Source organism: Mizuhopecten yessoensis, unplaced genomic scaffold (genome assembly GCF_002113885.1).
Source record: "Mizuhopecten yessoensis strain PY_sf001 unplaced genomic scaffold, ASM211388v2 scaffold10059, whole genome shotgun sequence".
NCBI lineage: Eukaryota > Metazoa > Mollusca > Bivalvia > Pectinida > Pectinidae > Mizuhopecten > Mizuhopecten yessoensis.
The window spans coordinates 501,528-616,263 of NW_018408358.1; the positions used below are offsets into that span (position 1 = coordinate 501,528).

Below are 114,736 nucleotides of genomic sequence, written 5' to 3' on the forward strand. Positions count from 1 at the left end.
TATTCTTACATTCATACAGTTTTATTACAATTTATCAATTAAGTTTTACTATGTTGTATCAGAATGTGCAGTTAAAATTTTGAAGTTAGGCTAGACTTCTCCTTGTACGAGTCAAGGGCTTCTCATGAGTCTTTCAGAGTCAAGCACTTCTCTACAAGTTAGAGTCAAGCTCTAGTCTGACCTTGTTCTATATCGCCTGCTTGTTGGTCTGGAGTCAAATCACTTCTTTAAGCAAGAGCTCAATCTTCTGAGTCAAGTGATTTCTCACAGATTCCATGTCAAGCTGAATATTACCATTATCATAGCTTCTCTGATTTTTCGAGTCACGTTGCTTCTCCAGGGTCTACCGAGTCAAGCTTACTTCTCATAAAGTCAGAGTCAAGCTGATTTAGCATGTTACTGCACAGTGCTTCTCTGTTTTTTCTCAGAGTCAAGCCTATTGTTATTTTGGTTAATGAGTGAGTAGCCCCATGTACGCCATTTATCACAGCCAACAGTATTTACCATAAAACTGAAACCATGTCTGATATGACGACAAGGCCTGACAGGTAGCTACACTTACAACTTGTTCCAAATCCCAATGATTGTTTCATAAAAGAACGGTTTCTGCTGACTTTTTGTTACATTTTAATGTTCATGTGATCGACTGCATGATTATGATCTTGTTTTTACCAACAGTTGATTAAAATTAACAAGAAAATACCAAGGTGTAGTCAAAACCGTCATTCAGACGAACTCAAAATCGATGAGTCTATATGGTATACATAAGCAAAGAAATGTACAAATGAAGAGTAATAAAACTATGACACTTATTAGCAAAAGTCATTATCATGCTAAAACAAAAGTCATGTGCTCAAACGAACTATCTTTTTGTTCAAGTCTTTACAAAGTTCCTCCAAATCATCATTACCAACGGGAAAGTTGAATGGTACAGAATTGGGCTCGACCTCAAAGTCTTTTTGAACGCTCATCGATCTACAAACCGAACTCACGACTCTTGTGTTGACCACAATTAAAACAATTCCATATAAGGATTCAAAGATATTTTTTCTCAATTTCATACGGCATGAACATTGAAAAAATACCGTTCAATCCTTATATTTACATTCTAAATATTTAGTTATTATTGACCTATATAAAGATATTCTCTTATATTTTCGATATTGAAGTAACTGTGTCGACAGCGCAAACACGATTCATGGAACAGCCTTACGTCACCAGAATGTTTGATTCTAACGGTTGTCTCATGTTAATCGAAGCGGGAGGAGAAGCTTCAAAATGAAGCTGATCGAATGCGTTGATAGTTTTGTGAACACAAGTTCTCCTGGTTATGCTAATGGAGGAACTTAGGGGATTTGAAATTTATCAAATTGAAAAACAATTATTAACATGGATAGTAAAACTGGGCGAAAAGATTGTAATTACGGTTTTAAAGGCAAAGCTATATGATGTTGTACTCTGGGCTACTGGGTCACATGAACTAGCAAAATCATTTGATGTTTCAAGGTCAAACAGGAGTCATGAAAGGTAACCTTTGTTTGCAGCATGGGAACGGAAAGGAGTGTACGGTAAACAAGATAGTCGGAAAATTGACGCCAAGAATGTAAAGCTTGTCATAATATAACCATGCCATTTTCCTCTTATTTTGCCAAAACAGTACAAAGCATGGTCAGTGCAGTTTCATAATGTATCCAGTCATAGGCTTATGTCAATAACGTGCTACAATAGATTTTGATTTTTTATGATCCTATGACATTCTTTGATGATCTGTTAACTTAATTTTACTTATTAGATATCAGAGTATAATATATATCTGTGTTAAGATGTGCAATCAACATAGAAACACAAGGGTAAAAGAGATGCCAACGATTAAATGCCCTTACTTTTGACGCTTAAAATGGTACTTACCTTGAGGTAATAAAGGGATTGAAAATGACCAGCCAATGACATTTTGCATGTTCAATTACTAAATTTTCTCTTTTTGGCAGCAAGCGTCGTTTTATATAGAGGTCCAGAAAACCCGTTTTACTTGTCAGGGACACTGCAAATCTAAGGCCGTACATAAAACTACACAATAAACCTAAGTCATCTGGAGAAATAAGATATTGTACCAGACAACTTGTAAATAAAAACACGCTGCCATTGGAAACACCATAACTTACTTACCTGGAGTGTACACTTTAATCGTGTTGTGACTAAGACGGTTGTACGGTCCATGGATGCGAAGGCCCTAACAATAATTACCCATATTCTATTTGCTTTCGTGATAGTGACACTGACTTAACACTAAACCGGAGATAAATATAAACTCTATTAATTTTACAACAATTATGAAACAAGTTATTTCAACTTATATTAATCACTCTTGTTGGCCCGGATGTTAGCGCGTGGAGGTCTTATTGTGGGAGGAAACCGGAGTACCCGGAGAAAACCAACATAATCGGGCAGGTGACCCCAACCTTTTCACGTCCAATCGGGGAATCGAACCCCGGCCGCCTTGGTGAAAGGCAATTGTGCTATCCACTGCACCACCCGACCACCCTGCCGGAGATCCCGATTGTGGAAGGTTATGCAAAAAACTTTTTTTTAACAGTTTTATTATTAGTTGTTGTTTGTCATTCATATGAAATGGTAAGCGTCTGTTGATTGAGTCGGTTCCTGTTTCTTTCCGTGTGTGAACATTTGTCGGATTTCAGTAGGATTTAGCCAATGACCGGTTCATTCACAATTTGTTGGTGCTTTTAGTATCTCAGCTAATTTAGCTTTTCCTTTCAATATGTTCAAATAACTTTTGTTTTGAGTTCAACGTCCTTCAAACAACCAGGGTCATAATTTTATGAGGACGGAGTACTGTTTTAATAAATCTTGGTATCCTCCACAAAGAGTTGTATGATACTGTCAGCAATCTCTGGCATGTCGTTTACATATACTAGGAATGATACAAGTCCAATGGCACTTCCCTGCGGTACACCATTGGAAACGTTTATGGGACTTAGATTTTATTGAAGTATGTTACTTTGAATTCCACTTGATTCAATCTTGAGGATACGTAGGCGGTAGGAGACTTTGTCAAATGTCTTACGTCTTTTTTTATAATATTTTTGTACATGTTCATATTTCCAGCTGATTGGTAAATTGCTGTCTTGGGTCGATTTCTTGAACACGACTCTAGATGGTGTTGCGATTTCTCAATAGCGTACTTGTGCACATTCAAGCTGATTGGTAAATTGCTGTCTTGGATGGATTTATTGAACACGACTCTAGATGGTGTTGCGAGTTTCTGTTGGCAGTTCACAGATGACCTTAGAGTGAAGTTGTCTGGATCTGCTGCCTTGTGTTGTTTGGGTCGAGTCCATTGGCTGCTATGAGGACCTCTTCCTCAGTGACTGATTGTGTTATTGTCTGACTGTGTTTCAAAAACATCTGACTGGTATATTACACGCAAGATTGTGTCCGCGTCTTTCAAAGTAATGGTTTACGTCATCGGCCGTTGTTTTGTCCGTAAAATTATTGTTGATTCCCCCATCTTGTTCAATGACCTTAATGACCCATGCCTTCAGTTTGATTAGGTTTTGTATTTTTGTAATTTCCTTTGAAGTCGCTTAATTGATATGAATTTTTTTATGTAAATTTGTTCCTGTTAAGCTCTCTGAGGAGTTCAGGTAAGTCTTCGTTGTCTGTTTAGTCTCCGACTATTAGGGCCTCTGAAGATGAATACACTAGAGCAAAACAATTAACTTGTTGCCATTATACTAACGTTACAGTACCCAAATCGGGATACTTTTTAGTGAAATATTGATGTATTTCAAACCAAAGTACTGATCCGAGGTTTTTTTTGTCCTCTTTTCCTAAATAAATATCATTATCTTTTCATTTTGATAACAAGTTGATATTTCCGGCGCATGATTCTATAAATAAACCCTAAAATATAGTCATGGTTACGTAATCGCGAAACAGGTGTACCTGTACCCAAAATCGGGACACCCCTACCAGTTTTGGCTTATATTTGGAGATGAAAAAAGTATTTAGCAGAACATGGCATATCTTTGGAATATTTCAGAGTCAATGGTCGTTCTGAATTAAGTTGTGAAATAGAAGGATGGTGAAAAATCACATACACAAATTGAAAATCAATAACGTCGCATGGCACATCAATTTAGAACGTTACATTTTAGTCATTATTTACAAACTAAAACTGTGATTGTAACTAAAATGTATAAGTGGCAGTAAATAAAGTTCATATAATGTTTTATTGGTATATTAGCATCTTCAAATCAATATTTTCAGTTTTAGAATATTTCTTTGCACAGCATGCACATTTCTTGTGACTTTTTCCTTCAAGTGTCCCGATTTGGGTACTGTCCCGATTTGGGTACTGTGACGGTACTTGTTCCCAGTAAGTTGTCCCGTTTGATATACTCTCCATTTCTACTTGTTTACATGTTTGTGTAGCTCGAACATGTACAGCTACCGCCATTTTTTCGAGTGTTAGGTTTCTACTTGGAAAGTTTGGTTAATAATCCCGGCGATGCAAATTTGGGAAAAAATGCGTAATGCATATTTTGATATTATATCATTGGATTTTTTTGTCAATTTGTTTGATTAATTCTACTCTGTGTTTTGATACGGTCACACTCTCAATAAATTGTTATGTTTTTTGATAAAGTTATGCGTTCTTAACTATTCAAATGAAAAAATAAATCTCTATACATAGCAAACGTGGGGTTTCGTCTATTTTTTCAGAGTTGTCTCCCCTGTATTATCGTCAGGTAGAGTTAGTTGTTATCTTGTTACCTCATGGTGCTGTAATTGAAATCATTTGGTGCTTTGTTGCTGAACTATATGATATACATTTTTAAATACATATGTTGTTAGGATTTCAATATTTTCATTTAACGTAATTTTCATAAGAATTTTTTTCAGACATTTTGTGAATGCTGTAAAAATTCCGGATATTAGTGTTACCCATTTTCGATGTAAGCGTCACTTTAACCTAGATGGTAACTCGGCGGGACATTTGACAGAGCTTGATATTGGGCTGGTAGGCTAGATTCTTAGCAAAGGAAATAGACAATAATAATGCCACCTCGAAAGAAGAAGAGGAAATTTGGTTCTCGTAGCGCAGGTTTGTGTGTCCTCTCATCGAAGTTACGTGTAAACGTGAAATTATACCCTGTCACATGAAGCTTCCTTGCGCATGATATCGTACAGGGTTGTTTACATTATTTGGAAGGTTCGGTCACAGGTGCTGGGCAAACTACAGCTGTAGGTAGTTATATGATTTGTATCAGTGATAAATCTACATACGAGTCCTGGGTCATGTACCCATAGAATATTGATTTGACCAATAGCATTTCTGAAAATACTGAAATTTAACATGATGGGACCTTATCTTTTAACCATACAGCGAGAAAAGACCAAAACAAACTAACTACATGTAGAATATTGATCACTGTTTAATTGTGTAATAAATACACATCATATTACTATTAGTGTGTTTACCACCTGTGGGTTCGGTATGCTCCCACGAATCACGGGCTACATATATATATGGGTCACAGCACACAAACATGTATGTTTATGTGTGCTGTGACCCATATCAATTTAGTACATAACATGATAATTTCTAGGATAGCTATTGGATAACTACCCTTGTTCTATTTGGTATAGTTAGCTTCCGCCCTTGACGACAGGAACTATACCTGGAGACGGGCACTATACCTTTTTTTGGACCGCTGAGACTGCGGGAAAAGTAAGCGTGACGCTAAGAGTTGCGCCCCTTCTCCTAGGGAGCGCTGTACATACTCTACTTTCACTTCATTGTTGTCGTCTGCCAAAATGGCTTTGAGATTCCGGACTGGGAATGCTGATTGCTCCGCAGAGGCTCAGCAATGCATAAAGACGAAGTAGGCGACACAATTAATTTGCCGTCGCAGTCCTTAAAGACTTCCTACTGGAAGGGGGAGCCGTATGTGACCTAGCGGTGATTCAATCCAGTGAATTGAACGGTCAAAATTATTAAATATGTTTTCAATTAAGTTCCTCATGTTTGTCTTTTTATCGTCAAATGACAGTAATGTGATGTACTAAATCTATTATGACCTTTTCCCTCGGGAACAGTTCTCTTATAGTGTTGTCTGGGGAGGTATAGTTCCCTCGTGAAAGGGCCATAATAGCATATATGTGTATCAGGCGTGTTTATGTGTGCTTTGACACACATCAGTACAGCATAAGACATTTGTAATGAACCCCTATAGGCATGTGCAGGAATTTTTAACAGGAGCAGAAAAATGCACGGCCAGACCAATTGATCTACCTTTTCGCCAACGATCAACCCAGTCCACTGGTACTTCTGCTACAACTTTATGAAGATGCAGGCAGTGATCCCAGTTTCCTCTTTACATCACATGCCATTTCCATCAATACCTACTCTAATAGAAGTAGTTTTGTTTAATTTTAGACAGCACTGTTAAAATGTAACAAAATATTACCTCTGCTTAATTCCACTGTAAAAAATATTTACAAAATTAAAGTTTTGCATCCCTTCCGACTTTATTTTTATTGAAATTTAAAAGAGTCAACAAATTATATATAATGATACATTCTAACAAAAAAGGATATTCACTATATCTGCATATTCGCTAGCCAAGTGGTACGATCTGGTACAAAACGATCTACCTAGTCTGGTGAGTCTAACCCGAGGAAAAACGAGGATGATATATCTGTCTCATGTTTAAAATAAGCTGACAAAATTGTGAATATATTTTTCAGATCTGACCACCAAAAGGTTTGCTGAAAGTGAAATAAAAAGATGGAAGAAAATGGACAAGACATCTGAAGATTTCCTGGTTGATGTCCTAGATGAAGGAATCAGGTATACATATATATATTTTAGGCCAAACAAAGTAAAAGATATGTTTCCTGGTTAAGATCAGGTAAGCTCAGGTAGAGGAGATATTTTTAAAGGTTTTATTTCTAGGTTTTTGTCTCGACCCCCACGAAGTAGCAGAGGCAAGACTAATCATATATAAGGTGTTGCTTTTCTGGCGGTGGCGGCATCAACTTTTTTTTTTTGCGTTTAAGTTAGTTTCATTGAAAGTATAAGTGCTAGACCAACCAAACTTGGGCCACAGGTGCATCTTAGGTAGTACATCTAAAACCATGCATGCATCAAATGCTGGATGCAGCCTACCTTTCATGGTCCATCGACTTTGTCAGCATCAGCCATCTCCATCAACATGAAGTTTTTGCGTTTAAGTTAGTTTCATTTCAAATGTCATCTACGTTGAATTTATTTCACCGATATATGCATTGATGGTCAAAGCAGGGCACAGGCGAGACATATCAATCCGAATGGCTTGTTGTCTTACAATGGAAGTCTAATAAAATCAATTACCTGTAAATGAGTGAGATCGGGTTATTTCAGTCAAGGGTTAAGATTCTGTAACAGAGGCGTAAGCAGAGGTTGGGATGTTACAGTATCTTAGCCTGAGATAACTCAATCTTGCTCAGTTACAGGTAATTTATTTTCTTTCTCACTCCTTTTAATTCAATTTTTTTTTCAATTTTGCTTAAAACTACAAGTATCCCGCCTTGGGCCTTCAATGATAATGACCTCTTCACTACTTAAGCTACATTTGAATGCTTCCATGTAAAAATGTAGTCCGTACTTACAAGGAAGACAACGTATTTCACAGTGTAGATTATATTTTATCTACAACATCAAATATCTAACAACATAAAAGCTATACTATACAATAACGACAAAACAGAACATTTAAAATGCAAATTGTCAATTTCAAGCAGTTAACGCGCTGATGAATACATCGCAGTGTAAAAATGCTGTGAAATGTCACATAAAGGTACAAGACAGATCAGACGAGATAGAAAAAATCTAGCATGGGGTATGACGTAGGATATCTCTGTCTAAGGTGCAAGAATAATTTTTCCTTATATGTGATATGTTATGTTTTGGCTACTGGTTAAGTATGATATCATTTCATTTTCCACTTCAACAGGTGGATCCTCTGAATACATGTAAAAAAGATATTTTAGATATTCCAATAAAATAAAATCTGCATACTGAAGGTAAAACAACAGCGCACTTCGTTCGAAATAATTCTTTAATTTTGTTTGTGTTGCCTACAAAATAAAGGAGACATATAGAGGCCCGACATACAGGGATCACCTTGTTGGCATTGCTGTCATCCCCACAAATGGTTTCCATGAGATAATATATGATATGCTTTGAATTTTTTTATGAACTTTCTATACATGCCAGAAGTATGCCAGAATAATTTCCCCAGTCAAGGTAGAGGCTTTGCGGACCATAAATTAGATACTCATTTTGATGCCTAGCCTGTATAATTCCTGGCTGACACCACTGGTGAAGTGTAGACTTTGCAATGTGAATGTCCTGCATTCAGCCCAAGCCATTTTGTGTGCTTTCTTTTTCTTATTCTATTTTCAAACATTCAAATATTCATCGACTATATGGGGCCGCGGTGGCCAATGGTTAAGGCGTCTGACATTCTGCTACCACTAGCCCTTCACCACTGGATCGTGGGTTCGAGGCCTACGTGGGGCAGTCGCCAGGTACTGGCTATAGGCCTAGGTCGGTGTTTTTTTGTTTGTAACTCTGGCTTTCCTCCACCACCAAAACCTGGCACGACCTTTAATGACCATAGCTGTTAAAAGGATGTAAAACACCAACAAACCAAACCAATCAACTACTATAGTCCTGTAGAGTGCATCACAACAAGTGATTTTATGTAAAGGACTGAAACAAATGTTTTAATGGCGATGGCACATTTATAATATGTTAGTTTAACTTGTTGGGTCCCTGTACCTTAGGAATCTGAATTTCAGTCCTGCATATTACACATCCTCGATACTCCAGGGGTTACGCTCACTTTGTCTCTCTGCACCCCTGGAATATGTCATAGCAAAGTTGAAGGCACACCACGGCCACTAGCTATTTAATTAGTCTCGGGTGAAAAAACCTGACCAATCACAGGCTGATACCTGTCCTTTGAAGATTACAAAGGAATGACACTCGTCTTCAAAGCCTGTCAATTTTTACATTGACAGCGAGATTCTTTTGATGTACAGCAAACGATCAAACTAGTCTTCTTGTCTCATCCACAAGGTGGCACACACTGAGCCTTCAATTTTGCTATTCCAGGGGTGCAGAGAGCGAAAGTGAGTGTAACCTTTGGAGTATCGAGGATGGAGTCGGATGAATTAATTACTTATCTATATACGTATATAAATATATCTACTTGCAGTACAATTAAAACCAATAGTAAGAAGGACCAGTACTCTAAGATCAATGAACAGCTCCAGGAATGTAGACATAGGTAAGTATGTTTTAAAAATAGCAACTAGTTGAAACCAGCGCCCGTATTAGTGAAACCGTTCTCATGCTCAAGCATTGATTCTGTGCTTAAACCTACATTTTTGTTACTAACTTAAATCATGTCAAACGATCAAAAAGTCAAATGTTAACATTAACAGAAACAGTATATGACAAAATGTTTCCAAATCTTTGACAAAATAAGATTTATTTATTAAATAATAACCAGAACAAGAAATTAGGCTTGTTGGATAGAATGTAAGGATGTAAAGTACAATTGATCAATTAAAATCAAAACAAGGATGTAAGATACATCAATCAAAAAGCTTAAGTCAGAAACAAGATACCATCACTCATTCAATTATAATCAGAAAAAGGATGTGAAATATCATTCATCAATCAATTATAATCAGAACAAACATGTTAAGTACCACCAATCAATCAATTATAATCAGAAAAGGGATGTTAAGTATCACCAATCAATCAGTTGTAATCAGATAAGGGATGTTCAGTACCATCATTCAATCAGTTATAATCAGCACAAACATGTCAAGTACCACCAATCAATCAGTTATAATCAGAAAAGGGATGTTTAGTACCACCAATCAATCAGTTATAATCAGAAAAGGGATGTAAAGTACCACTAATCAATCAGTTATAATCAGAAAAGGGATGTTAAGTACCATCAATCAATCAATTATAATCAGAAAAGGTATGTTAAGTACCACCAATCAATCAATTATAATCAGAAAAGGGATGTTAAAGAACCATCAATCAATCAGTTATAATCAGAAAAGGGATGTTAAAGAACCATCAATCAATCAGTTATAATTAGAAAAGGGATGTTAAGTTCCATCAATCAATCAGTTATAATTAGAAAAGGGATGTTAAGTTCCATCAATCAATAAGTTATAATCAGAAAAGGGATGTTAAGTACCACCATTCAATCAGTTATAATCAGAAAAGGGATGTTAATTACCATCAGTCAATCAATTATAATCAGAAAAGGGATGTTAAAGTACCATCAATCAATCAGTTATAATCAGAACAAACATGTTAAGTACCACCAATCAATCAGTTATAATCAGAAAAGGGATGTTAAGTACCACCAATCAATCAATTATAATAAGAACAAGGATGTTAAATACAATCAATCAATTGAGATCAGAACAATGATGTTACGCACCATCAATCAATTTCCATTTTGAGGTTTTGGACAAAATTGGGAAAAACACATTGAACTTTAAATTCTAAGGGACTAGAGCCAAATTTCATCCCAAAATATAATAAAATACCCTGCTATAATGAACTTGAATATGGCATTTAAATGACCACAAACACTGTGAACTTATATTTATATATACACAAGTATGTCTTGTATAAATGTTTTATTTTGAGAGGCTAGTAATTCGTGCTTGTTTCGGTCTATTTTACTCATCATGACGAGGTAAAATTATTGGTCTCAGAAGTGTACTTTTATATTTTGTTATGGGTTTTATTTTACGAATGTTTTGCCCAAATCAAATGTGACATAGAATTTGTTTTTTATCTTCATTCTTTGGCAGTAAATGGATAAAAAGAACATTTCATTTGTTCCTGTAAATACATTTTCACGGAGGTTTTAATTTATGGTACAATGTATTAATATTCGCTGGATATTTCAGTGCGCGCTAAATTTGGTGACGGCGAAATAAAGCAATTTTTTTGGTGAATATTACTAACTGTACATACAGTAAGCAATATTCTGATGATGACAGGAAGCTACACAGTGTCACTGCTGGTGACCACTCTGTTATTATTGTGATAAATATATTATGGTTCGTTTATCACTGTATATAATATATAAATGTCTTAATATTTTGTAGTTTGGTGAAGAAGTGGAAGGCAATAAAGACACCCAAGAACACTTTCGGCACTTACAAGGGTCTGCAGAAGTTAAATGTAGGTTTTCATAATAATTCAGGGTTAGACACTTATCCTTTTTTGCTGGGTATTTACAAGTCCTTCGTCAATGTGTAATGTAACTAGTCCAAGATCAGAATTTAGCCTGTTCTAACAGTTGTTTTGATGTGTTTCAGGTGAGTTACAGTTCAACATTGTCTGACATAGCCCAGCACCAGGAGGACCTGGAGAGTGCTGTACAAAAAGCAGAGAAGTATTTAAACTTATATAAATCATATTCTTACTGAAACCAAAATAAAAAGTTTCTCTGACTATTCGCAAAGTATTCTATCAAAATATGATACAAATACTATTTTGCTCATCTCCAAGAAGACAATAAGAACCAAGAAAAGAAATGTGCTGAATTTAAAATGAAATTAACAAATCTTCAAAGTAAATGACCTTGATCTCGTTTCTAAGAACAGGGTTCCAATAGGTTAAAATCATTAAATGACATTATGTTAAAGTCATGTTGTCAAGTCATAATACTTGAGTTTGTTGTGAATACCAGTCATGCATGGACATCTTGTCTTATATTTTATTAAAACATTTGTTACACTGGGGTCAAAGGTCAACGAAGGCTGTTATAAGTTAAAGCTTTTGAAAATTTGTATGAGGGCCATGCTATTTGTTATGGAGTTACATTTCAGGTTTGAACACTCTAAAGTTTCCTCAAGTAAATATCCTTTACCTACTTTGAAGGTAACAGGGATTACATAAATATGTTCAAACCTTCAACACCTTTAAATCTAGAATTCAAAATTGTATCTGATGATCTGACATTTAACTACTGATATAATATCAGATGTTTCGTTTAAGAATCAAGCTTGACTTTCATGCAACTTGTGTGTTATAGATTTTTTTTTTAGAATGTGTTCAACTGTTATAAAAGTTTGTCCATTTTGCAAATATCCGTCCCTGAAATTCCAGGGATTATGCTCTCTTACTTTCTCTGCACCCAAGGAATATGTCATGAGGAAAATTGAAGAATCTACAAATGTATCGCATTATGTGAATGATACAAGTAGTTTGGTTTTAATCTTTTTTTGATGTACATCATGTACATAGAAAATTCCCAGAGCATCTCATGCTTAGCAAACATAAATAATGATGGCACAGATTAGCACTGGTGACTCTCTGGGCTTCTCGTTCTCCCCAAATCAGAACCGACCCGACATGTTAAAGTGGCCACTGCTGGTATTTTGTGTATTTATGACATTTAGTTGGTGTTTGCATGTATATAACAGTCTTGTTTTTTTATGGCCAGTGTAGAATTTATCCGATTTTTTGCAGAGCTTGTAAAGCCATGGAAAAGGAACTGGAAAAGAGGCAAAGATGTCTAGAGGAAGAAAGTACAGACGTAAGTGTACATTGAATTTTATTTATCAATTTTCGACTTTTATTTCGGTAAATATATATGCTTATATGGACCTCAGAAAGCAATACTGACCAAGGTAAAGTCGAGGTCAATATCAGTTTTTCAGGAGCATATAATCACATCTTCACCAAAATTGTATTACATTTGAAATGATCATATTTGTATTATTAAACGAAGATGGAGCGTAGGCAATTTCACAAGAAAAAAAATACTGTATTTTGCAGAGAACAGTGTGATGTTACAATTGAAGTGCTATCAGTTTGATATATTACAAAAGCATCTTACTTGTGTTTTTCAGCTGCATCCTTTGCTGAGAGCAGACATCAAGACAGTTCTTGATATTCCAACCATACCAAGATTTGTGATGGAATCTTGAAAAAACCAAGACGTCTCCATGGGTATCTATTGGTCCGTACCTAGATTTGTGGAAGTCTTGAAATCATCAAGAACTGAGACTCTTTTTGTCCCTCGATGTCCTTACCAGAATTTGTGGAAGAGTCATGAAAGTATCAAGACCTCTCTGTGTGGTACCTTATAGTTTGTACCTCGATTTATGGCAGGGTCTTCAAAGCATCAAGACTTTAAACTGTTTTGGTTCCTCATTGACCTTAAGCAGATTTATGATAGGGTCTTGAATGCATGAAGACCTCTCTATGGGTACCCAATTGTCCTTTTTCAGATCGGTGGCGGAACCTTGAAACAATTACTCTAGACCTCTTCATGTACCTACATGCCTTCACAGAGAATTGTGGAGGAACTCAAATGATCTGGACAACCAAATCCATTCAAATGAACATGTTTCCGTTATAGCACAAGTGATGAAAAGGTCAGAATCGATTTCATTTGATTGGCTTATTTAAAATGACCAAAGACATTCACATGCTAGAAAAAAAATATGCTTCCCTGTTCTTTGCAATGCCATAAGGTCATTGTGTACTTGCCTCTTGATGTCATGGAAGGGACAGAAATAATTTATTCATGTTTATTTACTAAAGGCGAAAAAACTAAAGTATTTCCAGACATGACAGTTTCCACTTTTACTGTATTGTTCAACACTATAGCACATGTACAGCATCAGATAAAGTGTTCAATTTTAAAAGCTGGCTCCATCTTCTCTTTCCATAAAAAAAAGACATGTAAGGATATCAAAATGATTTAGGAAAAAGGTTGGAAACTTTATTGCATCATATGCTAAAGAAAAATTACATAGAGAAATTACACTGTTGGCGTTTTTCGTCTGCACAAATGGTTTCTGTGCAATGAATCTTGGAGGAATGCTTGGTCTTTCATAAAACTTTTTATATATAGTTTTGATATCCCGCTCAAGTTTGATTTTGACACACATCAGAAAATCAGTATGGCTGCTAGCGGCCAACTTAGGTTTTGTGAAAAATCTCATGACTATTGAAAAGGAATTCAAAGGTTTTCATTTAACTTTTAAGAAATGCGTGCTATATCAATTACCCACTGAAGTTCGACTATGATGATATCTGAAAATCAACATGGGATGGCAACCAGTGGAAGAAAAATCCATTTCAGTGGAATTTTCAATACTGAATAGGTGGAATTTAATGAAAAGGCAAAGTTAGTTTATTTTTGGGTTAAAAAAAATAAGAGGCAATGTAGTAGCATCAATGGTATTTATGCAAAGAGGATCAATCAGATGATTTGTGATATTGTCTTGTGCTTACAAATTTGTTTATACTCCACATAACCGGTGTTTTATGTGCTTTTCTTTTGGGTGAACATTTTCCTTTTATGCAGATGAAGTTTAATTTATTAGTTGAATTGATTAAGAGGTAAATTATCATTAGACTATTTGATATGTGGCTCTCTTTGTAACCCAAAATGTTAGCATTTTGATATATTTGCTGCTCAAGAGCTTTGCAAATTGATAACAAGCTCTTGTTAATTAAATTAAATCGTAAATACCCTTGAACAAAACCTGGAGTTCAAGGGCAAGATGGATGTTTAACGGAATGAACTCGCATAACATCTTCTGATGTTTGTTGCACTGTACGTTGTTTTCATATATCCATGCTTCATGTTACGTTTGCCATATCGGAAGACTTTGAAAATTTCTCGTTAACAAGATAGAGTTTTGAGTATGCCATGGTGTATTATAAGGCAAGTTAGATTATTTTAAATTTAAATTAAATTGTTTTGTTTCGTTTTGAATAAAGCAACAGTTTAACTATGTATTCGGTGTCCTTGTCATACATTTTTAGGTGAACATTGTATATGTTGACTTTGAGTAACACTTCTGAATCCTGTATACAATCTTATTACACCCATTCCTCAGCACATGCTCATTTCAACAGACAACTAATATTCCATGGGTGAACTTTTTTATAATCGTAATACAGACTTTTCCAAAGTACAAGACAATAGTTTTAGTTATCCCGACGGTAGACATACCTTTCTCTCGCACAATTCACTTTTGAGATGGAAATTTCCAAACCAAGGAAAGTTCGGTTAGTGTTCTTTTCTCTTCTCCACGGGGTGAATAAATAAGTCAAACACTCCACACTCTTTGATACGACTTAAAATTTAAAATCAAACTTTCATTACTGAATGACTTTCATGCAACCCAGCTCTGCCTTGTTAGAACTAAGGTCCATGTGAAATCTGATCAAGAAACTACTGAAAATTTCTGGGGGAAAAGATAACAAACATAAACTTAGCAATTTGATGTAAGTGTTACTTGGGGTTGTGTGCGTAGTATATGGTAGTGTGGTGAGCGGTTATAAATAACTAATTCATGAAGTTACAGCGAAAAACTCGCTAGCTACGTATATACTTGGCTAAAGGCCAATTTTATGAAAAGTTTCCGTTTGTAAACCAGCGAGGTTTTCGCTGTAACTTCATGAATGAGTTATTTATTAAAGTATCTAAGATGACCTCCTGTTGGCCAACTTGTGTACTAATATTCAATATGAACAACTAGGGACCTCGGGGAACCGTCATGTGGAATTTGGCGGCCATTTTGTATATACGATGAAACCCAAAATGTGGCATGCACAATCTAAGGTCCCTTATATTACGTAACATCAGAGACGTATAATACGTATTATACGCCTCTGGTAACATGTCCTTAAAGTTTCTTCGTTATGTTTTTAATAGTTCTTGAGAAATAGCGGATTTAAGCATGCATGGATCTAAATATTAATTTCTTGGAAAAAGCGATACTGTTGAATACTTCAGTTAAAGCACATTTAACTTTGCTATTAATCTCTCTCTGCAACGTCTCTCATCTGTTTCTCACATTTGTGTTGTGCATCAAAATATGCATGTGACACTTGAAAGTTCTGAGCAATTCATTACGTGATTTTAATGAAATCAATACGCAAATTTACAAAAAACAAGCAAATTCCCGCTACTTGCATTACTATAGTGAACTGTATTAGTAAGAATCACATCTGGTGTGTGATCCTTTTCCATCCTCGAAGTCCGTGATACTATGATCCTCTTCAGGATTAGAAATTTCCCCTTCTTCATCAAATTAAAACACAACACTTTCCATACAATATAACAAGTTTAATTAATGCTTTAGTCAAATTTATTAAAGATTAATTTCATCTTCCCTAAAACTCAGATCTTTGAACAACACAGTGAATTTATCTTTCCTGCATTTGTTTTCAATTTAATTTTATTCGGAGTCTTTATTTTCTCATATAAAGCTATTTTAATATTGATTTATTGAAGAATAATTCAAGTGGAATTATGTACCCCTGGTTTCGATATCAAATTTTAAATCTATAAAATATAAAATTCAAATTTTCAACAAAAAAGATGTGTTCTGACTGCAAATTTCACATAACTTTAACCGTACTTTATTTTCAAGTTAGGTTTACGTGAAGGAAAATAAGCATGTTTTTTTTCTACCCCTTGAAAAAAGTTCAGAGCACTGAATTAAGTTTGTACAATGTGCGACACATACACAAAAATCTAGTACATAGTTTCGAAAAAAGCACCATTTCATCCCCTCTAGTCATTTCAGTATAAGTGTGACCTAAAACTTCTGGCCTTCACCCAATCCTGCCATGGTAACCAGCCAAGGTAACGGTTTATCTTCACTATAGAGAGGTACAAAGTCCAGCTTTTTTATTAGTCCAGTTATGATATCTCGTTAAACAAATTCTAGTGGCAAAACAACCCAAGTTAATATATCTTCACACAACATACAATATTTATAATGACAATTGTGTTGTCTGTCGTTGATTGCTCCAGCTCCCTGACATCCGTAAAGAAACACTGACCAACATCGAAGGTAGAAAGATAAGCTCGTATGCCTGATTATTAGGGCCAAGAACTTAAAAATGAATAGTGAATAGTTATGTACTCCATCTGGGACACTCGATCCGGTAAAAATGTTTTATACATACTCATGTAACTTTCTATCTAATATTCAGGAAATATGAAAAGTTAATTCGCATTCGGTCACTTGAAGGAACGGACACACGTACAATGTAACGTTTAAAAAAATGCTGTAATTTTATCGATAAGACTTGCAGTAGGTAAAATATCGTTGACATATTTTCTTTCGTAACTGATTTAAACAACATGTTTAGGGTGTCCTTGCAGTCCAATAAAACCTTATCATGCTTTTATTCCCCGGGCGTTCATAAGAGACATGAATCTTAATAGTACGATTCTTATTCTTACTTTTTTTCTGTGGTGTTAAAAGTAATGTCGTGAATTGATTGATGATCAATGTGTCAAAATAAAAGCAAAAATCTTCATCACAACATGATATTGGAGACTTCTGGATGATCAGCAGTGTCTTTGATTCGTGTATGTGTCTTTACACGTTGTCTAAAGTATCCTTATTTGAAATCGAATGTACATAATTTTAATGTCGCTTTACAAAGTCAAACGTCCCTTAACATTAAGTCGAATGTCTTTTTAAGCACAGTCCAATATCTCTGAACAAAAGTTGAACGTCTCGTTACACGAAGTCCAAAGTCTACAAAAAAAATAAAAAAATTAATGTCTCTTCACATCGAGTATTCTTCATTAACCGTAGACAGACGACACGAAAGACTGCACACAGTAAATTGTCTTTTCCCACGGAGTATTTTTCGGTTATAGACAAAGAGACAACACTCGGTTGTACAACTACGGGATATTACAGTCTGATGGTAATCGATTGATGATGGTCTTTCTCCGTGGATTATTCGTCGGTCACGTGACTACTGGAGGGGTGAAAACGGAGTTGGTATTAATATCCTCGACTGCATGTGACGAATCAGAGGCACTGGAAATTTAAACAAAAAGCTTGTTTCAATGATGAAGAAAACAAGACTATGAAGGGTTATTACCCAAGATAAATACACTTATAAATAATCGTACTGTGACCTACGGAAACAGATGCTTTGGGAGGGTTTCGGCTACATTGTGGAATAGCTTACCATCTGCTATTAGGAAGTCAAATACCCTGGCCAAGTTCAAGAGGGACATAAAAACTCACCTCTTCACGTCTGCATTTTAGAATCTTTGCAAAGACGTCATGTAAATACCACCCTTTTATTTGTTTAATTATGTGCACATTGCTCGTTAAATGTATGAAAGTGATTGCAAGCCTTTGTTGTTTGTTTTCACAATTATAACCATTACTATTATCCATTTGTTGTAAAGCGCCTTAGAGTAATTTTACAAATTATATAGGGCGCTATATAAATGCTGTATATTATTATTATTATAACAGTAATGGGTTCCGAAATGATTTACAGAATCTGATGTGACGGCAGAGGAAAGTTTTAAGTTTTCACCGAGGTAAGTCTAGTTATATCCTACATTGACATAGTCAGTTGTCATACTGTGACATCAACATTCATTAATCACATTTCACGTCATTTACTGCTTGAATGCTGATAATGCGTTTTTTTTTTAAATTTCTCATGAAACGGTTACTGTATTTAGGAAATTTGTCGAATCATTCAAACAAAAAATGTACAGGAACACAGACTATTTATTAGAAACAATGTTAACATGGTAATGGTGCGAATTTTCTCATTTTGCATTGTTTTCTGCAAACAGATTTCGATCGAAGTTTAAGAAAAGAAAATCATTTTCGGTAACTGTTAAACTCGAGAACTATATGGTTTGTTACAAATGTTCTTATCCTTTCTTGGCAAATCCTCGGAGATACCAACAATACTCGTATTTCAACGAATGCTTTTGTGTATTGACGTAAACCATTACATTTCACACCTATATTTAAAGACGTAATTTATCAATTCAGCAATAATCGTTAATAAATAAAGTAGGGAAGAACATTTGAAATATATCAAGTTGATTCAGTAACACATTCATCAGGTCAAGATTTCTTTGTCATATCCTGAAATTAGGAAAATATTGTAATGACCCTTTTCCACTTTCAATACATCGAAAGTAATTTCTTCCCTTAAAATCCTTCTAAGAGTCTTAAAACACTTACCAGTGTACGCAACACATTCATCCCAGCCAGGTTTGCTCCAAGCTTGCTCCCTCGTTTCCTTGCGTGTTTGTAGATCAGTGTAACCTAAAATCGAAACACCCGCACTTAATCCTATTTTCTGTCACGTAACAAGTCACCAGGAATAAGCAGACGTAAATCACGGCTTGCTTAACGGGACAAACTTGCCAAGGTTCGGTGATTTATTTTTGAACCTCGTCAGAATTAAAATAAGGATATATAATCACCACGTATTCATTTTGCAGACAAATAATTTCTACGCTTTATGATATTTCATTTATAATTTACAAAATCCTCTTGAAAGTCCTTCCGTAACCAGAAAGTTTACACTGTACGGATTCCAAATGAGTTTCCATTTAATACTACATTGATGAAATGAGTTTTTTTTTTAATTTATTTTTTTACCTACAGGTAGTCATAATAAAAAACAAATGTAAAACTCTCGATCACATGATGAAGAGTTCCGCCATCTTTCTGTCTAGTGTCCTTTGTGAAGTAAATATCACTTAAATGCTGTTACAATATAATTCATAACATATGACATGGTTGTAACAAGTAAATCGCGATATAGATAAATGTCAATGATAATGCCATAAGATTTGAAGGAAGAAATCTTAGTTCGCATGAACCGAAGATTAATCTACTGTAAACTGAAAAACGCTGATTTCCAACATTTCAATGTTGCCATATATACACACACAATGGGAGTAGACACATGAATAACTACAACTTACACAATACATATAGCGCTCTATGAAGTTTATTAAATTTTTATATATATTATTTTTTAATATCAATTTCTGTTCAAACGGAAATAACGTATGAATGATATATGATTAATAAGAACTACACAATCATATACAACTTGTTAATTTTCATCTTTTTATTCACGCCATCATTAATACGAAGGTGGACCCAAAACTTAACATATGCGCTTAAAGTCTTAAAACTGTCTAAAATACGTCAGTTTAAATATCCTTTCTTAATGTGGCGAGAATTTTCCATAATGTGGCTGCTTCCTCTAGGCTAAGATTAATAAGTGTTTCAATACAGCCTTTAAAGATAGCCTGTTGTTACGGCTAAATAGACAGTATTTAGCTAAAGGTAGTTTAACAATTATAAATATGCTGGGAAGACAACAGTATACTGTTAACAGTACATAATACACTCGCCAGGTGGATGTGGTGATGTATACATCTACTTAGATGTATGCGACAGTGATGGAAATTAAAAATGCGTGTATGTTCAAACAGGTAGCGCAAACTATGGTATCAGGACATATAAGATTTCACAACAATGACGTGGAACTACTAGACATATCACCCTGAAATTCACCTGATCCTGTTGTCAGAAATATCTATGTAGAATTTCAGGAAATTTGGTTGAAAACCCTAGTCATGAACCTGCAGACGAAGCAAATATTCTGTAGCCGAGGACCTGTCCTTGAACGCAATACCTTGACCTTCTGCTGGCGTCCAGTATTGACATCAAGATAACATTTTATGAGATATGGATGAAAACTTTATTCAGGAACCTCCCGACATGCCAAATGTACACATTTTCCATTAGCATGTAAAGAGTATGTAGTTGTGACACTGGCCTTAAAGGTATAACCTCGACTTTTGATTGGGCTCCAGTGGCTGACTTGAGGAATACCTATGTAAGGTTTCAAGAAAATTGGTTGAAAAATGTAGTCAGGAGTCGGGCAAATTTATCCACCAAAGGCGAGGAAAAAAGAGATTGTCAAAAAAGGACACAAAACAAAACGAAGTTAATAAAACTTAAGAATTAGCCAAGAATGGATAAAAGGTAACGTAAGCAGATATTTATATTTTGTTCGAGAAAAAGGTAAATACAACTTTTTTGGTGTGAAATAATTAGCAAAGAAAGTTTTAAAGATTTAAAGGATAACCAATAGTACACTGTATCTTGAGATATCTTATCACTGACTACATTGCATTACACGAGCCAGAGACAGATTTGTCAGTGTATTTTGGGAAATAAACCCTTGGTTCAAAAGGGGGCAAGTAGGGGGTGTGGGAAGGTCAACATGACATACCTAGAAGTGGGGAGAAGGGATTAATCTTCAACTTAACTTGACAGATGCCTAAGTGGGAAGCCTATACACTATTAAAATTACCAGGTATTATACCAAAACAATGATAGTCTTGCTTTAAAGCATGCATTTTTAATTTATTTTTACAATATCTAACCGATCATCCTTTAACAAACTTCATGCAAACTAAGTGTTAGACTGTAAAAATGCAATATTTCTAGGAATTACTGTTGTCGCTTTTAAGAAGTGACAACATTTGATTTGACCTAGATTTACAAGATGGATGTCCTGGATGAAACAGAAGGCACTTGCCCTTCCGGAACACCTGGTCCCATCAAACATTGGAATATACATGTATCAGCAATGGGGCTGACCTCATACTACGAACCAAAAACTTGCAAAGTCAATTTAATTCTGGAATAATGAAGCATTAGTCACTATTAAAGGAAAATGTCTCCTTACCAACGCTCTAGTTTGTAAGGTAGCATATATCAATTTAATCTATATCCAAAGAATTTCGAAACTATTGCTGAAACATACAATGATTTAAACAGAAAAATAAACATTTTAAGGGGGGTACATGAAATAATCAAATATTCATACTTGTGCAAAATACATGATTTACTAACTGTCTAAAGAGTTTGTTTTCAAAAGATTTTTTTATCAACATATCTTTTCTGCAAAATACATGATTTACTAACTGTCTAAAGAGTTTGTTTTCAAAAGAATTATTTACATTATTTATCAACATATCTTTTGTGCAAAATACATGATTTACTAACTGTCTAAAGAGTTTGTTTTCAAAAGAATTATTTATCTTGATAAACATGTTTTTGGATATTTATTGAAATATTTAAACTTAATAAATCAACGTACCTCAACTTCACATCTACGTTGGTTAAACAAAAGTAATTATAGTACATGTTCCATTTCCATGACAGGGGTTGTTGTGGAGATAGCTAGTGTGGTCGATGAACCATGTCCCTGATTACATGGCTTACCACTTTGACAACGGCATATACAAACTCTACATTTAGAACAGTTTTTCACGAAAAGAAATGAAACCAATCTTGATTTGTCTGATTCGAATCCGGAACACAGGATTTCATGTTAACAATTAAATCTCTTTCGTTGAATTCCAATTGGAAGTCTGGTATAAAACAAAAAGTCTAATTTTAAATTTTCCGTACTAACAGCCGTCAGATAAACAAGGTCTGACCGTATCACATGAAAACATTTTACTGTCAATACATCACATCCTTCAAGCATTGACGAGATGAAGACCACATACCCCATAAATGATGTACCACATATTGCGTGCCCAAATGCGTGAATAACCCTGCTACCGCTTCATTGTTTGATCGGCGATTCTCTATTCCGCGAGCCCTTGATAAAACATACACAGACAACACCTTAAGTAGCTACTCACAATATACACACTACATATACAATGTACTAGGTAGCTAGCTCCCTCACACCAGGATCTGAAAAGCAAGTCTAATAAACATAAGTTAGTAGTTTGTGCGGGGTTCGTTCATGCCCTATATGTTTCATATGGCATAAAACTGTATACTGGGAAATTTTCGCCCAATTAAACTTTCGCCCTTCGCCAATGAAATATGATTTTGCCAAGTAATTTTGCCTTTCACATGTATTTATTACGTTTATTGTGCCGTTTCCTTATATTTGCTATAATGAAAACAATACCCTTTATCACGGGACAGAAAATAAGGCGAAAGTTCAAATGCAGCGAAAAATATCGGTATACAGTAGGTTTTAGTAGTAATAGCGGGAAGAACAGCAAAGAACCCAAAACCACTCGGCAGTATTATAAAGGATTTTAGGCCAGACACATAACTGATGTATTTCTGCTTTTTACTCTGACAGACAGTACAGTGGGTTGAACACATTTTTATTGATAAAACCCCCCAGAAATTTAAGAAAAGAAAACGTTTTGTTCTGCCTCTTTTTGTACCTGTAGGTTATACAAAATTTTTAAATATGTACAAACTTTACAGTTGTCGAGGATTTCTCCCACTTGAACTAATTTGACAATGATTCATATTAGGCATACAATCTCAAATAAATGGCAGAGAAAAGCAGAAAACCATCAATTTTTCGAAAGGGCCAAAGTTTTAAGTTGTATGTTGTGGATTGAAAAATGAAAAAACGTTCAGAAATAACTCACGACTTGCGTTCAAAATTTCATGAACAGTAAGGAAAAATCAACAACTTATAGAACTTTGGGCACAATTTCAGCTATTTTTTTTCTTCTTTGGGAAATGATATCAATCTTCTTTCGAAATTTCCGATGTGAGAAATATGATGCAAAAATTACAAAGCTATCCCAAAAGACTTAAAAGAAAAAAAATCGCTGAATGTATGCAGTTAATTGCAGATGGTGGGACAGGACGCTAAAGTGGTGTATACAGTCCGTTAATTGGTAGTGTTAGCTAGGCTGACCGTAGCACAGTGTTCAGGCAAGGACTGCAGACTGAAAGAGTAGCTATCAACGCTGTGCTAAGGCAGAGAGGTAACTCCATCCAAACTTACCCCATATGTGCTGAACGGTATTCAGTTCCCCCATTTGTGAAAAAAGGCCACACACCGGTTCGTCTGTTCGTGATTTTATACCACGAGCCCTTCAAACATTCACATAACTGTAATTATTCTATATCACGTGGTTATCTAGTTAACACCGTGATTTGATAAATCTCTGTTTATACTTTGTAGAATTTCATAGACTAAAGAAATGAAACGACAAATACTTTTTCAAATCTCATACATCAGAACAGAAGTGGACTTGTTTTCATGTTCATGTTCATGTTCCTTATATAGTGAATTATACAGGAATTATTTTCATGGTCATGTTTTCAATTTTATGAATTTCGAATTACATGCCTGTAGAAACATGAATTCCTTTATATTCGACGTCAGTTAAATTCACAGAATAATAATTATTATTAATGACAGTTTTGACCGGTTTCTAGTACTGAGACTCGTTTGGAACGGAGATGCAAATTGGCATAAAACAGTAATGTAACAAATGTTGTTAACACAACGTACAGCAATGAATATATATTGCGGCATTCTTGAAAATGATACAGAAAAACGACCAGTGAGCCTAAATAGCTTGTTGTAAGCACATCACAACCATACAGTGTTGTTTTTATCAAATTCCTTATCAGAAAAAAACCTGTTTTAGACTTTAATAAGCATTTGTGTTCAAAGTATAAACTTGGGTGTTCAAAAATGAGATTGCCCCAAATGCATGTTTGTGACACCGTAATAAGCATTGTCCTGCATATTTCGTTTGTTAATCTATTGCCACACTGGACACAGGTCAGGGGTATTCCATTCCTTATTCAGAGAATGAGGCTGCAGAGACATTTCCCAAAATTAATAATAATAATAATTATAATGATAATTCGAGGTTCTTATATACCGCTTGATCACAACCTAGTTCGTAGGTTGTCTCAAAGCGGTTCACAAACTATTGTCCGTGGTAATAGGGCCTTTGCAACCAGCCAATATCTTTCTCAACTCCCTGGGGAGCATACAGCCGGTGCTGCCATTTCGGCGCTCACAGCTAGCATTCAATAATTCTAGCACTGCCCAACCACGTACTCATTTACAGCTGAGTAGACTGGAACAAGAGGAGCAAAGTATCTTGCTAAAAAAACCACTAGCTGAAACAATAATTCAATCACAACAGGCCCTAGGGTTCATACAGATCATGATAAACTAAATCTAAGACTGTTAGGAGGCTTTCCAAGGCCTGTGCAACACCCTGCATATATATTGAAATTTGTTATCAGCCCCAACATTGAATTAATAAGTTGGCGATTCCAGAAAAGTGAAATTGAACACCCCTGTAAGCAAACCTATAAGAAAAGTCATGAGTTAAACCCATATAGCTTTCTTCAACAACAGAAAGAGTTTGAACACTTGGACTGTTCAATACCTAGCTTTAAGCAAATCATAGCTGAAAAGCTATTCATTTCAAATAGTCATATTATTGATCTAGTAACACTACTGGCATAGGTGCCCATTAAACTTGCATTAAATCCCCATTAAAATGTAATTAATAATAAAAATCATTACGTTTTGCCATTATTTTTTGTTTCGTTTTTTTGGAAGAAAATGGAGTGTTTTGATTAATGGGCATTTATATATCATCCACTAATATATCAAATTCCCATTAAATAACCATTATTCTATCTTACTATGTCACCATTATTATTTTAATGTCCATTATATTTTGTTTTTATTGTTAATAAGGCCCATTATTTTGTTATTAATGCCCATTACTGCAGGTATGTAATGCCCATTATTGAGAAAAAAAAGAATGCTAATTAATAGCCATTACAGGGTTTTTATCATAATGGCCATTAAACTAGATATTGTATGCTATTATCATACAATCATTTTATCATGGCCATTGATAATTATGAATTAAAAATAATGGAATTTGACCATTAATTTGCACTCATTAATGGGTACATTATTAATAGTTATAAAACTATTGGGTTTTTAATGGGCAATTAATGGGTACAATTGCCAGTAGTGCAATATCGAGATGATAACTGACGTATTATAATAAAGTGCTAAGCTGAAATGATACATTCACTGATACAAAGTGTACCGCATACATAAATGAAGTTGCATTTTAAGGCAAAACATGTTTCCCTGTAAAGTATTTTTCGTTTACAATAATTTAAAATTAAATGTTATGACTGATTTAAAAGAAATGTTTTGAAACATTTCCAACTAATATTTTTAAAAGAAATGTTTTGAAACATTTCCAACTAATATTTCCAACCTCAAAAAATAGATCAAGTCACTAAAATTATGCTTGGAGAAAGAAATTGCTATGATATGCAAAGCTTTGGGCATATGGTACAGTTAACGCTTTCACCCCTATGTAACTTTAGTAGACTCTACCCTGCATTGATCTGGATGAGTCCATTATGGTCTACAGTGGTGAAAGGTTTAAAGAGTATCGTCAAGTCCCCTAGCAGATTGAGGCTAACACTCAAGCCCAAGGGAGAAAACTCTTCCCCCATAAAAATCCAATTATTTTGAGTTAATAAAAATTGTCAAAAGAAAAGTATAAATGCAAGCCAAAGCATAAAGCCGAAACAATTTAAAATCAATTTGAAATAATTCAATGAACACAAAACAGCTTACACGAAATATTTAAAACAGATTTTTACCTTATTTATATCAAAGAAATAAGTTACAAAATGGAATATAAAATTATACATCATTAGCAAATTTCTTGTTTACATGAATCAATACAGCAATCATGGTCCTTATTAGAAAGAAAACGTTATATATATAAAAAGTTAAATAAGGGAAAATATTCATGTTCATTATTGAAGTTATCATTGCATTATAATAATCAGCACACAAACTGCAAACAGTAACTAGATTGACATTTGACAAAATTGTAATCAGGTAATTGATTCAAGGTCGTCTGTATACTTCATTTGTCACAGAAATAAGAATAAACAAAAATAAGGTGGCTTATATTAGACTGTATCTTATACAAAATAATTTGGTAAGGTACTTGAACTGACAGTTTCACTCACACTGATAGAATTGTTTTTAGACTTATCATTTTTTTTTATAAATAACTGGGAAGCAAGTCTCAAAGTCCTAACTTCTGCATTTTAGTAAGGTAGGAGTACATGTAGCTACAACGTTACCAATCTCAACAGTATATCAGGAACATATTTTTCAAAGTAACAGAAGATTTTTGGAGTTCATTTTACAGTTTTGTATTGAGAGATCAAAAGAGTTGGAGTCTTTATTGAGCCTGGTATTCTTCTCCTATTGGGGCCAAAATCAATTTTATAACAAACACTATCTCCCAATGTTTAACATATCTCTGATGACGGTATATGTGTATACTTACCAGTTGTTACCCCATTCAATCATAGTACCAGGCTGTTAAAGAAAGCAAATGACATCAGATGTAAATATTTCAGATTATTAAGCAATTCTGAAATTCAGTTACATCAAGTTTCAAGCATACATGTGTATATATATTTTTTTTTTTTTCAAACTCAATTATTTTGATAACAGGTACAAAAATACAAGCATTTACATACATGCATCGTATCTGTGTTAGGTTTAAAATAGCCTACTGATTGTTCGTCTAAGCCAGACCAACTCACAGTAAATCACCTTCTCAAAATATTTTATTGATTTTTTATATTTCAATTATATCTTATTGCTTTTAAATTCTTGAAATTTGGAAACATTATCAAAACATGCTATATGCATAAAAAGGCAATTTTAAAGATTTATTGAAACTAGTAAAAAGTATTATCGAAACTAGTAAAAAGTATTATTCTGAAAAACAATATTTTCAATACGCACCCATTTCTAACATTTTGCTAAATACAGGCCTAAAAGTTTTGCAGGTGAGTTGAGGATTTCCCTGATATATACATATAACTGACACTCCAAAGAATACGTGCAATATCCTTGCAGTTTATGAATTCTTGACCCTAGTATTCCAACCCCTCCATGCTCGATACTCCAGGGGTTACACCCACTTTCACGCTCGAGATGCACCCTTGGAATATCATGTCATAGCAAAATCGAAACCAGTGTGCGCCACCTTGTTGATGTGACAAAACTAGTTTGATCCTTTGATGTACATCAAACAAATCTCTCAATTGCGTAATAGACATTAGTAACATTTGTAACAATCAGGAATCTCTCCTTTGCAATTAATCTTTAAAGGACAGGTAGCAACCTCGCGATTGGTCAGTTTTTTTTACCCAAGACCAATCAAACAGCTGTCTTTGTGCCTTCAATTTTGCTATGACATATTCTAGGAGTGCAGAAAGCAAAAGTGAGCATTAGCCCTGGCGTATCATGGATGCAACCCATCTAGAATTGACCCAGTATATGCATATCTTTAGCGTAAAGCTTTGTCCCTGTAATATGCCTACCTTTAACGTATAGCTTCTCATCTCGTATATATTACTGCCTCCTCGTGCTGTTGGCTCTGGCCAGAAGCTGAAAGGCAGCAGGATTTGGTTTTTCCTTGACCTCAGCATTTTGTTTCGTCTGAGACGATAATCAATGAAATCCTTCAAGATACAAAACAAATATAATAAGACATGAGAATAATAAAATTGTGCTGAAATAAATCCCAATGCTTAAGCTTAATAACATATCCTTAATGACAATCTAGCAACCACAATAAAGACATGTGATACCACATTAAAAAGAGCTGGGTAATACAGCATAATTTATCGCGATCCAGACGGTTGAACCGGCCAGACCAGGGTTGTTCGTTTATGAATTAAGGTCTGACCTAGTAATCTGATGCTGCTTTCAGGCGAGCCTTGACAAAGCTTTACCAGGCCTATATACTCATGGGCAGGTCTGCCAGGATATATACCCAAAAATGTTTCATTTAAAAACAGACGTACTGGTTGTTCTGCATAAACAAACAGGCCCCAGATAAAGCAATTGAAGTTACCAGTTACCTCCCTTTGACTTATCAGTGAGGGCTATATCATAAAATGTTTGTTTCTTATTGGGTTTATCTATTTATATAATTTTAATCATGTCCTGATAGGTTCACATTTATTTCATACTTAAACTCTGCCATTTATCATGTTTTTATATGCCTTCTTCCGTAAGCTATAAAATACAACATACAAATTCCTTGGAGGGTGTCCTGGGTCCAAACCCGGTCTGGACGTACATTTTTCAGCTCCTACTAGCAGTACATTTGGTGCCCAACAAAGTATAACAAAAGAAGGTGGCATAGGGTCTTGTGTGTCTCTGGGGTAGTAGACTTTTAGGTTGATTATCAGCGACCAGGTAGCTCAATTGGTAGGGAAAACGTTACCTTTTAATTGAATTCGGATTTTGCATATCTGTGTAGCAACAGGTCGAGCCGGGACCTCAATTTTCTTTCAAATTGATTTTTCATTGTTTACTTACAACAATTATTATTAAATGACTTCTTACTTTGTCTTTTCTGTATATTTCTGTTGCATTGTTCAGGACAGGATATCCTCCGGGATACTGCCAAATATGGACTGCAAGTAAAAAGTAATGTAAATTCAAATACAAGCCATTTGGATTGATATATCTCGCCTATGCTCCGTTTTGACCATCAATCCACATATCAAACAAACTAACTTCAATGCAAAAACTTAATGTTGATGGAGATGCTGAAAAAGTCGATGGCCCATGAAATGTAGGCTGCATCCAGCATTTCATGCATGGGTTGAGATGTCCTATCTAAGATGCATCTATGGTCCAAGTTTGGTTGGTCTAGCACTTATACTTTCAGTGAAACTAAGTTCAATGCAAAACTTAATATTGACGCTGTCGTCAGAAAAGCAACACCTTATAGTCACGCTTCCACTTCTTCGTGGCAGCCAGATAACAACATCTTGACATATATCTTGAAATACAGAATGTATGAAATCATCTTTAATATGCATGTATTCATTTGTAAAATTTAGTACATTTCTCAATGTACCAGTAGAACTTATTCTCTAAGTTCACCAAACACAGTATCAGTGGGCAAGCATGATCCTTTTCACCACTGTAGACCATTATGGACTCATCCAGATCAATGTATGATAGAGTTTACTTAAGTTGCATGGAGGTGAAAAGGTTAAAATGAGTTTGTCATGCCTCTTACCGTTCGTGTACTTGTAACAGAACTAAAGGATTACACTGCAGGCCAAACATTAGTGAATCCCACAGTAGTTTTTCCTATTTTAAACAGTAATCTCCCCTTAATTTCATTTTGAATTAAATTGCAGCAAAAGTGAATCAGGCTAGAACTGGAAATGGAAATGGAAATGGAAATAGGATAGCCAACGTCGTGTGAGTTATAGATGGGTAAAATCAGTGGGTTAAATGGAAATAGGAGAGCCAACATCGTGTGAGTTATAGATGGGTAAAATTAGTGGGTTAAATGGAAATAGGAGAGCCAACATCGTGTGAGTTATAGATGGGTAAAATCAGAGGGTTAAATGGAAATAGGAGAGCCAACGTCGTGTGAGTTATAGATGGGTAATATCAGTGGGTTAAATGGAAATAGGAGAGCCAACGTTGTGTGAGTTATAGACGAGTAAAATCAGTGGGCTAAATGGAAATAGGAGAGGCAACGTCGTGTGAGTTATAGATGGGTAAAATCAGAGGGTTAAATGGAAATAGGAGAGCCAACGTCATGTGAGTTATAGTTGGGTAAAATCAGTGGGTTAAATGGAAATAGTAGAGCCAATGTCGTGTGAGTTATAGATGGGTAAAATCAGCGGGTTAAATGGAAATAGTAGAGCCAACGTCGAGTGAGTTATAGATGGGTAATATCAGAGGGTTAAATGGAAATAGGAGAGCCAACGTCGTGTGAGTTACAGATGGGTAATATCGGTGGGTTAAATGGAAATAGGAGAGCCAACGTCGTGTGGGTTACATATGGGTAAAATCAGTGGGTTAAATGGAAATAGGAGAGCCGACGTCGTGTGAGTTACATATGGGTAAAATCAGTGGATTAAATGGAAATAGGAGAGCCAACGTCGTGGGAGTTACATATGGGTAAAATCAGTGGGTTAAGTGGAAATAGGAGAGCCAACGTCGTGTGAGTTAGATATGGGTAAAATCAGTGGGTTAAATGGAAATAGGAGAGCAAACGTCGTGTGAGTTACATATGGGTAAAATCAGTGGGTTAAATGGAAATAGTAGAGTCAACGTCGTGAGAGTTATAGATAGGTAAAATCAGTCGGTTAAATGGAAATAGTAGAGCCAACGTCATGTGAGTTATAGATGGGTAAAATCAGTGGGTTAAATGGAAGAAGTAGAGCCAACGTCATGTGAGTTATAGATGGGCAAAATCAGTGGGTTAAATGGAAATAGGAGAGCGAACATCGTGTGAGATATAGATGGGTAATATCTGTGGGTTAAATGGAAATAGTAGAGCCAACGTCGCGTGAGTTATAGATGGGTAAAATCAGTCGGTTAAATGGAAATAGTAGAGCCAACGTCAAGTGAGTTATAGATGGGTAAAATCAGTGGGTTAAATGGAAATAATAGAGCCAACGTCGTGTGAGTTATAGATGGGAAATATCAGTGGGTTAAATGGAAATAGTAGAGCCAACGTCGTGTGAGTTATAGATGGGTAATATCAGTGGGTTAAATGGAAATAGTAGAGCCAACGTCGAGTGAGATATAGACGGGTAAAATCAGTGGGTTAAATGGAAATAGGAGAGCCAACATCGTGTGAGATATAGATGGGTAATATCAGTGGGTTAAATGGAAATAGTAGAGCCAACGTCGTGTGAGTTACAGATGGGTAATATCAGTGGGTTAAATGGAAATAGTAGAGCCAACGTTGTGTGAGTTATAGTTGGGTAAAATCAGTGGGTTAAATGGAAATAGGAGATCCAACATCGTGTGAGATATAGATGGGTAATATCAGTGGGTTAAATGGAAATAGTAGAGCCAATGCCGTGTGAGTTATAGATGGGTAAAATCAGTGGGTTAAATGGAAATAGTAGAGCCAACGTTGTGTGAGTTCTAGTTGGGTAAAATCAGTGGGTTAAATGGAAATAGTAGAGTCAACGTCGTGTGAGTTACAGATGGGTAAAATCAGTGGGTTAAATGGAATTAGTAGAGCCAACGTCGTGAGAGTTATAGACGAGTAAAATCAGTGGGTTAAATGGAAATAGGAGATCCAACATCGTGTGAGATATAGATGGGTAATATCAGTGGGTTAAATGGAAATAGTAGAGCCAATGCCGTGTGAGTTATAGATGGGTAAAATCAGTGGGTAAAATGGAAATAGGAGAGCCAATGTCGTGTGAGTTATAGATGGGTAAAATCAGTGGGTTAAATGGAAGAAGTAGAGCCAACGTCATGTGAGTTATAGATGGGTAAAATCAGTGGGGTGCTTCACTCTGAGTGCGGATACCAATTGGTATGCAGGGTGATGGGTATAGGATATGGCAACATAAGGAGAGGGGTTCCACGTTCCAATCACAACAAAGCTTAGGGGCGTCACCAGTTTGAGTGGACGTTTATTATGGCCGACTAGTTTAGACTCTTCAGTGAGTCATCCGAACCTCTGAAGAGTCAAAACTAGTCTGTCATAATAAATATCCAATCAAACTAGTGAGGCACGAGTCGTGTTGTGATTGGAACCCCACTCCTTATTTAGTCAGTTAGAGTAACAGTATAATGATCAGATTCCAAGATTTCAATCTTGCTCTAGCAATGGTGAATTTTTATACACACAGAACACTGCTGTTGATGATAATTTGTTTAATCATCATAAAAATCAATTTGTTATCAAAGCAGTACGAAAGATTGCCAACACCCTTAAAGACATCCTCGATACTCCAGGGGTTACGCTCATGTACGCTCCCTGCAACTCTGGTATATGTCAAAGCAAAATCGAAGGCTCAGTGTGCGCCACGTTGTTGATGAGACAAAAAGTCTAGTTCGATCATTTGATGTACATCAAAACAATTTCACGTTCGCGTGACGGTAAAAAATTACTGGCTTTGAAGTCGGGTGTCGCTCCTCTGTAATCCTCAAAGGACAGGTATCAGCCTAGCGATTGGTCAGGTTTTTTTTACCCGAGACCAATCAAACAGCTATCTTTGTGCCTTCAATTTTGCTCTGATATATTCCAGGGGTGCAGAGAGCGTACACTTGTGAGCATAACCCCTGGAATATCGAGGATGCCTTAGAGAATGAAACACGTTCTCTACTCGTCTTACTGGTGACTGGCAACATGAATCACACAAAACCTACCTGCTTCGTCCTGGTCGCCGATCTCCACCGTGAAGCTACCTATAAGTTTTGCACCTGTGCCTTTGTCATGCATCAACTGTTGAAAGGATTCACTGAAATAAAAATAAAGCTTACGTTTTATCTCATTTTGAAGTGTTGTACTCTTCATGTTTTTTAACTTGACAACTAATAAGCTAGAAAATATAGCTGTACCTTTTTTTACTTGTTTATTTTATCATTTATGTGCAAAAATTAAATATGACTTCCATAATTTTTATGTCATGTTTAGATGTTATAGTGCTGACTACCTGGTAAATGATTATCATATTCCCCCATCTAATAGAAACTTCTTTATTTCAAGTGATCTGCAGGCTTCGCCCATTTTTACATGTAAACACTATATTATCAACCCTACACTACAGCAATAAAACCTTCTATATTATCGCCACAGGCTATCAGACTTTAATTGCCAGCTTCTGTACACACCATTCAGGTAGTCTGGTACTCTGACGCAAAGTGAAAGGTAATTAGAGGGTTATTTTTTTACAGTTGTTAAATTTGTATGCATGTAATTTTTGCAAATTTGAATCTTGCGCATGCAAATACGCAAAACTATAACCACAGCAAAAATATCCCAATTTTCAGTTACAACCATTCAGACAGTGGTCACTATATAGAGGTGGTCAACACAAATCTTTGATCGTATGTCAGTTGGAATCTTTAACTACTCATTGCCAGTACATAATGTACAAGATGTAAGATACTGTGGAATCTGAAAGAAAAGCTTGAAATCCTGAGCTGGCTATCATCATTTATGACAAATTTTACATCTATTAACAGCCATAAACCAAACCGGAACTTACAACTGTTTGAGATATTCCTCCATATTCTCCGGCTTGACAGCATGGACTGGAATTAAAGTAAGATTATTTGTAAATTAAACACAACAATGGATAACGAAGCAGAATAATAAACTGGTAACTTGACTTCGCTGGTAGAAAAACAACCCACAAACTAAACAGGAATTTAACCCTTTCACCCCTATGTAACTTTAGTAGATTCTACCATGCATTGATATGGATGAGTCCATTATGGTCTGCAGTGGGGAAAGGGTTCAGGATCCCTGTCTCACTGCTTAGTGCTCTATCGTAAATAAAAATAACCTCCCCTTAATTCCGCTTTGGATATAATTGCAGTACAGACGGACCATGGGTTCAAGTACTGTTTAGCCCTGCAGAATTATTTTCATTCTGAACACTTTTGGTGATTTTATTTAGTTTATTTCATCATTTCTTCTTCATAAAAGTCCTGCAAAGTATGGTTTTCTTTCCAGATAACTATAGTTATGCAAGAATTTCTTTTTTCAAAGCATTATAGTTACAGTTTAAGGTAGTGGTACCGAGATCATTAACAGTGAAAATTACAATGCTTGCCTTTGCTTTTTTAACTTTTGAATGATACTAGTTAGTCAAATCCAGCCAACGGAAAATATTTACATTATATACACGGTTAGGTATAAGCGAAAAAAATGTAACATAAATTGGAAAATTCATTTCGAAAAGGCCAGAGTGCAAACACCTTTCATGTGCAAATCTTGCAGTACAGTTGAAAAGTTATGTTGTGCTGCAGTTTTTGAGATATTTCATATTTTTGCAAAAATTCTGGAGGAGTGACAAATAATTCGTGAATACTTAATTTTAAGTTCAACAAATTCAACTAGGAGATTGTCTGATCAATTTAATTTCTTACAATACGATCTTGCAAAAAATTGTTTTCTAATGCTGAAAATAAGTTAAGTCAAACTTGAATACAAATCAAACTGTAAAGATTCTAATTTCTCGATGCGTCCAACTTACGTCAAAATCTGGATTTTTTCCTCTTATACAACACTACTGATATATTCCATTTATGAATAAAACTTTGATGAGTCGAATGTCTTGCTGTTTCGAACTACAATTAAGGTTCTATCAGGAAAACATTTCAAATTACATCAAATAAATTGAAATAAAACAGTTAAGAAAATAAAGTTATGTCCTGGGGTCATTATAACTAGGGCTGTCACAATATATCGGAAAACAGGTATGTGGCAATACACAGGTATATCGTATCGTACCACAATACAGAGATGAAGTATTGCTGTATCGAAATATTTTTCAAAAGTTTATTTTTTATGTATCTGCTTGGTATTTTAACTTTGCAAATTACTACAAATTCTAACGCAGTTCAAATTTTATAATCGATGGTTGGTTTGACAAAAAAATTAAATCTATATAATCCATATTATATATGATTAAGTTTGATAACATTCTGACAACAACTTGTTATAAAATTGAGCACATCCTTTCTATGACAATATATCGATATATACGTATCGCAATATATTCATTCTGTATTGCAATATATCGTGATACACTCTTGGCGTATTGTAACACCTCTAACCCCTATACATGCAAACTATACTATAGTGTATAAATACTTGAAAGATGAAACATATTTTTCTTATTTCATTAAACCCAATGTTTATAGATTTCAAATGTATTTTTTTCCTTTTGTTCCATCACTTAACGATCACATTCAGTCTTATGCAGTATCTACAGGATCTACAGGATCTCAAAGATCGTTTGTAGTTTACCATTTATGTTTTGAATTTTTCCTGATCATCCTGCAAAGTTCAAAACATCAAAGTTTGACTGTGTATGTTGTAAAAAACGCTGAAAGTTTTACATTGAGTACCTTGGGGAGCCGACAGCCCTGTTTTTTTCACAAACTTACACTGCATTTCGTAGACAGTCTCTTTGTTGGAGAGGAGACTGGAGTGAGACTCCTTGCTGGCAGGCAGTGTTCTCACGGAGAGGATGTTTTTTAGCCATCCTTTAGAGTTGGAGTCTGAGCTTGACTCACTCTGCCTTGTGTGTGAGGTACTCAGGCATCTAAAACAAAAAACAAAGAGACAACATTTTTGAATTTTTTTTTGTGTGTTTTTTTTGTGTTTTTTGTTGATTGGTTTGGTTTAAACTTGCTTGCGTGTGTGTATGCAGGAGACAGGATATGTTGGCGTGCTTGCCTCCTTGTGATAGCGCGGATCTGATGCCGACTTTATAGTGATATCTCACTGAATTGCCATGCCGAAGGCACACAGCACAGCATTCGGCCTGGTCACATTATACTGACAACGGGTGAACCTGTTGTTGCCATTCCCCTAAATGCTGAACATTAAGCAAGGAATAACAACTACCATTTTTAATGACTTTGGTATGTCCCGGCCTTGGGACAGAACCAATTGCCTTTCTCACTTGGGCGAATGCTCAACATTAAAGCCAAAAGTGAGGTGATGCCAAGCAAGGCACTATGGAATAAAAGGTATTTATCACAACCTAGTTCGAAGGTCGTGTCAAAGCGGTTCACAAATTATTATCCGTGGTTATAGGGCCTTAGCAACCAGCAAATATCTTTCTCAACTCCCTGGGCAGCATACAGCCAGTGCTGGCATTTCGGCGCTCACAGCTAGCATTCAACAGTTCTAGCACTGCCCAACCACGTACTCATTTACTGCCGAGTGGACTGGAATAAGCGGAGTAAAGTATCTTGCTCAAAGATACAGCACAGTGCCATGCCGCGACTCGAACCCGCAACCCTTCGGTCATGAGCCTGGTGTCCTACCACTAGACAATGGTACTGTGCCTCCTATTTTATCGTAAAATCAGAAGATTAACTTAGCAGATCAGTGAGGTATGTAAGCAGCCTTTCATCCTCTATCGAAGAAAAATGGTAGGGTGAACATATACTGTAGGTGTTTTAGATAAGTTTTTGGTAAAGGAAATTAATTAATTAAAATATAATGAATTGGAGAAATTTGAAACTTGAATTTGAAATATGTAATAGCTTAAATTATCAAAGTAAGTTCCAGTGTTGGAAATAATTTTTCATACCGTTTGCATTATTCCCATACATATCTTTAAGAGTTATCAAACAGGAAATGTTTGCCACGGGTGTGTACAATTCCATTACTGGGCTAACCCCATGCCATGCGACTAGATTTTATTTCTGGGCTAGCAAAAATGTTGGTTATTTACTATAAAATAAATGTTGTGCAAGAAGAATTTTTCAAAATCTTGCTGTTGATAACAACTATAAAAACAAGTTTGAAACGGTAGCAACTGCATCCAGGGGTTGAAAAAAGAATGAGCCTGGGCCATGGAATCTAATGACGGGACATTTGTTTTTAAAAGTAATTTTGTACCATCTGTTCATATATTTTGCAAACAGACAACTAAACACCATGAATTAATCATTAATCCTCAACGTAATTTAATAAGAAATCTTCAATTTCTACATTGCACCGTGACAGCTATGAAGTGACATTTAATGAAGGATAATATCTTTTAGGGAGTGAAGAAATGTTGACTTAAGTTGATAGTGTAGAAAAAGTTCAGTGTCAAGTTGAAATAAACAAAACAATTTATTACTTTACCATAACAGAGACTCAAACACTGATGCACATGTTTATAAACTGATACAATCTTTTAACTGTTAAGTTTGCCTACTATTATTTATTAACCATTCATCCAGCTTATATACTTCCAAGGTAAAACGCCAGCAAGCGTTCACCTGCACGTGTTCCCAGTATCTCTAAATACACGCGTACGTCTCTGTTGACAGACGGCAAGTAAACAAAAGCGTACTCATCGAGGTCATCACCAAAACGGAGTTCATCATCATGACCGAACGAATTCAATTGACAACGGCTAATTTTAGCTCTCACACATCGAAAGGTGTGCTGTACGTTTTTACAAGTTTGTATATGGCAATATAACCTTCAGTATTTACTACCACATGAAACGCTTGATGATTGACATTGACTGGCCTTGAAAAACGAAAGTACAGAGCGGTCCGAACTCTAACGTCGTCTGCAAGCCGGGAGATAAAAACAAACAAACACCGTTATTAACGCTTTAGCACCCATTTTTTAAACAACTCAGTATGTTTTTTAATTTACCTGGAGTGATGTGCTTGACCTAAATTCAGCACACGACATGACAATACCGATTTCCGAGAAAATAACTGCTTGGCCACTGTTCCTGCCATCTTCGCCAACTCCATGTTGCTAGAGCCTCAATTTCATACCGGAAGCAGTCAAGGTCAAAATACGTAAAAAATCTATATTTTATTACATTAAATTATAATTGGTTTATATGAATTCGTCATATATAATCCCTGAATTGAATATGTGATATAAAGTCTTATTATTTATCTTAATGTTTTATTAGCTATTCTGCTGAAACAATTTGCTGCCGTCCCCTAGCAACATCGTCGTAGTTTACAAATGGCGGGTTTGGTTTGACAGGAAACGAAAGGGGAAAAGGAAGGAGATTTATATCGATATCATTTAATGTTGTGTGCACCCTAAGGGAACCATCCAAGATGAATGTCAATCTTGGAGAATATTTCCGGACAACTTTCGAGGATAAACTCCTCGTGTGAGTACAGTTTTCCTTAATAATGTTTGATAATGATGGATAAAAAAATGGCATGCTCCAACAAACAGTGTCAATGAGTACAGTAGAAGTAAAGGTTGATGCAACGACTTGACATTCCGTCCCTCTCAGCCCCTACTCAATGGTTCGCTGTTGCAAGTTATTCTTTCTTATATGCTGTCATTTGATTGACTTCAAAGTGACAGACAGTGCTCAGCAACAGTAGACACATACTGTATTCACAACACATAAAAGAACATGCATACAGGTCATTGTAAGACCAAAACTCGAATACTGCTCTTCAGTTTGGGACCCATATATATATGCAAATTAGAAAAAGTACAACGAAGAGCAGCTTGATATGTTGTAAACAAATACCATAACACAAGTGCGCGCAGTCACAGATATGATACACAACTTGCAATGGCCAACACTACACACACACAGAACAAGAACACACATTATTCTTCTCTACAAAACAATACACCAACATGTAGCAATAGACACTAGCAATCTCATCCTGATAGATACCAGACACGACCGTTACGTTACAGACATATCTTTACATCCAAAGACACATGTATACAGAGTAATTAACAGACACTCATTCTTTCCATACACCATAATAAAATGGAACCTCCTACCCACAACAATAATCCAATCAAATACACTAGCAGAATTCAGGACATGCACCACATACAACATAATCGAACATATACAAAACCTACAACATAACTAGCACTCACTCACTGTTTTTAACCTGTTTTTATCCTATAGCAAATAACAAAAAAATCAAAAAAATTATCACTGTAATTAACGCACAATAGCACAACGACCCTACTTCCGTAATTGTCGGTATCGACTGAGGAAGTCAATAAGATGAAGATGAAGAAGTATGACTGCACCCCCACCCACCCTCCACCCGCGCCCCAACCCTAGCACTAAGATCATACTTACCAAGATCATGTTATTGTAGTTGTGGTTAGTAAGCCTTAAAATGGCTAAGAAATACTTACTATCATCCAAAATTTTGCAATTGTAACAAATGCCATAGCGTTTTATGCAATTAAACAATCCTGTGAAGAAAATGCAAGAATAAAAGAATAAGGTGTAAATTAAATTAAATTAAATTAAACTTAAGAAAGTATGCCTTTAAAGAAAGAGTAGTCAACCATTGGAACTCACTTCCAAACCACGTCATCACATCACCAACACTAAAAACGTTTGAAGCCCGACTGGATAAGCACTGGGGAAAACCAGAATGCTATTATAACCATGAAATTGATAATAATGAACTTATTAACTGTCGGGGTGTCAGCTTAGAGTCTGACGATACACCTGATCTGGATATATAGGCATATGCCTGCGTCCAGTACTATTATATTACATTATTATTATATTATATTATAGTAGTTTTTTTTTTAACATATATATATCCATGTATGTAAAAAAATAATTGTATGCTGCATGCATTAAAAATACACCATAGTTTGTATTGACAAAAACCGTTAAGATTTAGCCATTGATAGATTTGTCAAACACAATCTGTAGCTTAGTTGATGAACTTAAACTGTACAGTACTGCAGTAATGATAAATTGATTTTGACATGTATAGAATTTGGAAAGTAAATAGTACCAACGTATGAAGCCTTAGGTTAAAATATATACGATGTATGTTGTCACTTAATCTTTGATGGATGTTGTCAGACTATAATGACTGTAACAGGAGTGAAGAGAAATGCATAGCCAGACAGGGATTTGAACCTGGAACCCTCCAAACTCTAGACGGACACGCTACCAATTGATCTACTAAATGCATTTGGTTACCGTCAATCAACCAGTCCAGTTCTGTCACATCCCTCCCACCTTTTTTTAAGCTTTCGGCAAGTTTCGCCCGTGAAAACAACACTACGTTTACAACCAGGTTCAGGTATCCCTTCAAGCATACATTCAGATCTGAACCTTTGACAAAAATATCAAACATTAATTTGATTTTACTTAAACAAAATGTGACATGCAGATGTTCTCAATTTTTTTATGCAGAAAGATGCCGGAAAGAGAAGATGACCACCTCACACCTGCTACTCGCCTCCTTGAGAAAAGGAGAGAAATGGCAGAAGTGGAACAAGCTCTTGCAGCACAAAAAGAGGTACATACAGGGTTATTACTGTGTCATATGTATAATTAGTATAATTTAAGCAAATGTATACAAAGTAACATACACTTAAACTTTGTATACAAATAATGGGCCGTTATTTTTAGAAATTCCAAGGAAAATCAGCCCTCTGGTTGTCCGTGAAAACTAGATCCTTCGTTTGGCTATAAACCTTGGTATGCTAAATTATGTACATGTTGCAAATTTAGAAATCTATAATCCTGGAGGGGGCCATGAGGCCATTGACCCCTCAAAACTGAAATTGACCCATCCATGTTCCAATTTTCTTTTAATTTTTACATAGAATGGCTCTTTTGATATTGACTAAAAATTACTGAAAATGGCCCACTGGGATTTTCCCTGAAAGTAATAACATATTTGTTATTTTTAGCTACTATTACTGTAACTTATAGGTTTAGGAGAAGTCAAAAGCTGTATGATTGCAATTGATTATTACTACATATTTTGAGCATTTGAATGTGCGCAGAGTGTTCCAGTAGTATATGATGAATGCATGAGTCTATACATATTAGACCAATTATACTGTACATAGCATTCATCTGCTCACTATAGCCTTAAATACATCTACATATTTTGGTAGACTAAAGCTTGGGGTTTTGCAAATTTTGCATCATATATACTGTAATTTATTATTGGGATCATGATTCGTGTTTCCTGCGATTCCTTTTGGAGGCACGGTAGTCTAGCTAGTGGTAGGACGCCGGGCTCATGACCGAAGGGTTGCAGGTTTGAGTCACGGCACTGCACTGTGTTGTATCTTTAAGCACAATACTTTACTCCACTTGTTCCAGTCTACTCAGCTGTAAATGAGTATGTGGTTGGGCAGTGCTAGAATTGTCGAATGCTAGCTGTGAGTGCCGAAATGGCAGCACCGGCTGTATGCTCCACAGGAAGTTGAGAAAGATATAGGCTGGTTGCAAAGGCCCTATAACCATGGANACAGGAAGTTGAGAAAGATATAGGCCGGTTGCAAAGGCCCTATAACCATGGATAATAATTTGTGAACCGCTTTGAGACGACCTACAAACTAGGTTGTGATAAAGTGGTATATAAGAAGCTCAAATTATTATTATTATTATTAATGTATGTTTTAGTTTACACATAAATAAGTGTCCGTTTGTTACATGAATTTATGATCGATGCTTACTGTTTATTTAAATGAAATGTAACATCATACGAAATAGAAATATCTGAAGTATTTTTCAAAAGAAATCCTTTTACTCGGTAACAAATACTCAATTTTGTTAAAAAATTAAAGTATTACTGCATGGATCTTCCAAGCTAGGCCAGCAAAACCAATTCTAAAACCATAATAAAAACTATTTACCAATTGAATTTTCTGTTTCAATTTTGATGTCCCAAATAACCAATTCAGATTGGCCTTACACCAAACATTTTAAATTCATTAAATTTGTAAACTTTTAAAATTGTTTACAACGGATATAAATAAGTTCACATGTTGCATACTAAACAACTGACTTCATATCATGGCTAATGCACTCAAAATATTTCTTGTTTTTTGTATTGTTAATTTTATTTTTTTCCTGTCACAGGAGTTCCAAATGAAAATGGAAAGTTTACAGCAGCGAAGAGAAGAATTAGAAAGAAAAGAATACCAGTTAAAAGAATCGTTATTGAAATTTGACCATTTCCTAAAGGTGAGTTTGTCTTGCATGCAACATGCTTATGTGATTAATGCTTTAACAATCTAACTGGTCCAAATGATGATATGTCCAATATCATATTTCATAATCATTCATTTAATTCAGGATCTTGTTAAAGATCTATAAATATTTGATAGAAACCTCAGGCTTTCATAAGTACGATATATTCATGAATTTTTGTTTTTCATGCAATTAAGGTTTATTTTCATCCTCAGTCCATTAAGATATGTCAACTTGAAATATAAATTGCTGAGGATGTGTTACAGCTAGTTTCATTCATAATGAATATTTAGTGAATATTATAAACAATTTTGAAAACATTATTGTTTATGTATACCTATATATATATATATAAATGATAATGTATAATAATGATAATGTAACATATATGTTTTCATATAAGGTGGCAAAATTGCTAGAGATTATTTTTTTTAATTTTCAAATGTTTATTTTCTTTACAATAATGATATTTAACAAAATTCATTCATAATTCTGTTTGTTTGCTATTTTCAGGATAACGACTCCAAACGGGCACGAGCACTTAAAAAGGCGGAGGATGAACGAGACTCCAAAAAACAGAAAGACAAAGAAATAGACAAGTAAGACATGTTTTCAGCCTTCAACTCGGCCTACTGACAATTATGTATTAACTCATTCACCCCTGAAGACACATTTGAATTCTTCTAATTCAAAGGTTGGAAAAGTTCATTATGAAACTTTTGGGGTGAATGATTTAAGCTATTGCACTTAGTGGTTCAGAGCTATATGTACATATTTTTTGAGACTTTTTAATTCAGTTTTTAATTGTGCATGATTTTTCTTCATTATATACTTTCAGTTAAGAATCTGTTTGTGTTTTCTTTTAGACTGAGAGACGAGAAAGGTACCTTGTTAAAAGAAAAAGAAAAACTTCAAACTAAGCTAGAAAAATACACAGTATTCCACAAATACATGGAGAAGACTTTGGAGGCTGGTGAGGAGTTCCACGAAATGAGAGACATTATTGCCAGACACGATACTTTGGTGGCCACCCATGGAGTAAGTGAAGAACTGCAGACCCTATAAGAAAAGATGGCTAACAAATATTCAGTTTTAAACTTCCAAATAATTTTTACAAGTTGAGTATCTTAATTTCAAAATTTCTGTCAAATAAATTGTTTGAAGTTACTTTATCTAAGTTAATTTACTGTTTTTAAGTTTGGACGTATTTTCTTTACAAGATTCAATATAATGTCAATATTTCAGTATTTCGTTTGAAACCTTAATTTCCGTGGCTTTTCATTAACTTTTATCTGATCTAGTCCAACAACTCTTTAAACCAGACAAGTTTTGTAAAGTTATACATAAATGGAGTACATTAAAAGAGCTGGCGTTTTGAAGAGGCCAAAATAACAAGAATTACACAAATTATCAAGAAATTTGTCTTGCCATGTCAGCTGTTTGATGGAAACGTAGCCATGGAGCTAAATGTGAACGTTCTATGCCGTTGCCACCACCAAAAAAACAATTCATTAGTATTAATGGGCCGCGGTGGCCAAGTGGTTAAGGTGTTGGACATTCTGCTACCACGAGCGCTCCACCACTGGGTCGCGGGTTCGAGACCTACGTGGGGCAGTCGTCAGATACTGGCAGGTAGGTCGGTGGTTTTTCTCTGGGAAGTTTGGCGCTCCTCCACCACCAAAACCGGTCATGTCCTTAAATGACCATAGCTGTTAATAGGACGTAAAACACAATCAAACCAAACCAAGTATTAATGCTTCGTTGCTTGGAGACAAAACCTGAAATTAAAAGGTCATTATGGCCTCTTGCCTTTGATTATTGAGAACATCTGCTTACCATATTAACACCCAGATATGACTTCTGAGAATTTTAAGTGGGTGATTTTAGTAAATTTTTGGTTATTTAAATAATTTCAGGACTTGATGGATCGAGAAAACCAGAATCAATCTGTGATTGAACAGCAGAGACAGAACCTGATGAAATACACAGAGGTAAGCAAGTAGTCCTTTTAACTTATTCACCCTGAAGACACACTTGAACTCTCCCAATTCAAAGGTTGGAATAGTTCATTATGAAATTTGAGGGGTGAAAGAGTTAAGAAATTTTATCTCAACATGTATTTGATGTGGGTTACTACAATCTGTTTTCCCTCATCATCCTTTTTGTGCAATTTTGTTACTTGTGATGTCAAAATTACGGGATAACCCTCTTTACTGGCGAAAATCTTAAAACACATTATAGGTTTAATTTTCCCAATTCTAATTCATATAAGATAAAATAAAAAAATTAAGAAAAGATTTATTTATGTGTTGCGTTTTTGTAAAATCTGGATCACTCTGCTTTGCCCTTTGACATTGACCTTTTGGGGTCAAGCTAATGCGTGTGATCTTATTAATAATCAATTTCATGATGAGTCAGATCAGTCAGGGTCATTGATGTCTTTGATAAAATCCAAAATTTGTGGATGGTATACATCATCTTTGTATGGTTTCAAATTAGTTTGATTGACAACAAAATGTAATGCCATGTAACGTTTAAAATGAATTTGAATCAGTGTTTGGGATAGAAAAAATATATATTACACTAACTGATAGCCACATCATATGATAAATAGTTTATTTCCAGACACATATAAAATTGGTATGATCTTCATTTGTAAACAAAATTATTGATAGATATATATATATATACTATTTCAACTTTATAAAATCAAAGGGTCTTTTGGTTAGGAAAATATTTTGTTAATGCCTCGTGTTGGGAATATTTAGATCATGCATATTTTATAATCTTAATTAGATATGCACATATTATCATTAATTGTTATATGACTTAAGATTTCAACATGGCTGTTTATTATAAACAGAAGCTACAGTCGCGATTGTTCGTCGATACAAAAACGCTCCACCAGCTCCACTCTCTCATCTTTGAGTGTCGGCCGCCATGACACAGAAACGATGGCTACAGTATCGTTCCTAGAAATATTGGTCAAATTTCTCGTCTCCCAAATGTTACATCAAAAGTCACTCGGCCGACAAACGATTTATACACATCATACAGTGTACATGTCATCTGTACAAACATCCGGTTTGCTTACATTCAACTTTCACCAGGCCTAGGCTAGTCACTATCGCTCGATGACATAGTAGCACTCTCTATTTCCTGCCTTTGGGCGCATCACTTTTAAACGATGGACGTCCGCGGTCATTAGTATTTTCTACTAAGTATTTTGCCCAAGTACCTCAATTTCATACAAATATAAAATTATGTATTCCATTACCTACTAATACAATTATGAAGATATTGTATAAAGTAAAAAAATGGATATTTTATGTGAATAAAAATATTGAAATGGAAGAACATTTTTCATTTGTTGTCACGGATAAAGTGGGCGGGGTTTAGCTGTCTGTCAACGGCTTTTGCGAATGGCTGTTTTGTACGGTTTAACAATAACGTCAAACTAATTTTGAACGGAGATCACACAAGGTAAATGCTTGTATCCGACTCTTTTAATGGCGTTATTGATAAAAGGAGATATTGTAAATATGAGGATTAACCTTATATTTTGTTTAGTTTATGAGATAATAAATCCAATGGAGCACGAGGTAAATTGTTCTTAAACGCAAAGCATTTATGCAATTTCCCTTGTGCTCGATTGTATTTATTATCTCATAAACAAAACAAAATCCTAAAATAAATCATATTTTTAGCAGTTAAAATTCTCTTAATTGAATTCCAATTTTGTTTTAGGAAAAAGACAACCAGATTCTTTCATTCAATAATCTCCTCTCTGGCCTACAAACCCGATTGGACGATGCTCAAAGTGAGGCTGTGTTCTGGGAGTCCAAGTGGACCCATATAAAAAATACGGCTGCTAAGAAAACCTTGGAACTTGGTAGAATCAAAATGTGAGTATATTGGAGGATTTTTACGATGGAATATGTAACTTCCATATTGATTAGGCAGGCTAATGGTCATTTTCCTAGAACTTATAGCTATATCATTTTTTCTGTTTTTATAAATATGTTGTAAATTTCCTCAAAAGTAATGGACCATTTCAATTCAAACCCTGAGACTCCGCACACTGATTGATTAAAAAGATGAAGTTCCAGATTTATAAACCTTTAAATCAGAAACCAAAATTAAGTAATAAAACAATTAGTTTGTAATCTATTAATAGGAAAAGTATTTACATAAATGGTCTCATAAACAACAGAGTCTGCCAGGTGGATGGCCAAGAACCCTGCTGTTCCTAATCTTTGTAACAAGTCCAGTTTTTGAGATAAATGGCATTTTTAATATGCCCTAGACAGGTAGAGTCCTAATGGCTACAGATGCTTTGATACTTTCAACAATTAAAACCAGAGATTTATAAATGTAAACTCCATTTCCATTGAAATAAAAGATGAGGTTCAAAATATTTCAGATTGAACATTGTAGTTATAATCTTATCATCACAGAACTTATTAAAGAAGCAGTGTTAATACTAATGAATAAATCAAAAATATATTTTTTCCTAAATATTTTCTTTTTTCTGAGATTGTGTGTATTTTTTTTGTTATTCATTAATTTTGAAGGTAGAATAGATTTACTTATATATATATATATTTTTAATTTCGTTGATATATAATGATTTGTGCCGGGAAGAAAAAAGCAAAATAGAAAGATTTTTTTTTTTTTTTTTTTTTTTTTTTTTAAAATATTTTACAGTTGGTCTCATAATTTCTGCCAACTAGTAATTGAATGGTTCAGAAAACAAAGGAGTATTATGATATTATCTGCTTTTTTTTTCAGGGCTGCACACAATTTATACCAGCTGGTGAAGAGACATCAGAAACAATCGGGTACAGAAGACGACACGGCAGAACAGCTGCATCAGGTATGTGCTCAGAGTGCTCTCCCCTTCCCTCACACCAGAGTGATTCCCTCTTCCCCTCACAACTCATCACCAAGTGGTTGCTACCCAAGCCTTCTGGTTGTTATGGTAAATTAAATCAAATAGATTGGGTGCAGTTGTTGAAAATATCAGGTTCTATTCCTAACCTTATTTATTTGATATTTAAAAGAACAATCGCAAAATTTAAAATCTATACAATCCAGGTATTTGTAGATTCCATTCCAATGGGGTGCTTTCTTATTTTCTGATTGTCCTTATTAATATTTTATAACAAGAAGGATTTCAAAAATTTCAAAAATTTTCATATTTTTCTAAAAATTGAAAAACAAACAAAAAGTCTCACATGAAAAAAACCCACAAAAAAAACAGATTATAGAATAAGAAACTGTGTTAGGTGATACATATTTTCAGCCTCATGACGGTTGTATTTTCCAAACTACCCAGGAAAAGATCTGGGATAAATATCTATAATAATTAAGAGTTTTCTCCCTTTACAGGTTTTATTAGCATTTCCAGTCCTTATAACTAATGTATTTTTTTATAAATTAAAGAAAAAGAAGAATTTAAAGGGATTTTTTTTTTTTTGAATGAAAGTCTTTTGAGAAGGAGATGAATGTCATAGCGAGTAGCATATATCTTTAAATCAAGTTTGGACAACCTACTTGTCTGAATCTTAATCAAAGCATTACCTCACAAACATTTTTGAGTTTCAGGACTAAACCTGGCAAATAAAAAAATGAAAAAAAAGGTCCTTCAATTATTTCATTTCTTTCTCAAAAAAATAAAGATAGCTGTTTTTATGATTCCCAATTATTTTTTCTTTTATTGACAACAAATGTATTTACATCTGATAAGTTTGTATGTTTTTTTTTATTGGAGAAGTAAGTGTATCTTAAAAAATACCATGTAAAGTGAGTATTGTTATAACATTGTTCCTAATATTTTTTTGAATTAATTCAGATATTCATTAACTGATAAAAATTTATGAATTCTGAACTCTTTCGAAAGTGTGAAATGGAAAAGTTTACAAAATCTTTTAAAAGTAGATAGTAGCAAAAATCACTAGTTTCTAGGCATTATTCAAGGCATAATGGAGACTACTTCTTATATTTTAACTCATTCACCCCTGAAATTTTATAATGAACTATTCCAACCTTTGAATTGGAGGAGTTCAAATGTGTCTTCAGGGGTGAATGAGTTCCCAAAACCTGAAAGAAGGGGTGAGCTTTGATAATATTGGGAATGGAAGGGGGTTAGGGGTTTGGGGGTTTGGGTGGCAACCATTTGATGATGGGACAAACGTCCGTAACATGGTAAAAATTCCTGTCAGGTGAAGGAAGTCAAGGTAGGGAATTTTTATTCTTAAAAACAAATGTCAAGTTTAAAATCAGTAAGTAATTATTCAACTAATTGAAATAGTCATTCTTTGTGGTGATTTATTTATTGTGTTACAAATATATATTGGAATAAATTACTATTGCCATAGTTTTAACTGGGTTTTAATAGATGTTTAATTGGTTGAGGGTGCATGTCGTCAATTTTAATGGTAAAATTTTACATTTGTATTGTAATAGAAACGTTAAAAGGTTAATGGTAAAATTTTACATTTTCATTAAATTGTGAGACTATTTAATGATGAAATTTGATCTTTTGATCATAATATGGTGTATATAGAAAATGATGAAATTTAAACTGTGAAAATTAACATTTACTTGATCCTAATAGAAAAGAGAAGAATTTTCCATTGCTAAATTTTCCTGGATTATAACATAAATTTAAGACATTTCAATTGTGATATTTTAAATATGACTCAATTTTGGTACATGTAGTTCAAATAAAAAAACATTGATGAAATATTACATTTGACTAAGGTTTCATAAAGAGTTAAATACAATTTCAATAGTGAAATGTTACCATCTGGTTGAGGTTTATAATCAGTTATCAATTGTTGGAAAAAGTATTGGTGAAATTATTTATTTAACAGTTTTTAATAGAAATGATTCATTTAACTTATATTTTTATTGTCATTTTCAGTTCATACCAGTTATAAACAGCTGAAAGTCTATTTGATAACATGTGTCTCTTGACCAGTCTACTTTCCAGTACCTGTGCTACCTTTCTATTCTTCCAATTCATTCCTCACTCACAGCCCTCTTCTATTAATTATCTCTTACTCTTTAAACACTCTATCACTTAAGGATCCCCGTACCACTGCCAAAAACTTAAGGATCCCTGTACTACTGCCAAAAACTTAAGGATCTCCGTATCGCTGCCAAAAACTTAAGAATACCCGTACCACTACCAAAAGCTTAAGGATCCCCGTACCACTACCAAAAACTTAAGGATCCCCGTACAACTGCCAAAAACTTAAGGATCCCTGTACAACTGCCAAAACCTTAAGGATCCCTGTATCACTAAAAAAAACCTTAATGATCCCTGTACAACTGCCAAAATCTTAAGGATTCCTGTACAACTGCCAAAAACTTAAGGATCCCTGTATCACTAAAAAAAACCTTAAGGATCCCCGTACGACTGCCAAAAACTATAGCTGTGCATTGGAAAGTATTTTCATCCACCATGATTTAAAATAATCATTTCTGAAAGGGAAACCCTACTTTGCGAGACTAAAACAGAAGAAAAAACCCCGCAAAAATGTGTATATACCTGGATTCAAACCCTTTTGTACAAGACTTTTAAACTTTCTGTTATAAATCTGTCTGACATTCTGCTACCACTAGCCCTCCACCACTGGGTCGCGGGTTTGAGGCCTTTGTTGGGCAGTTGCCAGGTACTGGCCCTAGGTCGATGCTTTTTCTCTGAGAACTCCGGCTTTCTTCCACCACCACCAACAAAACCTGGCACGTCCTTAAGTGACCATAGCTCTTAATATCTAGGACATAAAAACCAAACACAATACCTGGTTATATAAGGACTTATAAATTGTTATATTTCCTTCTCTCCAAACCCTTTACCCTTCATTCAATGTTCTCTAGATCTACTATACCGTACCCAAAGCCCCTATTTCGACCAGACCTCTGCATTTTGTCACCCGATTTCTATGTAGTAGATCATTCATTTACTCCACATCTTGTTTCACAATTCTCTGAATAATTCAAATCTTTCTCGCCTGTTTTCATTATGTACTTTACTTATAGTTGCTGGATCTTTGTGTAGTGATCATAGTTCCTTTGTTATTCTCGTCACACATGCTTTCATTTTCTGATTTTTCATTTCGATCACAAGTAGAGCTCAAGCTCTTTTTTCAAGATTCTGTCCTGACCTTGAACTTGCATCATGTTTCTGCAGTCTTTCCCTTTTAATTTGGTTTTTCAGTTTTTTGAGAATACAAACAAAATATTTGTCAATTTTCACAAGTCTTACCTCGTTTTAACATGGCGACTGAATCATTGCTTAAAACGCAAGTTAATTTAAAAAAAAAACCCAGGAATTCTGTGTAAGTGTAATTTAATGAAAATTCGTAATATATATATGAATTCACATAACATCGCATATAGAGTTGTTACGAATTCAAATATATCTAGAATATAAAATTCATACACATTTATCTGTTAACATTGCTTCCCTGTTTCAAATCCGATTGAGTCATTTCCTATCAGCCGGAAATAAATATTTTCGGAGAATGTATAATTTTCATCATCTATGACTCGTAAAAATATGCTAATTTAACAAATGGAAAATGTTTTTCTGAAAAGTTGATGAAATTATAAAAATACTGATAGATTTGATTTAGATTAAAGTTTTTCATGGAACGCTTTGCAGAGAACAAAAAATGAAGTTAGAATTGTGAAAAATGGCTGACATTTTGTTATCACACTTTAAAATTGAGATACCATATTAAGTGGGATAAACTTTTCGTCTTCATCTCAGTGTGCCTGGATCACTGTTCACACGATTCTGCTAACTAGCTCACTCTGCTATTGCCTGTGCTTCTAGAGCTTGCTACACTTACCTTTTGCTTGCTGCATGACATTTTTTCATTTTGCTTTATCAGTTATTTAGCTTTTTGTTTTATAATATTTTGCATGCTTGCAACGTAGATGAAATAAACATGTTTTCTCATCCGATCTTATATCATAAACTAGTGCTCAACTTATTATTAAGAAATCGATTTAAAACAATTATTTATAAATATTGCATATATTATTGTTTAATGTTTGTTAAAAAGAATATAAAACATTCGGGAAGGAGTTATATTTTTGGTTTTAATCTTATTTAAAACTAAGGGAAAAAAATGAGATAAGATGTGATTATGTTTTAGAGTACACAATCTTGCCAGGATACATTTTATATAAAATTCAGTTAGCAAAGTCCGAATCGATTATTAAATATTGTTAAGATTCATTATTAAATATAATCCTGAACAGGTTGATTTTCTCTAACATGTCCCTTATCTGACACATCTGCACATCCACTAAATACGTTTTTTTGTGTCTAACTCACATCTTATGTGTTTGTAAATGTATACACGTAGTTAAGAAATAAGACTTGAATTTTTTAACACATGATAAATTTTCATTATAATTTAACTATCACCAACACAATATAAGTAAACAAATAATTTGTAAAAGATAGTTACATATTTGGAAAAAAATTGTTTCGAATTAAGTATATGAAAAGTCGACAGTTTACATTTTTTCATATTTTAATTATGTTGGTGGCGATGAAAAAGATAAGATGCAAATATTATTTGAAAAATAAAAATAAAGATGGGAAACAAATATTTTTTTCAAAGAATATCTCAAATCAGATGTTAATTTGATTAAAAATTAATTATTCGCTTACATGTCTTTCTATAATTCAATTTAGACAAAACATAAGAATGGTTATAACATTACTCGAAAAAAATAACAGCAATCAATAATTTCATTTGAAAAGAATGCTTTCTCAAATTAACTAAAACAAATTAATTGGTTTAACTTTCTTGTGCTACTTTAATTGTAAAATATAATTTTTGATAGTTTTTATTGTAAATCAAATTAAGTTATTTGATGGTCATGGGCGAGATAATGTCAACAAAGGTCCACTTTGTAACAATATTAATTTCCAGCTTCCAGCCTCAACATCAAATGACAATTTTGAACTATTTGAAATAAATAAAAAATCCTGTAGATTAAAATGACCAATATCATGTTTCGCTGTTAGCAACGGGATACATATGGATGGCTTCCTCTATGAATGAGCTGAGTACGAACCGTATCAGATTCTATAGTGTAATGTAGTACCAGACAGGTATATACATTGTATCATAAACATTTTAGACTGGTTACGTGTTCAAGTATAACTGTCTAATCCCTTATTATCAACATATACAGTGTTTGACCAAAATTTATTCAGCAATATACAATGTAACCTAAAAAAACACATAAAACTCAATTTATCTGGTACATATTCTCTTCTTGAGAGATAAATAAGAAATACAGAGAATAATATCAAGGTTACAATATTTTTTGAAGTATTGTCCTATTCTATGAACCTTTGCACTAAACAGCACTTGCATGCCTGCGTGAAATCCTATAACCATGTAGTGGTAGTTCATATTTCTCATTAACATAGTTAGAAAAATTAATACACATCAACTTTGCCTACGATTTCTACGATGAATCTTCCAAACAAAGCAGGTGAGAATACAACATTTATGTGTTCAAAAATACATAAGCTTATTCACCTCATTTATTATTATCAAAGAAGAAATACTCATATAGCATTTCCCAACTTCTCTGTGTGAAACTTATGTCTTGTTTAAAAAAGCATAAACAAATCTCATATATCCTTTTGCAATCTGCTTCCCACCCCTCTATGAAAAAAGTCATTAAAAGAATACAAAAAATAATGATTATATTATTATATTATAAGTAATTTAACTTGGGAGAGGGATTGTATAGGCTTTGCCTGTTGCCTAATTCCCATTAAATCGGATTGATTTAATAAAATATTTTGAAATGAAATTATAAGTAATTTATACTACTGAGATTTTTTCAATCTATGACATATGCTGTATGCAATACTGTGCATGACCTTTTGGTTAAGTGCTATTGTTAACTCCATATAGTACGATGCATTATCAGATTAAAAAAAATAATAGCTTTTTTATCTTGTATTTAAACAATTCAATATAGTGATCTTGGAACAATGCCCGAAAGTTACCTACAACTTGATAAATTAAAATGTCTGTCTACATTTTTAAAACTAATCGCCATAATGGAATGGAAGTTGCTTTTGTAAAAGTTTACCTGATCTAGGCTAAATTTGGAAGTTGTTTACGGACAACAAATTAAATCTTATCTTGATGAGCAAAGCTGAAACCATACGCATATCTCACGACACGATATGTATATCGTGTAACGATTCTTTCGATACGATGAATATAAAACAACATATATCTGCTTAAAATCAACTTCATAATGAATGAGTGCTGGGTTTTAGTTTTGTCATAGTCTTAAATACTATTAAAGTATACTTTGGTATGATTGTTTTGGTACTTTTGGGTATAACTGCACAGTGGGTCACATATTTACTTCAGTATTCCTAAACATTAAGAAAAAAAATGTTGGAGGTAAATACAACTGATTGATGATTGACGTACTGTTAGTGCATTGCGATACAGGCAAACAAAACACATTTGATACGGTACACAAACACTTATCATAAAACGATAGATTCGAAACATCGTTTCAGCCTTACTAAAATAGGGCAAAGACTACACTTAACGTCAGCCTAGTAGATTACAGGGATAGACACCAAATATTTTTGATTTTTTTTTTTTTTTATAATCATATTTTTCACAAGTCCAAAGGACCAGTTAGGTTAGCTGATTCACTAGTCATTGCTGAAATCTACTAGTCCAGGACTAGCAGACTAGTGTAAGTGTCGACCCCTGTAGAATATCAAGTATTCACAAAATAGGTCAATCTTGATCAGGTCACCAGCACTATCGTACGGGAAGAACTTGAACCCACTTTTAATATCCACTTCAATTTGTTTATTTATGAACTCTTTCCAAGTATTGCTACAAGTATTTGTATACACATGATGACCCAGTCTATCGAAATCTATTTATATTGTATTGAGTTACGTATGAAATATGACAGGTTAATCTTTGTACCATCATGTACTTCACAAGTACACTAAAAGTTAAGTGGATTATATTTCGTTTTATTATTTATACATGATGACATGATTCTGAAACATGTTTAGTGTATAAGATATTTTATGTCACATATAAGGTTAAGTTCGGTGGCAGAACACTTATTAAAGTTGACAAATATTCTCGAGATTTTCATTTCGCAATTTTTTTCCTTTAAATTTGTTTTTATGTACTTCATTTACGCTTCCTTTTTCATCTCTTTATATGGTAGTATTCATTAGTTGAATATTTTTATGTGGAAATAATGCTAATATGGACTATTCATATTTAATCGCAAGTTACTTTCATAGTGAGTTTGTTATTTATTAGTGGAATGACATCCTTTTCCAAAATAAACACCCACACATTGTGAGCTTGATACAAATACACTGATATGGAAAACCAATGTAATACAATTATACACTTAAGCCGTAACATTATAATAAAATACTGCCTTTCATTTAGTGTTCATTTGTATTTTCTGCATGATATATATATGTAAATATACTTATCGAACCAATAATTAAACTAGTTTTCTTATCTTCTTTTTTCCAGATTCAAATGTTCCTAGAAGATCTCACAGACATTTGCAAGGAGCTGAAAAGATCGGACACTTTGGCCTCCAGCTTTCTTTCTTCATAAATAGATACTCACTTCAATATGTCACCTCAAGCATGTCGTGCTCTGCCGCTTTATGAAACCCTCTTAACTTCTTCTAGATTCTATGACCTCTCTTGTTTCTTGGCTTTTTAAAATCTTTAACCGAGTCTGCATGCATTTCATTCTGCAATAATTAAGGTGATACGTTCATGACAGGAAATTAAAAAAAACCTGCTGAATATAAAGCAGAATATATAAAGCTCTGATGAAACATTCCAGAAATGATTTGACACAAATATGTTTTACCTACATGGACAAATCACCTTAATTCTGCATGTAGTTGTTATCAGCAACACGTCAAGAACCCTGTTCTCTTTAGACTTTCTGACAGCTGTACTGGAAATAAAAAAATAATGAGGATGGATTCTTTTATAAAATAAAGATGACCAGGACATATCTTTTGAATGTAAATTATTTTTCAGATCCGAATGTTCATACAAGATCTTACAATCATCACCAACGAGATTCGTCGGATGGAGTTGTCTGGCGCCTCCATCGCTCCACCGTCCTCCAGTTAAACTCTACCTCTGCTGGCTGTCTAGTATCCAAACACTTTATCGCATTCCTGTATTGGAGCAGTTTTGCCTTGAATCCTATGGAAGTCTATTCACATCTTGTCTGGATTTCTTCAAAGAAATACACAACAAATTCTCACAAAATTTGCTATATTTCAATTTAAGTTTTCATTTTTTGGTAAAGTTGTCAGTGGTGTTTTTTCTTTGTTTCAAAATTATACCGTTAACACTTGAAAAAAGTAAATAAGGTGCCGCCCATCTTTCAATTATGGACCGTACATGAGGTTGATAAAATGTTTGTGAACCTGATACAGTTATAATAACCGAGGAAAAATACACCAATATCAGGATCCGAGAAATCTCGACCTTTACATTATTAATAACTAATGTTTTGTAGGAAGATATATAATTCGACTTACTTTTAGATGGAAAAAACACCGTTTTTACGAGTTCGCGTTTATTACACATAATTCTAATTATTCGTCAATAATTCTAACTATTCAACTTCAATTATTTTGTAACAGGAATATTAAGAAAAGTTATCATTTTATAAAACAGTTAAACAATCCTGCAATATTGTCTTCAATCCGTTTAATATACTAAATAATAATGATATATGTAAGCCTATATGTTTGTAATATGAACTTGTTCAGACTTTTGTTTGTATTTTACTCGCCAACACTACCTATATATGATACGTGAGACAGGTGCAAGATTATACTTTGTATGTTTTGAAAAGAATGTGAGAGAGAAAGGTTGATGAGAGTGTTTTGAAAGATGGAATTTTGAATTCTTTATTGTACATGTATGTAAAAATAAAAACAAGTTGAAACAAATTTTGTGTTGTATGATTATACTTAGAATAAAGTAACATTATTTTCTCTGGTAATAATTAATAGTACATCACATAAGGGTGATAGATTCTATAAATCTCAAACTTGGTAGATGGGTTGCCCTAGGAAAAAACGAATCCTATCGTTTTTAGGGCAAAGCAATCAAATGACAAGGTCAGTAGAGTTTATATACCTGAACGAAATACCTACTGTATACCGGGAAAAAATCGCAGTCAAACTTTCCCCTGTGCCCATTAGATCAATTTTTGTCCAGTGTTAATTTCGCCCTTCACATTTAAACTATCTATATAATGTTGTTTACTTATATGCGATGTGATGATAATCCATCCTCTTTACGGGGGAGGTGCGAAAATTAACTGCAGCGAATTTTTTTCCTGTATACAGTATTTTGAAACTTCGAAATCGATGATTACACAAGGCAAAAGCTTTGAATGTGTTGCCCTTAAAAAAAAGAGTAGGAACCTTATTGATTTGGGCGTTGTTCGTCAAATGGTCCAGGTAGCCATTATTAAACCTTTGTCATGGTCCTCATTTCAGAGTTCTGATTTAGTACAAGTATGCTGGCTACCCTAGGAAAGAGAAAGAAACCTAGTAATTTTGAGTGTGGTTCGCCATAGGTCGAGGTTGAGGTCTTTTACTGTAAACAGGAATTCCTGTATCTAATTACTAAACGTATTATAACACTTATCTCAGACTTGGTATGTTGTTTTCTCGAGCGGGAAGGGCACGGCCGCCTATCAGAATGGGTACTTGTTGCTAAGCGTCAAGGTCAATTATTACAAGTTGTAGGTCCTTATCCGGAAACTACATATAACTCGAAACGGTTTGTTTCACAATGCTAAAATATTATATGGGTTGACCTGGGAGGAGGAAGAGCCCTTCTGATTTTAAGCGAGGTCCATCAACATTTTTATTCGCGGATGACACTAAAATGTCTAATCACAGCGAAAATATCAACCTACAGGAAGACCTGGACCAGCTCCAAAAATGGTCAGATACATGACTACTGAGATTCCATCCGGACAAATGCAAAGTACTTACCCTAGGAAAAAATATCAATACCGCGCCGCTATACTTATATAAAGACACCGATGAAGGGAGAATCAAAGTCATACTAGAAAACATTAACAAAGAAAAGAATCTCGGAGTAATTACAGACAACAAACTTAAATTCACTGATCATATACATGAATCGGTCAACAAGGCAAATAGGATAATGGGGACAATAAGAAGAACATATACATATTTAGATGGAACAACTTGTTGTCTCTTGTATAAAGCGTTCGTAAGACCACATCTGGAATACGGAGCTTGCATTTGGAATCCATACCTTTAAAAGGACATTAACGAAATTGAAAATGTGCAGAGGAGAGCAACAAAACAGATACCAGGAATGAAAGAACTAAGTTATCAAATTAAAGGTACTAGAATTACCAACGTTAAAACACAGAAGATTACGAGGGGATAAGGTACAAGTTTACAAACTGTCACACGGATGCTATGACACTTCTGTAACGGAAGGGTTTTTAAATATAAACGATAACAAACGAACAAGAAGTCATAGCCTTCCACTTGGAAAAGGAGTGTGTAAATTAAACTGAAGAAAGTATGCCTTTAAAGAAAGAGTAGTCAACCATTGGAACTCACTGCCAAACCACGTCGTCACATCACCAACACTAAAAACGTTTGAAGCCCGACTGGATAAGCACTGGGGAAAACCAGAATGCTATTATAACCATGAAATTGATAATAATGAACTTATTAACTGTCGGGGTGTCAGACTAGAGTCTGACGATACACCTGATCTGGATATATAGGCATATGCCTGCGTCCAGTACTATTATATTATATATTATATTAAAAGTCTAAGTCACTGTTATATATGTTATGCACAAGGGAAGAAAAAAAAGCCTACCATGTTTTGGCGTGGTTCGTGAAAGGTTACGGCCGCTGTTACTGAAAATTAATGTTTTGGTAACTAACCTCAGAACCTGTGGTTGCAACAAGCCAAGCATGGGTTGCGTATTACCACAGCAACTCTTCAATTTCTATTACCGTTTTGTTGACCAATGTTAAAGACACATAAGCAAGGCAAAATGCTCTTAATATCTCATTTGAATATCAGGTTTCTAATAACATGACAGAACTTGCACATGTTTTGATATTAATATTGCGTATAGATGTACCATTACTATATTTTAAGTTATTTATAAACAAAACGAAGAAAAAAGGAACATAAACATCTAAATGCTCAAACAATAAATTAAATTACTGAATAGAAACTCATAATTTAAACATAATATAACTAATATTCACAAAAATTCGTTTTAATAAATGCTGTTTCCTTTCCATTTTGTTTCATGATCAATTCTGATACATCCACTGATAAACCTTAGAATTAACCTCTGTGTTTAACTTCCCTTTTACACGATCATACATTTGTCCGAATGACAATGTTATTACACAGAATTAGTGTTAGCTTCAGGACGCTTCCAGGAAACATTGTTTTCGCTCCAATGTCCTCAGCTGATTTCTTTTCATTTTATTATCATCTTTCATAAGATTCTTTTACCAATGCATGCAAAAGACTAAATAATTCCACTGGGTTTTTGTTCCGAACACACAGTAATGAATCCTTATTTTTATAATTTATCATAATTGTAGTGCAACTGGGCCTGGGTATTTCCGTTGACAAAGTAGATCACGTGGTCAACGCGACGGTATGATGATCTGAGGCAAGGATTCAAATCCTTGCCTGGCCTTATTTCACTTTTACACTTAGTACACTAGTACATGTAGTTTCGTCTTTGATTCCATCATTTCGATTTATTTTGTTTTTATAACCGTTCTGTAAGGTGTGGTTTCCTTTTCCGAAACGCTTTATTAAAAGTATAGCCATGCTTGGGAGAATTTTATAATGCAAAATGGCAGTTTTTGGAAGTGTACAGGGCTCATTAAACAATTGAAAGCACTTATCAATGACGTTAGTGACAACACCAAATGCGTCATACTATTAACCAGGATGTTTTAAAAAAAAACATCTTGAAGAAATGCCTTACCTTGTTTATAAACTTCCTTCTTGATGTGGCGACATAATTCGCTTCCCTTTCCTGCGTTGACCATCTTCCTTACAGTAGCCACACAAAGCCTATTGACGATTATCACGAACACTTATAGGGCATGTGTATTTGGGCATGGCGAGAAGAACATATACACATAGGAAATACGCAATATGCTAACTTTTTCTATATTTTGAATATTTATTAGACATCTTCAATAAGATTCATCAGTTTGGAAACATGTGAATTTTTAAATTTTTACTTTCTACACAAACAATGTACGTATTGAACGTGTCGAAACGTTGCGACATGTTTAATACGTACATTGTTTGTGTAGAACATGAAACTTTGATATTTATAAGACATGTTTGACGGATAATGGGTCTTTATTTTAGAACATGCTAGGTTCGCTGAACCAGTTAAAAACAGAAGCTTAATGAAGATGAAATATTCATGGAATGACTAGTGTTACTTGTAAAAAAGCTATATAAAGACTTATTTTAAGATTAACTTGATAATACTAAAGAAAATATCAACATGTGCATATTTCGATAATTGTTGCTCGGAATGGTGTATAATTTTTACACCCAGAAAAGATCAGTAAACATTGATCAAATTGCAACACGTGTATATCATAATATTAGATAAGGATTTTGTCAAATACTCAGCGGTCATTTACACTCTGTGAGTGACAAACGAACCAGACGTTTTCGAAAGCTCGCAAAAGAAGTTTTCAGTTCCTGTTTGTGCCAATAACAAACCTAGCCTTTATAGGTTATCTATCATTTAGTAAGAAAATACAAATATTTAAAAAAAAAATTATTTTTTTTTATATGGAAACATCATTCAAATCACAAGTCCCTGTAAAGTAAGAGAAACCCCATTTCATAATAAAAATGACTGTTACAGCTATATTTCTTTTTGGATTGTTAAATAAATTGATATCGTTCAATCACGCATTGGAAGATTTGTTCATCTTTCATACGTACGAGCTTTTTTGCTTCCTTTTTTTTGTCCTATAGAAAGGTGAACGGCTAAAACATTATATGAATTTGGGGATGTTTTTGTGAAAACCATGAACATTCCCCAGATCTTTTTTGAATTCGGTGGCACTATTTTCAAGCAGACTGTTGTCATTCACAGTGAAAAAAACATGTCCCTCTCATGACAAAATGTTGTTTTGTTTTCTTACGAGATAGTATTCAGTAAAGACCTTATCAAGTCTCGTAGAAAATATTTTCAATTTCACTTTCATTTCAACTTTATCGACGTTGTGTTGTATTTCAATACCAAGAAATGTATTGGCTATGTTGATCGTAGTTGAAAATCAACCACTTACTTCAGTCTTTACTTTCAATTCGACCATCAGGGAAGGCTTACTACTAAACTGTACGACACGATTGACTATTTCTATTTTCCTATCACGAACTTTTTTCCCCTTTATTGGTAGTTACATTTACGATTCCTTACTTACGCAATTCACATGCTGAACTCGCTTCAGTATTCAGAGACTTGCTTCGAATATTAAAAGCTTCTTTGATAGCTGTCGACTGCTAACGGATAAACGAACATTACACAAATTAAGGCCATGTCTGTTGATGAAGACTTAGGACATTTTTTATGGTGACTATCATGATCGCATTGGAAAAAAAATCTTGGCGATATGAAGGTCGATGTTTTTTATTAAGATTTTTTTGTATGATCAGTTTTCACTGTCACTACCCCTTTTTCACTTTGAGGGCGTGAATTTACTTGGATTTGATTTATATATACGTGACCAATCTCATCAATGAAGCAGTAACTTTACCTCAAAGAACAACTCTATCTACTCTTCTTGTGCTCTTTCATATAAATTTTACCTTCGTTCATATTTTGCTTAGATTTCTTTGGACACACTCAAATATCCTGTTGTTGATTTTTAGAGAATACAGAATTGCGGTGTAATTTGCAGCCTTTTAGGCCCTACTTGTACAAAAAGAATCCTTAGTATATTTTGGAAACGTTCTTTATTGTTCTGATATTATATCTTGTTTATATTAATTGCGTTTAACCAGATGGTTTTGTTACTGATTATTGAAACAATGCATATTTGATTATAGCTTATTTTGGAACAATACTTCGAAACAAAAACATTTGAATTTTTGTGCGACATAAGCCTGGATGTGCAAAAGAACCTGCATTTTCTAAACAGATATCTTGATCACAGATGGTCGGTTTAGACAGGTATATCGTATTGTTGTTTAATTAAGTGCACATGATCTAAAAGAAATTATGAATACAAAAGTCATAGACGAAATGTAAATCACTGTTGATTTCTTTTATTAAACAAAATATTACCACCTTACATTTCTGAAATGTATCGCAAAGCATGTTTTGCATACGAAGACCTATCAATGAACAGCTCCAAAACATCTTTATCAAAACAGGCAATCGACCGGTATGTTAAGCACTTCAATCAGTACACCACTGACTGCCAACAATTTAACAAACACTATTTCAGAAGCTAGCAGGTGGTTCTTAACAAAAGATCAAAGAAGCATATTTACAATCAAGTTCGCAAAGTCCCGTCCAGTCTGTATTAGGAGACCACCATAAGGACCCCTCAGAACAAGTCACAATGAAATCATTACAGGGGGATTTTAAACATGGTCTCTTGATACAGGTGGTCTCTTAATACAGGTGGTCTCTTAATACAGGTGGTCTCTTAATACAGGTGGTCTCTTAATAGAGGTGTCTCTTAATAAAGGTGGTCTCTTAATATAGGTTGTCTCTTAATACAGGTGGTCTCTTAATACAGGTGCTCGCACGAGTAGGTTTGACTCTGCATTTTTCACAATTTGAAACTTTTAAACATTAGTACATGTTTATTATAACAAAAACATAATACAACAAACAAACAAAGTTATATATTCACAAAAAGTGTTACAGCAAGATTATGTCTCATCATGACGTCAAATTGAATGCATGAAACATCAAACTTAAGGATACACACTTCCTTATATTTACATCTATCAACTCTCCAAAACAGTTCCGCAGAAAGAAATTTAATCAAATATAAAAAAGTAATAAAGGATTATACTCAACTAAATCATGGAACATAATTAAAATATTTAATAAAGTTAAACATTACATGCACTATAATCATGTCAGTTAAAAATGTGTATAATATCTTAAATGCAAATCTCAACAGTAATGTATAAGGAAACATACAACTTGATATTCAAATATGAAACTGTGTGCGTTTTGTATTATTTTTCTGACTGGCCTATGGTTTTGAGATACGATTAAGGCTTGACCACGATCATTTCAAATTAAACCGATTACTATTTAAGTTTTATATAATAGGCATCAGTTCAATTATTTGACGGATTTAAAAATATGTGCCGGTCATTTAGTGTACATGTAACATTAGCTCTGATAGGTCAAACATAAGTATCAAGTACATAAATGTAACACACCTAACCCATCCTTACCAGTCCCGCCCCCGCTTCTTAAACAAAAAGGAAAAGAAAAGAATGTCAACCATATCTAATTCTGTGGGTGAAATATGCTACAACAAATGTTTTATATGAAAGATTCCGTATATTTTCTATGTTTGAATATTATATTTACAACAGGTTGTATGCTTAATGACAAAATGTCTAGTACATATAAAGTCTGTTTCAATAAAACACCAATTGGAGGTTTTAAAGTGTTCTCTAAACAGGCATGACTTCTTCATATGAATATGAAATTAATCGATCTTTGTGGATTTCAAAATGGTGGACTATTTAGAGAGAAGGATGCTTAACAGGGATGGTCTCTTGTTCGGGTTCAGCTGTATATGTACGAAAAAGGTCTATGAAAATAAAAATTGTAAATAATTTTGTGTTATATACAAACAGTTGCATTCTCCAGTTAACACAAGTTTCGTTCAATATATAAATAACAACATTTGTTGAAAATATTTTTTTTATCCATGTACTAGTATACATTTTTATACAGCAGCATCTTAAAGATTACATAGAGTTACATTTTCCGGTTTGTGCGGGGGAAAAAATTTCGGTTTATAACTTCATATACTGTTGTAATGTCCACGTTACGCATCGGAACACTTTCTAGTTAACCTATTAATGAAACTTCCGGTTTCCATAAAGTAACAATTTACAGTTTAAGAAATGTATTACGTTGATTTTACATACAATAACTCTTGCAGGTTAACGTGTCGTGACAATTTCTGTAACTACAGATTGACATACAGTAACAATGAGAACTACACAGTTTCCAAATGTATATGCAACTTAAATCTTACAAGGCAATTTTTACAAAGCTGTATTTGTAGGCGATGCGGTATTAGTAGCACACAAGAGGAGCTCGTAAACGTTACTAGCTAATCTGATGTAACGAAAAAAAACGTTGTACATAAAAATTCATATAGCTTTCCTATACCAAAACACACGTTTTTACAGACTACTGAAATCTACATGGATGAAACGGGTATTTTGGTATTACATCTTATCACCTTAGTTTTGTTTCCTAGCCGTAAGTTTCGGTTTTGGTTCAGTACTTGTTTTGTCAAGATTTGATTTCAATGTGAAAATGGAGAGTCTTCATTTAGTCACATTAAAGATAGTCGATTGAATGTTCAGATGTAACTGTTGTAACCTGGAGAATCTGGCTGTTTTTGCGAATGAGCTTCCGGTTTGTTGGACGGTAAGAGATGGGACAGGTTGTCACTGTCGACGCTAAGTTGGCGCGTATATCGTCGACCGGAAGTGATATTCGAGGGCGTCGACGGTCGGTGAGGCTGGATTGCCAGAATTGTGTCGTTTGCATGGCTTTTCTTCCGTCTAAGGCAAACAAGGAGGTAGACAGTCAAGGAGATGAGGACTGAGAACAATATCACCAAAGTAACGGTCAGGGGAATCAACAAATCAGACGAATTTGATGAGTCCACCACTTGAACAACACTCATCTTTGCAGCTAGAAATAAAAAAATATTTACAAGTTTATTTAAGTTCTATTGTCATGTTAAGACAAACAAAAAATATATAATATATTTTCACAAATAAAATTTGACAACGCTGGGAATGTGCAGTTACCTATTTTTGTTGCATCTTTTTATTCATAAATATTAATAGGATTTAATAGGATAAATAATTACTTGCCTCTATGTCCATATCATATTATATTTAAATTTTAATTTAAAAATCACTCCCGTTGTTTAATAAACTTGACTTAATAAACTTGACTTCATGTGAATATTTTTATAAAAAAAAGCATTTAAGAAGTATACCCTTAATTCCAATTACAGTTATATTTTACATCGAATCGTCTTTGATTTTGATAAAAATGATTAAAAGAGATATTATTAGTTTTGTACGTTTTTATTATGGGGGAAAAACATTGTTTGGTCAGCAAATGTTATGAAGGTATTTTTTGCTATAAGAAAACTGTAATTTTGATGACGTCTACTCAAACACACATACACATTGTAATAAATAGAAGATATTTAATGGTATCTTCATTAATAACAAATATATTTCACGAGTGTGGCTAATATTTTGATATTTTTCACGAGTGCGCAATATCAAAATATTAGCCACACTCGTGAAATATATTTGTTATTACTGAAGACACCATTACATTTTCTATTCATTACATTTTTTAAGTATAAAACATGAAAAGTGGAATGCTTTAAAATAGAGCGGGAATCAGAAGCTTAATAATCAACGTCATATCATAATGACGTCACGGTTGACAACAAGGCTGTGCGCCATTTAGAATGGGATACCCAACGCAATTCCGACGCCTTCTGCTATTTTCTGGTATGATTGCTTATACAAATGTTATTAATTGTATATTCATGTAAATATTTAAGTGTTTGTACCAAACATTTACCATAACAACAACTTATTCTACCGTCGCTTTATTTGAATCTGAACAAAAAACCGTTGCCTTTGAATGCACCGAATAGAAGATACCGTTATGATTGATCAATACCAAAACGTTTTTTTGTTACACTGTGAAAATATAACTTTTGAAATGGTTCTGTCACAGTGTGAAATATATCAGTTTCATCTAAATGATAGAATCTAATATTTCATTGGCAAAAATGAAATAAATTTCCTTCTGTAACCCTTGAAAAGAGTAAATATTCTTACCTTGGGCATGTCTTTTCAGCAATAGTTCATTGTAGTAATCTACAAATAGAAACAGGCTAAATGAATTATTTGTTTAAGGTAGAGGGTACCACTGCATTTTAATCATTTAGAAGAGTTCCACTCGGAGAATTTTTGACTTGGAGTATTCTCCTTCAAAATAGCACATGGAGTAACCCAAAAGAGCTTCTTTTTGAGTTTAATCTGTCAATTTTTTCATATGCTGTACAGGCCATGAATTAAACGCATATTTTGTTACTCTACAAAATTGATAAATCGCATGCATTGTAATGCAAAAGTCCAGAGTTTGACCACCGCTGTTTTTGCGTTTTCGATTCGTTTCCTCCATTCTTACAGGCATGTCAAGATTTAACATAATCCCTCCCGTATTCTGTCAGTCGGGATGGCTGAATATAAGGTTATAGGAGCCCACCAAAGTATCATGTATCAAGTATGTATGATATTTACTAAGAAAGATTTACAAAGGTACGTGCGAATTTAAGCAATAATACCCAAAGATGGTTGCCAGACTGAATCATATTTATTTGGATTTTCGTGAATGTGTTTTGCCCTCTCGGCCACGACCCCTTCAAACTCGGCCAATGTGACAACTACTTAACAGTAGAATACGTCATAGTTTATAGCATTACACTAATCTGATTTGGTTCATAAAAGATTAATTGCACAGGACAAATTAGCAAGAAAATATCGAAATATTTCAGAAATCTTCAGACCAATAAATACTTTTTCTGTCAGTTATAACGTACGACAGTTAGGAAATATCTAAGTGTTGCCCGAGAAGATAATTTAACCAGCTAGAATTTAGTACCTTCATTTGGAATGTGGACCACGTTCAAGTCGAATCCCTGCGCCTGGCCAGTATCGTCTGAGTGAAAGACAATCCGAATCGAGGAGTGAGTCGTTCGGAAGTCGGCCATATTTTCAAGCTTGTCACATAATCTTTTCTCGGGGCTACAACATCAAAATATATAACTGTATTTGCAATATTTGTGTAACATGAAATGCAATTGCTTGTTATGCTTCGTTAACATATTGAAAGCTAGGGCGATTTATAGGTGTGGTATTCCGATCACGAATCAGACGGTCATCAGATATAATCAGCCAGAAGCCAGCTAATAGAACAGCAAATTACAAATACACGAACCAGCAGTCAGGGAAATTCTCAGCCATTTATTAACTAAACTTTCCACTAAACGTTTTATTTTAGACAAAATCATCAGAACCTTTTAATCAGAAACTACCTTCCACAGAAAACTTCAATTCAGAATCAACCCTTCAAAGACACCTCCTATAAGAATAAAACTTTAAAAGAAACCTCCAATAAGAATCAACCAATCAGAATCAACCTTTCAAATAAACCTCCAATCAGAATCAAGCTTTCAAAATAACCTCCAATAAGATTCAATCTTTAACAGGAACAGCAAATTAGAAGCAGATTTAAAGTAAGTCTTCAATAAATAAATAATTGCAGGCTGTAATCCACAGAAAATTATTTCTATTAACAAACTTCCTACAAAACCGTCGCAAAATCCTTAACGAATAGATTTTGTGACCTTTAATTTTCAATGCGAGATGAAATATGACATTTTGTTTGCCTTAACCTCATCATTTAATACAGTTGAATCGATTATGACCAAATAGCACAACCAACTGTCTAAGTCTAATTCACAGCTTGATTTAGCAGAGTTATATATTCTAACCAGGAAAATACGAAAACATTGTAACGTGTCGGGTACAATACGCACACGCTCCAATGTTGGCTGAAGTCTATTGTAAACGTGTATACATCATAAACCATTATAATAAATATAGAAAACTAAATAAGAAATATATATATATATATCTTAATAAAAGAAACCCCGAAACTAAGTTCTGTGTATTTGCTTATTTTTTATCTTATCATAATAACCTTTGATCTATGTAAACTATTGAAGTTCTCTTGATCAAAAAAGAGTATTAAACTGCCATAAAACAAAAAAAATGCCGACATTACAGTTAGGTTCATATATCACACAGTAACAAGATATCGTGTGTTCATGTAACTAGATGAGCTATTATATCACTAGGTTTATTTTTATATCATGTTGAAAACATGGTTATGCTGTAACTCTTTCCATTTTTTATTCTATCATTGTATGTTTTTTTGTGAATGTACATTCATAGACGACTCCCATTTACAAAGACATTTTCCTCTAAAATGCAGACAAAATGATATCGCTTAAGTGTCTGACATAGGTGAAAGTCTATCGCTCAACAGTTTGCAAAATTAAAGCGTTATCATTCAAGTCAAGTGTATTTCAAGTGACAATGATGTGAAATTTCGATAAGTCACCTCGGAAATTAAAGTAAAATATTATTGCTCAAGTGTGTTGCAGGTTGCAATAATTTGACATTGTGTTAAGTACCCTTGGGAATTAAGACATAACGCTATCGCACCAGTGTCTTACGAGCTGTTTTTTTTCCTCTCTTAAATTAACAAGGAAGTCTATCTCTCCGGTGTTTATGGGTAACAATAACGGGAAATTTTAGTTACTATTAAATGACAGAAGTGTAGAGATTCATCGCTGTGGCGTTACCCATTTATATATCAAAACAGTTTTATAGTGCACAGCTATTTAATAATTTCTGCATAAACTACAAATATCACTGGATTGGTAATGATGTACCAGTGACTGAAAGTGTTTACTTTTCCGGGATCTGATTCAGTAACATCCCCGCGCTGACATACTTCCTCTCGCGGAAAACACATCATATGTCGGTCTTCTATAGAACAACTAGTGCTCCCTATCTCTGTCACTAACAAAGTAATTTGATGATTCACTACACAGGCTGTCACGTATCTATGGGAGGGAGGAGTAACAATCAATTCGGTTAAACCCCCGACGGAAACAACTTCACCACGTCCGTGTTTACAACCTTGCAGTTCGGCAATTAGTCATACTTTAAAGCATTATCATACAGCGGTAACTGAACAGATGTTCAAAAGGAAATAGATTCAGAGATAACCGAGCCCCTGTCAGACCTTTCACGATGACATCAGTAAATGTATATTTATACTTTAGTTGTAACCTTTCCCGGCACATATATGCGATGTAAGATTCCCATTGAAAAACAGATACTGAACAAATACATATGTTAGTGGTGTTTTTATTTTAGCATTGGTCTCTAGATCACTATACCACTGCCAAAAGCTGCAACTACTTGTTAAAAACTGTTTTATCTGGAATGACTCAAACTTTGATACATAGTTTCTGAAAAGAACCTTAATGGAATTTTTATGAAAATGTTTAAGAGGAAATAAACAAAATATAATCAACGAGAGTGTTTTGAATGTAAAACGTCTGCGGGGCTAGAGACTCGGATTTGAACTCTAGACCTCCCGTTGCTATACCATCGCTCTGAGCTACCTGGTCAACGTTAGTCTACTAGCTGAGCTATGCTACATTTAAGACCAAAACAAAACCGAAGGGAGTTCATTGTTTACTCCAAAAACTACAGTGCAGTCGGACTGATATCCTTAAATGCCCATTTGTGTGCAGTGCTAACATTTGTCTGCGTTTTACTTGATCATTCCTGGTCCTTCGAACGTTACTGCATTCCTAACGATTATTCAATGCAAAGCTGAAACTTGACCCTACTCCATTGTTTGTTATATAGAAACGCTTTTCGAGGAACCCAGTGCCACTGCACTGTTTTCTTTTGTATAAAGAGTGATATCCCCTTACTTTTGTTTTGGATATAACTGTGGTACAGTTGGGTCAGGACACTTCCGTTGACTAGGTCAGATAGAGTGGTAGTATAACAATGAAAAGTCCAGGGTTCGAGTTCCTATCCAGCTTTTGATTAATGTAATTTGATTTTCATTTTTTTATTTACCCTCATTCTAATCCTGTTTTAGCCCATCTAAAAAAAAATATGTATAAAACTCCCGCGAGGTATGTTTTTTCAGAAATAATCTATCAAAGCTATAGTAAATGTCAGCAGAAAATCAATTTCCAATGTGCAGTAACAGTGTTTGGCAATGATACGAGGATATCTACATGTAATTTAAAGGTATTTTATCCCATTTAAATCAAGCCTTTTTGCGAAATGTATTTCAAAACAGGACATAATTTTGGTTTCATAATCATAATGAAACAAACAGCGGATAACATACTGAAACAGGCAAACACTTTCCGTTTTGCCAAGAACCTATTTTGATAAATATGAATGATTGTACTAGGAACGACAGCTCTTGGTAGAGATAGTAAGAATCGTACCCTTTTTATTCTTGTAATATTCGTGTTGTAACAAAGTTTATGAATATGTATTGAAGTTTAATAGATACAACACCTTGTTACTTTTTTTTCCATCAGAACAAAACTCATGTTCGAGAGATATTGACTTTTACCAGAACAATCAATATATACTTGGTGTGAAATATTGAATCAAAGACAATATTGAGCTTTTTTCACGCGTGAGACTCTATATCCGATATTTTCAGCAGAATTTACTTGACATTATTACGCCATGCTCATGGATATCATCATTATATTTGACAAAGGACAAGTTGATGACATCACCATTGTATGATGACGTCACGCTGTCATGATAATACATTGATACAATTGTTATGTTCACTTTGAGGATACTGGTTTTATGACTTACCTAAAATTAGTTTGTTAATATGTTGGGGGAGGGGATGATACTGTATATATGAACAAATTACAGTTGCTTCTTTAGATTTTGAAGTGAGACAGGGATCGTTAAGACACACTTCACAGTTAGACAGAAAATTCAAAGTAGAATGCAGGTCATAGTGACAATGTTTTCTTCTATGACACGCTTCAAATCTATATAGAGTGAATCCCGTTTGTATTCAGTGTTCCAATACGAATTTGAAATGAAAATTGCAAACTTTATGATGAAATTTTTTGTACTATGTGTGTGTATTCTGTATGCAGTAAAACGCTTAAAAGTACCTAACTTAGGCAAGCAATAAGTTTAATTTTGACTATGGCAATTGTCATAACTGCTAGGATGATAAAACAGTGTTCAAAACGGTCAGGTTTTTGTGAAAAGGATTATTTTTTTCTAAAAAATTGTATTTCTAAATTTCAAAGCATTTTTCAACATTTACTTACAATTTCCTCGATCTCGCTGTAAAACCGAAAATCGATTTTTTTCATTAATTTGAAGGTAAATATAAAAAAAAAGACTCACTGCTCTGAGCTTGCCCCGTCATAGATATACAGGTAATCTTTTTGACAGCGACGTGACTGTTCGATGTCCACGGTTCTGAAAATGACCGTCCACTGACCATGGTCCATACTGTAGTTCCACTGCTGGTGGGTGTTTGGAGGATATGGCTGAGGAAAATTTGTAGACATCACGTGGTGTGTTATCTCTGTTTTGTTGCCATTTCCGGTTCCGGTTCCCTGACCTGTAATTACCATGTTACACTTTGTAATCTGACCACAACTTCGTTACCTTGCATTCGAAAGGCTTAGATAAAAGGTGTCGTGATATCAAGTGACACATACAAGAAGCAGTTTTGAGACCTCTTGTTAACTTACTTCCATAGCCGCTAATCAAATTTATTATCATGCACTTATATACGACTGTAATAAACGCAATCATAAAGGATGTTTGTTTATTTGTTTTTACTTTGAATGATCTGTTAGCAATACAAATTCTTAGGATACTTTCAATGCGAATGAAAATCTACTAGAATAAATAAGCACTTTATATCTTATTCTTAAGGTCTTTAAAATTTCCTGAAAAATCCTCTTCATTTATATAGTTATTTAGCTTGATTATTTAATACTTTCACTTGTCAATTATTTTTTTACTAAATCAGTTAAGTTGTTAATTAATAAGTTCGTTCTTTCGTTTGCTCTTTAGTTCATTCAAAATAAGAATATTACTTTAGTATCAGTACATACGTGTATAGACATATACGTACCTACGACCTATTAACGTGACTGAAAACATGCACCTGCCCGCCATATTTAAATTTCGAACAGATGCTACCTGTCACACTGGGTATGGCGTCACAATGTGATCAACAAATAAGTAACAAAAACCTAGTGACCTAAATAGGTAAAATAAATCCTACTCTATCCTATGTCTAAGTAGAACCGCCCTGTATAGCCACAAACAAAAGCATTTAAATCATATGGCCGTGACACTTGTGTTCTTGTGATGAGTGAAGACTTTGTTTTGCTGTTTGTTTGCCTTTGACAAACTGGACGATCTCAACTTTCTGTTCGTGAACTTGTGGTTTTGTTGTCACCGAGTGCCTGAGTACTCGGTGTTGGGACGTTACTTGGAACTTACTGACCGACATTTTGAGACCATATATAATAAACCTATTTGGCTTTTTCGGGGATGTTTCTAAAACTCTCTGCGTTCTGACTATGTATTTTGTTAGCATAACAATACAATGAATGTGAATGAGACATTTACTAATACCAAAATTGAAAGAATCGATTTCAGGGCAAAACATAGCAGGTGCCATCAATGAAGCAAAATACGCTTATCCTTCCGGAACACGTTAGGGTTAGGGTTAGGGTAAGGGTTAGCGTTTTCAAGGGTCTTGATGTAAACCATCTATTATTTTTCCTTTTGCCCTGGTTTAATCTTTAGCTCTTATTCTGGTTTTGTTGACACTTCGGTATTCTCTTGTGTTTTTGTTTTGTAACAACACCCCCACCCCCCTCTCAATAACAACTTATTAATTTTTTGGAAGAAAAATAAAATCAAGCAGAAACTGGTGTATCTTAATATCCTATCAGGATAAGTGAGGATAATTATAGAGAGAAAAGGGGTAATATAGCACAATTTAGATTAAAAAGTGTGTTTAGCTTAATGATGCAGAATAAAAATAATTTTGACAGATGGAAAATAATCTAAGTTCTCATCGAATATGAACTATCTTTAAATACATCTCCATACATATATACTGTATATTACTTAATGACGCTCGTACTGTTGTTTGCTATAATTATTTTAACTGGATGCTTGTCGCTCTATTTACTCTATTAGCGTGATTTACGGATAAAATGTGGAGCTGTCGTGTTCCATAAAAAGAAAAAGGCTACAGGAAGTGAGAAATTGTCTCCGCTTCTGCAGTGCGATTCACTGATGGAATACGTTTAGTTGGACAAGATGTATTTACAACCCCGTGTAACCGATAATCACCTCGCTCGAGCGATTATATAAATCATTAACCATTTCCGTGACTGCAAACGTCACGTTTTTTCTTTCTTAGGGCATTGTCGGTATCCATTTGCTATGGTCTTGATTTGCAATGCAAGAACAAAATGATCGAGCAAACACAGCATTATGTATTTAAATCATTGAAATAGTTTTCATTGCAGGCACGCTTTATCGTTATATCTTGTCATCCATTTCCTATACATAAATGCTCTATTTTAATTGTTTCCAACAAAAAATTATTAAATTGAGTGTGACATTCACATAAAAGCATTATATATATTGATACTTCAAAACATGCGCAATTGTATAATGGGCATGTCATTAGTTTTAATTTGGTAATAGCTACAGTATGCCAAAATTGAATTAAACTACACCATGCAGTTGTTTCGCCCTTTTAGGACTCATTAATTATGCCAGGGGTAAATAAGTTGGAGAAACAGAGGGTTAGGCGTGTAAGGTCCCTTAATTCATAAACAAACAAGAGAAGTACTGGTCAATTTCAATGAAATAACAAGTACAATGTCTATATTGTGAACCGCGGCATAACTCAAATATTATTACTACGGAGGTACGGTAGGCTAGTGGTAGGATACCTGGCTCGTGACCGGAGGGTTGCAGGTTCGAGTCACGTCACGGCACGGTGTTGTATCCTTGAACAAGATACTTTACTCCACCTGTTCCAGTCTGCTCAGCAGTAAATTAGAATGTGGTATGTGGTTGGGCAGTGCAAGAATCGTTGAATGCTACCTGTGAGCGCCGAAATGGCAGCACACGCTGCATGCTCTCCAGGCAGTTGAGAAAGGTATTGGCTGGTTGCAAAGGCCGTATAACCATGGATAATAATTTGGGAACCGTTTTGAGACGACCTTCGAACTAGGTTGTGATAAAGCGGCATATAAAACACAATATATCGCCTAGTATCTTGAAATGTGAGCGTAACACACAACCATACACACAGATAAGTTAACCTTTAAAATTTGGAAATAGATACAGTATGATAAAGTGTGATGATAACCATTCCTGAAAACAGTAAACCATTAAGAAGGAGCTACCAAAGGCTCACTAAAATGATATTGTCGCGTGGAAACGAACTGAAACGAAGGCGTTTTGAATAATCAATATTTGCTAGCTCCTTTTAGTATATAACTCATAGCTTATCTGCCTGCAGTTATATATGAAATATATTCAAAGCGCAATGAAACACTTTGCCAGATAGGTCTGAGTTTAACATTTAACATTCGTTAAAATGAAACAATTACATCAGAAGATCAATTTATCCTGTGTTATCAAAAAGTAGATCGATGTCCATCTTGTACACCAAGCTTAAACAACACGTTGTAATATTGTAATATTGACCTTTTGACATTGAATGTGACCACTTCGCTTCATTAACCAAATAGCACTGTACAAAGTAACTATAACCTTTGCATGTTACAGTGGCATTTATATCTAACGCTAACCTTTACGCCTTTGACCTTAAGTTAAATGTATTTCGCTGATGTAGTTCTGTCGTCTTGAATAGGATAAAAAGAATAATATTTAAATCAATAATCTATATTACATGTTTTGGATAACAGAATGAGAAAATAGATCATCAAGAAAAGGACTCTTTAAACAACTAGCCCTGGGTGAGTGTTTAACAAGTATTGAAAGTTAGGTTCATATGACAGTAGGATTTTTTTTTGTCCTTTTGAACAAATCATCACTGATGAGTCAGAATTTGACTAAGAAATAAAACAAGTTTACTTCGTTTGACCTTCAGCACTTCCATACTAAATATTTAAATATGAAAACCCTTCTCAGTATTTCTGTTCTTTTGATACCGTCTTAAATATCTTTCAACATATACGGGACCGTACAGTAGAACACGTACATAAAAAGATATTAGCAGCAAAGATTATTGTTAACATAGAAGAATATTGTAAAAGGTAGGTGAAGATGGCGATATTTCGGGTATAAACACAAAAGATGAAAAATTACAACAGGAATGTGGCAATGGCGATATTGGGGTATAAACGCAAAAAATAATAGTTACAAAAGGTAGGTGACAATGGTGATATTGGGGTATAAACACAAAAGATAAAAATTACAACAGGAATGTGACAATGGTGATATTGGGGTATAAACGGAAAAAATAATAGTTACAATAGGTAGGAGACAATGGTGATATTGGGCTATAAATACAAAAGGTAAAAATTACAACAGGAATGTGACAAAGGTGATATTAGGGTATATAAACAAGACATAATGATTACAATAGGTAGGAGACAATGGTGATATTGAGTTGTTAACACAAAAAGATAATAGTTGCAACAGGTAGGTGACAATGGTGATATTGGGCTATAAACAAAAGATAATGATTACAATAGGTAGGCGACAATGGTGTTATTGGGGTGTAAACACAAGATAATAGTTACAACAGGTAGGTTATAAAGGTGATATTGAGGTGTAAACACAGAAGGTAATGGTTACAACAGGTAGGTGATAGTGGTGATAATAGGGTGGAAACAAAAAAGATAATAGTTACAACAGGTAGGTGATAAAGATGATATTGAGGTGCAAACACAGAAGATAATAGTTACAATAGGTAGGCGATAATGTTGATATTGGGGGTATTCAATATTACACTGTAACGGTATTTCTTCCCTCTCTTATATCTATGTATATTTCTATTCGGTTGTGAGTCCCTGGTAACCCCTATCTTAGTGGCTAATAACACAAATAAAGCCACACCATTAAGGCATTCTATAAAAATAGACAAATCTTTCTTCTAAAATACAACGAAACGATCAAATATATATATCGCATATTATTACAATATGCATACATCGTTTATGAATATATTTTTACTTACCTCTAACTGTTCCAGCAACGAAACTTAGAAACACCACCAATGCTGTCACAGATTTTGTCGCCATTTTGTTGTGTTAATCAGGTAATTATCGTGTGTACGTTTGTGTCACTGTCGAGACGGGAGGGACAAACCATCCTCGCTAACACTGGTAATTGCTGCTGGTCCTGAGCTAGATAAATGTTGATGTGAATAGTATTTACTTCCGCTCGAGCTCCGTGCTCTCATTTCTCATATCGCCGTGAACTATGATTTGTCAACATACAGCTTGATTTCAAATGAATTACAATACGATCTTGCTGGCATTTAAAGAAATGTCTTATAGATGTATTAATCCTGCTTAATAAAGGTAACAGTTTGTCTTCTTAAAGAGAAAATAAAACCCAATATTACAAATTGTATAATTTAATAAAAAAGATAAGCCGTCATAACAATGCTTCAGGGATGATAATAAAGGATAATTGAGGGTAAAAGCAAAACGTCACTGCGCATGTGCAAATCGCAAAACAGCTATGTGTCTGTGTAGCCACCATTGGAACAGTGACACGTGATACCACAGAGATTGGGTCAAAAGGTTTAAATCACATGTGTAGACAATCTGTTCCTTATATGAGTTATAAACGAACCGGAAGTTTTGATGAGTCGGAAATGTCACCAGCCAGCATGTACTTATGTATGCATGTACCTAAACTTCCGCTGTGTATAGACAACAATTGTAAACGAAGCTAGCACACAAGCTCATAAGCATAGAGGGCCATTCATATGCATTTGCGTTTCTCTATTCATGCATTGCTAATTGAATTTTTCATTTTTCGGATATTAAATGTGTAAACCATTAAGAGTGCATTATAATTGCATATACATATATTTAAATAGATGCAGTTAATGCAGCTAATATCCCTTCATATATAAATGATGTTCAGATTTTTGTTTAAGAATAAATGATTAATTAATTGACAAAGGTACTAAATGTTAGTTTAATGTAAATTATCTGAATTAATTTGGTTTCATTTGGATGTAAAGTAAAATATAACTAATTTTGATTATTTCAACGGATATTTTTTTCTTTTCTTTTTCAAACAAGATAATTATTGGTAGGAATTGCATATCGAGTAGTAAACTGTCGTGTGTTCTCTCTCGTTATCGCAGGTAATGCATGTTTGACTATTGAAAGTGTAGGTAACAAGTGAAGTAGGGTCAATGTTGTTTATGATAGTGTCATATATCACAATTACATTTTACAAGTATATAGCTACACAGTATTAAAACAAATAGATACATAGCAGGGATCAACAATTTTAATGTAACATTGTATAGAAATAATATCATAATTTTGTTAAGAACAGTTAAGAATACGTAATATATCAATAAATTAACACAAACTTTCACAGCTCCGATCAAGAGAACAGATGATTAGGACAGCCCCTACCTTACAAACTCCTGGATTTTGTACTTACATATCATTACATACCATAATCAATAAAAAAAGGTTTCTTTTGTATTTACTGCATTAAAACATGGTGTCTTTAAAAAATATAATAAAAATGTTAAAATAAAATGAAAAAAATACATAAATAATATAGATATAATTTCCAAGGTCTACCTTGTGGTGAAATTTAAGTTTCCAATGGTTTGGGAGCCTCCTACCAGCGAGGTCTGCTAAATTCACACTATCTACATGTAGTAGCTAATTATAACATTTCATTTCTATACTTGGAAAAATCGATTACATATACGCTACTGTTCATCGATAATACGCATCCCATATCGGAAAGATAACTAAATCAATCAATAGAAAATAAAGCTGTATCTTTTTGAGTATTTAAGGATCACTATTCCACTCGAGGAAAAACAAAAGAGCACCTCACTGTGATATTCCCACATACAATAACCTCTCCTATTTCTGTTTGATGATAACTTCAGCACAATTGGGCAAGGCATCTTTTGTTAACTAGGTATATGTAATGCAATCGGTAAGAGCAATATTAATAAAATGTAAGGTCGATTGTTCGAATTCTTGTCTAGTCGCACTGTACGGTCCCGTTTAAAATTTTAAAATTTATAACTTTTGTTTTTCATAACTGCCCCGTAAGGGATGAGTTTCTTTTCGTTCAAAAATGATTATTTTAAAACCAAGTACCAGGAAAACAAATTTATTTGGTAGAACAAGAAGTACAACTCATTTGAAGATATAACTTTCTCTCATTTTCCTGTGTGTAAGATAGAGCTGTCCACGGTAAGAAAGGGGTGTAGGAATAATATAATCTTACATGGGTCTGTCCACGGAACAGACCCATGTTTGATTATTTATCTCACATACATACAAATAAACAAATTCTAGTCAAAATAAACATCGATCTTATTCTTCCGGCAAATTCCAAAGCCCTATGGTTGAGACGGATGATTCTCCATTCACAACAATTGTATGACATCACGGAAACAATAAAATGACGTCACGTCGACAATCCATTATTATGACGTCATAGCGGGTGTCAGCTGTCTTTCCCTACCTCGTGTAAGATAGAGTTATCTTTTCCCTAGCAACAACGGGATCAACCTGTGAAGTGTGGGAGAAATGTCTATCTTACACCCCATTTCACGTGACGTGACGTCATAATGGCTCAACAATGACGTGATATCACGAATTTGGAATTCTCCCATGCCTGTGATATTTTATACTTGTATTGTCATGATGTTATCCATTCTGTTAGTGGACCCTTGGGTCTGTTGAATTGGAAATAAATCGATAAATAGATAAATGCCGCCATGCGGAAAAGGGGACGTGATGAAATTAAAACCTTTTACGATATATTTACCGTACACTTAAGGAAGATGCGATCCATTTTTCTGTTCAAACATTGTTTGCGAATATGGTGTATGCTTAATCTGGCTGGCTAATTCGTTTTCGTCTAAAAAATGAGGGGGAAAATTGATATTTTCAAAATGGAGGCCAGTACAAAGGCATTTTCATGGTTTCTTGGCCTATTCTGGTGATTGGAATGAGATAAAAATACTCTTTCGTGCCCAAGGGTGTAGAATAGGGAAATTCCACCATTATGTTTTACCAAATTTGAAAAACCCTCGGGTGGAATTTCCCTATCCTACACCCCTGGGCATGAAAGAGTCTTATATGATTTACGATACTGTTGCTAGTATATACTTTCTTTACTGATCACGGGACTCTGATAGTTCATTCATGATTATTTGTTTCCATTAATAATTTATTATTAGTAACTTGCATACCAATATCGGAAACGTTTGCTGACCACAGTATTCCATTTCCGTCATAACAAGAGGTTGGAATAAGGCCATATTCTTAATACACGGGCATGTAACCAAACTATATGGTCTGAATAGATGTATATATACCTAAATACAAACACTACTGATGAAATTGAAGGTGTAGAATCAACGCCTTAATTCTGAATACTTAGTATGCTTAAGCTTCAAACCAAACTCTTAACATGTTAAAATAATGATTATATCATTTGAGCTTTCATCTGGATGATAGAATAGTGCAGTGGATAGCGCTCTCGCCTTTCACTAAGACGACAGGGGTTCGATTCCCAAATCGGAGGTGGACAGGTATTTAGTCATCAGTCCGACAATGTGGTGTTCTCCAGGTACCCCGGTTTCCCCTCACATTTAAGTTCATGTGTGCTAACATACTGGCCAACAAGAGTGATTGCTATAAGTTGATATGAGGAGTTTCCTTAGTGTTGTAAAATATTTAAGTTATTACTTACTTTACACAATACCATACACATATCATTTTTTTTTTTTTAATACGGTGCAGGAAAATGTTGCATGGCTATCTGTATCAATAACCAAAGTGTCATATAGATACTTCATTAAATCGTATTTCTAAATGTTTATAACATATATGTGTGTATATATCTACTACTTATTTTGTATCCAATGTATATCGTTACTAACTGAGTTCGATGCTGTGATAGAATCTATCTGTGACGTCAGATCAACAAATATAATTTTATGTTGTAATGTCTCCACATGTGTTCCTAAGATACAAAGATAGGGTTGTTTACAACAAATTACTTTTTTGCTTTATTATTTACAGTAAAATAAATTAACAAATTGCCTAAATTTCCGTTGTGACCCCGAACTCACGACCTACGCCACCGAACCGCCTAGCGTAGAATGTTTGTTCGCAAATCCTACCACCGACGGACAGCGAATGAGTAATAAAACTGCCTTCCTTCGTCACGTGGGTTTCTATGTCGTTTATTTAATTTATAAAGGCAATGCATCATATTAATGCATGTTAATCCTGAGGTTTAGAAAAGTTTATATTTTAAACCTATACTAATTGTACTGTGCAATATATATTACACAAATATATGATAAACAATGCGTCATTACAAAGAAAAAATCATGTTCCGTTGCCAATGAATGCATATGAAAATATCGTTGCACGCTGTAGAAGTGAATTTAACATGCAATAAATATCAACATATAAACAGAGCAATGCAAAAACCCTGTTATTATTACAAAGAAGAAGGAATCATATTTCACATACATATGTCGATTCTTCTGAACAAAAAGCTATGCTACTACCGCGCCGATAGCTTAGTAAAAATGAACAACAAAAGTTATACTACATACAATAATTATCTATCGGGACGATAATTATGTACGTGTTTTTATTTATGAAAATGACGTATTTAAAGTTGCTGATGACTAACAAAAAGCGTTATTTATTCATAAAGGGTAAGTTAAACGTGTTCTTAATAACCGACTACTTGATACTTTTGCCATCTTGGAATATTTATGGGACCAAAAAAATGTCTTTTCAAATAATATAATTCAATATTGGTAAGTTTGATTTATTACCAAAGGTTCGTTGGTTAAATTCTTTGTGTCTTTCATTCATCAATTACATGTGTTGGATTTTGAAAAATAGCTCAAATCGAAAATACAAACAATGTTACAATAAGTATGTGATATATATTAGAAAAAAAAGGGATAAGACTCTTTTTTTTAAGAATTAGATCTTAAAAAGTTAAAATTCAGCATGTTAGCTCTTATATGAATGACTTAGTATATTATATATACATGTCAGTACAGTTAAAAGGGCATCTAACTTTTTATTTAAAAGTATATTGAAAAAGTTTGCATATACACACACACTTAAAAAGTATTAAATAAAGTACACCAAGACAAAAAGTTTATTGACCTCCTTTTATATGCGTGTTTATTCACCAACATAGTTGGGTGTATTTGACTTCACAGTACACTGCGGTAAAGTGATGTACTTTAAGTGGGCTCTTGATATACATATTTTGTAGGCGTCTATTCGCTAAACAAAACACACGTGATTTACACAACAGAAAGTCAGCTGAAGAAGGAAGTTTAATCAAGAACAAATGCAAATGGCGGCCTCTATGACATGGATTGCTTTTACTGGATTTATTTAGACGCTAGTAACAATGGCGAGTAGATTATCTATCCGCCGCGCCCAGGTGCACGTACCCAACACGTGTGCATGGTGTGAAAGCATACAGGACGTGAACTGGTACTGTAATGACTGCCATGAGGCGTTATGTGACCGCTGTTTTGAGGGTCATCAACGCGCAAGAAAGACACGGAATGATGACGTCGTACCAATAAAGGAGGCGATTAAACAAGACGAAGTCTTTATCCCAGACGTATGTAAGACACATCGAGGTAAGACATGTGACCTGTACTGTAGTGATTGTGACATCGCGATCTGTGCAATGTGTTTTACCGAGAAACATAAACAACATACTTTCAAAAATATTGAGGAGGAAATTGGCTCGCAAAAACATTACATGCAAGATCAATTAAAAATACTCAAGTCCAAGTTTGACCATTTTGATGATAATCTATCAAAGCGTCATGAAGTGAGCAAGTCATTCATAGAGAGCGTGGCTGTCATCCGACAACATGTACTTACTCAGAGACTGAAACTGAAAGCAGAGGTTGATTCCATAACTGATACAATCTTGGTCGAGTTATCGTCCTTGGTTGAAGAAGAAGAGAAATCTCTCAAACAGGACTGTCAACCTCACGAAAAATATATCAAAGAGATCAAACAACTTATCAGAGATGTAGAGCAAAACACAGCAAAGATGTCCACTACATCCTTGTTTGAGCTGACGGGGAGACTGAGAACCACCATACCGCTGTATAATGTTGCTACAAAGAGTGTGATTCCTCGCCCACCTTGCTTCGTGTCTGGAACATTTAACGCAGATCAGTTGAAGTCAATGATTGGCTATATTCAGGTCGACAAATTGAAGACTGAAGACATCAGGTATGAGAAAAAAGAGGTTGACAGTAGAAAGGTTAGTCAAATTTCTACATTCCAAGAACGAAAGCAGTCACAAATCAACTCGATATGTCCTATTGACGACATTCATGCATGGATGTCAATACTTGGATCTACAGAATTGATCAAAGTCAACAAGAAAGGCAAGGTCACAGAATCTGTCAAGCTTGACTTTGTACCGCGGTGTCTGACATTGACCAACGCAGAAGAATTACTGATCACGTGTGGTTCATCACTGATATGCATACTATCAAAGGACAGACGAGTGACCAGATTTACTGACATCAGTCCGTTAAAAGCCTGGGGTATCAGTGTCAGTGACAGTGACGAGGTGTTCGTTACTACTCACACTACAACAATACAGGTACTGAACATGTCCGGGGAGAGGATCAGGAACATTTCGTGTAGAGGTGATGGGCTGAGTATCGTATGTTTGACAACAGGAAATATAACTGTTACCACTGGTTATAACATTTTGCATTGTACAGAAGTGATTGTCATCAACAAATCTGATCAGGTCATACACAAGTGGAGTGGGGAACTGGACAATGGTCAGAAGGTAAACGAAACGATGCATTATAATATAGCACGTGATGGATATGACAGAATTTTCGTACCAGACTACCAAAAAAACAAGGTGTACGTCCTATCGGTGAATGAAGGAAATGCCAAGTGTCTCCTGGACAAGACACATAAAGTAATAGAGCCAGTGGCTGTGGGTGTAGACAGATGTGGACATGTCTGGATCGGATGCTTCGATGGTACAGTACATGTTATGCAACTATAAACAAGTGAGAAGATGTTTCAATGAATGGAAACAAATAATATTGCATTATTGTGACAATAGAAATGTTTGCATTCTATACTTCATAACTGCCTACGTCGCAAATGCATTTTCACTTTGTTTCATATAATGATAGTGCTAACAAGTCAACTAAACAGACTGTTTATGGTTTCTTGATTTAATCACACGTTTCTGTTTTTTACCTTTAATGTGTCACAGGTAGGAAATGATTACAGAGTTCTAAATCAATTTGATCATTATGCATGTTACATCATAATAAAATACAAAATGTGAAGATAAATGCAGATGACGGTACAACTACAATTGGAAGACGTCGCATTATTAGTGTAAACCCATTGCACTAAATGATGCATTATCACATTTTATTACTCAAAGCAATTCATGAAATAGAATCTTTGCTTCATTTTAATATGATCACTGTCTTATGATCATTTTAAGACACGTTAAATCAGGCTGTCAGTAACACATGTTACAGTGTGTGAGTGAGAAAGTCTATATCTTATCAGTATTATGGGAGATAACGTCTTGTTGATTATTTACAGTAAAATCATGTTATATTGAAACAAATCCTTTTATTCATTTATTTAACTAGTTAAAAAGTTTGAACAGTAAAGCACAATTATACTGTTTCAGTATATGAATTTATTAATAAAAAACACATTTGATCATTATGAAATTCACCGTTTTCATTTTCAAGCACTCGTAATGTTTTGCTAAATGAGAGTATGGTGGCTGAGAATATCGCCGCACCAGTCCGAGTATTTTTCTTTAATACATTGTGATTAAAAAAAAACTATTTTCATCGATTGAATTTGTGTTGTCATTAATTTTATCTAAACCCGATAACCCTAGTGAAAGGGTTTAAGACCAAATGAAATATGTGGAATCGATGTATCCCGTCGGAACAAAGTACATGCATTATTTTAAACAATATAGTTAAATATATTAAGCTTTGACAGTCAAAGCTGACTTACTACATTTCTCAATGCATACGAACATATCCTTTACCTAGTGTAATGGTCAAAATATAATTGAATAATAAGTACAACCTGTTACAACAATAATGACGACGTTAAGCATAAATCTACCCAAACCGCCTTTTAATACACCTAAGTCATCGACATAGGTTCGTTATAAATGTGTTTGTATATAATGTATATATACGGCTATATAGTGGATCAGATAATTACGGTTATAACCAGTGTTTTAGTATTGCTCACCTAGAAATATATGACAGTCAGTAGATAACTTGTAGGTGCCCTTGCGGTATTATAACAACAAAACATGACACCGAAAAAATGTTTTGTTTAAGACATTCGTTGTTTTAATCTGGTATCCAAGGTAAAATATCAACATACATAGAATCACCAGTCTTTATCTGTTGAAAAAAAAAGACAAATGTATACATTTTTGACGTAACGAGACAGATAAGTTAGAACAATCATATTAAAACCAAATACCAATACACCAGACTTGTACCACATGTGACATTCGTGTTTGTTTTTTTTGCCAAATTCGAGTGCATGTATTAAGTTGTTATTGAAGTTATTCGAAACAATTCTCAAATTATGATATATATCGACATCTTATTGTTGGAAAGTAGGTTTAATTTGACGAAACTGTCTTTGTGTGGCTTTACATGATAGTAACTTGCTGCGTGTTGTTTCTGCTTACGTATGGTATTGGGAAACTCGTTTTATTAATGTTTTACCTGACACTGAATGTTTGTCTTTTCAAACTTTAAATGGTCAGTCGTGTGACATCAACACCTTTGTATGATGGCAGGTATGAAAACATAGACTCATCATTTGTATTTGGTCTGTTTGTTATTGCGTTTATTTTGCAGTTTCTTACAAAAAGGATACATTTGTCATTTCTTATATCTTTTTAATATAGCAAATGGTATTATAAAACTCCCGTCAAAACCACACCCAGGAAGTGAAATGTGTCAAAGGTATCAAATAGCGAGGACTTGAATTTTATTTTCTTACTTGTTTTCAAGACTTCGATATTTTACATAATGTAAAGCATGCGCAAACACGTACGATGTAATGGCGATGTCCATGCTAGCACGCAGACATACTCGAGGAGAAAAAAAGGTTAAAACTGGAAGCCGATTGACAACGTAGTAAAGCGAACGTGTATATCGATGAAGCCTAATACCAATGGAAAGCACGTAAGGATGTAAAATGATTTGTCAACCACAACATATATCTTACTGATAGATTGTATACAAACAAAAAGAAATCCATTTCACAGATTGAGTTCGTGCTGTCATTTCTATCATATCTGATCGAATTCAACGTATAATCGAAATCAGGATCACACATCAACGTTGTAAAAATAAGCGAAGTCATGACATTTATCCTTGTCTTTGTAGATGTGATGGTCCAAAGACATTTGCACGGTATATATTCTATTAACGCAAAATTACAATGTTAAAGATTGATTCACCCAAATTAACTTCTGATACAGCTCATGTATACGTTTGTATATATACGGTTGTGTAGAGTATCAAACAACTACTATCATTAGAAGTATATACGAACTGTTACGATGATAGGTGACCGTCATGTCTCGCTGTGTTTTGGTTTGATTTTATTGGTTTGTTGGGGGGATAAGCTGTGGTAGTATCTCCATCGTTAATTCATTTTTGTATCGTCCTGGAAACGGCTGAGGTCGTGCGAAGAGGAAATCCATGGGTGATAATTCTAAACGGGAAATGTATGAAAGATAGAACAGAAAATATACATACCCAAGTGTTGCAATGTTAATCCGGTAATCTTAATTAAAAAAAAAGCATAGTATAAATCTACTTGTAAAGACAACATCTCAACAGACGCCTGCTTCACACTGATGAAGATAACACGAATCCCTAAAAATACCGGGAGTAATACCAAATGCTCAAAAGATGAAGAAGTGTATCCTGTACCGCATGAAATACCCATGTCTTGGGTACTGGCGATTGTAACACAGTAAGCAAGACAGTCAATAAATTTATGAGATATTGTTCTTAAATCGTGACAGATCGGGATCCCATCAGTGGATAGCAGGTCAAAGGTGAAGACGTTAAATGAATTTGTACGGAAACAGAGGTATCTTCAGAATATCCGAGATAGCCTGCATTGCATCCATATATATGCCCATATTCTCAATACTAGGGCATGTAACCAAGCTACATGGTCTTAAAAGATGTATATATACCTATATACCTATATACCAACACTACTGCTGAAATTAAAGGTGCAAAATCAACACTTTTTCTGAATACTTAAGCTGCTTAAGCTTCAAACAAAACTCTGTACATGCTAAAATAATGATTGATAGAATGGTGCAGTTGATAGCGCGCTGGCCTTTCACTAATACAACAGGGGTTCGATTCCAAATCGGATGTGGACATGTATTTAGTCACCAGTCCGACAATGTGGTTTTCTCCAGGTACACCTGTTTCCCATCACAAGTCCATGTGTACTAAAATATAACATAATGCCCAACATATAATGATTGCTATACGTTGATATAAGTTGTTTCCTTAGTGTTATAAAATAGTTAAGTCAACTTAACACAATACCATACACATAACATTTTTTATTTAAATTTCAATACGGTGCAGGAAAATTTTAACTTTGCATGCCTATCTGTATCAAATAGATATTTCATTTAATCGTATTTCTAGTTAATGTTTATAAAATATATGTGTGTATATATCTACTATTTATTTTGTACTCAATGTATATCGTTACTAACTGAGTTCGATGCAATCTATCTGTGACGTCAGATCAACAAATCTATTTTTATGTTGTAATGTCTCCGTGCGTGTTCTTAAGATACAAAGATAGGGTTGTTTACAACAAATTATTTTTTTGTTTCATTGTTTACAGTAAAAGAAAATAACATATTGCCCAAATTTCCGTTGTGACCCCGAACTCACGTGGGTTTCTATGTCGTTTATTCAATTTATAAAGGCAATGCATCCTATAAGCGCATGTTAATCCGGACGTTTAGAAAAGTTCTTATCTTAAACCTAAAATAATTGTACTGTGTAATAAATATTACACAAATATATGATAAACAATGCGTCACTACAAAGAAAAAATCATAAAAAAGGGAGTAATCAAAATGTTCAGTTGTATATTTGCCAATGAATGCATATGAAAATATCATTGCACGCTGTAAATTTAATTAAACACAGCAATGGAAAAAACTGTTATTAATACAAAGAAAAAGGAATCATATTTCACATACATACAGACCCGTACACGTTCGCTGTTCCACTTTCAGCGTACCGTTTGCGTAGCATTTCCGTACCATTTGGGTATCACTTGCGTAGCATTTCCGTAGCACTTCCGTACCATTACCGTAGCATTTTCGTAGCACATGCGTAGCGTTTCCGTAGCACTTCCGTAGCGTTTCCGTAGCACTTGCGTCTACATCTTTCCATTTAAAAAGCGTTTGTGAAACGTTCGGTCAAAAATTTTACGGAATACATATTTGTCGAAACGAACTGTCAAAAAAACCCATTATAAACCGCATTACGTGAAAATTATTCCAACCATAATAAAAGTCTGAAGGAAAACCCCCCACAAAAATGACGGTTTACACATACATGGACGTAACAGCCCTCCCCCCATGGGCCTACTGTGTGTTCCCCACACCAGCAGCTAGGCCTTAGGGGTAATTTAAATAACAGGCATACAGCTGGCCATGTGGGAATGACCTGTCCCTTGTTTAAGGTATAAACAATTTTATTGTCCGTTATAAAGGTTGTTAGGGCAACATGACCACCCACTGACAGATACATTTCTTTCAATATGATATCTATATACCTGAGAATCTAGGCAGTGATAATGCATTGACCATTCACCTGTGGTCACATTGGATTCTGATTTGCGGTACCTGAACAAGGTGATTTCAAGTCAATTAAGTCCATGTCAATTAATCCAGTTCATTGTCTATCCACCACGTACAGCTGTATACAGGTAAATCAGTTCAAGGTAAAAACCTACAGGTAAGATACTTTGGCTGTCCCTCGATCAGGAAATGACAGCAGCCCAGGCACAATTTCATTTCACAACAGTGCCTTAACACCAAGGTAAACTCATATTTGGAACTTGGAATTCCTAATTTAATAAAAACAAAAGTCCCTTATTAGGATATTTAACTTCTCACGTAGATGATTTGTTTTAAACCTATTTTTTTATCATGAGTTCTGTTATCAGCGAGCAAGGTTGAATACTAACCCTAATACGTAACAAACTTTTCATATCAGATTATTGAAAATGATGATATTTTTCAGTAATCATTAAAAAAAGTCATTATGAAGATAACTTTATTGTCATCATGTGACTGAGTTCCTGAGAAAATAGAGTGTGATTCCTTGTTGTCTATAGCAGAGATGTATATATTACAATACGTCTCTGTCTATAGGAAGTTTGTTAACGGAGTGCCCTCTCTGTGTGTGGTGATTATAAAGGAGTCAAAAATCAGTCAAGCGGTTCCGGGCTAGTGTACCTATGAACTTACATGGTTCAATGAAAAAGATAATTGACCTTTAAACAGCTGACCAATTAGTACCACTTAGCGCCTTTAGCAAGTTACACAGTGGACAGTATATATCAGAGGCTGGGATTAACCTGGCCTAGGGTATATTTGGAAATATTATATTAACGACAACAAGATTTATTAATTAGTTAAAGAACGGTGTATTGACATTTTTAGAGAAGAATGTGCAGAAAAAAATAGAATATTCTGAAAAGCAATTTTTTATAGATATATTTACGATCATTTTGATCTACAAAACTACCTGCGTAAACCCATACAAAAAGAATATCTGAAAGAAATAAAAAGAAATATCTCCTCATAACTTAAAATTAGAAAAAGGGCATTGTCAAAACATTGAATCGTCAAGTGTGTAATGTTTGTAATTTAGATGATGTTGAAGATCATGTCATTCTGATTTGCGAGCAATAGTTTTGAAAACTTATTATATTAAAAGCAAAGCATATTTAAATTGAAAGGATTATTGAGTGTGAAAAATTCAAAAGAAATAACGAACTTAGGAGAATATATAAAATTTGCAAATTCGAGAGGAACCTAATTATTATAAATAGGTATAGTTGCACTTGTAATTGTGTTGTGAGTGTGTAAAATGTTGTGTAATGTTATTTTGTATTTTGCACAGTTAATATCACAAATTTTGTTACTTTGTAACTGGTGAGTCGAACGACTCAAAGCAATAAACAACTTGAACTTGAACCAGGCGATGAGGAGACGTAAATGTATGACAAAATATGAAATACTGTAGCACTTACACTTACATGTATTGAGCACAGACAAAAAACAAAATGTTATGTAGTTTTGCCACTCATCTATTGTGGTGTTGTCTATAAAATGTCTGACAACGGTCAGAGACGTATACTTTAAAGCAAACATTTTTACTTGATTTTGTGTGCGGTATTATTCCCCATCACCAGTTTCACGAATAATTACTTAAATATGGAGACAAGTTAACTTGAAATTACATGAAAATGTCATCATCTTCCCCCAACGCCATAACGTTTTCATGGGGAACTACAGACAAGAGATTGTGAGCATCCTCACATAGATATGCATGTTTCCCCCCCCCCCCCCCAAAGTGAAAAATGTTATAAATGAGTGATAAATGTATCTATTTCTTATTCATAATAGTTTCCTACATGCACGAGCTTGCCTTTCAAACTGGAAATATATATATAATAACTCCCGTAACAATATACACGTACAATGTATGCTTAAACAAGAATCAACTACATTTTCATAATACAATAAGAGATGTATAACAAAAAAAAACTGTTTATCTGTAAATGAAATTTAATTAATAGACATGGTATAACATGTATACATTTCAAATCTCCGATGCATGTATTTGCATGTACTAATAAGTAAGCACATCATCGGTCTCCAAGTCCTACGGAAAATCTAAAAGTGTATGGAAGTATTAAAGACGATATAAAAAATAGAAATAAAGGTACTGGATCCTTAACACAGGAGTCTGAAATTATATCATTTTTAATTATTATTATTAGGCTTATTAATTATTACGTTTCTCGTTAAAAAAACCGTCACAAGTTTACTTACTGTCAATGTTAATTAGTATTTTATTCGGTAAGCAGGTGGAAATACTTCTGACCATAACTTATTATTATCTGTGTGTCGCGTTGATCTGTTAGCGTACGTCACCTCGTAGCCTACAGTGTACTGATGTTTCTTCATATGCATTGTAGGTATGTTCGTTTCGTTTTAGATATTTTATATGCTTCCGCTTTTTATGTAAAACCGTTCTTATCACCACAAACCAATCACCGTTTGTAAGCGTCATCCGTAGCACTTCCGTACCGTTTGCGTAACACTTCCGTACCGTTTGCGTAGCACTTGCGTACCATTTCCGTACCGTTTGCGTAGCACTTGCGTACCATTTCCGTACCATTTGCGTAGCATTTCCGTACCGTTTGCGTAGCACTTCCGTACCGTTTGCGTCCAAGGTGGAACAGCGAACGTGTACGGGTCTGTATGTCGATTCTTCTGAACAAAAAGCTATGTTCTCTATAACAATTCCCCAGTAATTGCTGTCAACATAATTGCTTGGATTATCAAGACTCTACTACAAAACAGAGGTGACTATTTTGTAAGATTTTCAAACCGACTACTTGATACTTTTTCCATCTTGGAATTTATATGGGACCAACATATGTCTTTTCAAATAACATAATTCAATATCGGTATGTTTTATTTATTACCAAAGGTTCGTTGGTTAAATTCTTTGTGCCTTTTATTCATCAGTTACATGCGTTGGATTTTTGAAAAATGGCTCAAATCGAAAATACAAACAATGTTTCAATAAGTATGTGACTCTTTTTTTTAAGAATTCGATCTTAAAAAGTGAAATTTCAGCATGCTAGCCCTTATATGAATGATGAATCTTTGGCAGGTACATTACATCACAAATATCGAATTTCAAGTTAACCCATAAAAAAAAGAATATTATAAAGAATGACTTAGTATATTATATATACATGTCAGTACAGTTAAAAAGGCATCTAACTATTTGTCAATATATCCTTTTGTTTAAAAGTATATTGAAAAAGTTTGCATTTGCACACACACTTAAAACACACACTTACAACGTTTTAAATAAAGTGCACCAAGACAAAAACCAGTTCAGTTTATACACCAACAAGGATAGCGTGATTTGACTTCACAGTACACTGCAGTAAAATGATGAACCTTGTGGGGGTTCTTGATATAAACATTTCGTAGACGTATATTCAATAAACCAAACACACGTGAGGTAACAGAACAGTCAGCTGAAGAAGGAAGTTGAATTCAGAACAAATGCAAATGGCGGCCTCTATTACATGGCTTATTTTTACTGGACTTATTTAGACGCTAGTAACAATGGCGAGTAAATTATCTATCCGCCGTGCACAGGTGCACGTGCCAAACACGTATGCATGGTGTGAAAGCACACATGACGTGAACTGGTACTGTAATGACTGTCCGGAGGCTTTATGTGACCTCTGTTTTGAGGTTCATCAACGCGCGAGAAAGACACGGAATGATGACTTTGTACCGATAAGGAAGGCGAACAAACAAGACGAAATAGTACTTCCAGAGATATGTAAGACACATCGAGGTAAGACATGTGACCTGTACTGTTGTGACTGTGACATCGTAATGTGTGCGATATGTTTTACTGAAAAACGTAAACAGCACACATTCAAAACTATTGAAGAGGAAATTGATTCGCAAAAACAGTATATGCAAGATCAATTAGAAGTACTCAAGTCCAAGTTAGATCATTTTAGTGATAATCTATCAAAGCGTCAAAAAGTGAGCAAACCATTCAAAGAGAGCGTGGATGTCGTCCGACAAACTGTACAAACCCAGAGACTGAACCTGAAAGCAGAGATTGATTCCATAGCTGACACAGTCTTGGTCGAGTTATCGTCCTTTGTTGAAGTAGAAGAGCAAAATTTTAAACAGGACTGTCAACCTCACGAAAATATATATAATATCAAAGAGATAAAGAAACTGATTGGAGGTATAGAGCAAAACACAGAAAAGATGTCTTGTACATCCTTGTTTGAGCTGACGGGGAGACTGAGAACCACCATACCGCTGTATGATGTTACTACAAAGAGCGTGTTACCTCATCCACCTCACTTTGTCAATGGAACAGTTGGTAACAATGATTGGATATCTTCAGTTCAGCAAATCAAAGAAGGAAGACATCGGGTATGAGAAGAAGGAAGTTGATAGCAAACAGGTTAGTCAGATTTCTACCTTCGGATTACCTCGGCAGACACAAATCACTTCAATATGTTCTATTGACGACACTCACGCATGGATGTCAGTATTTGCATCTAAAGAATTGTGACCAACACCGAAGAACTACTGATCACGTGTTGTGATGCTTCAACACTGATACACAAACTATCCAAAGACAGACGAGTGACCAGGTTTACTGACATCAGTCCGTTAAAAGCCTATGGTATCAGTGTCAGTGATAACAGTGACGAGGTGTTCGTTACTTCTCACACTACAACAATACAGGTACTGAACATGTCCGGGGAGAGGATCAGACAAATATCGTGTGGAGGTGATGGGCTGAGTATCGTATGTTTGTCACCAGGAAGTATAGCTGGTGTCAATGGCGCGAATATTTATCATTGTAAAGCAATGACTGTCTTCAACAAATCTGATCAGGTCATACATAAGTGGAGTGGGGAACTAGACAATGGTCAGAAGTTAGAAAAGACGGGACAATTTGATATTGCACGTGACATATATGACAGAGTGTTTGTACCAGACTACTACACTAACCAGATATATGTTCTCTCGTGGAATGAAGGAGAGGCAAGTTGTCTCCTGGACGAGAAATATGGAGTAACAAATCCAAGTGCTGTGTGTGTAGACAGTTGCGGACATGTTTGAATCGGCTTTGGTGATGGTACAGTACACGTGATGGAACTATGAACAAGAAAGACGATTCTTAAATGCATAAGACAGATAACATTACAATGCATTGATAATTACATGTCTTTTTTTTTTATAAAATTCTAACCGCTGACGTCGCAAAATGACATGGACTTTTTTCAAGGAACTGCAGTGTTAAGTGGGATGACAGTATTGATGGGACAACCTAAAATGTTTCTATGTTTCTTGTCAACTATTCAGACAGTGTTTGGTTTACAGAGTTAATCAAAAGTTGCTATATATACATTTTATATGTCATTAATGAAGCAGTTTTGTTTTCAATATTTTGTATAAAATATGAAAAATAGTTTGGCAGTGGCAAACCATTAAAAACAAATTCAACAAACAAAAACAAAAGAAACACAAAAAACCCCAATCATTTAGGTGTACATATATCTTCCTAAGCTAACTTCTAATACACCTGACATGAATCCGGTTTACAGATATATTCCTAACATGTCAAACTAAATATTTCTTTCAATCTAGCATCTATCGTTAATATACTGAGTGATAAGTTTAAATGAAGAAACGGCTTGATGAACTTACTACTTTTTGAAATCTCAAGGATATCCTGAGAGTATTGTTGAAAAAGGTAAAAGGATGGCAATTTAAAAGGGACATTTAACGGCCCGCACTCGTGTTGTAGATACCATGGGTATTATGCCATTCGTTTTAACATTCATCCATTGTGATTTCAACATATTGTGGTGTTAATGACTCTCCTATATATTTGGACTAAGGTCCAGCGCAAGTTTATATAGACATTTTCCGGATACCGGGACCCGGTCACGAACCTTTTCTTAGAAGGTGTTTACTTCCTGTTGTTTGTTGGGGTTTTGGCGCAATAAACGTGTCACTAAATTCAGGCGATTTATCATCTATTTGCAACCCGAACATCGTCATCCTGACCTAACAATATTTCTAGTAAAACACATATGAAGATTCGAAACGATGCAACGAACGTAGAAAAAACATTGGATCGGTGTGCTTAAAAAAACAGCAAAAGAAAACCAAAAACTCTAAAACGTATTCTAACTTGACCAAGGTTTGAAAGTAACAACCTAAATGAATGTGTATTGAAATGTGATACACCTTGCTTTGGTACTTGTAGCATTGTTATAGAAGGAAGCGATGTTAAGTTATGAAATGGCTTCAACTTAAAGATTAACAAGCATATGAATTGTAAGTTAATTTACCTATTGATTGGTAACAATTGTTTTTAATTGTATCGGCCAAAGGCACAAAAAGACTGTACATATACAGCACATACGAACAGACAGCATAAGATAATTACCGTTTAATAAACACATACACGCTTGTGCTGATGACAAATTTAATGTATTTCCTATTTATCAAATCAACAATGCAGACGTTATTTAACGTGAGGCTACGGAAGGCTGAAATCATCAGACTTCTTAGCCCCTTTTTGAGTACTACTGTTTGACTAATATCTTTTAATTTGCTTACTTCATTTATAGCTGAAGGTAACTTCTGCATATTCACAGATGTACATACATAAGTACCTATCAGTATTTTTTTTATTGTTTTTAAATTGTCTTCAAAAGAGTTATACTTGTAAAATTACATCCACGCAATAGATCCGGTTTAGCGACATAGGTAGTGTGTCGGATCAGTAATGTAATGGACCTGATATTTATTTATCTATTTTTGTTTTATAAATAATACACTAATAGTAATACGTAATCATAAACCAATAGTACCCTTTACCTGAAGACCTTCATTATGTATTTCTATTGCTGTGATATCGCCATGGCGGTAACGCATATAGCAGACGTCGTTATAGCGAACGTTTATGTGACGCAATAGTTTATGACGTAGTAATATCTGCTTCAAATAAACAGTCTGAAGATTATCTTTGAAGAGATAAAAGCGCTAAAGACGTTTTGTAGGTATATTTTCTTTGTATGTGTGTGTGTGTGTGTGTGTGTGTGTGTGTGTGTGTGTCTTTTGTAGTGTATCAGCTCATTTCTCTCATCCCAATTTTATTTCGGTAATTAGACACCGTAATATTATTATTTATTATCTGTTGTTTTGATCTGGTTTCTCAAGTTAACTTTTAACAAACATAGCATCACAAGTATGTGTAGGTAAACAAGACAGCACTATTCACATTTGCCGCACTTAGAAGATCTTACTCTAAATCAGAAGTAACACTACATACAAATACAAAATATAACACATGTAATGATTGTCGGTTTTGGCCCGATTATAGAGAATGCATAAAGCAGTTCCTTAAGTTCTGAATAACATATGTCACGTCAAGATATTGACCGATAAACTTTTGTTGGAAAAGGTCAAAGTTGAAATCCGTAAAATGTCATTGTACGGTAACCTACAGATTTATATGTTATCGTGTCTTAGTTACATTTGTGTCTGAGTCGGTATCGCGAAACACCTCGTCACTGTTGTCACTGATACTGATACCATAGGCTTTTAACGGACTGATGTCAGTAAATCTAGTCACTTGTCTGTCCTGGGATAGTTTGTGTATCAGTGTTGAAGCATCTGTGTAATTATGATATCTTTTATGACACGGAATGTCTCTCTATTAAAAGTTCAAGGCCGATTGTGTTACCTGTAGTCAAGTTACCTGAATACCTTTTTTTGTGACGGCAAGTACTTAAACATGTGATACTGATATGACTTTATATAATTAAGACGAATATAAAAGTTAGACACTATGTGAGAAAGCGCACTTAATCTAATTGCTGCTGTCGATTATTTAACAACATTTCAAGTTGATAGAAATGTTTGAAATCGTTTACAAAGTTGTCATAAAGTTGGACACTACACTATAGTTATACTATTTCAGTACATATCAACTATTTACATACTAAGATACACATTTCATCACTTTGAACTTAACTGTTTTAATGGTCGATCACCCTTACGTTTGTTTTATGAGAGTATGATGGGTGAGAATGTTGCTTCACCGCTTCACATTGTATTTTATTCATTGTAAATAAAACATCAATATCATCTTTTGAATTTGTATTGTCATTGTTGTTATATAAAACTGATATCCCCACTGATCGCGATCAGGATTATTTAAATGTAAGCGGATCCATGTCTACCGGTGAGGACAAAAAACATGCAATATTATTTATCAATGTAGTGTCTGTGGTGAAGTGGTTCGGGTTTTGTTATTAAGCGTTGACTTTTAAAAGTGCCTAATTATAATTCACCATGCGCTCCAATATGTCTTTGGTTATGTAAATGTAATGGTCAACAGAGATTGGAACAATATGCACCTTCTGTTAATACAAAAAATGACGACAAATATCTACCAAAACTAGCTACTGATACACCTATCAAGTATCGACATGGACCCATTTTATGTAATGTGTGTATATATACGCTGTGAGTACATATGTATATGTTTGGTTGGGTCAAAGAAGTAATATAGACGGTAAAATCATCCCATATAACACTGGATCCTAATGGAGGTATGTCCGTAGGATACGAATTACTTAAAATAGTATGTGGGGCAAAGAAGTACTTCTTTGCCCCATGTATATGTTTGTATATATACTGCTATGTGTTGTGTAGCAGATACCTTCTACCATCAGTAGTGTATTAGTAGTGGCAGGTACGGAATGTTTCTATATCCCTATCGCTTCTTACGTAATGTGACAATAAAATAAGATACCGAAAAAAAATCGTTACGTTACATTTTTTCTTTATTTTAATCCGGTTTCCAAGGAAAAATATCATCAAACATATAATCCAAAGTCTTTATCTGTAGAAATCAAAAGACAAGAGTTGACACATTTGACGTAACGAGACAGATGATATCTCCTAATCAGAAATAAAACGCCTGACGTGTACCACGTATGGCATTTGTCTGTTTTGCCCGATTGGAGAGCATGTATTAAGTCGTTTATTAAGTTGAGCGAAACAGGTCTCAAAGTATGACAGACATCGAAAAACTATTGTTGGAAAGCAGGTTAAGCTTGACGTGCTTAAATGTCTTTTAAAAGTTTTTAACTCTCCTTACATTTCACAAAGAATGTTTCTCTATTCCATCTTCAAAAGGTCAATTGTGTTACATCAACAGGTTACCTGTTTAATTTGGTATGATGGCAGGTACGAAATCATAGACTTTTTATTTGATCTGTTAATTTTGTCGGTTATTTTTTTAAGGTACCGTGCCGCTAATATTCGCTCTTTTTTCTCACAAAAAGTATAAATTTGGAAATTCCTTTAGTTTTTAATATAGCATATGGTAACGGAAACACACCCAGGAAGTGAAATATGTCAAAGATACAAAATAGAAAGGAATTGAAATTGTATTTTTTGACTTGTCATATATTCGATGTTTTATATAATACAGACATGTACGATGAAATGACGATGTCCATGCTTACACACGAAGTAGGCTGACAGAATCGACAGGAAAAAGGGAAAAGCTAGAAGCCGATCGACAACGCAGTAACGCGAAAGTATATGTCGATGAACCATAGACCAATCGGATGCATTTACGGGGGAAAAGGGTCGTCAACCAGTAAGAGTTGCGATGCTTTTTCTTGACAGGTGACAAATTAATCGAATGATGTAACACTCAGCAAGAGTATTTTTTAACATTACATCTGACCAAGTCGAAGATATAGTCGCTATTTCTTGAATTATGCTCTCGTGACATCTCGTGTATTTGCGTATGCATAATAATAACAAAAACATGGTTTTAATCTGTTTCTGGCGAGTAGCTGTAAGGAAAAAAACTGAGCACGCTTATACTTGACAAAGCCATTGAAATTTTAAATTTTTGAATCCAAATTTTATTTAGTGTTTAATACCTAATTATTGGTTCTTTAACCACAGTTTTTTTGGTATTTTGGTACGTATGATAGACACATTCTAAAGCACTGATTGGTCCGAGTTGTCCAGTCTCGATGATCTGACATGATATCTGTATTCGGGTCTCTCTAGTCTGGTTTGGTCGGGCTTACTTTGTCTAGTCTCTTCGGCATCGTTTATTTCCTATGACCTTGTTGTATCTGTTCCACTTGCTCCATTGATCTAGTCTGATATCTTTGATCTGGTTTTATTTTTCTGGTCTGTTATCCTTGACCTGCCCCCCACTCTGGTTCCATTTGTCTTGGTTGTTATCCTTGACCTGCCCCCCACTCTGGGTCCATTTGTCTTGTGTGTTATCCTTGACCTGCCCCCCACTCTGGTTCCATTTGTCTTGTGTGTTATCCTAGACCTGCCCCCCACTCTGGTTCCATTTGTCTTGTGTGTTATCCTTGACCTGCCCCCCACTCTGGTTCCATTTGTCTTGTGTGTTATCCTTGACCTGCCCCCCGCTCTGGTTCCATTTGTCTTGTCTGTTATCCTTGACCTGCCCCCCTCTCTGGTACCATTTGTCTTGTGTGTTATCCTATACCTGCCCCCTACGCTGGTTCCATTTGTCTTGTCTGTTATTCTAGACCTGCCCCTGACTCTGGTTCCATTTGTCTTGTCTGTTATCCTTGACCTGCCCCCCACTCTGGTTCCATTTGTCTTGTCTGTTATCCTTGACCTGCCCCCTACTCTGGTTCCATTTGTCTTGTCTGTTATTCTAAACCTGCCCCCTACTCTGGTTCCATTTGTCTTGTCTGTTATCCTAGACCTGCCCCCTACTCTGGTTCCATTTGTCTGGTAATTATCCAAGGCCAATATCACTCCTATTAAAGCCACCCACAAGCCTCCATCTGTTGCTACTATAATAAGTATGTTTATAAACGGTTTAACAAATCAACAACATTGTTTAAGTTAATCGTTTAACAGGTATTTTTACTCTGATTTGAATGGCCTTGTTCTTCTCGTCTCTTATCTCGAATTGTGGTTTGTTGCGGAGGTCGGTAGTCTAGTGGTAGGACGCCGGGCTCGTGACTGAAGGGTTGCGTGTCCGGGGTACGGCACGGCACTGTGTTGTGTCTTAGAACACGATACTTTACTCCGCTTGTTCCAATCTACTCAGCTGTAAATGATTACGTTGTTTGGCAGTGCTACATTATAGAATACTGTCTTTACAATACTGAGAAACAACCCTAACAAGTATAAATTAGTAATGTGTATCAGTTAATACAAATACACAAAAGGTATATGGTTATATTTGTTTTCGTTGAAAAAAACACCTGGTAAGAGTTGCTCATTACCTTACTAATACTTTCACCCTTTTAAAGGTTTATCAGGGGAAATGTTTATTTATGTTGACAGACAAACAAAATATTATATTTATTTCTATCGTTTTAGTTTAGAGTTAGATTATAGTAAGAAGATGAAAATAAGCAAACATGAAGCACATACGTGATGCGAGGGCAAAGGTATCAGGAGATCAAATATATTATAATGGGATTGTAATGACATGCAATGAAACCTTGACAACCCACTTTGGTTTAAATTACCGTCCAAAGTAAGCATTTAAAATTGCAATGTTCTTGGGTAGATGTAGGATATTAGTCCCGGACAATTGCATCAAAATTGAGCAAAAAAAAAATACAAAACGGTACCTGGGCGGTCAAAGCTATCTTTTATCTAGGAATGCTGATGACTTGGCGATCGGATTTCGCGTTGACCTTGATGATGCTAAAATATGGTGTGGGCGAAGTATGGGATATGCTGAAAATATTATCAAAGAGGTGGAACATAGACTACCCGACATAGTAATCTGACAAAGTAAGCTGTAAAGATTCAAGATTTGCATGTCAATTTTGCTATTGTTCTATTTAATGGATATTCTATTGCACCAGTGCTGAAAGTTAAACGAAATGAAAAGAAAAACAATATCTTTAGAATCTAAATTATTATTTTAAAGGGAATTAGAGAGACGCCAAATACAGAAAACGGCATGCATCCATTTAAATACACGACGGTGAAATCAAAGGCTTCATAAATCCCGCAATATCTGATGATTCATTATATAATTGAAAGATTTAGCACTTTTTGAAAAAAAATATTAATTTATCATATCGATACAGAGGAGGCTAGTGAGCATACAAATGTATTACAATTTGCTTGGAATATTTTTGTTGTTTTCTTTGTCTAAAAGCTAAACCAGCCCTCGTCCCGGGTTAAAGTAACGAGGATGAATGTGTGATATCTTGAGTTAATTTTCATGCTATACATATAGACTAATGCGAAGGACAGTGAGCACTCTAGTAACCGACTATTCCCTTAACAGAAACTAATTAACCTCCAACTGTGTGGCACGTGATAACTTAGATACTTTATCTATGGTGACTGTCAACAAATGCGACAGCAGTACACAGATAAATATTATTATTAGCATATGAAAGCCATGATACACAAAATAACAAAATACAGTTTCTTTATGACGCACGTGAAATAAAGCTTCAATTACGCTGACTGGTTGGTTCAATGTGAGTTGTATACTTACCCGAGAGAACGATCTACTTCTTTTTACAACGAAGTGTAAAAGGGAAAACTTGGTTCAAGAGATTTATAATCTTAACATTAACTCGAACCAAAGAATGCAGATCACCGGTCATCGTTACTATCGGAACGTAAATAATTACAGCCATTGTGCATGGCAGTCAACCCATTCGGTAAAAACAATATGGCTGGTTGATTTTGAATTCCCCGTTTTAATATCAATCGATAAGTAAACAGATGGTACTTACTGTAACGAGTTATCAGGATGATATCAACAAGTCAAAACCTTATTGGATAGTAAGACATTATTTATCGTCATAAAACATTGTATTGAGTACATGTTTTCGTTAATTTGATACTGCATGCACCAATTTAACTTTGTATATAGTGCACTTTGTAGTGCACACGTAGTAAATAAGGAAGTGCACTAGACAAAAAATTGAAGCGAACTCCATTTCATTTCAGTGTTAACTCCAGTGAACAACGATTTGAGCTCCAGTGCACTTCAGTTTTTACCAAAGTTTAAAGGACTGAAATATATGTTTCAATAATTGTTTATAATGAAATGAGTTCCTTCAATATATGAACATTAAAAGAGAAAAGAAAATAATATTTCCTAATATCGATACATATATCTATTTTCTGATTACTTAAAATTTCAACTGAACTTATATACATGTACAAAGACAAACTGTACAATATCTCCGGTAATTAAAGATAATCTATAGATACCTGTACTCTTTCAGAGGAAAAAGTTTATAGTTCTCTTGATCATGGTTACATTTACATCACATATCATATCAATGTTGTACTGACAGGAGCAGTAAATGTGATGTTACATGAGTAAATGTGGTAAGTTTTTCTATAACTTCAACTTTTTATGAAAATTGTGTCAATAGCACGACTTCGATATTGTAATTCGCTTCATTGTGTTATAAAAAAGGGACAATAGCTTCATTAGTTCTATCTTATATACAGTACTAAAACAAATGCTTTGCTGAGCCAAACTTGTATACAAACAAATCAAGAAAAATTAATCCTTTATCATGGCATGGCACTATATAGATGTAAGGGAAACCGCTAGCTAAAAACGAGCAATTATTTAAGTTCGTTAATCCGAAGTTGCCTTCGTATAGAACAAAAATGGAAAAAAAACCCACTATGAATTCGTCTGATTTTGATATCTTTGTTAAATATGTATACACGTCAGGTACATGTACATTGCTGATGGTTGAATAAGTAAATACATCCCCAACTACCACCCCCTACCCTGGGTCTACTGTGTTTCGCACATCAACGTAGCAGGTATACATCTGGCCTGGTGGTACATGTACAGTTATGAATTGCCACTTAGTTAAAGATGACAAAGATATTTGTTGCAGGGTGCAAGCACCTGTATGTTAACTTATTTACATGGATATTAAATTAAATAAGTTGATCGGTTAACTAATAAATAACCAAATCAATTAAGTTTCGCGGGAAACCACAGGTTTAAATCATACAGTTACAACTTAACTTCAGTGGCAGATTTAAAGATGGGTGCCAGGTCAATGTAACAACCCGTTGACAGATATTTTGCTTGTCAATATAGTTCAGTTGCTGACGTGCTGGCAAGAGTAGTGTGCTATTTCTTAACTCTGAACTAGCTATTTTCCTGAGTATACAACACTATATTTAAGCAAACAAGTTATATAAAGTTACAGCATATAAACACACAACAGGCTACTTTTTCAAAACATACGCCTATTTCAAAACTTAATGAGAACACTGCAGATATCGTACTAGTTCAATTGAAATTACTAAGTGATATACACACAACGTCAAAACGGAGGGATTGCTACAATTTTCTTAGTATGACAATCACTAATGCCCCCTATTCATGCCCTGCTGCGGTTACACGGAGAGGTAAAAAAACATAAATGCATGTAGCATAAGTATATATTCATTGGTTGGAGTGATAACAGGGTAAGGGAGACAACAACAACGTCAAAACGGAGGGATTGCTACAATTTTCTTATTATGCCAATCACTAATGCCCCCTATTCATGCCCTGCTGCGGTTACACGGAGAGGTAAAAAAACATAAATGCATGTAGCATAAGTATATATTCATTGGTTGGAGTGATAACAGGGTAAGGGAGACAACAACAACGAAACAGAAAATTAAATGAGGCGATTAGGCCAGACGATTCTGAAATACAGTAGTGTAGTGCACACGTAGTGAACCTGGAAGTGCACTAGACAAAATATTTAAACTAACTTTTTGCTCCGACGTAATCCAATCAGCGAGTATTACTCTGGCGTAAGCGAAATAGCGAGTATCGGAATTACCCCTGTGTTATATACAGAATTGAAACATCTGCTTTCCTGAGCCTGTTATCTATATAGTGCCATGTCATGATATCAGACTTTTCTAGAATGTTATCTTTACCTGATTTGTTCGTATAAAAGCTGCCGCTACACGAAGAGGTAAAATCCATGCACGCATTTGGAATAAAGATATATCCATTGGTGGGAGTGGTAACAAGGTAAGGGAGACAACAACAACGAAACAGAAACTAAAATGGGGCAATTAAGCCAGACGATTCTGACATTCAGGTAGCATATGTGTAAGATGTATTGCCATTGTTCAATCTGTCAGTATTCTAAATATCAGCAGATATGTCTTAATCAGAAAGTAAAATACACAGTTCAATTAAACGAAATCACAAGCCTCATTTTCGAAAAAGATTTATATTTAAGAACTCGTGTTCCTATATCATCAATAAAATGTTTCAGAGAAACTAACATCAAATAATTTTGTTGATTAAAACAAGCTTTATTGATTCTATACCGAAATTATATAAATTAAGGACCAACGTCAGAAACAACATCAGGATAACCAGGTAAAAAATAGATATGTCTGACTCAGAAAGTAAAATACACAGTTCACTTAAACGAAATCTTATTTGAGAACTTTGCAATGCAATATTTCTATCTTTACCGATTTAACACCGACAGTATATTCACTAAGTAACTTAATGCTGTGTTCATTGTCTAATGACTGGATTTTGAGCCGAGGCTCATCCCGGGTAACATTTACGGTACCGAGTATGTGTTATCTTGAGGGGAAAGTCATTTTATAAATATAGACTGATACGAATGACAAGGTCAGACAAAGATAGCTGACAATGTCTGTAACAGACAGATCTTCAACCTGCCGTACATGCCACTTTGACCATCAACTGATCATCACATGATTTCTAAGATAACCGATTTATAATGACTTTTAACATATGCATTAGCCACGCGACTGAATTAAGACTAAATAGGTCACCATTCAAAATGGGAGTGATAGAAGGAGTTCATCATCAGTAATGAAAACAGGATCTGATAACAGACCTTTGTTTTGCGATTTGCGTTTATACCAGCATCAATGACACACTATGCCGTTCACTCCCCTTATCTTGGTCGATGGTCTTTTTCTTTTCCGTTCGTCTTGTCTTATATTTTTAATATTTGCTTAAGGATTGGGCCCATTTGTCCTGTATATGTGCAAACTGCATATGGTCTAGCCCAACTTAATTGGTCTAGTATCTTTGATATATTACGATAGTCTACACGTTTATTCTGGAATGTCAATCATGTTGGGTTTTTTTTGTTTTTTTTTATAAAATGCAAATAACCTGTACTTAATAATTTCCCTATCCCTGTAAAAGAAAGTATATTATAACTCAACTTTATATTCCTATATCAATTGATACCAATCCTTCTCTTGCCTTACATCCTGACCAGATCAATGCACACATAGGCAGAAATCAGACTAGACCAAACCGACGTGATATATCAAACTAAACCAAACAACCAGACTTACAAGGTCAGACCAGCGATACATTTAATCATTGTAGTGATACAGGTACAGTTAGTATCCACGCAGGACGCACGCTTCCCGAACGGAGACGAGCCGCTATACGACCGCATGACGAACCCGATACGAACGCAAGCCTACCGATAGGACCGGTGTTACCGATTGGGCCTAACGCTGCTAGTACAGTCGCTTCCCGAACGGAGCGAGGTTATCGGCCGCCATCGACCGATAAACTGATACCTGGCCGATAGCGGCGGATCGAACGAACGAACTATGCAGCCGCTTTCACCGGACGGAACTACAATATGAGATCATTCATTACTATCTCCTATTTAAGAATATTTACTGAAATGTCTATTGGCTAAGATTTGTGAGAAACTGCAATGCGAATAAAAAACATTACAAAAAAAAAAATACAAAAAAAAATAGCAACATAAACAATTAGGATAACAAACCAGATAAATATATTATTGCCAGAGAAAATAATTATGACGTACAATGACACCCACCATAGTTATTTTCACTCATTACTGGAGTGGAAATACACAAAAAAATACAAATAGAAGTCACCCGCGACGTACTTATGAAGATAACACAAATCCTCAATATTGACGGCAGGTCAAACGTGAAGATGTTTTTTGATTACTTTTTTCCGGAAACAGTAGTATCATAAGAATATGCAAGATAACCTACCGTGTCACATTAAGTAGTATTTTGCTTGTATAAGTGTCTGCTTAAATAAGGGGTATAGGCAATCTTTTGAATGATATAATGCAATACAGACAATAATTATCTTGTCAGTATACAATAGGCCGACCGTATGACATCACCACAATTTTCCGTTTAGATATTGACAAAGTTTTTTTTTAAATAAAATATATTAACTTAGTGAAGTTCTGAGATGCAGGTATTTTATTCCGGCAGTAATCGACATCCCGTTGCTTGAAAGCAGGTCAAAGGTGAAGACCGTAAAATGCCTTTGTATAGAAACACGATATAGCCAGACAATACATGACAGCCTGCGACGTCCCACTAGGTGTATGCTTTCTTACGCAATCGTTAAAATTTTCTTAAAGAAAGTTCTTTATGGATATGTATCTATTTAAACTTTAATATAATCAGTTTACCTATATACCTTTCCTTGTATACCTTTCAGAGGGCTAACAAGCTTGTCTTATTTTTGTTGTTGATTATTCCGGTTTAATGTTTAACTTTTGTAACATGAGATCATACAAGCTATTTAAAACATAAGGTAGATTTACACCAGAGCATTGCTTAGACCGAGTGTTCTCGTTGGATTTAGATTCTGTGTTTTCTTTGCTCGGGTTTCTTTGATCTGGTCAAGTACAAAGGGGCTACAGTGGTTAAGTGTAATGATGAATTGGGTTGGTGCAAATTTCATTCACGTATTCGTTTCGTATTTTCATCAATTTTGTTGACTAGAAATTATCATTATGAATTTCAAATCAATTTGTATAAAGAACAGAATCACTATAGGCTGTATGACACTGCTCTTAGTATATTGTAGTTATGAGGCATAGATAAGTTCTTAAACTAAAAACATGTGTTAATACATACAGGACGTATGGTATAAAATGTTTCGAATTTGCATTTTTGAAGAGATAAATTTAGTTTGTGATGTTATTGTCATCAGATATAATCCGTAGTAAATATTAATCAAGATCAGTACTAATGCAAGATACGCGGAGTCAACACTACTGGTTGCAAATACATTATGCCATTCTGACATTGTTTTTCCAGGTTTTTCATTGGGGTTCAGGTGTTATGGTAAGGGTTTCAAAACTACATGCTTATGCTTAAAAATAATAATAAAGCACAAACGTTTTTAGGTTTGTGATCGTTGATAAACCTGTTTTCGTCGGCTTTGTTGTGCATCCATCGTTATAGGTGTGTATATCTTAAAATGTACAGCAAAGCGTGGTTTAGATATTGCGGTATACAGGAAAGAGCATGCTTTTACTTGATTTATATAGACGCTGGTCATTAAATCATGCGAGATAAACATAAACAGTTCAACAAAGTTGTTGATAACTAACTGCATGCTTTATCTGTCTGTAAGATACCATGAATTAGTATTTCAAAGGATAATGTTTGACAGATTTTTATGGAATACATTTTTACAGATATTTTACTTTGCAAAAATCATAGTTTGAGAAGATTTTAATATGTGATAGAGGATTTATATTTGGTAAAAAATTCAGGGGTGCATCGTATTGGCTTGTAAAGTTCCGGTTGACAAAAGCAGAAGTATGTAGCGCTAGAAAATGCCATTAAACGTGTTGGAAATTATTTTTGAATCCATAAAAGGTTATTAGATATACATCTTCACTGATTACCTATCAATCATACAGACTTACATATAACACTAAATTTCTACAGGCCGGGCTGCAACGGCTTTACAGGGAGAATATTGGATGTAGGGGAGATGTAATGCCATAAACAGCGTTTTGTATGAGTAAACACACATTAGATGAAGTGAGCGGAGGTTGGTCAATGTATTGTTTTTGACAGGAAAACAAGAGGCCCAATGGGCCTGCATCGCTCACCTGTTATTATTCTAACACTTGTAATCTTATGATTTTATAAGAACCTATTAAAAGATTTAAACATATGACGCCTCTGACCTTGATTGTTGAACAGGGACATTAGGTTGAAAATGGATCAAGGTCAATCATTTGAACTAACATGGTAGTCCTTCATCCCAGCATGCTACAGAACCAATTTCAGTACCATGGCCCTTTTGCTTATTGAAAAGAAGTCGCTTGAAGATTTTACGACATTTGACCCTGTGACCTTGAAAGTTGGTCAAGGTCATTCATTTGAACAAACTTGGTAGCCCTTCATCCCAGCATGCTGCAGACCCAATATCAGTACCCTGGGCTTTTGGTTATTGTGAAGAAATTGTTTGAAGATTTTAAGACATCTGACCCCAGTGACCTTGAAAGTGTGTCAAGGTCATTCATTTGAACAAATTTGGTAGCCCTTCATCCAGCATGCTGCAGACCCAATATCAGTACCCTGGGCTTTTGGCTATTGAGAAGAAGTTGTTTGAAGATTTTACGACATTCGACCCCTGTAACCTTGAAAGTGGGTCAGGGTCATTCATTTGAACAAACTTGGTAGCCCTTCATCCCAGCATGCTACAGAACCGCTTGAAGGTTTTACGACATTTGACCCCTGTAACCTTGAAAGTAGGTCAAGGTCATTCATTTGAACAAACTTGGTAGCCCTTCATCCCAGCATGCTGCAGACCTAATATCAGTACCCCAGGCTTTTTGGTTGTTGAGAACAAGTTGTTTGAAGATTTTACGACATTTGACCCCTGTAACCTTGAAAGTGGGTCAAGGTCATTCATTTGAACAAACTTGGTAGCCCTTCAGCCCAGCATGCTGCAGACCCAATATCAGTACACTGGGCATTTTGGTTAATTAGAAGAAGTTATTTGAAGATTTTACGACATTTGACCCCTGTAACATTGAAAGTGGGTCAAGGTCAGTCATTTGAACAAACTTGGTAGCCCTTCATCTCAGAATGCTACAGGCCGAATTTCAGTACCATGGCCTTTTTGGTTTTTGAGTAGAAGTTGATTGAAGATTTTACGACATTTGACCCCTGTAACCTTGAAAGTGGGTCAAGGTCATTCATTTAAACACTTGGTAGCCCTTCATCCCAGCATGCTGCAGACCCAACATCAGTACCCTGGGCCTTTTGGTTATTAAGAAGAAGTTGTTTGAAGAATTTAAAGACATCTGACCCCAATGACCTTGAAAGTTGGTCGTCAAGGTCATTCATTCGAACAAACTTGGTAGTCCTTCATCCCAGCATGATACAGGCCCAATATCAGTATCATGGGCCATTTGGTTATTAAGAAGAAGTTGTTTGAAGATTTTATAGACATCTGACACCAGTGACCTTAAAAATGGGTCAAGGTCATTCATTTTAACAAACTTGGTAGCTTTTTATCCCAGCATGCTACAGGCCCAATATCAGTACCCTGGGCTTTATTGTTATTGAGAAGAAGGTGTTTGAAGATTTTAACATATTTGACCCCTGTGACCTTGAAAGTGGGTCAAGGTCATTTTTTTGAACAAACTTGGTAGCCCTTGATCCAAGCATGCTACTTACTAAATGTCATCTTCCTAGGCCTTTTGGTTGTTGAGAAGAAGTTGTTTCAAGCAAAAAGTTGACGCCGGAAAGACGGACGACGGATGCCGCACCATAACATAAGCTCACTTGCCCTTCGGGCAGGTGAGCTAAAAACAATCGGCTGTTCATAAAAAAAGCGAAATTAAAGGTGGATTTTGCCATAAAACCTATAGCTGACAAAACAGATATGGACATACCGAGTGCCAAAATTGTTTTAAACGACCTTAATCGACAGGTGTAGATGTACGGTCATATGCATATATGTACTGTACTTGCAGATAAAATTAAAACTAAGACAGCGTTATCTGTAACCACTTACCTGTTCATAACAAGATACAATTAAACTTGGAAAGGTCCATTTCTATTTCGATAATTTCTAATACAACAATGAATGTTTATTTATGACCAATTCCATGCAATTCACTATTATTTCTGCGTATGTGTACAGTAAACTGACAGATCAGCCCTATAATTTACTGTTTTATAGTCATTGTGATAACGTGTAACGTACATTGAGGAACCGCAGAAGTGCAGAATAAATATGAAAGATGTACCTTATTTCACTTCCCTGTTTCACATTTTTCTCATTCAGTAAAATGAATCAATCAATCTTAAAATGCTGCAATATGTGCGCGTTCGTATTGCATATCCGTTGTTAAATCGTTAAATTGTGGACGCTTTGATATGCAAACGGTCACTTGGGTGCGTGTGCAGGTTATAGTCCATAAAATCATCGGATTAGTTTGTATAGATTTTGTTAAAAGAAACGTTAATCGTGCTCCTACTTTAGATTTCCCCTATTAGCATATTCAAAGTATATTCATTAAAATTCAGCAATCCATTCTTCATCGACCATTTGTTATATGTGTATACGTCAGCCAGTATAGATACGTGTATTTGACTTCACAGTACAATGGTTTTCAGATATCGATAACCTTTGTGAGCATATAAATAGTCAGTATTCTTAAACATAGTTAACTCATTTAAAGTTTTAAACATTTATCTGAATCTATTGTTATTTGGCATCATGTTAAATGTATGTATATAAACCGACATGGATAGCGTGTTATTTACTTCACAGTACACTGCGTTAAAGGTATGTGCCTCTGTTATAAGCATTGAATAGGACTCGTTTGAAAAACCAAACACACGTGATTCAAACAACATAACGAGCAATTGAAGAAGGAAGTTTAATTCCGAACAAATGTAAATGGCGGCCTGTAAGATATGGTTAGCTTTCACAGGATTTATCAAAACGTTAATAGCAATGGCAAGTAAGTTAGCTATCTGCTGCGCCCAGGTACACGTGCCCAACACGTGTGCTTGGTGTGAAAGCATACAGGACGTTAACTGGTACTGTAATGACTGCCAGGAGGCTCTGTGTGAACGCTGTTTTGAGGGTCATCAACGCGCGAGAAAGACACGAAATGACGTCGTTGTGCAAATAACAAAAGCAACAAGACAAAATGGTGCAGTTCTCCCAGAGGTATGTACGACACATCCCGGTAAATCATGTGATCTGTACTGTACAGAGTGTCACGTCGTTATGTGCTCCATGTGTTTTACCCAGAAACACAAACAGCACACATTCAAACATTTGGAAGAGGAAGTTGTTTCACAAAAACTTTACATGCACGATCAATTAAAGAATCTAAAGTCCAGTCTAGACGGGCACGTCAGTACTCTAACAAAGCGTAAAAGGGATAGCAAATCATTTAAAGAGAGCGCATATGTCATTCTCCAAACTGTACAAACTCGCCTATCCCACTTAATGCCTGATTGCATATTAAAGAATGGAGACTGCAGGTATGAGCAGAGAAACATTAACAGTAAACAGGTTCGTCAGATTGGTGCATATCTAATACATGTGAGACAAATCAACTCGATATGTCCTATTGACGACACTCAGGTATGGACGTCAGCATCTGGATCTAATGAATTGATAAAAGTCAACAAGAACGGCAAGGTCACAGAGTCAGTCAAGCTTGACTTTAACCCGTGGTGTCTGACATTGACCAACACAGAAGAACTACTGATCACGTGTTGTGGTGGTTCGCCACTGATACACAAATTATCCAAAGACAGACAAATAACCAGATTTACTGACATCAGTCCGTTACAAGCCTATGGTATCAGTGTCAGTGACAGTGACGAGGTATTCGTTACTACTCGCACTAAAACAATACAGGTACTGAACATGTCTGGGGAGAGGATCAGACAAATTTCGTTCGGCATGTCGTTACAAGCCCATGCCTATGGTATGCTGAGTATCGTATGTTTGACAACAGGATATATAGCTGTTACCATTGGCAATTTTGGTCGCTATTGTAAAGAAATGGTTGTCATCAACATAACTGATCAGGTCATACATAATTGGAGTGGGAGATTGGACCATGGTCGGACGATAGAGAAGACGATGCAATGTGATATAGCACGTGATAGATATGACAGAGTGTTTGTACCAGACTTCATCACTAACCAGGTATACGTCATATCGGGGAATGATAGAACGGCCCAGTGTCTCCTAGACGATAGACATGGATTAATGGGTCCAACGGCTGTGTGTGTAGACAGGTGTGGACATGTTTGGGTCGGCTGTTTCGATGGTTCAGTGTATGTGATGGAGCTATAAACAGGTGAGAACAGATACAAACAGATTACATAACATTAAAGTGGCAGTAGAAATGTCTCCAAGCCATACATTACAACCGCCAACGCCGCAAATGAACTTTAATTTTTTTTTTATATAATGACAGTGATGACAAGTCAATTATACAGACTTTTTATGGTTACCTGATTTGATCACACGTTTCCTTTTTTTACCGTTAATGTATCACAGGTAGGAAATAATTATAGAGTCCTAAATTTATGTTATATCATAATAAAATACAAAATGTGAAGATAAATACAGATCACGGTAAAATAACATTTTGAAGACGTCGCATTATTAGTATTATCCCATTGTACTAAATAATGCATAATCCCATTTTATTTTTCAAAGCATTTAATCACATAGAATCTTTGCTTCATGTCAATATGATCATTGTCTTATGATCATTTTGATTTTTCATTTTATTCATATTCATATAGTTTTGAGCGTCATAATAGGGAAAAAACTACGAAGGTGAATATATTTTTTTACGTTTTAATATGCCGTCTTCATTTGTTTTATATTCGGTTAGTTTGGGCAATGACCATGCATGATCGGTTCTAAGCATTGTTGTTTTGACCGCCTATTTTTTGTTATGTTCTCCCGTGACGTCATGGTATTGTTTCCTTTGAAGTTGTTTCTAAGGATGATAGAAGAAACATGAAATCATGGACTCCCGACCTTACCTCGGTCAATGCAACTGACAACACAAGACATTGATTTGTTAACTCATGGCATGTTCATAATAATTGAATAATTTTGCAAACGTTGCTATGTTCCTATAGCACACATTGCTATTGATGACAAACTTAATAACGCCCGGTTAGGCTTTATCTAGGTTTGTCACCTATATAATTATATGTTAAAGGACATAATTAATTCATTAATTATTTTTACATTTCGATAGAGAAGTTATGTGTCGTCTAGTTACTTTGAACAGTTCTTTGAGAAACAAATTGAGTGTTGACAACAATGAAACTGAAGACGTCAATATTTGCCTTGATGTAAATCAAATGTAAATATAATTATAGCCTAGATAGTGTTGTTATGATTTGTTTATAATCCAAATGTATGGTAACATTATTTATGTTTTAATCAACTTTTGTAGCAAAGGAACAAACAAATTATAACTCTCTTTAGACAAAGTACAAATCATTGAATGTAAATAGCTAGCATTACATTCTTAACAAACTTTAATTCAATTCATGACACGGTTTATTTATATCTATCTAACTAAACTTCGTAGTGTATATCAGTATTAAGTCTCTCTTTCAAACTAAAGTAAGTTCTATCATTATAAAGTCATCTAAAACATAAGCATTTGAGATTAATTGCAAAAAATAAGTACATCTTTTTTTCCCATTTGAACATACTGTTTAATCATTTTTTCGAATCTTTTGATCATTTACTGTACATTTAATGGCAGGTATGGTGTTGTGACGTAAATTATTGCGTCATACCATTAAATAACTAGACGCTCTCAGTTGCACATGTGACGTTGTGTAGGAGTCAGTACAGTATCACTATTTATTGGAGATAACTTCTTTTATCTTTATCTTGTTCATTATTTACAGTAACAACATGTTATATTGATTTTTTTTAAGTTTGGACATTACAGTATAGTTCTACTGTTTCAGTAAATGGATTTATTAATCACTCTGAAATTCACTGTTTTAATTGTCGAGCACCAATACGTTTTGTTATATAAGTCTGATGGCTGAAAATATTGCCGTACCAGTACACATATTTTTCGTTTATATTGTAAATAAAACAAATCAGTTTCATCGATTTAATTTGTGTTGTCATTACTACCATCTTAAACCAATGACCCTAGTTGAAGGGTTCTAAACTTATTGTATATATTGAATCAATGTCTTCCTACGAAACACAGAATATGCATTATCTTAAACAATGTCGTACCAGTGGTTAATATATTAAGCTTTGATATGTAATGCTGACTTTTTAAGACACACACGAACTTATCCCTTAACTATACTGAACAAAAAAATGAAACGCACAATTAAATTATGCAATCAATAGCCTATGATATTTTGGGAAATTTGTAAAAAGTTTATATCAATATGAAGGGACAAGTCTACTCTTTACAATACTGCAAGCGGTTCATGACAGTTTGAGGACTAATGGGTCTGCCATGAGTACCTAAGGTACGCAACGCAGTCTTTACAGCAGTCTTGAATCAGTTGCGCAAGTGCGACAATCGAATCGCCCTGTCTTTTCGTGCGGTCGTTACACGCGGACGACCGCTACTGGGACGATCGGAAACTAACTCAGTAGCACGGAAACGTGTACAGAGACGGTTAATTGTACACGGGCCAACACCAAACTGCCGTGCGACAGCAGTTTGGCTATGGACATCCATCAACATCGCAATTGCTCTACCCCTCGAAATTTGCGTTAAGCATGGCATCAGTCAATGGGGAAATCAAAATGCCAACGTCGAAAATTAATATGGCTGAACTTAGAGATCCGTTGAGATTATTTGTTTGAAAAACTCCGGCTTGGTTTGATCACGCCGCGTGATTTGCACCCAAGAAGCTCACAAAGACACACAATGACATCGTCACGCTCGGCTGATTTTAGGGTAGATTGTTGAGAAAGGAGATCGTTCTTGATGTAATACCAAACCAAATATTTCATTATTTCCTTACAGCTAAGGTGTACTGCAGTGCAACTTTGTGGGTTTCTTTATTTTGTATAGTATAGTTAGACATTTGTGGTACTTTATTGACATGATTGTATATACAATATTTTCTTCATAAATTCTGCACATCAATTCCCTCAAATATAAATAAGTAATGTGCATCAATGAATTTAGATATGCGTAAGGATACTAAAGTAGTAATATTTGTTTTCATTGATAAAAAAACAACATTTTAAGAGTTTCTCAGTACCTCCCAAATACACTCATCGCTTTAGAGGTACATCAGGGGAAATGTTCATATGTGTAGGAAGAACAACAACATATCAAAAATGTATATAATTTTGAGTAACTTGATGGTAAGACGACGATAACAAAACATAACGTCTATACATATACATAAAAAATGGAGGACAAAAAGGTATAAGAGGGTAAGTACATGTTAATGTGATTGTAATTACATGTAATGAATCTACTATGTTTTAAATTTTCCTCCAATGTATGCATTTACAATATAAATATTCGTAGGTAGACATAGAATATAAGTCCAGGAAATTGAACCAATATGGAACAGTGAACACTGACCAATACGGACCTTTATCAGATTCTACAGAGATACGGAACCTGAGTGGTCAAGGCTATCTTTATCTGGACGGTCGAAGTAGTCTTTTATGTAGGAGTAATGATGACTTGGCAATTGGATTTTGTTTTGACCTTGATAATGCTAAGATATGGTGTGGGCTGAATATGGGATATGCTTAAAATAGAAACGTACACGTGGAACATGGACTACCTGATATAGCAATCATACGTGGAAAGCTGTTAAGATTCAATAAAGGAGGCGAACAGACTCGGGGAAGCCGTACTCCCAGAGGTATGTAAGACACATCGAGGTAAGACTTGTGACCTGTACTGTAGTGACTGTGACATCGTGATGTGTGCGATGTGTTTTACCGAGAAACATAAACAACACACATTCAAAAATATTGAAGAGGAAATTGACTCACAAAAACAGTACATGCAAGATCAATTAAAAATATTACAGTCCAGGTCAGTCCATTTTAATGATAATCTATCAAAACGTCATGAAATGAACAAGTCAGTTAAAGAGAGCGTGGCTGTCATCCGACAAACTGTACAAACCCAGAGGTTGAAACTGAAAGCAGAAATTGATTCAATAGCCGACTTAGTACTGGTTGAGTTATCGTCCTTCGTTGAAGAAGAAGAAAAATCTCACAAACAGGATTGTCAATCTCATGAAAAAAAA

The 114,736-nt window shown here is 34.8% G+C and overlaps 7 protein-coding genes across 9 annotated transcripts; 5 read left to right on the plus strand and 2 right to left on the minus strand.

Moving 5' to 3' along the window:
* Positions 1 to 4,999: 4,999 nt before the first annotated feature.
* On the plus strand, positions 5,000 to 14,873 carry LOC110459418. The gene is made up of 7 exons (XM_021511654.1): positions 5,000 to 5,125; positions 6,772 to 6,874; positions 9,288 to 9,359; positions 11,221 to 11,296; positions 11,434 to 11,510; positions 12,590 to 12,656; positions 12,973 to 14,873. Exons 1-7 carry the CDS (start codon positions 5,080 to 5,082, stop codon positions 13,048 to 13,050), a joined length of 519 nt encoding a protein of 172 aa, XP_021367329.1. The 5' UTR covers positions 5,000 to 5,079; the 3' UTR covers positions 13,051 to 14,873.
* A 1,323-nt stretch (positions 14,874 to 16,196) lies between these two features.
* LOC110459396 (protein NipSnap-like) lies at positions 16,197 to 38,107 on the minus strand. Of its 2 annotated transcripts, none has more exons than XM_021511624.1 (10): positions 37,965 to 38,107; positions 35,741 to 35,898; positions 33,832 to 33,877; positions 32,990 to 33,081; positions 29,189 to 29,259; positions 28,156 to 28,296; positions 27,108 to 27,139; positions 22,479 to 22,573; positions 19,114 to 19,197; positions 16,197 to 17,931 (listed from the first exon to the last, which is right to left on the minus strand). In XM_021511624.1, exons 1-10 carry the CDS (start codon positions 38,066 to 38,068, stop codon positions 17,867 to 17,869), a joined length of 888 nt encoding a protein of 295 aa, XP_021367299.1. In that variant the 5' UTR covers positions 38,069 to 38,107; the 3' UTR covers positions 16,197 to 17,866. The 2 variants fall into 2 exon arrangements, with proteins under 2 accessions (XP_021367299.1, XP_021367300.1); XM_021511625.1 differs by lacking the exon at positions 22,479 to 22,573 and adding an exon at positions 23,741 to 23,829.
* A 151-nt stretch (positions 38,108 to 38,258) lies between these two features.
* Positions 38,259 to 56,331, plus strand: LOC110459402 (coiled-coil domain-containing protein 42 homolog). 2 transcript variants are annotated; one of them, XM_021511633.1, is made up of 9 exons: positions 38,259 to 38,445; positions 40,486 to 40,591; positions 42,172 to 42,276; positions 42,796 to 42,881; positions 43,149 to 43,320; positions 44,199 to 44,273; positions 46,030 to 46,187; positions 47,074 to 47,158; positions 55,403 to 56,331. In XM_021511633.1, the coding sequence occupies exons 1-9, from the start codon at positions 38,390 to 38,392 to the stop codon at positions 55,496 to 55,498; spliced, it is 939 nt and encodes a 312-aa protein (XP_021367308.1). In that variant the 5' UTR covers positions 38,259 to 38,389; the 3' UTR covers positions 55,499 to 56,331. The 2 variants fall into 2 exon arrangements, with proteins under 2 accessions (XP_021367308.1, XP_021367309.1); XM_021511634.1 differs by having other exon boundaries at positions 54,876 to 55,496.
* A 5,361-nt stretch (positions 56,332 to 61,692) lies between these two features.
* Positions 61,693 to 75,871, minus strand: LOC110459403 (CUB and sushi domain-containing protein 1-like). Its single transcript, XM_021511636.1, has 5 exons — positions 75,624 to 75,871; positions 70,772 to 70,991; positions 66,378 to 66,520; positions 65,552 to 65,590; positions 61,693 to 64,370 (listed from the first exon to the last, which is right to left on the minus strand). The coding sequence occupies exons 1-5, from the start codon at positions 75,685 to 75,687 to the stop codon at positions 64,033 to 64,035; spliced, it is 804 nt and encodes a 267-aa protein (XP_021367311.1). The 5' UTR covers positions 75,688 to 75,871; the 3' UTR covers positions 61,693 to 64,032.
* A 5,061-nt stretch (positions 75,872 to 80,932) lies between these two features.
* On the plus strand, positions 80,933 to 83,531 carry LOC110459414. Its single transcript, XM_021511648.1, has one exon. The coding sequence runs from the start codon at positions 81,068 to 81,070 to the stop codon at positions 82,715 to 82,717; it is 1,650 nt and encodes a 549-aa protein (XP_021367323.1). The 5' UTR covers positions 80,933 to 81,067; the 3' UTR covers positions 82,718 to 83,531.
* A 7,637-nt stretch (positions 83,532 to 91,168) lies between these two features.
* Positions 91,169 to 92,707, plus strand: LOC110459391. Its single transcript, XM_021511618.1, has 2 exons — positions 91,169 to 91,955; positions 92,163 to 92,707. Exons 1-2 carry the CDS (start codon positions 91,169 to 91,171, stop codon positions 92,705 to 92,707), a joined length of 1,332 nt encoding a protein of 443 aa, XP_021367293.1.
* Positions 92,708 to 109,280: 16,573 nt separating this feature from the next.
* On the plus strand, positions 109,281 to 112,592 carry LOC110459411. The gene has a single exon (XM_021511645.1). It carries the CDS (start codon positions 109,371 to 109,373, stop codon positions 110,790 to 110,792), a length of 1,422 nt encoding a protein of 473 aa, XP_021367320.1. The 5' UTR covers positions 109,281 to 109,370; the 3' UTR covers positions 110,793 to 112,592.
* The last annotated feature ends 2,144 nt before the right edge of the window (positions 112,593 to 114,736 follow it).

Coding starts and splice junctions, on each gene's coding strand:
- LOC110459402 (XM_021511633.1), top strand. CDS start 38,390: ATGAATGTCAATCTTGGAGAATATTTCCGGACAACTTTCGAGGATAAA. Junction 40,592..42,171: donor CTCTTGCAGCACAAAAAGAG/GTACATACAGGG, acceptor TTCCTGTCACAG/GAGTTCCAAATGAAAATGGA. Junction 43,321..44,198: donor CTTTGGTGGCCACCCATGGA/GTAAGTGAAGAA, acceptor AAATAATTTCAG/GACTTGATGGATCGAGAAAA.
- LOC110459403 (XM_021511636.1), bottom strand. CDS start 75,687: ATGGCGACAAAATCTGTGACAGCATTGGTGGTGTTTCTAAGTTTCGTT. Junction 65,591..66,377: donor GGTCCACATTCCAAATGAAG/GTACTAAATTCT, acceptor TTCTATTTGTAG/ATTACTACAATGAACTATTG. Junction 64,371..65,551: donor GCTGAAAAGACATGCCCAAG/GTAAGAATATTT, acceptor TTTTATTTCTAG/CTGCAAAGATGAGTGTTGTT.
- LOC110459396 (XM_021511624.1), bottom strand. CDS start 38,068: ATGGAGTTGGCGAAGATGGCAGGAACAGTGGCCAAGCAGTTATTTTCT. Junction 35,899..37,964: donor GGTCAAGCACATCACTCCAG/GTAAATTAAAAA, acceptor TTTTTGTTTTAG/ATGCCTGAGTACCTCACACA. Junction 33,878..35,740: donor GACTGTCTACGAAATGCAGT/GTAAGTTTGTGA, acceptor CTTTAATTCCAG/TCCATGCTGTCAAGCCGGAG.
- LOC110459418 (XM_021511654.1), top strand. CDS start 5,080: ATGCCACCTCGAAAGAAGAAGAGGAAATTTGGTTCTCGTAGCGCAG. Junction 5,126..6,771: donor ATTTGGTTCTCGTAGCGCAG/GTTTGTGTGTCC, acceptor TATATTTTTCAG/ATCTGACCACCAAAAGGTTT. Junction 9,360..11,220: donor CTCCAGGAATGTAGACATAG/GTAAGTATGTTT, acceptor AATATTTTGTAG/TTTGGTGAAGAAGTGGAAGG.
- LOC110459411 (XM_021511645.1), top strand. CDS start 109,371: ATGGCGGCCTGTAAGATATGGTTAGCTTTCACAGGATTTATCAAAACG.
- LOC110459391 (XM_021511618.1), top strand. CDS start 91,169: ATGGCGAGTAAATTATCTATCCGCCGTGCACAGGTGCACGTGCCAAAC. Junction 91,956..92,162: donor CTTTGTCAATGGAACAGTTG/GTAACAATGATT, acceptor CCAACACCGAAG/AACTACTGATCACGTGTTGT.
- LOC110459414 (XM_021511648.1), top strand. CDS start 81,068: ATGGCGAGTAGATTATCTATCCGCCGCGCCCAGGTGCACGTACCCAAC.